Source organism: Equus przewalskii, chromosome 11 (assembly GCF_037783145.1).
Source record: "Equus przewalskii isolate Varuska chromosome 11, EquPr2, whole genome shotgun sequence".
NCBI classification, from domain to species: Eukaryota; Metazoa; Chordata; class Mammalia; order Perissodactyla; family Equidae; genus Equus; species Equus przewalskii.
Window position 1 is genome coordinate 21482487 of NC_091841.1, and position 144179 is coordinate 21626665.

The following is a 144179-nucleotide window of genomic DNA, read 5'->3' on the forward strand; positions in this document are numbered from 1 at the left end:
ATGAGTAGTTCCCCCTCACTGATGACACATACAGACACAGGTTGCAGGCACGAATTCCTGTTGTTAAGTTACCTGCTTCCAGTGCAGTTATCTGGGGAGACACAGTTAGTATACTGGCCTGCCTTTTCGATTTATATGGGGGAAAAATTACTCCTCATTATCACCACTGGATTATCACCACTGGATGCCAGTAGAGTCACCTGTGCAGAAGCTCTGAGAAGACCATTAATTCCAAAATCTTCCTCTGCAGCAAAGGGGAGAGAAAATACATTTACCACACAGTCTGACACTCTCTGTTTAGAGCACTCTACAGACTTTCCTTGAAGAAATGAAAGATTTTATGAGAATAATCAGGTGCAAAATCCTGAAGGTGGATTGAGATTAAAATTGATTTTAGTCATAGAGGATCAAATTGGGGGAGGAGAGGTGGAAGAAAATAGAGGATAAAACTAAAGTTCACTGAGTATCTTCTATGTGCCAGATGTAATGGTAAGTGCTTTACAAATGCAGTTTCAATAAATCTTCATATCTCAAAGTAGACATCAATCTTGTTTCACTAAGGCTAGAGGAGCATTGCTGCTTAACAGAAAAGATAGGGATGGCTGACTTGACAGTTAGGTTGAACCTGTAAGTATTGGCTTCAAGTGTTGCCTAAAGGGCTGGCTGCCTTCTCGGAGAAAGAAGTCAAAGCTGAAGAGAGGCCCCGGGGAAACTGTGGCTACTGGACAGTTTTTTGGATAATCACGATGGAAGTGGTGGTGTGGTGGTGAAGATATGGTAGCAGGGATGAGGAAAGAGAGCTAGAGTGAGAGGACAGTGGGTAGAATACACTGATTGTGGGGTCTGGGTCATATTCCTCCCCTGTGGAAGGATGTGGCACCATGTAAATGACAAACCCACTGGGATAATGTCCACTGGGAAGGTGGAGTTCTCAAAGGAAGAAATCTGTGTGTATGTGTGTGTGTCTCTTTCTCATGCATGTGTGCACACACACACGTTTATCGTCTACATTCTTTTAGGGAGCAGAGCGTATTCTTTATTCTGTGCTCAAGCAGCACCATAGTGCATGTGTAACAGCACGTTAGTGCCTTGTACAATCTTTCTCTAATTTTGTCATCACAATCCCAACAGATTGTGAATTCCTTGAGGCTAAGGAGTGTATCTATCTTTTTCACCTTTGTAACCCTGGCATCAAGCATAGTAATGGGTACCCAAAAAGTGTCAATAAATGTTGAATGCCCATAATTAGGCAAATAAATAAGAGGAATGGTGTGCATATGCGTGTGTGTGTGTGTGTGTGTTTGTGTATGTGTGTAGGGGGATGCAGAAGAAAAGGAGGAGACATAATGAGGAGAGAGTTTGAAGACAGAGCTAAAACCAAAGGAAGCACCATCTCACTCTCAGATTGGAAAACAGGACAGGGAAAACGTTGCAGCATCAGATCTGATACAGTGGGATGACCTTGATACAGTGGGTCACGTCGGGAAAACATGAAAAGATCTTTCAAAGGACTGGAGCTCATATAAAATTGAGGATCTCTTTCCCCACCTGTGTGTGTGTATGTGCACAGGTGTAGTTGTGTGTGTTGAGGCTTAACCTTTACACTTGAACAATTGTTCTTTCTTATTTTGAAATCAGAAAAAAAAATGAACTGGTTGTCTCTTAATAACAGTACGCACTCAATTAACTTTTGTTTGCTTCTTTGTTTTGTTTGCCTATTTGATGAGGGGAAGGGGAGTTCAAATTTAGGTTTATATCCATCTTTGTTGACTTATTTTGTGTTTACAAGGAAAAGTAGCAAAACGAGTTTTCAAAAAAAATATGTAATTGTGGTGTTGTGATTTATGATAAGAAATATATATTTGATCTTCCTCCCAGGTCCTGGCACAAAGCTCTCAAAATTCATGGAATTTCCTAAGTGAAAGAGTGGTAAAGATATCTTTTATTATGTTAATGAGGTGACTTTGGGAAGCTCCTAGGTAACCAAAAGATGGTGGCTGGTTGCCAGGGCAACCAACCTGGATTAGAGGGTTGGAACTTTCAGTTCTACCCCTGGACCTCCTGGGAGGGGAGAGGGGCTGGAAATTGAGTTCAATCACCAGTGGCCAATCATCACTATATAATGAAGCCTCTAGAAAAACCCAAAAGGACAGGACTGGGAGAGCTTCTGGATTGGTGAAAGTGTGTAGATTTGGGGAGAGTGATGTACCCAGAGAGAAGATGGAAGCTCCACCTCTTCCCCTTCTTTACCCTACACATCTCCTCCATCTAGCTGTTTCTGTTATATCCTTTTAGAATTAACAGGTAGTCTATTAAGTAAATGTTTTCCTGAGTTCTGTGAACTGCTCCAGCAAATTAATTGAATCTGAAGAGGGGGTCTTGGGAACCTCCCAGCTCCAGCCGGTTGGTCAGAAGCACTGGTAACAACCTGGGCTTGTGATTAGTGTCTGAAGTGTGTGTGGGGGGGCAGTCTATTGGAACTGAGGCCTTAACCTGTGAGATTTGACGCTATCTCCAGGTAGTGTCAGAATTGACTCAATTGCTTGGGGGCATTGGAAAAACACATGTCATAGTAATCAAATAAAGATTTTATTTCAAAGCCAATTACTTATGTAGTTCCTGAGACTTAATTGTAGCTGGCTGGTCTGCATGGACTAATGAATGAAATACATGTGATGAAACACCAGCGTCTACTGTAAAAGAGTTTGAACACCTCAATAAATCAGTTAACTCTCATTGGCAATTAAGGGGTACAAGAAAAAGGTGTCTCCTTTACTTAAATCACCATGATCCACTGAATCACGTTCTGCCTGGTTTTCTGGGAAAGGTCTGACTATTCGGCCAGTCTAGTCAGTGGTAATTTACAGTTCTGTACTTTGACTGAGGCCAATATCAGGCAAATGAAGAGACCCCCATTGAACACATATACTCAATGACAAGAAAACAAATATTGGTTGATTTTTTTTAATGTTCATTATATAAAAGCCTACGTTTCAGGGAACTCAAACTTTGCTTTCTTAAGTTGAGTCTCTTTGGGTGGTTTCCATATATCATCATAAAACCAAATTTCCGATGGATATTTTCCTTTTTTCCCTAAAAAGTCATTAATTCTTCATATCCAGAGTCAGAAGGTGCTCTTGGGGGCATGCTGGATTTATCCTTATAACTCTGAGGCAGGAAGAGCACACTCTAGAAGAAACAAAATATGTCAGTTCTTCAGACATCACTCAGGTTCAACCATATATATCTTGATGCCATTTCCACCAAACCTCATACTTGGAACTCTTAGCTATTCCAAGATGAGTATTATATGTCATTAAGTTCTTTAAATAATTACTATTTATTAGCCTTGTATTCAGTCTGCTAACTCTAATAAAATTTTGGATAAATCAAAACTTTTTAATTTTTGAAGACATGAGTCCATGATGCTGGTAAGGTGGTGTCTCATGGACTTTTAGTCAACATTTTTGAAAGTGTTTTTTAAGAGTAAAAAAAATTTAAGATCACAAGAAGGAAAAATCAGAGAATAGGATATTTATCGAATCCAATCACATTTGCGAATGCCCTTCACCAAGTCAAGACTGTAAGGAAACTAGTGGCTGTAGTAGACAGTGTTCCTGCCTAGAAGAGAGGCAAACCAAGTTCCACTGAGCTGAGCACAGGCAAACTCATAGCATAATTCTGGACAAGTCATTTAACTTCCTAGGTTTCTGCATTTACAAAAATGGGAAGATTGAACCAGTTGATTTCTCAGATTCAACTGTCTTCCCACTCAGTGAATCTTCAGCTGGTCAGCTACTCAATTGCCATCTGTTTTTCCTCATCCAACTGTCTTCCACCACCACCAAACCACCTCCTATGTATATCTCATGACACACATTTGACTGTCCCTTCTGCCACTCTTGATGACATGGCTCAACACAGACTAGAAATGGAGACACACCAGGTAAGACTCAGGAGCCCGTTCATACACTCACCCCAGGGAAGTCAGAGTGAGCCTGCTTCCACCAAACCACAGCAGCGAGCACAGCTAGGCAGAATTCTAGCACTGTACAAATCAGCATTATAGACATGGTTCCCTGAAATGTAGGAAATATGAGGTTGGTGGTGCTTGAGTCAACTGAAGCCTTCATGCCTTGTTGAGAGGTGATGGTAGAGATGAAGACTGTCTCAACCATCAGAGAATGAAGTAAGGACACCATGAGGAAGAGAACACTGCTCTTTCCAAGACTAGCAATTGGCTCAAATGAATTCCTTTTTCTCATTTATTTCCTTGAGAGGAAGAGGAGGGATGAGCAGTAACTAAATCACTAGCCCCCTTTATACACCGTGTTCTTACCTCTCTGAGGTATAGCTAAATCTGATCACGTTGTCCACTCAGTGAGGAAGCAGAGTGGTGTAATAATACCCAGAACTGAGAAGCAACAGCTCCCATTCTAGTTTCACCTTTATTGCTTAGTGCTGTGTGAACCTGAGCAGGTCTCTACTTCTCTAGCTTCTATGTCCTCATTTATCAAACATGCATAATGATAGTTCCTTCTCAGAGATTTGTGAGAATCAATGAGATTTTAACTGTGAAAGTTCGTTATAAAATTCAAAATGAACATCCAATTCTGTATATCCAAACTCCTTTGGATGGGCTTCTATTAGCCAAACTCCACAGTTTTCCTTCCTCCAATAACAATAGTCATTATCAGTTAACATTCTCCATCTTCCTATATTTCTAATTTAATAAATCAACCTCTGTAAGTTATAATGAAAACAACACAATGTTGCTTTCGTGCCTGATCTATACTGCGCATCACTTTGGTAACTGGAAGGAGAAACCCTGACCTTCAAATCTCATATTTCCTAGTCTCCATTTCTCAGTGCTGGGCCTGATGTCTGCTCAGACCAAATTAATTCCCCACTGCACATACATACATGTTTCCTTGTTGACATTTCCTGATCACTTGGGTCTTCCTGCCATCTGCATCTTTCTTAATTCACTACTCCATGTACCAAGATTGTCAGTTTGACAAACTCATATTTTATGCCTCTAATAATAGAATCAATTTGATTAGTAAGAAACTCTATCAATGAGTTTCAGTTTTTCATCATCAACCTTGCTTGACATTTACTCTTCCATTCCACCCAATTAGTAATTATGTAATCCCATAGCCTAACCCCTTTATCTCAGTCGTGTAGCCCCCTCTCCTTTACACAGCCTTGGCCTTCTCCCAGATGCTCAAGCCAGAAAGAATAAGAGAGGTTTTCAAGAGAAGGGAATATAAGTAGTCACAGCTTTCAGAAACCTTATAAGATTGGAATGTCCTGTATAAAAATACTTACAGCCAGAATAGTTTTGGCCTTGAGGCAGTCATTATTTTCATATAAGCTATGATAGTAAGAATAATCCCGTTCAGTTGGTATATGCTGTTTGTCCAAGACACACGTCCAAAAGGCAGGACCCAAAGAAGCCAGTATGACAGAAAGGAGGATGAAACCCACCAGAGCTGATAGAGAGCTCAGAATGTTTGCAGCTAGGCTGCTCTGAACCTGAAAAAGAAATGTTGCGTAATGATCACTCTTAATGAGCAACACATGTCTCAACCTCTTTGCCAGTGCATTGCAAAAATTTATTTTCCTATCTCTATCTCTTAGGAAGTCTAGGATTGATAGACCTAAACCCAGTGCCTACCAACATCTCTGAACTTAAAAGGTAAATCTTGGCTAAGTGAAAGAATAAGTGAAATGTTCCCCCCTATGCAGGACTTCAGTAGAGTAACAGAGAATATTGCTTTTCCTAAATTCTTTATCCTGGACTGACAGCAGGGGTCCATGAAGCTATGCCTGCAAAATCCCCAAGAGAGTGTGACCAAAGGCAGGTGTGGTTTCTCTCTCCCCAGACTCATTCAGAAACCCCTCGTGGAAGTATGGGCCACACAGAGAAGTCAGGCAAAGCAAGTCACACCTCCTTGCACACAACCTCTCTTATAATCACACACACCTAAAAATAAGTATGGAGACACAGTTCTCAGTCTCAGGAGGGCCCTAGAGTCTGGACAGATACATGGTTGGCCACATCCAGGGCCATCTAGGTATGGATGGCTGTAGGCAGAGTTCTAGACTCAGGCCCAAGGATGGTGTAACGTGTGAGCAGAAGTGTGAGGTAGAAGAACGAGTTTGGAGTGGATGTCAGGAGAAGTCACAGTGATAGTTTTGCCTCTGACTTTCCTAGCTTTCTTGAATATTCAGTTCCTCAGTTTCATTTCCCACTCTGGGTCTCATTTCTACATTTAAGAAGGGAGGGGAATAAATATACTGATCTCAGAAATGGCTTCCCTTCTACCCCAACTCACAGAGGGGGAATTGAGCCAGGACCATTCTGAAAGCTGTAGTTATAGATAGATGTGGTCCAGGACACACCCAATAGCCATAAATTGGAATATTAGTTAATCCCATCTAGTCCCCTCTTCTTTTAAGCACTCAGTAATTGTAGCTTTGGGGGCACAGTAGAGGATAGGTGGGGCATTTTTCTTCTTCAAACACCAGTTCTCCAAAATAATGACTAAAGCATGTTTCTGGGCCTTCTGATAGCCAGCAACATCCATGATGCCTGGAGTATATATTTCTTCAAATAATTTAGGTTTGTTCTGGGAGAGCCCTCTTCTTCAACCTCAAAAAGGGCTGGTATAATGTGTGACAACAGTAGAATTCAATACAAGATAGATGACTCTGGTGAGCCTGAGCTTGCCCTAAGATCTCATCTTGTATCCTTGTGCTTGCTGCCATATTCACTGTGATATCGTTCTTTTCTAGAGTAAGAGCCCTATATGCTTCCCCTAGAAACATTATTCTCATACTGTGCTATTCCATATGGTTTTCACTGGCCACACAGGCTACTTATATTTAAAATAAACTTAAATGAAAGTTAAAATTCAGTTCCTCAATTGCACTAGCCACCTTTCAAGTTATCAATAGCCACGTGGGACTATCATATTGGACAGGATGGCTATTGTATTTCCATCCTCACAGAAAGTTCTATTGGACAGCACTGGTCTAGTTGTTTTGAGTGTAAGGGAGGGTTCCAAATAATCACCTCTAATTGTAATGAAAGAAAGAGAGAGATTGTCATTGTTCAGAGCATTCTTCCTAACTTCTTGCTGCCTTTGAGAGAGATTTATAGCCAGAGCTTCCAAATTGAGTTTCTCTGCTACTATGTTAAATGGCATTCTCACACATGACACCCAACATCAAACTACTCCAGGGATATAAGATTGAGTGGAGACTTGGTGAACCTTTACAGATTAGAAAAGCTTCTCCCTATAATCCAGCTTTCCTCTCCCTGCCACTTCCAATTTGATTTTCCCTGGAAAGCGTTAAAGCAGGCAAAGACATTTTCTTAGCCAATACAATTGACTAATGACAACTTTCAAGATTCAAGAGTTCATACTCAAATCTAACAAAGCATTAGCTTTCAGATCAGATAGATAAAAGAAGGAGAGATAATTCCTCATACTAATGACATTTTGACTGGGTTTTCTCAAAGGTTTTGACAGACAGGTTTAAACAGTGACTCTATAACACATAAACCTCTTTATAACACTGTCAGCTTCTTCATCCTTGAAGACCTAAATTTAAAGGACAGTTACTACCAAAAGGGCATCACATGGAGGCAGAATTTTTCTAGACTGGATTCCTGAGCACTGGTCTAGGATATAATACAATACCCCAAATGTGGACTGTGATTTAAGGTACAGAGCTTGGAGAAACGTGAACTGGGCAGGAATATAGATGAACCCAACCCAACTCCTAACCCTGCCTAATATCTACTCTGAAACTTGGTTTCCGACTCTCCCAAGTGGAGAGATTGACCTTGAAGAGTTCTCCCCAAGTTTCACTTCCATCCATCAAGTTGTGGGTTATGGTTCTCATACTCACCAAAGGCTTAGTGGACTTTTTCTCTGTGATGATTGATAGAGATCCAGAGATGACAAACTGCTCAGAATAGAGAGAAAATGACCCGGTAATTTTCCATACACAGATATAGCTACAATGTTATTATCATAGTGTTTATGGAAAACTCCTATGGGAAAAGCCCTGAGACTCAATGACCAATGATGAAAGACCCAAGTAAATACTTAGATACAGCCTTTTGCCCATAGAGTATTCAGAAAAGCACAAGGAAAGGCAGATATGAGTAGGAATCTATCCCAATAATAAAAAAAAAAGGGCCTTGGAAACCAGGAAAGAAGTTTCTTTTCAAATGAGAGAAGAAAGTTTTGGAGTCAGATGTTATCTAGAAAAGAACACGAAAGCAATGGTATGGAAAAAGAGAAGAATAGGGGAAGCTGACAAATATGGGAGGACAGAGATGTACATTTTAAATTAGTGGCTCCAGTGACTAGGGTATAATGGTAATTGAGAAAAGAGAAAGTGTGAAGCTGGATGGCAGAAAACCTTTACGGCTACATCCAGAAAATCAAACATATGGTTTTCACTCTCTAGAGTATTCAAAAGCTAATAGATTTGGGGCAGCTAAGTAACAGAAAATCTTTTGACAATGGAAAAATGGCACGGAACAAAGAGAAGAGAAAATTTGTAGTTCCAGTGGTCCCAGCATTAAGGGGGACATTTAGGTCTTCCTAAACAAATCCTGGGTCTTCAAAATTGGACAAATGCTTCTCCAAATATGGACTCAGTGACTTAGTGCTTAGTGATTTGCTTCCAAAAGCAGAGTATGAAAAGAGGAGGGAGGAAAGTAACTTTACAGTGGAGAAGACTGGCAAAAACTGTCTCAGCCACATGATCAAGGTTAACTTCATCAGTGACAAATCATGTTGATAGTGCGTACCCTTGAAATGAATTGATGATAATGACACTTCACCTCTGTCGTCTTCCACCTAAAAATCCATCACCATAGTCTAAACATGAGAGAAACATCAGATGGACCAAAATTTAGGGATATTCTACAAAAATCATGTCAGTGCTACTCAAAACTATCAAAGTCATCAAGGACAAGGAAAGTCTGAGAAAGTCTAGAGGAACCTGTGGAGATATAATGACTAAATGCAGTATCTTTGACAGGATCATAGAACAGAATAAAGACCTTTGGGGAAAAGTTGTGAAATCCAAATAAAGTGTTGACTTTAGTTAATAAAAGAAGACAAAAGGACCAGTTAAAGAAAAAGGTGGACTTTGGGATGCATCAGATAGAGAAACAAGTGTAGAAAGGCAAATGATAGCTACTAAGTTGTGAGAAGCTGACAGAAAAACTGTGAAAGAAAAAGTTAATTGTGAGAAAGACTCATCCACTTTAATCTAGAAGAAATATGTTCTGTGAGAAAAGAACCACTGAGGTCCTCTTGATGCCACAGATTTGAAGCTATTTCAGAGGAATTTCCAGGCCATCACTAAAGCACAGACATTGGCTCAGTATGCCCTGGGTGCCCCTAAATGCAACAAAAAGCATTTTCAAAGTGTTTGGAGATGAAAATGCTCCTTCCTCCATGATTCCCACAGATACGTGTGGGTTTCTCTGTAAGTGCGCGATGTCTTTCATTGGTGCTCAGTTTACTGTATAGAAAGTTCCTGCCCAACTTTACTTTACTTCACGGATTTTTACCTAAACCTGGAGAGAAGCCACCTGCCTCATCATAGCTCAAGATGATGGAGTGAAAAGTAAGATGATCTCCAAAAGAAATGATTATTTTGAGTCAGCTATGAACTAGATTTAAAATCAGGTGACTTCTGCCCTCCCACCACACTCAATTCTTCCCTGGACTACACACAGAAGAGAAGAAGTTCTACCATTGACCCCTTGCTCCTGGCAGACAGAAACATAGCAAGGTGACGTGAAGAGCCTAAACTACTGGCTTCGTCCTCCCACTTCCATCCCATGTTGCCCTCCTAAGGATCTCTACTCACACACAAGGCTCCTATGAATGGGTAAGCAGCCTTCAACAGAATAGAAAACGCTTGGGTAAAATGCTGAGAGAAGGAAGCCGATGCCAAAATAATTCCCAAACTCAACACCATCATCCCACACAGGATCTGGATAGTCTGTTGGAAGAAGTGAGATGGAAGATTAAAATCAGCACTTGTAAAGATCTCTTCATTTCTTCCACGGTGCTCACCTTCTGCAGGATCCCAGCGAGGATAATGTCACTGTAAAAGTTCTGGAGTGAGAACTGTGAAAAGATATTTTGGAGTAGATGCCGTTGTGCCACAGAAAACTACTGCCTTGGACCATCTGGCAGGTACTCAGCGAGCCTTCAGGCGTTTCTGCCTCTCTGCCCTTGTCTGCTCACGACCCTTCTCTCAGCTCATAATGAGTGTTAGAATCTGTTTTCCCTGGCTCTCCAATTCCATTGCTACTAACTTTCCTTCTACCTCTTACAGGAACAGGGAACTTCTGAATGCCCTCACACTCTCTTGAGCACTGGCGAGGGAGGAAGCTCCTCCTTACATCCCCCAGACCCCACTGGACACAACAACATAGAGTCTTGTCCTCTTTAGTTTGCATTCCTATAGCTGAGGATTCTGAAGTTCTATATTATGAGGTAAAGTTTTCTTCCTTGACATCCACCTCAGACATTTATAGCTCTATAAATATTTACCAAGCAATTTTCTAAACCATAAGTCATATGAGCCTCACAGTAGCCACATGATTGTATATTTTAGGCAAGGCAATCAGTCCTACTAGATTCTGAAACCTGGTCAAATGGGTTGCCTCACCTCAGATCATACACCTGCAGAGACAAGTCTAGGAAGCAGAACTCTATATTTTCTTCCCAGTCCTAGATATACCCTTTCCTTCCCTCCTCCCTTCACTCTTAAAGAATTTCTTTAATAAATCATGCATGAAATGAGGGAAACAAACAAGAAGTAAATATCATTTCTGTTCTCAAAAGGGAAGGAGAAAAGAGGAGAAGGAAGTTCATTTTTTCCTGTAAGTTGTAGTGAGGGGAAAACTCCCTTCAAAAAATCAGTCAGATTATTAAGCATGCAATAGGTGAACACACAGAAAAAAATGTATATAAAATACATAATTATTTACCACCGTTTCTTTTATAAAATATATATAGATGGGCAGCTTTTTGTATGCCAATTACACCTCAATAAAGTGTTCTTTTGGGGCCGGCCCGGTAGCACAGCAAAGTTCTAACATTCCACTTCTGCGGCCCAGGGTTCGCTGGTTTGGTTCCAGGTGTGTGTGGACCTACTCACTGCTTGTCAAGCCATGCTGCGGCAGGCATCCCACATATAAATTAGAGGAAGTTAGCTCAGGGCCAATCTTCCTCAGCAAAAAGAGGAAGATTAGCAGCAGACGTTAGCTCAGGGCTACTCTTCCTGAAAAAAAAAAAAAAGAAAGTGCTTTTTAAAAAAATTTCTTTTTCTATGCAGTGGGCTGGCCCCATGGCTGAATGGTTGGGATTCTGTGGGCTCCACTTTGGCAGCCCGGATTGGTGGGTTCAGATCCCGAGTGTGGACCTGCTCCATTCATCAGCTATGCTGTGGAGGCATCCCACATACAAAGTGGAGGAAGACTGGCACAGATTTTAGCTCAGGGAAAATCTTTCTCACAAAAATAAAAAAAGAAAGAAAATGTAGAGAAATATTTTATTACTAAAATACAGAAGCAACAACAAAAATCCTCAATTTCTCATATTCAGAATAGGGGAAAAAACATTTTTAATACTATCTTATAGGGAAAAGTTCTGGGGAAGGTTCAGATGGCTCTCTAAGTGGCTTCCTTTGGTCTTCAGATCAACCTGGAGTCCCTCTGGCATAACTTAAGGGTCTTCACACTCACAAGGGATCTCTGTTCCCAAGATATACACAGTTTCTTCCCGTTCTCACTCCTCCGTCCCACTCCAACATGTTCTGAATTGGGCTTACCCCGAGAACTTTGACCTCTGCCTTTAGATGTTTCTTCAGGCTGTCCTGCCTCTTGTTGGTAAGTTTGGGATCCTCTGTTTGGAGGAAGCTGATGCCATTTGGTGTGAGAGCTATGAAGGTCTCATTGGTCTTGGGTTGTGACATCATGATGGTGCTGCCAAGGCTGGAAGAGAAAATAAACTCTGCACTTACAAAATACAGAGCACCAAGGTTTGACTCCTAAAACTGCAAGCCAGTACTTTCCCATTAGCCCAGACTTGACTTGTCCTTTAAGGAAGGAAACTGGTAGTATGGAGTTGTAAAAACCACAAAATCTTGGTTTCATGAATATTTTTCCATAATGTTTGGCACAGTCCATTGATTTTAGGTAATAAACACATCACAGAGAGGCAGCAACATGAATATTGAGAAGCCTTAATGTTCAGAGGCAAGTGGTCACACAAAAATTGCAATATATAGAAATTTCTCTTTCCCCTAATCCTACCTACATCAATTGAATTGCCATATATCTGATGAATTTCACCCTCAAACTCCCCTACCAGTCATGAGATGTAATAAGGGTTCTATTTGCCAACCTTTTCCTAGTTCAGTTCTGTACTGCTCAGACTCTCTAATTCTGCTCATTTTCTTTGGTCTAATAATAATAATATTTATTAGCATTAATCCTAGATATTTTTATCATATTTTACTAGACGTTATCCTGCAGTGTCTTCAATCCTTACAACAACCTGTGTGTGTGTTAGTTAGTTAGTTAATTAGCAAGACCACGTAATATCTAGGGAGACCCAGAATCAAAACATTTACTAGGAACAGAAGTAATACACATTTTGCATATATGCATGGCATAGAGTTAATGTTGAAGAAATATTTGCAGTTATAGTTATGACTCAGGGCTGTTCACACAACTGGGAAGTCGTACAGCCAGTGTTGGACCCTAGCTATCCCTGAAACTGGAGCCTTTGCACAATTCACTAGATCATGCTGCCTCTTCCTCCTTTCCACTTGGCAACAACAGACTGTGTCAGGGTTTACTCAGTGTGGAGAAGCAGCTGTATGCAGTGGTTTGAGAACAGAATTGGAGTCGTAAAACCTAGTTTCAAGGCCTGGATCTTCTACTTGTCAGCCTTAATGAGCAAGATCCAAGATCAGCTTGGATCTCTCTTCACTGCACCATTCTCAGCGTCTGGACTGCAGAGTTTGCCCATGGCCTGAGAACATCTGAAGAGGCAAGAGCTGCCCTCCCATTAATTACACGACCTCAGAGTAGGGCCTCACCAAGACCGTCAGAACACAGCAGAAATGCTTACAACCTGATACGCCTTCCCTTTGCCCATTCTATTTCCAAAATACTCCAGTGTCTCTTAACTTCTCTCAAGGAGCTTCAAATCAAATATCCCCTCTACAGGAATCACAGCAGGGGACTGGTGAGTGAGAAGTCTCCCAGCATTGCCTACCTGTGCCCAAGGATCAGCCCGTTGGTTCCAGCTAAGCTCTCCAAAGCTTCCAGCAAGTTTTAACTCTGGGTTCCTATACAGACCTTTCAGAATTTCTTACTTGTCTTTATCTTTTGAAAGTCACCAGTCCTTCCTTAGTCCAGTGTTTACAGCTACACAGGATGTGATACTTAGAGACTGTCGATTTGTGAAATGTACCCACACTTCCTTTTTTTCTAAACTCCTAGCATCTTCAGAAAAATCACAAGTAGAACCAGCTAATGATTGGGAAGATATGGGAGTCATGGAGCTCTATGTGTGAATTGCTACCTCAATACTTACTAGCTCCTTGTGTTAGACAGGGTGTTTTCTTCTCTCAACTTCAGGTTTCTGATCTGTTAAATAGGGGAATAACATCAACACTGGAGATTTGTTATGAAGATTAGAGAAAGTGTTTACAAAAGGCTTACTGCTTCCAAGGAACATTCAATAATATGTAACTAATAATAGTAATGTTGATTGTAATAGGAATATTGACAAATAATAATATTGAATAATATATAGCTAACCATAGTAAGAATGACTAATGCTTTTCAGGAGCATTCAATAGTATATAGCTGATGATAATAATAGAACACAGAAATATATTTGTTATTTATATATATATTTTCTTTTTTTCCAATTCTTTAGGCTCTGGGCAGGTCAAATATGGCCTTCCAGCACCCACTGCCCCCTAAAGAGTCACCTTCTTCTCTGGTCTCTCTCTTCCTCTAGCAATAGCTCACCGCCTTCCGGAAAAGTTGGGCACCTTCAGGGAAGTGGTGAAACTGGGTAGGGACATAGATGGGGAAGATTCAGCAGGACCTTGCTAAATTCAACAAACTCACCTTGGGACAGTGTTGTGAAACAGAGGTTCCTGTGCCCCTTCAAGCCCTTAGGTGGGTGTTCTTTCGAAGCTGATTTTGATGTATGGGGCAAGAGCACCAGAGTTAGAGCCAGTCACAGCGGCTGAACCACCCCACTCCACAAGCTCCTTCCTTTCCTCGGGGGATGCCAGAAGGAACCTAGGAACAGAGCCTGAACCATCACTGTCACCTCAGGAGGCCATGCTTCTGCACTTAACTCCATACATTAACTCATCTGGTAAAGAAAGGAGTTAAGAAACACCATGAAGGTTGGCTTAATTCTCAGGACCAGAATGACACAGATTACTAAATGCAATCCGCTTGTTTTAAACTTTAGAGATGAGTCTGAAGAGGAAACAAACTTACCCAGAAAGCTGTGGAAGAGCAACAGAAGAACCTCCACCCCCTCTCTCTTGGGTTCTGGCGCCCCCTCTCATCTCCCAAGTCACTTGCTGGCATTTTCCCATCATGCCTTGGCCCTGATCACCATCCCAGCACTCAGTGAAATAGTGAGGTACAGCTCTCCTCCTGGGCTTTGACAAAGAAGGAACCAGCCCTTTAAGGGACAACCACAACCACTTTCTATAACCAATTAAATCTATCAAACCAAGCCAAGATTCCCTATCCAGTCTATTTTTCTGTCTGTACTATAATAATTTTACATGATTTCAGAGAAGTTACAAGGATTGCATGAGATAACACATGTAAGGTACTTAGTACAGAACCCTACAGAGCCGTGACCCACTAGTGGTCTGTTTAATGTCTTTCCTTTACACTTTCCTCATCCAAACTCCCAATACCAATCTCTGCCTTACAAAGCTTCATCTCCCTCCTCCTTTCTTATTTTTATTTTCTTTTCTCGTGGGTTTCAGTAATGTCTGAACAAGAGACTCCTCTCTCTATGCTCTCAGCTTAGACCCTTCCTGCCTCGACCATTTCTTGCTCCCAGAGTCTGAATTCTGCTAACCCAGCTTGGAAGGAAAAGACAAACACAACAATGACACATGCTGATTAATAATTTAGGACAGGGCTTCTCAAAAGAAGCACTAATGACATTTTGGATTGGATAATCCTTTGTAGTAGGATGGCGGGGGGAGGGAAGGGGTGCTGTCCTGTGAACTGTAGGATGTTTAACAGGATCTCTGGCCTCCACTCACTAGATTCCAGTAACAAGCCCCAACCCAGATATGACAACCAGAAATGTCACCAGATATTGCCAAATGTCCCCTGATGGAAGAGGAACAAAATCTCCTCACCCTCAAAGTGAGAACCACTGATCTAGAAGCACAAGGGTTTTCTGTGACTTTTGTGTAAAGGCATGTGTGCAAGAAACAAGGCATTGTTTTTGTTTAACTCAAGTTAATTTCTTTACTCTTAATTGTGTTTAAAAACATATAAGATAAAATTCACCATCTTAACTGTTTTTAAGCCTACAGTTCAATAGTGTTAATTATATTCACATTGTTGTACAACAGAGCTCTAGAACTTTTTACTTTCTTCTAAAACTGAAGCTCTATACCCATCGAAGGGCAACTTCCTATTTTCTCCACCCTCAGCCCCTGGCAACTATCATTCTACTTTCTGTTTCTATGAATTTGACTACTTTAGAGACCTCGCATCAGTGGAATCACACAATATTTGTCTTTTTTTGACTGGCATATTGCACTTAGTGTAATGGCCTCAAGTTTCATCCATGTGGTAGTGTTTGACAGGATTTCCTTCTTTTTTAAGGCTGACTAATATTCCATTGTATGTCTTTTGTTTATCCATTCATCTGTCACTGGGCATTTGTGTTGCCTCCACCTCTTGGCTGTTGCAAATAATGCTACAATGATTGTGAGTATCTTTGAATCTTTTTGATATCAGGTAATTCATAGATCTCTTTTTCTTTAAGGTCAACTTCTAGAGATTTTCTTTTGGTTTGGATGGGCCATGTTTTCTTGTTTCTCTGTATATCTTGTGATCTTTTGTTGAGCTTTTGGCAATTGAAAAAAAAGCTACCTCCTCCTGTCTCTACAGACTAGCTTTGTAATGGGGAAGATCATCACCAATCGGCATGGCTAGAGATTCTGGAGACCTCTCAAACTTTTTCTGGGGATGCACCTTCTCTGAGCTTGTGCATGTAAGCCTCCCAGTTAAAGAGCTTTGCCTGTTTTTTCCTCTGGAGCCTATACTCTCTTTCTTCCTCTGGTGTGTGTCTGAAGTACTACAGTCTCTGTGGTGCTGTAACAGCCATGGTGTTTGCCTTTGTTCTCAGCGACTCCCAACCTCACATCCAAACTATGCTGATTCCCATCAACACTCCGAGTCAGGCGAGACAATAAACCAATCCTTCTGGCAGGCCCTTGAAAAACCTGAAAGTTGGACACATGGTCCACTCGTCTGTCCCTCCTGAGGAAGAAGCCTAGAGTTGGGAATTTTCTCTCGAATGCACCACCCTGTGCCAGGGTGGGAGTGTGGCTAGAGTGGGTAAAATGCGACATATTTTCCTATCCACTTTGATGCATCTCTTCTTGGTTTTGTGCTTGCTTGGGGTGCTGCATCCTCTTAACTGATTTCTGGAGGTCTCACAAAGGCAATTTGGTCCACACATTGTTGTTAATTTGGTGTCTCCATGGGTTCATGAGGCCCTGGGGCTTCCTAATCCGCCATATTGCTGATGTCACTGAAGTTAATATCTTACAAAATCTTATTTTGCTGAGAGATGAAAAGTCGTCCCTTATACCTGTGGCAGAGCCCCCAGGGCAGGTGTTTATATAGTGACAAAGAGTTGTGATTGGGTATCAGTTTTGGTGTTCATCTAACAATGCAGGTCCTCGTCCCAAGGATCTGTACCTGCCCAGTAAGAAGACCCAAACTCTTTGGACCCAAAAGAACTATCCGGGCCTGTGTTTCCTCAGCCAGGTCCCATTTCCTGAGTGCCCTCTGTATGTCATCTCTTATTACTTACCCTGCATCCCTCTTTCCTTCAGGACCAGAGGAATGTTTTTCAAGTCTCCAACGGCTTCTGTTATTCTCTTAATCATGGTTGCTCCTTCCATTTCAAGTCCCCGCTTGTACCCTATACACCAGGAACTCTTCTGTCTTGATATTTCTTTCTGAAGTACTTATCATAACGTTTTCAATAGTATCTTATTCTTTGGACTTATGGAAAGGAAAAGCTATAAACTAGTAAGAAGCATAACCTTTCCCTTCCCACATTTGTATATTCCTCTATTTACCCCCACCCATTTCTTCACCCCTAATTAATATGTTAACTTAAGGAAAAGACTAAGAAAGCCCTAAATGCTTGGAATGGAAAATAAAAAAATATGATTTTGCAAGAATGTTAGTCTCGTGCAAAGTCTGTGGATAAATGACTATTGGGCAACAGGAAGCCTGCAGTTGAAAATACCATCTAGCCATCTGCTCCAGCTTCAAGGGATCTGGAGAAGGAAGGACTGGAGTTCAGCATGACCTGTTTCATGACAGTAACTGAGACATCTCGTAAATAAATGAGAAGTCTCTTCTTATAATAGCCAACAAGAGGGAAATGTGACAGGAAACCAGGGGAACGCATTGCCCTTCAAACTGAGAACTGAGCACACTAAAGTGTGCAGGATCCTTGTGAGCTGAGAAATCAACTGCTGGAAATAGGCCTCTAGCTCTGTTCTCTGTGGACATTTGGATATTTCTGATATGATAAAACCTTGCTTGTTATATCTAAGTAATAGCCTCAGATCAATTGCTTTCTATTTGTGTCTCACATATATTACTTGGCGTTTTTGTTAAATTGTTTATATCTGAAAATGTCTTAAAATATCCCTGCTCAAATTATTAATTTGGGCCAATTGATAAAGAGAGAGCAGTTTTATGGTTTTGACAAGTTTTATGGCTCTGTGAATAAATCAATATCTGCATTTAGCATCCCAGCTACTTGGGGAAACATTGCCTTCCCTGGAATATATAAATAGGTCAAAGTGTGCTATGTCACACTAACACAAGATCTACAAGAGTTCTCATGAATAATAAACATTGGTGCATAATTAAGGTCCACTTATCGAAGAGATCTTGCTACAATTATGTCTTTCCAAGAAATGTGCAACATGTATAGCTTGATCTCAGTGTTTCTGAGGAACTGTATATTGGGTTATTATATGAATAAATTTTGGGATATAATAATAGTATTGAGGTTATATAGGAGAACGTTATTCTTAGCAGGTGTATCCTGAGTATTTAAAAACCAAGTATTACAATGTCAAGTAATTAACTTTCAAATGATTCAGCAACATAGGCATATACGTGTGAGTCTGTAAAATGGTTCTGCCCGTCAATCCCAACATGTGTGTTTTAGGGGAGCAGGGTTTCCACATCACCAAGCAATTCTCAGACACCAGCAGGCTGTCCTACAATTCAACTCAATTCTGACACTATCTACTCAGAGACAGCAGTGGATTCCACAGATTAAGGGCTCAGTTCCAAAAGACTGTCTCCCCCCACCCACTTCAGATGCCTGTCACAATTCCAGGTTGTTGCCCATGCTTCTGACCAAACAGCTATAGATTGGAGGTTCCAACAACCCCTTCCTTAGTTCAATTAATTTGATAGAGCAGCTCAGAACTCAGAGAAACAATTTATTACTAGCTTACCAGTTTATTATAAAATGATGTAACTCAGGAACAGGCAGATGGGAGAGATGCACAGGTCAAGGGGAAAGGGCTCAGAGACCCCATGTTCTCTGGGCACACCACTCTCCCTGAATCTCCATGCATTCACCAATCCGGAAGCTCTTGGAATCCTGTCCTTTTGGGTTTTATGGAGGCTTCATTAGGTAGATGTGATTGATTAAACCATTTGTTACTGGTGATCGGTTCAACCTCCAACCCTTCTCCCTTCCCTGGAGTTAAGGTTTGGGACTAAAAGTTGTGTAGGGGAGGAAGAAATATTCCTCTATCCTCTAGGTCTTCTTGCTGGTCTAAGAATTAAATTGACATGAGACAGAGTACGAGGAGAAAATCAAGCAAATTTAATATGGTGCCGGCACAGTGGCACAGAAGTTAAGTGCACACGTTCTGCTTCGGCAGCCCAGGGTTCGCCGGTTCGGATCCCAGGTGTGGACATGGCACTGCTTGGCATGCCATGCTGTGGTAGGTGTCCATGTTTAGAGTGGAGGAAGATGGGCATGGATGTTAGCTCAGGGCCAGTCTTCCTCAGTGAAAAGAGGAGGATTGGCAGCAGTTAGCGCAGGGCTAATCTTCCTCACAAAAACAAACAGCAACAACAAAGAACAAATTTAATACTACGTATACATGGGAGAAACCCAGGAAAACTGAGTAACTCACCAAAATGGCTGAAGCTATCACCTTAAATACTATCTTTAATTAAAGACAAAGGAGGATGGTAGGGGTAGTGGCTTGGGACTTCAAAGAGGAGAAAGGCAATTCACATGGAGATGGAAAAGTAAATGTTTGGTAAACAAATGTTGCTGGGCTGTCTATGGACAAGGGGACCTGAGAAAGAACTTTGATAAAATGAGCCTTGCTAGGTGCCTTCCTGTCTACCACACCCAGCATTATCTATGGTGACAGTTCCTTCCTGGGACAGGCCTTCTATCTTAAATTCTTTTAGGCAGTCAGGGAGAAGGTCAAAGTTTCTTTCTGAGTCTTTTGTTCTTGTAAATAATCAGACAAAAGAAGTACATCTTGGGGTGGCAAATCCTGATCCCCCACAGTTCCAACCCTCTAATCACATGGTTGTTTCCTCTGGTGACCAGCCCCAAACCTTAGGTGCTTTCCAAAAGTCACATCATTAGCGTAAACCCAGTTGTGGTGGGAAATGGGCTTATTCTGAATAACAAGGCACCCATTTCACCTTCATGGCTATGAAGCAATTTCAGGAACTGAGGACAAGAGACCAAATATTACAACAAAAGACGGTCCCATTGCTCTTATCACAAAAGAAATTCCAAAGGTTTTGGGAGCTGTGAGGCAAGATGTGAGCTTGGATGAAGACCAAATATATATGATAAATATATTTTGGTCATCTGAATGGCCAGATATGTACTTCTTATAAATCACAATATCACAGTGTATGTGTATGTGTATTCGGCAATATAAAATATTATCCATAGATAGGTAGATAATGCCCATCTAACAAACACCACCAGGGACAAATATATAGTCCAACAAAATATGTTTATTGATTTGTTGCTAAAAGTGACAGTGCACGCCAGAAGAACTGTGAGATGTCTAATCACACAAAAGGAGAGAGAGAATTAGTTTAGGATTTGGGGGAAGGGTGGTGTTTAGGTAAGCTTTAAATGTAGCTGTGTTTTCATTGGCTTAAAGCAAAGCAGAGCTGCGTACAAAGGGGTTACCACAAACTTGGGCTTATTTGTTTGTTTATTTTTTAGGAAGATTAGCCCTGAGCTAACATCTGCTGCTAATCCTCCTCTTTTTTCCGAGGAAGACTGGCCATGAGCTCACATCCGTGCCCATCTTCCTCCACTTTATATGCGGGACGCCTACCACAGCATGGCTTGCCAAGTGGTGCCATGTCTGCACCCGGGATCTGAACTTGTGAACCCTGGGCTGCCGAGGTAGAATGTGCGCACCTAACCGCTGAGCCACCGGGCCAGCCCCCCCAAACTTTGGCTCATTAAAAAAAGAAATTCAACCAAGTAAATTTGAAAATCTAATCAGCTTTGTTAGACAATTCGTGAATCAGCAGCATCCCATGTAGCAACTAGAAGGCCACGGGGAGAGGTTGTACAAAATGGACTGTTTTTATAGGAAGAAGGGTGGGGCAAGGAAGCTATAAGCAAAAGAAAAGAAAGGATTATTTTTAGGCCAGGACATCTTTCTTGGGGGGAAGGGACCGAAATGTAGATTGCCCCCCTTCCCCCGGGGGCTAGAGAGGGCCTACATGACATATTACCTCATTGATGCTGACCAGAAAATTCCAGACTGGTTGATTAAGATTTACATTTCTGGGAGAGGTTGAAACTTCAGTTAGGTTAGGTATTAAATCTAGGTTTGGTATTGTGGGCTGTAGCATGGCTGATGCCATTTTGGGCTTGTGATTTTTCTCTTTCACAGGGTAGAAGTGGATTCAGAGACCTGTTTGCTTGGAAACTACAAAGTTAAGAAAAAGCGTGTAATGTTGAATCCCCAAACCACTTATATGAAGCTCTGCATTGGTGATTGTTCTATTTTTTTTTTTCTTTTCTTTTAAACTAGGAATAAACACTTAAATGCAGGTGTAACTTTTTGTCCCTGCATAGACAGCCTGGAGAATGATTAACGCATAGACAAATTTATGTATATCTTATATATCAATAAATCTCTTCATGTGTAATGTATCTGCACAAGGATGTGGAGGGACCGGCCAGGTGCTGCAGCGATTAAGTGCACACATTCCGCTTCTGTGGCCCGGGGTTCACCGGTTCACATCCCGGGTGCGGACACGGCACTGCTTGGCAAGCCATGCTGTGGTAGGCGTCTCACATATAAAGTAGAGGAAGATGGGCATGGATGTTAGCTCGGGGCCAGTCTTCCTCAGTGAAAAGAGGAGGATTGGCAGCAGTTAGCTCAGGGCTAATCTTCCTCAAAAAAAAAAGGATGTGGAACGTCTCTTTTAAAATTAACTTTTTATTGTCTTAGCCCAGGTTCTCCGCAAAACAGAACCCAAGACAGGGATTTAGTACTCAAATTTTAGTTGCAAGAACATAAAATGTGCATAAATCATAAGTATACAGCTTAATGAGTGATGACAAAGTGAACACATCTGTGTTACTCCCTTCCAGATAAAAAATTAGAGGGGTCAGCCCAGTGGTGTAGTAGTTAAATTTGCGTGCTCCACTTTGGTGGGCTGGAGTTCGTGGGTTTAGACCCCAGGTGCAGACCTGGCGCCACTCATCAAGCCATGCTGTGGCAGCATCCCACACACAAAATAGAGGAAGATCGGCAACAGATGTTAGCTCAGGGACAATCTTCCTCACCAAAAAGAAATTAGAAAAGTGACAGAACTTGGAGGCACATAGCTCTTGTGTTCCCTTTATCACTGACTAATTGCCCTGAGCAACTCAAGGGAGGTTTGGGAAGTGTTTAACTGTTTCTCCAAATTGGTTTTTCTTTTTTTGTTGTGTTAAGAGATGCAATCACCAACCACCCTGAATCAGTCCAGACCACCTCAAGGCTGGCCAAAAAGTGCCCAAGAGCTGACCTTTGCTTCGTTTTAATGTTAAGATCTCTGCCCCAGGAGGACCTTGGGCCTTATTACCATAACACACGATGTGTGTGGAAGCATGTTTTCCAACTGAGCCTGCGCAAGCGAATGTCCACTGGTCCCTTTTGAATATTCATTCCCCATCCAAAATAAAAGGTCCCTGCTTTCCTGTGCTCTGGGTACGTCAGCATGGGAAATAATTCCCATGGGCTCTTTATTTGTGGCAAATAAACTTTGTATGACAACCACTTCTGGTGAAGCCTCTGATTTCAACTTACCAAGGAGCAGATCCACTTTGGTTCAGTAACACCTTCCAGACACTACACCCCCAAGGGTAACCACTTTATTGACTTCTAATACTAGTGGTTAGTTTTTCCTGGTTTGGTGTTTTACTCAACAAAATCATACAGCCTGTATTTTTTTTGAGTTAGACTTGTCTTCAGTCTTATTGTATTGTACTATTGGGTAACCTATAACCACAAAACTGAGGGGGTTCAATTAAATGTGTATTATCTGTCTCAAGTCTGTGGGTTTTAGTATGGTGAACGGAGGCTAATTATAAGGAAAAAATGAAATTTAAAGATTATGGCAGGTTTCTGTTGTCATTTTCAGCTGAGAATTCTGCATCGAATGTATTAAATTAACTGCTGAAGAGTAACTCTAGAATATGACTACAGTGTGAGCCCCATGAGGTCATAGACAGGTGGGGTAGTTCACTGCTAAGCACTTGGCATGTAGTAGATGGCCAATAAATATTTATTGAATAAAGATATTGTGCAGAATGAGTTAATGTACAGCTGTGCTGGAAAAGCTCTGTCTTTACTTCTGGTGATGGCTGAATATCTGGATTTTGACTCTTGGTTGAGATAAGAACATTGCCTCCCCCTCTTTCTCTTGCTGCCTCACATCCTTTGCCTTTAGATAAGAGCCTTATATAAGCATACTCTGTGGAGTCTGCTGAGCCCTTTCAAAGACCCAAATCGGTGAAAATAAGACTGATTTGGGCAATCCAATTAGAAATAGAGAAGATACAATATTTACAAACAGAGACTTTGAATCAATTTTCTTTGTGGAATAGATGTCTTTCAGATTGAAAAATCAAAAACATTTGAAATATGAAACCATTTACTAGATCAACTAAAGCAAATTTCTTATAAAACTTCTGATAATATTCAATTGAGTGATGAATACTTGGATTGTATACACATGATAAATTTATACACAAATTTATATCATCAAGAGCTCATTCATAGTTCCCATTTGGGGACCTTGGTGTGGACACAACTTCAGTGGCTTCAGAACTGGAGGAAAATGTGAAAATTTTCACTACTCTCCATTATATTTAATCAAATTTAGGGGAGAAGGAACACTAAGTAGAAAAAACAATTCAAGGAAAAAATAAATTTTGAAAGGTAATCAATATAGGTCAAGGCACTCTGTTGCTGGTAGCAGGAGAAAGGAACCACCTAGATGATTGCTGGGCTACAAGCCCAGTGAGGTGCCTGACCCCCCAGTCAGATTGTGACATTACTCCTTTTGATGGTCAGCCTCACTTGGCCAAGCTGAGGGAGTTCGTTCAAGAGGTAGGAGCAAGTTAAAGAGTGATTTTGGTGAAGCTGCATTTGGTATCTGAGAAAGATTAGAATAAACTGTCTTGACCTTTTCACCGGGGGCAAAAAAACCATACTTTGCTTAGACTGACAATAAAAACAGCCAGGGCATAACTGCAAGGGACTCTGAGAACTTATTCCTCTGCCTGAATGTATATACTTATTGGACATGAAAATTAAAAATGTCGAAGTGGCCGGCCCCGTGGCCGAATGGTTAAGTTCGCGCACTCTGCTTTGGAGGCCCAGGGTTTCGGCGGTTCGGATCCTGGGCAGGGACATGGCACTGCTCATCAGGCCATGCTGAGGCAGCATGCCACATACCACAAGTAGAAGGACCCACAACTAAAAAATACACAAGTATGTACCGGGGGGCTTTGGAGAGAAAAAGGAAAAATAAAATCTTTAAAAAAAAGTCTAATATCATCTACCTTACACAATTGATCAAAATTAGTTAAGTCCTGGGGATCACATGAGTAGAAGTAACCCCAACAAATCTCAGTCATTAAAAAATAAATTGCTGACCTTAAGAGGTTCAAAAAGGAAGGCAAATGCACGTCAGCTTTGTTGAAACCATATCTCAAGTTTAGAAGTTGGTTATTTCTTTTTCCCTATCCACTCAGCAATCAAAAGCAAGTGACTTTATATATCTTTTCTGCATTTATTGTACATTAAATTAAAACATCAAATCAAAGGACATATTTTAATTAATTCTAAAATTTAAATACTTGCCTTGAAATTTGCATAGCTTTTTCTCATTGTGTTATGAGTATTTGTGTTGTGTGAAAGCAAAAACCTCGGAGCATGGATTAAAACTGTCCAGATATTACTACACAAAGACATTGGAAAATATCAGAATTTAATTTAAATATAAAATAACAACTGAAATGTGCAAGTATCTTTTATGAATTGCTTCTTAAGGAACCTAAACAAAGCAGCTTTAAGAAAATCAGCATATGAAAATTATTACACTTGAACTGGATGGTTGAAGATTCTGAATTATCAAGTAAGTATTAATTTACTTATATTACATATTTTGACATTCTTAAATTAATTTTAAATATTAGAAAATGAAATAAAAATGCAAACGTCTATGTTTACACGCATTTTTTTAAAATGAAAGCTCAGTTGTTCCAATCCTAATGGAACCCACTCTGTATAATTAGAAAACTGGGAAAAATTTTTAACAGCTCTTTTCAGACATTGGACTGTAGTCAATGCTGGGCTTTCAACATTGAGAAAATGGGCACAAATATGAATATAAGAATTGCTCTGATTTTCTGCATGAAGGAACTTTCCAGACCACGATCAAGGAGATGGATTCTGGCTGATCTGACTGTATTGAGAAGATAGAAATCAGAGTTTCAGGGAGCTCAGGCAGCTAGTGGGTAGAGAACCACAAAGGAAATAGCCATACAGAGACAGAGATACTGAAATCTGTAAGAGAGTCCCCTTAAATTTGTTGTCAAATAGTGAGTTATACATTTACAGGCTGAAATTCCAAAATACCAATGAAAGAATAACCAGATAGTCAAGTAATTGGAAGCTAAATGATTACTAGAACTCACACAAAGCTGGGAGACAATCAGGTTCCAAACAGTTGGAATGCAGAGACTTCCGTGAATATCCTGGGTATAGATTAAAGACCTCCAGGAAAGTTATGCCATAATAACAAATCTACATGAGCCCAGAGTAATAACAACTCTAAACCCTCCCTATAAAGCCTTTAAAAAGTCTCAAAAGAATCATATTGGACTTCAAGTTTAACCGCCTGCCAGAAATAAAGTGCAATACTCTTTGAAAAAGGAAAATTTTAGCACTCAACCATGTGAAAATGATAATATCCAGCATCCTGTCAAAAATCATCATACATGCCAAGCAGCAGAAAAATTACAACTAGGAGAAAAATCAATCAGTAAAAACAGACCAATTTATTCCTGAGAAGTTTAAAAGGACGTGATGTGAAATACAGGCAGTCTTCTTTAAAAGTTAGAATCATAGCATCTTGCTCTAACAGCCTGGATGGTCACATAAACTTTTTACAACTAAAAATGCACTGTTCTTAAATTGCGTATATAGATGTGAACACAAAAAGTTTAATGTATGCAAAAATTTTCACCAAAGGAAGGCATTCTAGGCCATTTAAAATGAACCCAAAACAACAGCTCAGCAAATCTGAGTGTAGGGTGTTTCACAAAATCCAAGAGATAGAAAAGAATCAAGTGATGTAGAGTCACATAGAGCTTAGTAGGAGTTTTGGCTTTTATTCTGAATTAAAGAGGAAATTTTTGGAGGATTTTGCCCAGTTATTGCACTACTTAAATAGTTCTATTTTAATTTCTTCATATATTTAAAATTTCAGGGATTGACCCAACTCCAAGTGTTCGCCCAACTCCAGGTACACCTTGACTCAGAAACTCAACTGACGTTCTTGGAAATTGATGTTGTCCTCGGAACCTCTCAATTCTGCTCTCCTCTGTAAGCATTTGTCTCTGATAGGATTCATATAGTAGCATGAAGGCTGCTAATAGCAGCAGATTTACATTCTCGCAGCTCAGCATCCTCACAAGCCCAAGAGGAAAGAGAAAAGAGGCAGACTCTCTTTCCTGGTCAGTGAAGCAAAAATGCCAGGATGAGCTTTGATTGGAAATGTCGGTCATTCATACAGTTGTTCACAAGGCTAAGTGACACAAGAACCAGTCACTCTAGTTGAGTTGATGTAATTCTGCTATTGCCCAGATGTAGGAGAAGTTGGGGGTAAAGTCAGAATAAATTGGGAGAATAGGAATGGAGGTTTCTTAGAGGAAATTCAGGCTATGATTATCAGAAAAATTGGGAATAAATTATGTGTACCAAGAGCTGTAAAATATAAAGGAAGTACTGGAGGGAAAAATTGTAAGTGAAGACTGGAAAATGGGCAAAGGACCTGAATAGACATTTCTCCAAAGAAGACATAACAATGGCCAACAGGTGTGTGAAAAGTTGCTCAACATCACTAATCATCGGAGACATGCAAATAAACCACATCAACATATCACTTCATACCTGTTAGAATGGCTGTTATCCAAAGGATAAGAGACAACAAGTGTTGGCCAGGATATGAAGAAAGGAGAAGATTTGCACACTATTATTGGGAATGTAAATTGGTACAGCCATAATGGAAAAGAGTATGTAGGTTCCTCAAAAAATTAAAAATAGAACTACCATCTGATCCAGCAATCTGGGTATATATTCCAGGGAAATGAAATCACTATTTAGAAGAGATAGCTGCATTTCCATATTCATTGTATCATTTTTCACAATAGCCAAGATGTAGGAACAACCTAAGTGTCCATTGCTGGATAAATGGGTGAAGAAAATGTGACACATGTACACATAAATGCATAAATATTTTCAGCCTTAAAAAAGAAGGAAATCCTGCCATTCAGAACAACATGGTTGATACGAGAGGAAATTATGCTAGGTGAAATAAGCCAGACACAGAAAGACAAATACTGTATGATCTTACTAATGTGTGGAATCTAAAAAAGTAAAACTCACGCAAGCAGAGAGTAGAATGGTGGTTGCCAGGGGCTGAGGGGTGAGGGAAATGGGGAGATGTTGGTCAAAGGGTATGAAATTTCACTTGAGTAGGATAAATAAGTTCTTGAAATGTAATGTGCAGCATGGTGACTATAGTTAATAATACTATATTGTATACTTGAAATTTGCTGAAAGACTTTATCTTAAGTATTCTCACCAAAACAAATGAAAGCTAACTGTGTGAGGTAGGGGATATGCGGTGATCATTTCACAATGTATGCATACATCCAAACATCATTTTGTACACCATAAATACACACAACTTTTATTGGTGTATTATACTTCAATAAAGCTTGAAAAAATTGAAATTTTGAAAAAGAAGAAAATGTCTAGAAAAATGCAACGATTGTTTTTCCCCCTATCATAATGAAACTAACACTTCCTCAGCAACAACTTTCCTGGTTACATTTTCTAATGTCCCACACCCCCACCACTACCACAGGCCATTGTGTAGCCCAGTACCTTGCACATAGCTTCCATGTAGCTTCTAACAACAAATGAAAATGTTAATTGATTGTTTTTATGTTTGATTATGTCTTGTCCTATACGTTTAACCTACATAAAAGGAAGGATGTCATCTCTCTTGTTTATCACTATATTCTCATATCCTTAAAAAATACTTGCCCATCAATGGCACCTTATAAATATGTGTTGAATAAAATGATAATGAATTGGTATTACATATATACAAATACATATACATGTACATATATTCATGTATGTGTATAAATTAAACCTCTTAAGGTTCAGTATGTGCCAATCAGAGCAGTATTTGCTCTTCCTATATTGTATCAAGTAACCATCACAGGACTAGCAGTCTGGTGATATCACTATTTTACTGAAGAGAAATATGAAGTACAGAGAAATGTTATGCTATGACCATGGCCACACAGGTAGCAAGTGAAAGAAATGGAATTTTTGAGACAAAAACTCAGGGTTATCTGATTAAAAAGCCCACATTCTTCACCACCGTACTGTATTTCCTGATATCAAGACTTTGTCTCTTTCCACCATATCACATCTGAATAGGAAGCAGGAAATACATTAAGTTATTCTTTCTAATTTTATTTAATTTATTGTTGATCTGTAATAAATCAAAGTATTTAACAGACATTAACTAAGTCCCATGTGTTGCTCAATCACCTATATGGCACTGGATACAAATTTGATTAAGGTATAACGCTGCCCTGTAGGAGAGAGATTGAGAGAGAACGGGAAGAAGAGGAAGGTGAAGAGAGAGAGACAGAGAAAATATAAGTTGAATCTGACCATTATGTGATTTTGACTCTGTTGTATTTACATTCAAATAATGGTTTGTGCACATAAGAGGACCGACTGTGCTATTTGAAGGGAGAAGGAAAGCAGGAAAAAGAAAGAGAGGGAAAAGCCACACATCTCAACTTTCTAAAGGTAAAAACACTGCGTTCCCAAAGGCGGGAAAAGAAAGTCAAACAAGTGGGAGGAGTATTGGCCAGGGAAGCAGAAATATGTAGTCTGCATGGAGGCCTCACTTCAACAATAGTTTTTTGCCCTTCTTCTACCAAATCTTCTTTACCACCTTCATGTCCTTTTATAAAGTCCCAAAGACCGATGAAAAACTTTCGAGGGCTATTTACTCATAATATGCATGATGTATTTATTTACTTTTTGCTATTGTGGATAAAGAACCAGTGAAATGAGTTGTTGAGTACTTGGGGGAAAATGAGAACATAGTTATGAACTAAATATACATATATATTAAAATCAGTTTGAGTCTGGTACTTTTCCAAGTGGGGTTCTTGCACAACTGTCAAGAAAGTTTTCTGAAACCTTTTGCTGTTGATCTGCAGGTGGCCTTATATCTCTTGCAACTGGTACAGGAGTTGCTGTTTCTGCCATGTGAGGATTTGATGGCACCAGGAACACAACCTGTGAAATCAATCAGAATGCCATAGGTGAGTCAATCAAATAACCTCAGGGTTTCCCTTTCCTGTCCACACAATGTCACCATCATCAGAGTCTACCCTTTCTTCCCTGAATTCAGTCTCAACATCAGTTTGGTGGGGTTTCTCAGGCATTCTTTAGAGCAGACTAGATCTACGAAAAACACTCAGCCATAGCTCTTGGCATGAGATGCTGATAGCTGGGGCTGTGGTCCTGCAAGTGGATTGATCTTCCATGTGGATGATGGTGCCCAACAAGTTAGGTAAACCAGGGTGTCATGGAAAATATAGACTCTTGTGCCAAAACTGGTTGTTCATACTGATGGCAACAGCATACCCAAATCATTGATTTGCTGGCCATGACTAAAGCATTGCAAAAACCACAGTGATCCAACAAGGCAGAAATCATTAGGAAACTAAGGAAATGCTGGTCATTCTTCTAAAGATTCAATGTGAAATGGAGTGGATGTTGGAGGAGATCCAGGAAGAGATAAAGACTTAGGCATTATATGGCCCAAAGCCATTGCTTTTCTTGATTCACACTTCCCAGTTCTGTAACCAGTGGAATCAGGGAGAGAAAAACTCAGCTCTGTAACTAATCTAGGAGCAGAAGAGAACACAGGCCTGGATATTATGATATGAATATTACTAAGGAGTTTGCTCCCTGGTTCAAATGTTTCACTTAATGAAATTACAAAATCACTGGGAATTGCTGAGAAACTCTAGCTTTTAGGGTCTTATAACTCAAGAGTCCACTACTAGAGTTAACATGATTTAATCAATCTCTCTGCTATGGGCAAGGGCTGTGGGAGTGGGGATGTGGTGTAGCACGGGCCCCCCAAAAGAAAGTAAAGAGGCACCAAATGGGGGAGAACAGCACCAGAAAAGTAATCTTGTCAAACTATTCTTATTTTATGATTTGGTTTTGGCCTTTATTTGACTAGGCCTTTGCGTAATGAAACTAATGAGCATCTCCCAGGTTTTAATATCGATTTTCTCACCCTGGAACCCTCAGTTCTTGGAAGATATCCTGTTCTAGTCTTCCTAGTTCCTCTTGGTCTCTTGTCTCCTCCCACTACCCAGTCATCTCCAGGAGACATCCTTTCTGCTCAGCAGGCAGGAGGATCTGATGCAAGTCTCAGGGTGAGAGGATGGGCCGGTGTGCACACTCACAGACAAGTGTGAAAGCCTGACTTTCTTCAGCAGCCCAGGGAATCACGCAATAAAAGAATAATGGAGTAACATCTGGCACTCTCCAGGGACCTCTCCATAGTGAAGTATTCTTTGATCTGGACTAAGAAGGGAGGCCCTTTGAAGGATTCAGGATGAAGAAAAATAGCTTTTCTTTATCCATTGTGATAGGCAGAATTGTAAGATGATACCCAGTCACCTATGCCCATGTATGATTCCCTCCCCTGCAGTTTGGGTGGGACCTGTGTATATGATGGAATAGCAAAGTTGTGAATAGGTTACTAACCAGTTGACTTTGAGTTTATCCAAAAGGAAATTATTCTGGATGGACTTGATTTAATTATTCGAGCCCTTTAAAAGAGGCTTAAATCACCAAAGACTTTTGCTCTCCTGTGGACCTCAAAGGAGAATTAAGTTGTGATGAATTCCACAGCTGAGAGGAAATAAATTCTGCCATGTGAGCGTGGAAGGGGACCAGAGGCTTCAGTTGAGACCACAGCCCCAGCCAACTCCTCGATTAGAGCCTTTTAAATTCTGAGCAGAGAATGCAGATAAGCTGTGCCCAGACTCTTGACCATGGAAACTCAAAGGTAATAAACGTGGGTTGTTTTATGCCTTTAAGTTTGTGGAATTTATTACACAGCAATAGAAAACTAATGCAGATATCTTCAAGGTAAACCTGATACTCACCCGACCAGGATTACAACAGGTTACTTTACATCCAAAGGCAGAGAGGGACACAGCAATGCAGAACTCCAGCACACTTGAAACGAGCACCATAGCATCCATACCCTAAGAACAAATTCATAACAAAGGAACATGAGGAATAGAGTTGACAAGTTCAGAACACTGACCACTGATTACAACATCAAAAGAGAAGAAGCATGGGCGAGAGGTCAGGAAAACTGGCTCCTAAATTGCAGCCATACTCTTATCTAGTTCTTATCCTGTTGAATGTCAATTATCCTCTCACTTTTTCACTAATGAAATAATCATGTTCTCCCCCACCCTCTACTTTCTAGTGTTATCGCAGATACAGAATGTGAAAATGCTATAAAGGAGGGGGGAAGAGATCATCAAGATAATAATCAACTTTGTTCTTTGAAACACTAGGAAATCCACATAGTTGACACAACAATATGATCTCATAACTTAGTAATTGTGGGCAGAGTAATAATAGCAGGTAGAATAGTAACAGACCAAAGAGGTCAACACCCTAATCCCCAGAACCTATGAATGTGACAAGTTACGTGACAAAGGAGAATTAAGTTTGTCGGTAGAATTAAGATTAATAGCTGATCATGAGATGGAGGGGTTATCCTGGATTGTCCAGTGAGCCCTAAATGATTACAGAACCCTTATAAGTGGAAACAGGAGGCAGAGGAGTTGAAGTCCAAGAGAGATTTGAAGATGTTGTACTGCTTGCTTCGAAGATAGAGGATGGGACGACAGGCCCAGGAATGTAGGCAGCCTCCAGAAGCCAGAAAAAGCAAACAAACTGATTCTCTCTTACAGCGTCCCAAGAGGAATACAACCCTGACCACTCTTTATTTTAGCCCAGTGAGACTCACTCCAAACTTTCGACCTTCAGAACTATAAAATAATACATTTATGTTGTCTTAAGTCACTAAGTTTGTAGCAATTTGTTACAGCTACGATAAGAAACTAATGCAAGAATGACCATCAAGTTAGTTGGTCCTAATCCATCTCGCCAGGGAATTGGCTTAGGTCTAATGTTTATCCAAAACACATAGTCAGATTTGAGAGACATTGGGCAGTACTCTTATTCCACAAAGTAGAATTAGATGCTTGAATTGATGCCTAGGATTCTTTGGTCTAAATATGCTCTCTTTTTTCTCCATGGATAGGGATAGTAACTCTGCTGTGGAAGAACCAAAAATCAAGACCCCAGAACACAAGTGACACTGACTCAAGTGAACCTTGAGAATATTTGCATTCATTGTTTCTTTATCTATTTACACATCTCTTCAACATACTCAGTAGCCTCTACATTTTAGGACTTGTAGGTACAGATGATAGAGCAGCAAACAAAACAGACAATTTCCCTAACTTCAAGGATTTTATCATCTAGCAGGGCAGACCAGGAGTTAACAAACTTTCTGTCAGGGGGCAGCTAGCAAATACTTTAGATTTTGCAGGACATATGATTACAAACACTCAACTCTGCTGTTACAGTGCAAAAGCAGCCATGGACAAATTTGTAAACAAATGAGTGTGGCTGTGCTGCAATAAAACTTCATTTATGAAAACAAGTGTAAGGTTGGATTTCCAACAAAAAGAAGAAAAAATACGTATAATATACATAGTTTGAGCCATATGAAACCACTGTAATTCTAGATCAAGTAGACTTGATCATTGGCAATTTCACCTGCTCCTGCTAATGATTCCATGATGTGTACGCTCCACCTTTCCTAGAAAGAGCTCACCTCTTTCTAACCTCTTTTTATAATTGTATTCAAAAGTAGGCCCTTGGGCCTTTGTCAACCTCTAACTGCCCTCCAATATTTCTATCTTTTCCTCCCAGAAGGACTGGAGCTTCCTAAAGGTGGAGGCTGGTCTTCTTATTCCTCCCAGTGTGCCAACCCTGGGACTGGGCATAATGTGTGGGCTCATAGACCACTGGACTGACTGTGCAGATACCCAGGTAGGAATAGATCTGATGCTCCAGATTCCAGGAAACTCTTATGGATGCACTCTGCTATAGGGCAGGCAGAAAAAATGCAGACAGAATAGGAATTTACGGCGGTCTCTGGGAGAAGGTGATTGAGATGAAGGCAGGACTGGCTACAGCATTTACAGGGCCTCTTGTTAAAAAAGTGTTAAGAACTTCAAAGCAGGAAGAGCAGAGCAGCAAACCAAGTGTAGAGCTCTTCTACCTGCAAAGGTCCTGTACCAGGGAAGCCAGCCCTATAAGCTGGTCCATTGTAGATTATATGCCTATCATTGTGCCCTTAAAGTCTATGAACAGAGAGAACTTCTGACACTGGAAGTAAGATTCTTCTTCAGCATACCTAAACAAAAATTATTAAAGAATAGGAGGATGAGAGGCAGGAAGTTACAGCATCGAATCTTGCTTTTGCCAATTTCTAACTGCGTGAACTTGAAAAAAAGTTTTAAGTTCTACAAATAAACTCTTTTCTGATTTTGAGAGAGCGGTAAGAAATAAAATTGCTTACTGTAAGAACTGCTAGAAATCTCAAGGAGAGTAGATTATTATAGCAAAGACACTGAAGGGTTTGTTTTGGGGTGAATATATAGCACTCAAGACTCACCTAGGGCTAGCCAGGAATGAAGAAAAGGTAACGTGATTGACCTGCATAAGAAGTTAGGAAGAATGCAGAGTTTCCAAATTTAGATGAAGAAAGGAGACAATAAGAGAAAGAACTAAGCAGTACAGTGAAGGACTGGAAGCTCAAATGGAGGGGAGATAACAGAAAACTCAGTAGTATTGAGAATGGTTGATAGACATTTTTTTTCTTTCCCAAAGATTGCCACCTGAGCTAACAACCGTTGCCAGTCTTCCCTGGTTTTTTTTCCTGCTTTTTCTCTACAAATCCCCCCAATACATAGTTGTATATTTTAGTTGTGGGTCCTTCTATTTGTAGCACATGGGATGCCACCTCACTGTGGCCTGACAAGTGGTGCCATGTCCGAGACCAGGATCTGAACCAGCGAAACCCTGGGCCGCCGCAGTGGAGCACGCAAACTTTACCACTCGGCCATGGGGCTGGTCCCATGACTTTTTAATAATAAAGATTTCATTGCATTTTAGTCTGCTGTGGTGTGGGATCCTCCCCACGCTTATGCAAAACTTCTAAAAGTTTTTTTTTTATTAAAAGACTTTATTTATTTTTTGTGAATATTCTTTTTTCTGCGAAGATTTGCCTGAGCTAACATCCACCACCAATCCTCTTCTTTTTGCTGAGGAAGATTGGCCCTGAGCTAACGTCTGTGCTCATCTTCCTCTATTTTATATGTGGGACACCTGCCACAGCATGGCTTGATCAGTGGTGCATAGATCCACGCCTGGGATCTGAATCAGCAAACCCTGAGCCACAGAAGCAGAGTGAGAACTTAACCCCTACGCCACTGGACTGGCCCCTAGAAGTTTCACTACCTACAAAATCTTGTTTAAGTGGTAATTTGAAGAAAAATGAATTACAATAATGTCTTGATGAGGGCAACTGGTACAGAATACAGAGTAGAGATTGAGAATTTACCAGGAACTGGATTTTGAGGCAAAAAGTGCTTCATCTTGCAAGGACATCCAAAAATGGTGGGAGTGATAATGGGTTATTCACCACTTATAGGATAAAGTTCAAAAGAATTTTAATTTATAATTAGAGAACCTGGTAATTACATCAGGTTCTATCAGGAAGATTTGGGACATACAGAGAGTGACACTTGGGCTCGAGTTTTAGAATAGATAATAGGACATACTTAACAGTGTTTTGAAATTGAACAGGAAAAATTATGCAAATTGCTTAGCACACTAATTATTGCAGAGTGAGTTTTCTATAACTATGAGCTTTCTTCCCACTTTCCCTCATCACATTTAGAGAAGGAACAAAGAGAGAGATGAGACATGGGCCTGACTCCTAAATAAAAGATTGCCCTAATTCTCAATCACTTCTAACTTCCCAAAGTGATTCATCAACTAGGGAACACTGATGGTTACTTTTGCCAGAGCCCGGGATCCTGTGACTTACTTCCACCAAAGTATGCCACGAAAAGAGGAAGCACTAACCATTAAAACAGATTGGACTATGGAACCATTCGCCAACTTCCGATCATAGTAAAAGTAAGGGTAATGGAAATAAGAATTAATCATGCTCATGATAGTGATTAAGATCCCTGATGCAGCAAAGATAGAGCTGGTGATGTTCACTCCTAGGCTACCTTGGACCTAGAAAGGAAGGAAAATCAATTAAACCATCCAACATCATCCTCAGATATGTCTCTATCAATCACTTTACACCCACCACTTCTTGCCCAACCCAGGCCATCTTCTCTGTCTTGATTAGTACAATAATCTCCTAACTTGTCTCTTTCTTTACAGTATTTTCAGTTCTAATCTTCTGCCCAAACACAAATATGATCCTGTTATTCCCACACTTAAATCCTTCAGAAGTCTCCCGTGAGCACATGGGATCAACTCCAATCTCCTTAGCAGGGCTTTCAAAACCCTTTAAACTTTAGCTGGACAGTCCTGTCTGCATCCATCTCCTACCACGTACTGTTTCAGGTGCCTGACTTCTAATTATTTTCTAAATACTGCTTGCCTCTCACGCCTACATGCCTTTTGTGTATTCTCTCCCTTTGCTGTCTATTCATTTTCCTACATTGTTTTCTCTCAGTGAAGTTATGGAGGCTTTTTACAAGAAGCAAAATTCCTCAAGAAAGTATGAGAGGTTTAGCGTGCCTGTAACATGAGGTAGATTTTAACCGGTATGGTTATATCTGGAAGAGATACTAGAGAGAGATTGAGGTCAGATGTGGAAAAACCATAAGTGATCATCTCCATAGTTTTATATTTATTCTTTGAGCGAAGAAAACTTAAATACAGTCTTTAGCGAGGGAAAACGTTTATTGAGATCTGGGCTTTTGCCTTTTATTGACTTTGTGAGATGCATATTGGCATGAAAGCTTTGTTTTAAATCTGCTTCTTCATTTCTAACAGGCTTATTGTGAATTTCTTTCATTGCAAACTGAATCAAAATCCTTTGTGAGCAGAGTTGGAATACATATTTTCATCAATAAGTCAATAAACATGATGCCACACCAACAATTGGCGTCACTGTCATGGGGGCTGCATCTCAATTTAGAGGGTTTGTATGACCCATCCAATTGACTTTATTCTCAGAAATTCCCTATATTTTCATAAAGATTCTCTCAGCAAGTATCTTCCCAAACTGTTCATTCTCATGTCAGTAATTCTCCATATTCTTCATCTGCCCTTTTGTTCACGTAGGACGAGGCCTTTACTACGGCTCCTACACCTTTCTAGAAACTTGAAACATTGGAATCACTCTACTTTTTACAGTAATAGCTACAGCATTCATAGGTTATGTCCTACCTCGAGTCCAAATATGTTTCTGAGGAGCAACAGTCACCCCCAACCTTCCGTCAGCCATCCCTACATTGGCACCAACCTCGTCGAGTGAATCTGAGGTGGATTCTCCATAGACAAAGCCACCCTCACCCGATTCTTCGCCTTCATATCAGCACTTCACATCAGCAGCCAAATTTTACTGCAATTTTGAGAGACTGATCCAACTAGGTAAAACTTACAATCTCTCCTGATGTTTTAAAAACAAACAAAATTTGTTTTCTCTTCTGGCAGAATACATATGTGGTTAATCCTTCTTCTTTTCGAGCAAAAATGAGGAAGCATTACTCACCAGACCTCTTGTAGTTCTAGTTCCTGCTGCAGTTGACAAGGAGCCTGAAATAAGAAACTAATGAAAAGAAAAATACGGTAAAAAAAAAAAACTTTAAATAAATATTTGAAGTCGTAACTTACCTAAACTTATGCCAAAATGTGATAAATATGTTAAACAGACAAATTATATTGGAAGAAACACAAAAATTTGTAAATAACTGTTCCCCTTTCCCAGAAACAAGAGAGAAATTCCACTGGATGAATTCACAAGAGAGTTTATCAAGCCTTTCAGAAAATGCCCAAGTGTGATGGTATTTAAACTGAGGGTACTGAAATATAAAGAAAGCTTCTCGATTTCAGATATGAAGTAACCACAATATGGTGCCAAAATTTAATAAGATATTGCAAAAGAAAAAAACCTAATGATTATTTTCGTTTAAAAATGACTATTAAAAGTTGTAAATAAAATAGTAGCAAAGAAAAATTTTAAATTCTATATTAAATGATGATTAGAATATATTATTTCATTTGACTCCATCAATTGGGTATTATTTTCCATCTAGCTAAAATGACTGGAGTCAAGTTGATGGGACGCCCTGTCTTAAACTATTTAACTGTTTGAGTTTCTGGGTTTGCTTTCAATATTTTATTTCAGAAGTTTCAAAAATTCTATCTTAATACCAAAAATCACGGATCTAAGGAACCACTTTGATAAATTTCCTCAACAAATATCTAATTATGAAGACATAGAGATGATTAACATAAACTAAGTCTCCTAGGAAAAAAGTAGCAGGGAGTCTCATCTATCAAATTATATGAAATGAAACTTGAATATGTGGAGTATTTCTTCAAAAGTCTAAATTTTTTTAATATTGAAATATTCTAACTTATGAGATTAATGGATTTAAGGAGAAAACATTAATTGCTATTCATGTTTACAATATTGATAAGACACTTAATAGTATTCAAAATTATTATTGACTTAAACATTATTTATAAATATGAAGTATTGCATTTTCCATAACATGATAGAACATCTGTCTCAGTCTTAAAGTCGTTATTATGTTTAATGGGAAACACTGGGGCCATCTCATACAGCCAAATCAAGATGAAGATGGAGACTCTTATGTACTACTATTCTTAGTATATTAACCAAAATAATTATATGAGAAAAATATTTGAAGCAAATGGTTAACATTAGAGTAATTTAAATATGAATAATATTATACTGCAAACACCCAATATTATCAACTAAAAAGTACTATAAACTCCAAGAAAATTCAGTAAAGCACATGAGAACATCTTTATATACAGAAATTATATATACATATTATAAATATGTGTGTGTTTGTGTGTTTGATGATAGGATTTGGTAAAAGAACCTACATATTTACATAGCAAAAAATATATAAGATTTCTGAGAGAAACGAACTTTATGTAGAATGTGAAAGACATATAGAAATGAAACTTTAAAATGTTCCAAAAGTACACAAAAGAAAACTGGAACAAATAGACTAATGTGGGGATAATTTTAAAGCATTGTGATAAAGGAAATATAGCTCTACTGGAGACTAAAGGGCCAAATAGAAGAGAAATTTGTGGCTGGTTCTTGGTGTTGGTTCTTGTACTGTATAAGGGAGAAAAAGAAGGCACTTCACAGGTGGACATAAAGTTGGAAGAATAACTGAAAATAGAAAAAATGTTCCCACAATTAAGCAACGGCTCATCTAGTGGGACATCTACAAGAGTCTGAGTGATGCCTCAGTTGACAAACGCAGCTCGTGCAGCTCCTGGTAATCTACCGAACATGTGTAAAGGTATAAATTATGAAAACTGATTTCCAAAGTGGTGTTGAAAAGGAAATGAAAGGGGAAGCAGAAAACGAGAGTGGTTAGATGCGTGGAATACTGGAATCGGACTGGCCTGATTTGAACCCTGATTCCCAGACCATATAATTGTGTGAGTTACTTAATCTCTCTAAGTCCCAATTTCTTCATCCATAGAATGGGGACAATGACAAATCCTTTCTCAGAAGTTTGGGATGATTGCTTGAAATGGAATTGCACATGTAAAGCACTTAGCAGAGTGCCTAGACCATAGGAAGAGTTTAATAAAAGCTACTACTGACATCAGTGTGATCAGATACATGAAGCATTGCACAACTGCCCAGAAGGAGAACAGCCTTTTCTGTTTTTCGAAGCTTGCATTTTTCTCTATAAACTGATGAAGGGGCACAAAAAGTTAGCTCCTTATAGACTTTAAATGATCTCATCCTGAACTTTGTAGATAAATGGAAACTGCAACACTTGAATAGGTTCCGTAATTCTAACACAAACCCAGTTTCTGAATGTATTTTCCTCTTGTCGGTAAGTAAAATGTGACACTGGATACTCTATTTACACTCTCACATTGCAGAGAAACTCTTCCATTTTGTTCTGGGGGGAAATTTGTTAACTCAAATTTTAATTTAACTTAAATTATAACTATTGTTGTTATACTTATGAGACAAAATATATCTAATAGCAGTTGCATTTGCTAAGCTAACCATTTGCTACAATTTGATACTTGACTATAAATTGCCTGGATACCAGCCATGTCTCTTTTGGTGACTGCTAAAAAAATTCTCATTTTGTTGAGTCTCCCTTGAGTTTCAATAAACCCTTCCCAGCCATTGAGGCGACTCTTGATTAGTCCAAGGCAATATTGGCAAATTGATGATCTTTGCCCATAGTTGGCTTGGGGATATAAAACATTTATGCACTACATAACATTTATGAACAATGACGTGTGCCAACAAGTATGATATGTTGTGCCAGCAGTCCTCAACGAGGTTACCTCAATGGGGTAACTCTGGAATTAATCACCTGCTGGAAATGACTAACTACTGGGCTTCTTGTTGTGAAATAATCAATGCTTTCAATGTTTAATCCATTCTGGTTTGAATTTTTTGCTACATGGTGCTGTAATGCAGCCTAACTGATACACATTAAATATTTAACCTGCCTAGCTTTCTTTGAGTTTTATATTATTTTATATTATTATTCCCACTTTATATATGAGAAAATTGAATCAAAAAGAGGTTAGAGATTCTTCTCAAAGTTATAGAACTACAAGATAGGGTTGAGACATGACTCTAAAGCTCAGGAAATTAACAACCATGCTATGTTGTCTCCAACTAAACCAGAGGGTATTCTGCTTACCATCACCGACCCCCAAACTGTGTACCCCGAGTGCACTGATAAGGGGCATTCGTAAGGAGCTGACGCAAATTCCAACGTGACAGTAATCATTACTATTCCCAAGCTTAAGTTCATCAGGGCAATCAGGATCTGCACAACCTAGAAATGGTGAAGAAAGTAAAAACACATTACCTACCACAAAAATGGTGCCCAAGCCACCCCCTTTCCAACCACTAAGTTACCCTCATTCTCTATCTTTTGAAATAGTCAGATGGTCTTCTTGATATTCTTCTGTCACTTTTCTTTCACATAAAGAACTGTGGATATGTTAACTTACTAAAATGACCTCTTAGGACATTTAGCCCAATTGCCTCAGTAATTTCAGGATAAAAAAGATTGTATCAGGACATACCCAAAGGTGCTTTACTGATCCCTACCTGTGATGCTACTCCTACCACAACTGTTGCTCTCCTTCACACATGTTCAAATAGAAGTGACCCAGAAATTATGAAGCAAATATTCTAGCAAGGAGAAGAAATCTAAGGCAAGAAAGAATGTACAGCGGAAGACAAAGAGAAGAGCAATATGCCATTCTCCAGGGGTCTGGGGCCTGAGGACATGAGTGAGTACAGGGGTATAAAATAGAGAAGTTGGGGTACATTCCCCATGCCACTCGAAAGGATCCAAAGTGTCACCGTGACTTTGTCCCATTGGTTTAAAGCTTGGGCTAAAGATAAACCTCTATGTTCACTGTCCTCCCACCTGCACTAGCCTGTCTTTCTTTAAACCTTCCATTTCTTTTAGGCACATCCACCTGTGACTCCAGACATAGATGCACTGAGGGTGGAAGAAGGCTAAGAAAATTTTGCAGAGGAGATAGTAACAATATGGGGCTGTCAGCTATCAGGAAGGTCTTTGGATGGGACACCACCTGGTGTACATGTGTCCCTTTCTTTCTCTAATCTTCCACGCTGAAGTTAAATATAGTTATCAGGGATGACCCACAACCCGAGAGTAGATCTGAAGTCACTATGTTTTAAATACAACTTAATCAGAAGCATGATGTAATAGAATACTGTATCATTTCACAAGTGATAGGGCTTGAAGACAAAATACTGATGTTCTTAGGGCTGGCTGATGTATTATGACACTAGTGGGGCAAAGTATTTGGTGTTAGATCTGATCCATTGTGATTCTACAACACGATTTGTCTTCTCCCAGATCTGCAACTGACTTACCCCAAGAACTTTGGGTTCCCCCTTCAAGAACTTCTCTGGCATCCCTTTCCACAGATATGAGTTTAGAGAAACATGATGTCCCGGCTGGTACATGCCAGGGCCAGCCCCTGGTGTGGTCTGTTCCATTCCTTGTATGGTTGCCGTAGCTGCAGAAAAGGTGCTACAATGAGAAATGTAATACAGGATGAGGCTGTGGAAACGTTACAACAACCTCTGGTCTACATGCCCTTCATCTATTATAATGGCTATTAGTCATCTTCGCAAAATGTCATCATTTCACAGTCCAGCCAGGAAAGTAGGACAAGGAGAGAGAGAGAGAGAAAGAGAGATTGGGAAACGCCATGTGGCATCAAGATGCTAGAAAGTATTGAAGAGATAGAAATATGAATAGAATTGATGTGAGTATTCTGGGCTCTGCAAATTAGGGAAATGTCTTCCAGGTCATATATCAAGACTGCACTCAGACTTTATCTCTATCCCTATTACGGGATATTCCCTTGATTACAAACATTTCCTATTTGAAAGATAACTTCTAAAATAGTAATAAACTGCACAGAATCATCTACATTTCAATTTACTGTATTTTGTAGTCTTCCTTTTCTAATCAGAGTACTGTGACTCAGAGCACTCTTAGAACCAGACGTCTTCCTCATGCTCATCTTTACTAAATACCATTTGCGTAACCTTGTATTTTACCCTATAAACTCTGGACTTTGGGGATTTAATTTATGATCCTGAGTCATATCCCTGGCACCAGGAACTTAAATCTCTTTTCCCATTAAAATGCTTTGAATCTCAACTTTGCAATGCATAGCAAGGACATATAAAATTATCTTTCTGAATCTCAAAACACCAACGTGATACTCTTTATGCCACTTTGTCTCCTCAATACAGTAACCCCAATCAAGTTATGTGGAGATAAGTTGAAGTCACATGAACATTTTTATCTACTCATTTGATTCCATATTTAGATGTTGCATGGCTCATTTCTATAAATTTTGAAGGAAGTAAAACTTGTTAAGACTCTGCAAAGCCACAATCAATTCTGATACCATTTATGCTTCATTGGTGCTCTGTGAAAGTCTCAAGATTGGACGTGTGTGCCCTTTTATTGGTGGCACAAAGTAAAAGAATGTTCTAGTAGCACAAATTTTCTATGTACTGGAGAAGAATTCAGATTTCTCTGGAAAGAATTATTAACTTATGTTTATACTCAGATGGCCCTCAGAACTACATTATTAGTTATCTAGCAATAACACTGATGGAAATCAGCAAAAAAATGAGTGAACTTTAAAGACAGTGAAAAAAAGTCCTAATGAAAACAAAAGATTAATCATTTAAGACATTAATTTAATTTGGTTAAATATACATTCCAAGTTATGTAAAGCAGTAAAATGAAAAGTACAAAATAAGAAATCATTAAATAAAAAGTTAAATTAAAAAATTAAAAAAATAAGACAGAAAACTGTAATTAATAATTCATAAGCAATACATAATGTGAAACAGATTAAAATAGTTAAGATCAAGAAGTACATAAGAGGATGTAACCCAAAATTCAGCGTTTCTTCTATTCTAGAAAATTTCCTAAATCAATATAGAGAAAGAAATTTGGAACTCCATTTTGAAGCTGAGAAACAACTAAAATCCCCATAACTCAGATGAAAAGACTGTAAAAAGCAACCAAGATTGCATGAGGATGAAATTAGGGGAAATGTAGGGAGAGTGTCAAAGAATCAGGTCCCTACGGCCACAGATTTTGAGATTACACTTCTCAAAGATAAGAGGCTCACTGAACCTCTACATATGTTTTCTACAAACATATATTCTTGTTTATAATCCTGAGAATGAAGGCACCATTTGATAGCTGTAACTCTCTGCACAAGTATAGTTCTGAGAAGTAAAAGGCAGAAATAAAAGAGAAATCACATGAAAAAGCCCCTTTTGTAGAAAGCCATCTGTCTCTAAATAAGTCTTACATTGGAGTCCACAAAGAAGGGAGCATGCGTTCCTAGTGTAAGTCCCCAAGAAATCACACAGATTAGGATCATTGTAATATATCATCACGATCACAGATCATCAAATGCACAAAAACCAAGATACCATAAGATTTATCAATGAGAAACACCAAGTGCATCAGATATTAGCATAATCAAACACAGACTATGTAATAAATGTGGATAAAACATTCAAAAGAAAATGGAATCACAAAAGCTAAAATCTACAAAGTGCAAAAAAGTGATACGACAAATTTAAAATGTGAACAAAGATAATGTTGACATTTAAAATAAATTAGTCAATGTGTTAAATAGCAAGGAACAACTGAAAAGAGAATTAGTGAACTGGAAGGTAAAGCTGAAGAAATCAACCAGAAGCCATGTAGAGAGACAAGGAAATATTCATGATAGAATACAGGTTAAAAGATAAGAAGTGAAGAATGAAAAGCTCTAGAATATGTATAAGTAGAGAACTATAAAGAGAAAAAAAATGTAGGATAGGCCAAATTGGCAACATTTGGAATGATAACTGTATATTTTCTTTAACTGGTGCAATACTTAAACCCACAGACACAGGTCATATAACATACACCAAGCAGTATCTTTAACAGATCTATACTGGAACACAATATAAAGAATTTAAAGATAGCAAAGAACAAAGATGATCTTCAAAGTAGTAGAAAAGTGAGATCACACGCAAAGTAAGGGCAATTAGATTGATAACAATGCAAGCCAGAAAACCACAGAAAAATATGTTTGAAACAACTGTAGACCTAGAGTTCGTTATGCACCAAAGCTGTACTTTAAGAACAAGGGTAAGGGGCCCGTCCAGTGGGGCAGTTGTTAAGTTCAGACTTTCCGCTTCTTGGCAGCCCAGGGTTCCCTGGTTCGGATCCCAGGTGTGGACATGGCACAACTTGGCAAAAAGCCATGCTGTGGTAGGCGTCCCACGTATAAAGTCGAGGAAGAGGGGCACAGATGTTAGCTCAGGGCCAGTCTTCCTCAGTGAAAAGAGGAGGATTGGCAGTAGTTAGCTCAGGGATAATCTTCCTCAAAAAAAGAAAAAAAAGATCAAGGGTAAAATAAAGACATCTTCAGATAAGTAAACACCTGACAGAGTTTGCCAGCACATTTACTAAACAGAACTTCTACATGATGTGCTTCGAAAGTAAGGCATATGAAACCCAGAAGGATGTTCCTCGATATAAGAAGGAACGGTGAGCAAAGAAACTGGTGAACTTGCGTGTACACAAATTGTTTGTACAAAATAAGAACAACAATATCTAATGTATTAGGTTAAAAATGAAGACAAAACATAAAATACTAGATCTTCCTTTCCATTTGGATATCTTTTATTCCTGTTTCTTGCCTAATTGCTCTGGCCAAAGACTCCAGTACTATAATTTTTAAAGAAATCACCATACTGGTTTCCGCAGCGGTGGCACTATGTTACATTCCCACCAACACCACACAAGGCTCCAATTTCTCCACCTCCTTGCCAAACTTCGTAGTGTCTGTTTTTTTGAAAATAGACTTCTAAGTGGGTATGAAGTGGTATCTCATTGTGGTTTTGATTTTCAGTTTCCTAATGACTAGCGACGCTGAGCCTCTTTTCACCTGATTATTGCCGATTTGTATATCTTATCGGAGAAATGTCTATTCAAGTATTTTGCCCATTGTTGGAAGAAGTTTTTTGTTTCTTTGTTGTGGAGTTCTTTATATATTCCGGATATCAATCCCTTATCAGATAACTGATTTGCAAATATTTTCTCCATTCCATGGATTGCCTTTTCACTCTGTTGATAGTCTCCTTTTATGAACAAAAGTTTTTAATTTTGATAAAGTCCAACTTATCTATTTTTTGTTGTTGTTGCCCATGCTTTGCTTTTTGTGTCATATCCAAGAAATCATTGCCAAATTTAATGTCATGAAAATTTCAATCTATGTTTTTTTCTATGACTTTTATAATTTATCTCTTAAATTTGGGTCTTTGATGTATTTTGAACTAACTTTTGTACATATATGGTGTAAAGTAAGGGTCAACTTCAATTTTTTGTTCTTGATGTTGAGGCAGATTCGCCCTGAGCTAACATGTCTGCCAATCCTCCTCTATTTTGTATGTGGGTCACCAGGACAGCATGGCTGACAAGTGGTATAGGTCCATGTCCAGGATCCAAACACATGAAACTGGCCCACTGAATTGGAGCGTGCTGGACTTAAGTAGTACGCCACAGGGCCAGACCATCAACTTCATTCATTTGCATATGGATATCTAGTTTTCCCAACACTATTTTTTGAAAAGAGTGTCCTTTCCCCATTTAAAGGTCTTGGCACCCTTGTTAAATATCACTTGACCATATATGTGAGGATTTATATCTGGGCTATTTTATTCCATTGATCTATATGTCTATTTTTATACTAGTACCACACTGTTTTGATTACCATGGATTTGTAGTTAGTTTTTAAATCAAGAAGTGTGAGACCTCCAAAATTGTTCTTAGTTTTCAAAATTGTTTTGGCTATTCAGATTCCCTTGAGATTCCATATGAATTTTAGGATGGAATTTTCTATTTCTTTGAGAAAATGTGTCATTGGGATTTTGATAGGTACTGCATTGAATCTTTTCAATACTTCAATCTTAACAGTATTAAGTTTTCCAGGCCATGAACACGGGGTGTCTCTCCATTTATTTGTGTCATCTTCAATTTCTTTCAACAATGTTTTGTAGTCTTTGGTGTGAAGGTCTCCCCTCCATTAGTTAAGTTTATGCCTAAATATTTTTTTGATGCTATTGTAAATGGAATCATTTTCTTAATTTCCTTTTCAGATGGTTCCTTGTTATTGTATAGAAAAGCAACTAATTTTTGTGTGCTGATTCTGTATCCTGAAACTTGGTTGAATTCATTTCTTACTTCTACGACTGTTTTGTGTATGGAATCTTTAGAGTTTTCTACATATAAGAGCATGTCATGCCTTTTATTTCTTTTTGTTGTCTAATTGATCTGACCAGGATTTCTATTTTTATCTTGAATAAATTGGCAAAAGCAGGCGTCCTTGTCTTATTCCTGATCTTAGAGGAAAGCTTTCATTCTTTTACCATTGGGTATGATGTTGACTGTGTGTTTTTCATATATGGTCTCTACTATGTTGAGGTAGTGTCCTTCCACTGCTAGTTTTCTGGATGTTTTATTCATGAGAGGATGTTGAATTTTTCCAATGCTTTTTCTACATTAATTCAGATCATGTATTGTGTCATTCTGTTAATATGATATATTACATTGATCCATTTGCATATGTTGAACTATCCTTCCATTCTAGGTATAAGTCCCACTTGATCATAGAATGTAATCTTTTTAGTATGCTGTTGAATTTGATTTGCTAGTACTTTGTTGAGGATATTTGTATCAATAATCAAAAGGGATAGTGGTCTGTAGTTTTCTTTTCTTGTAATGTCTTTATTTGGCTTTGGTATTAGGGTAATGCCAGCCTCAGAGAATGACTTAGGAGTTGCTCCTTCCTCTTGAATTTTTTGTAAGAGTTTGATAAAGATTGATGTTAATTCTTCTTTAAATGTTTAGTAGATTTCACCAGTGAAGGTTTCTTGTCCTTGACTTTTCTCTTTTGGAGAAGTTTTTAACTATTCATTCAATCTCCTTACTAGCTATAGTGCTCTCCCCATTTTCTATTTCTTTATGATTCAGTCTAGGTAGGTTGTATGTTTCTAGAAGTTTGTCCATTTCATTTAGGTTAACCCATTTTCTTGAGTACAATTTTTCATGGTACTCTCTTATAATCATTTTATTATTTCTGTAAAATTGGTAAAAATGTCTTCTCTTTTATTTCTAATTTTTCTTATTCGAGTCTTCTATCTTTTTGTCTTAGTTAATCTAGCTAAATTTTTGTCAATTGTGTTGATCTTTTGAAGAACCGACTCTTGGTTTCATTGATTCTGTCTACTAGCTTTTGTTTTTTTTTTTTGAGCTGTTTCATGTTTTAACTTATCCAAGTCTCATTCCTCTCTGCCAACTCTGTGCTCTGTGTTATCCCTGAAAAGCAGAAGCCTTAGAACCAAGGCAGCTGTAAAAACCAGTAGCCTAACGGCCTATGAGAGAGTTAGAACAGGATTGGAAACCCCTAAAATGCCCCATCCCCAGAGAATTGCCACTATTTGATCTGTTTGACAACTCTCTGTAAAAGCTCCATTCATGCATCTTGGCTTTATTTGATCTTACTTAGGGTTCCTTCGGTGAGTGAAGCCCTCACCTCAAGGTGTTTGTCAAAAACAATCACCAGAAATTGTTTAATTCACAGTTTCCTGAGGCAGTGATAGGTCTTGGGGCAAAGAAAAAGCTGGATAAAAATTAAAAACTTAGGGGCTGGCCTGGTGGCACAACAGTTAAGTTGGCATGTTCCATTTTGGTGGCCTGGGGTTCACCGGTTTGGAGCCCGGGTGTGGACCTACACACCACTTGTCAAGTCATGTTATGGCATGCGTCCCACATATAAAGTAGAGGAAGATGGGTACGGATGTTAGCTCAGGGCCAGTCTTCCTCATCAAAAAGAGGAAGATTGGCAGAAGATATTAGCTCAGGGCTAATTCCCCCCCAAAACAATTAAAAACTTAAAATAATAAATAACAGGAATGAGATACGTGCAGGGAGCTTTGAAAAAATCATGATATATCCCTGGGAATCTAGAAAGCCATGTACATGTGAAGGGTTGTGTGCAAGGCCAGGAAAGACTTGAGAATTCTCTAATTCTTCAACTATGACTGATCTTTAAGTTCTGTGCAAATAAGAAGGAAAGGCAAAGACAGAGTTGTAAACTACTGGAGCATTGAAGTTGTCCCAATACATAAACACTCACAGCCTAACAGAAAAGAATGGGAAGCAAACTATTTTAAGGCTCCTAAGGATATCTGTTAAGTCATTACCTGACCGTTAAGCCAATCAAGCAGAAACTTCAATGTCAACAGATTGCAAAAAATACAGACTTCACAAGAGAGATCAAGGAGTCATTAAACAAACAAACAAAAAATAGCAACAGACAAGCAAAAAAAAAAAACAATAGCCACAACAAAAATGAATTCTTGGGATGGGATAGTCTTTAAAAGGATCAACAAAGTTGGAAAACCTGTAACTAGATTGAACAAGAAAAAGTATGAGAAGAAATTTCTAAAATCAGGAATGAAAAAGGGAGCATGATTACCATCCTAACGGAAATAAAAAAATATAAGGAAATATTAGGAACAATTGTATACCAATAAATTAGATAACTTTGATGAAATGGTCAAATTCCTATAGAGAGACTAACTAGCAAAACTGACTTATGATGAAATACAAAGGCTATGTAGGTCTATAACAGGAAATTACATTAGTAATTAAAAAATTCCTACAAAGAAAAGCCCAGGCTCATATGATTTCAATGGTGAATTCAGTTAAGCATTTTAAAAAGAATTAATAACCTTTCTTCAAAAGCTCTTTAAAAAATGAGAAAGACACAACCCAATTCATTGTAAAAGAATGTTAAAGAACAAAGTCAGACCATTCCTCACACAAAATAAAAAAATTAACTCTAAATGTATTAAAAACCTAAATATAAGAGCTAAAAATATAAAACTATTAGAAGAAAACATAAGAGTTAGTCTTTGTGAAGTTGGGTTAGACAATGGTTTCTTAGCTGTAAAAATAAAAGCTCAATCAACCAAAAAGAAAAAAAAAACGGATACATTAGACATCTTCAAAATTAGAAATTTTCCTACTTCCAAGGGCACCATGAAAGCAGTGCAAAAACAACTCACAGAATGAGAGAAGATATTTTCAAATCCTTTATCTGATGAAGGACTTGGATCCAGACTATATAAAGAATTCTTACAATTCAATGATAACAAAAGCAGAAAAAAAACCCATCTTAAAAATGGGCAAAGAATTTGAATAGGTATTTCTCCAAAGAAAATATGCAAATGGCTGACAAGCACAGGAAAAAAAATGCTCAACATCATTTGTCATTTAGGAAATGTAAATCAAGGGCCCAGCCCCCGTGGCCGAGTTGTTGAATTTCTGTGAGCTCTGCTTTGGCGGGGGTTCAGATCCTGGGTGCGGACCCACTCCATTCACCAGCCATGCTGTGGAAGTATCCCACATACAAAAAATAGAGGAAGATCGGCACAGATGTTAGCTCAGGGCAAATATTCCTTATCAAAAAAATGTAAATCAAAACCGCAGTAAGATAGCACTTCACACCTACTAGGATGGAAAAAATAGAGACACAGTAATAAGTGATATTGAGAATGTGGAGAAATTGGAGCCATCAAACATTGATGTTGAGATTGAAAATCGGTGCATCCACTTGGGAAAAGAGTTTGGAAGTAAGTACCTCAAAACCTTAAGAGCAGACTTAGCATATGACCCACAATTCCACTCCCAGGCATATACCAGAGAGAAACAAAAACGTATCAAGTCCACATAAAAACTTGTATATGCATTTTTTTAGTGGTGTTATCCAGGATGGCCAAAAGAAGGAAACACACCAAATGTCCATGAACTGATGAGTGGACAAATGTGCAAACAAAATAGTTCTCGCATTCACCAGACTAGTAGAGTGGATCTTCTTAAGTGAAGATGTTCTGGAATTATACCACCTAGATTTAAATTCCAGCTCTGTCACTCTTTAATCAAGTTGCTTAATCTTGTGTTTCTATAACTCTGTACTGTAAATAATAGTGCCTACCTCTTGTGGGAATTTAGTAATGAGATCATGCATTTAAACCAGTGCACGTCATGTAACGAATACTAAATACATGCTATTATTATTCCTGTTACTACTGTTATTTACCCATTTTTTGGCTATCCATATAAAACAAACTTCTTCTCACACTTCCTGCCATTCAAGGACATGCTAGAGAGGGATTTTGGTTCCTGACATCCTCCTGCTCCCACTTGCTCCTGTCATAGAGGATGTGGAGAGGCAGAGGAGAGGGGCTTATATGATTTGTTAGAGTATGTTATCCAGTGTGCCACGTGGTCAGTGGTTGAGGCTTCCTCTCTTTTGCAGTTTGTCTCAAAGATTGTTCAAAAAGGTCAGGATTGTCCTCTGTGTTCTGCTCTCATGGAATAAGCTACATACAAGACTACGTAGAGGCAGGCCATTAAACTCTCCTCTTTATCTTGCAGTCTGTCCCAATGATAACTGAGTTTGTGAGATGGGTTACATATTACATGTTATTGAGTGGGTATGTTCAGACTTTTCTGTATACATGAGCATCCCCTGAGCAGAACCCAAGATCTCAATTTAGAGCTAAGAGCATAAAATAGGTAGCTTTCTTCTTGGCCTTCAATCGAATCCACATCCTCTAATCCAGTTTTTCTTGGCAGATCTACCCCTCTGAACTTAATTTAAAGTCATTATAATAAAGCCCATAATTTGATCTTCATTTAACAACTTGTTCCAGAGGGGAATAGGGAGAATTTTAACTTTGAACCTTAGAAGACCTAAACAGAAGATATCCAGTCTTCCTCAACATTTTTCTTTCAAAAAATTAATGGTGCAATGAAAAGTATGTAGAGGAGATTATTTTGAAGTTCCTAACATCACACAGCAAAAGCTACAGGTAACAAGAACTATAAGAGGATTGTGGGATTCCAAGTGTTTTCCTTAATGGAAGATCCAACAATTCACGCAGGTTTTCATGTTAAACAACATGGTAGTTTTCCACTGATGCCTTCTTTTATCCACCCTCCATGTCCAAATGAGTCATGTTCTTCTCACCCTACACAACCTTTTCTCCCACATCCTCAGGCTTAGCTATCTTCCAATTTTCATGAGGAACGTTGTCAAAGCCACTTAATGTTCTCCTGTGTCCTCTTGTGACCCCATATGTCCAGTTCATTCTCTACTTTGTAGCCAGAATGATCATGTTAAAGTACAAAAACAATTTTGTCAGTCTCCTCCCTAAAATCCTTCCTTGGCATCCCAGTACCCTTACTCTAAAGCTTAAATGGGTAATGTTGTTGATAGGAGCAGCTCTGCTGCTTCAGCTCCTATCTATTATCCTAACCTTACCTTGAATCGCTCTCTTTTTATTTTTGGACTATATTTTGGACACAAATATATTGGACTTATTTTAATACTTCCAGAGAAACATTTTCATTCTTATAAGGGGGTATTTGCACACGTTGAACCAATTTCAAGAATGTTCCGCCCCTCCAACAGACACCCCACAACAACAATCCCCAAGGATTTGATCTCGTCACACACTGACAGTACTTTACAATCTCTGCCTTCTCTCAGGTACAGCTCCCCAGCTCCTCCATTCCCCAAACAGGGCTTACTCAACCTACTATGGCAACGAGGGGTTTAAGAAATCTTAGTCATTTCTTTCATACATTATAGAGACCAAAAGTGTTGTAAAGGTCAGTACCAATGATTCTTCTTCATCCAACTGAATGTGTACCTGAGCTTACCTCTCTGTAATGCAAAGGAACCTCTGCATTGATCTCTCAGACATACATTCAGACTCAGTATTTAGGAAACTTAGGTTCAGTCTTAGCAAACATTGTTTCTCCCTCTCTATATAATAAGACTGTGAGGATACCCAGAGCAGACATTACGTTAAAATAAGGCTTTCAAATGACTTTTGTGTTCTTTCCATAGTTCTGTGGCAACACAAGTCAGGTCTTGGTCACCCAGGCCCAGTGCTCTGTCTTTCCAAATACTCTGGCTATAAGTTCATATAACCACTCCTACCTTCATCCCATAGAAATCCATGTTTTAATTATCTAGGAAGGTGAATTCCTCAAGGGCAAAAATTTGTGGATATCCTCCAGGGCTCAAGTTTCCTGTATACATATAGCTAGGAAGCTAAAACAGCAGAGAATATTGGATAGAGATGAGAGACAATTCTTCCAGATTGGGGAAGATGCTGAATCCTGGTCTTGCCACATCACCTGTGACATATATTGGGCCAGTGACGACTACAGCGTCTTTTTTTTATTGTTGTCCCTGTTACAGATGTGGAGAAACTAGAAAACACCTCTCTTCTTCTACTGGCTCCAATCTCCTTATGGATCAGCAGCAACATCAATCTTTGGTTTCCTTATTTTTATGTCACCATCCCCCACATGGGTCACCATTGCCAAGGAGGGAGCATGAGGAGGACCTGCCTTTTCTTCCTTCTCAAATTTATGAAATAGAAGACAGGCCCAAAGGAAGACCTGAACTTGGATGGTTTGATGGAAGATGATGACGGTAATGTAGAAATTGTTACCTGAGCAGAGAAAAAGCCTGTACTAGTAATTGAGAAGTCTGGGTTCTACTCCTCGCTCTTTTACTAACTCGTGTGACTCTAGGCAAGTTACATCCTTTCTCCAGCTTTCATTTACTTCATCCAAGGAAAGAATGCATTGTGCACAACTGCCTTCAAGCCTTTCTGATCCCCAGAATGCTAAGAATCTACAAAACCTCTTTCATTAGAAAACTTCCTCATGAGCAGCCTCAGTTTATGGCTTGGGTGTCTCATGAATGGTGTCAAAGATAGTTGGAGAACTAAAGCAGGGCACCGTTTATCTCAGGGCCTGCATAAGACTGGGGAATCTACCTTTGCCTTACAACATCTCCACCAAATTCTGCAGGTGGCAGATCGTTTCTTAAATGTCAAATATAAAAAAAAAAGTCAAGAAAGAGAAGAAAGACCATGGAAGAAGGGACATCAAGAGTACATGAAATAATTAGTTAAAAGTGTAAAATGTTGATTTCAAGTTTCCTGAGAGCCTGGGGGTTTATAGAACAAAAGTAACTAAAACCAGTTCATCCAGCATCATCCATTAGGAGGCTGTCCTTATCCCCATCTTCTGCAGCAAATATCATTCCCCAAACCCCCAAAATGTACATTTAAAGTTGCACTCAACCCTCCCCAACTTGGAATACCACCTTGTACCATGGGAGGTAACCTTATCTTCTCTCATTCCTCTCCCAGGAGTCTTAGAACCAGTGGCTGAGGAAACCATCAGTCCCAAAGCCTAGGAATGCTTGTCCCTGGACCTACCTTTCTTCAATCCAGTAACATATGCGTGTGTCTTAAGAGTGCTGGAGACTCTGGTAACGTGTCTTCAGTTCAGATTACAATCACTCGCCCCAACTTCACATCTCAGTTTAGATCTGAATTCCTCTCCTAGCAATTTTTCTAAATCCCAAAGGCGGTGTAAAGTATTTCTGACAATCAGAGCTAGTTCCTTTTTTACATCGGAAGTGATAATTGAGCCTGTGTTCCTAATATGGGTGTGGAAGTCTATTGTGAAATTTGCTAAACAAGCAGTGACTGCCTCATAGAGTCTTTTACAGGAAAATAATAGTGGTTATTACCACTATTAGTGGTATATCCGTGTATATAGTGTTTATCAGTGGAGATCAGTGGTTGAGGATTTACTGTATGTCAGACTCTGCTCAAGGCCTTTATATCCATATACTAATTTAATGGCATTTGAAAATCATTTGGAAAGCCCCTTTTCACAATTTCACACATTTGCCCTGTCTCCTAGAGAACTGTGTGTTGCCATTCTAGACACAACTTAAAAGTATTGTTTATGTGAAATTCCACCATTAGAGATGAATGTCTATAAAATGTCGACAAATTGTTTGCATAGCAATAATTAATGTGGCACTTTCCTATATCAAAGAGGAAGTTGGTATCATAGAAAGAGCCTGCCCTTTGACAAAGACAAACTCAATACCAATCATTTATTGCATGACTTTGTTATTTCTCTAAACCTAAGATTCCCCATTTGTAATATAAAATCAATAGTTAGTTTACATGGAGGAGGAATGCAGAGTGGTGTTCAGTTCTCATTCATTCAACATTTTCTTAGAGAAAATTACTATGAGCCTAACAGTACATAATATGCTGCAGATAAAATGGTGGAAAATGATAGAGATCCTGACCTCAATGAGCTAATAGATTATGGGGCATCAGGACAAGTAAACATACCATCGAAATCCAGGATAATCAGTTCTCTGCAACTTAAAGAAGAGAATTCTAAGAGACCTCATAGGAGGATCATTTAATCCAATCTTGGTGAAGCAGAGGAGAATTCCTGGAGGAGGGGCCATCTAACCGGAGACTTGTTGAACGAGGAGAAGACAGACAAATGAAAGGAGAGCTGCGTCAAGGAGAGTAAGGGGTTGCCAGACAGAGTCAACAGAATGAAGAAAAGTCATCTCTGTTTATAGATATCACTTTAAAATTAAAGCACAATTCTTCCAGTCATAAAGGAACCAGACTTACTTTCGCACTCCTCTGTACAATTATAAAATCGGAAAATATTTTAAACAATGCTTGCGGACATTGGACAGTAGTCAACACAGGGCTTTCTACATTGAGAAAATGGAAACAAATGTGAATATAACAATTGCTCTGATTTTCTGCATGAAGGAACTTTCCAGACCATAGTCAAGGAGATGGATTCCAATGGATCTTTCAGTACTGAGAAGATAGAAATCAGAGGTTGAGGGAGCTGAGACAGCTAGAATTAGTGAGTAGAGAACCACAAAGGAAGTAACTATGCAGAGACAGAGTTCCTGAAACCTTCAAGAGAATCCTTTTAAATTTATTGTTAGTTAATACAAATCTACAGGCTGAAATTCCAAAAGTCCAATCAAAGAATAACCATATAGTTTGGTAGTTCTAAGCTGAATGATTACCAGAACTCATGCAGAGCTGGGAGACTTTCAAGTCCCAATCGGTTGGAATGCAGACTCTTCCATGAACACTCTGTGTGTTGGATAAAGGCCTCCAGGAAAGTTGGACTTGAAGTTTAACTTCCCGCCAGAAATAAAGTGCAATATTCTTTTTAAAAAGGCAATTTGAGTGCCTAATGACATAAAAATGACAACATCCAGCATCCATTCACTTTTATTCACAATTATTCACATTATTCACAATTATTATATATGCAAAGAAGCAGAAAAATGACAATAACCAGGAGAAAAATCAATTAGAAAAAACAGATGAAAAAATACCTAAGTTTAAAAGTACATGAGATGAAATGGAGGCAGTCTTCTTTTGTTTTTCTTGTTTATTTTTTTGAGGAAGATTAGCCCTGAGCTAACATCCACTGCCAATACTCCTCCTTTTTTTTTGCTGAGGAAGACTGGCCCTGGGCTAACATCCGCGCCCATCTTCCTCTACTTTGTATGTGGGATGCCTATCACAGCATGGGTTGGTAAGTGATGTGTAGGTCCACGCCCAGAACGGAACCTGTGAACCCCAGGTCACCAAAGTGGAACGTGCAAACTTAGCCGCTGCACCACAAGGCTGGCCCTAGGCAGTCTTCTTTGAAAGTCAGAATCATAACATCTTGCTCTTATAACCTGGGTGTTCATATAAACTTTTTACAGTTGAAAATGCACTAGTCTTAAATTGCTCATATAAATATGAACACAGAAAGGTTCATGTGTCCAAAACTTTTCACCAAAGGGAGGCATTCTCTGGCCATTTTAAATAAACCCAAAGCAACAGCTCAGGAAAAATGAAAGTAAGATATTTTACAAAATCCAAGAGATAGCAAAGAATCAAGTGATGTTGGGTCTTAAGGGCTTGGTATGAGCTCTGGCTTCTATTCTGAATTAGAGAGGAAGCCATTTGAGGATTTTGCCAATTATTACACTACCTGAATAGTTCTACTTTACTTTCTTTATATATTTAAATGTTCATGGATTGGCTCAATTCCAGAGATTGGCACAACTCCAGGTACATGCTCACTCAGAGCCTGGAAGGACATCGTTAGGGGGTGATCTTTCACTTGGAACCTCTCGGTGCTGCATTCCTCTGTAAGCATTTGTCTCTGACACGATTCACATAGTAGCATAATGGCTGCTGATAGCAGCAGGTTTACATTGTCACAGCTCAACATCCTCACAAGCCCAATAGGAAAGAGAAAAGAGTCAGGCAGTCTTTCCTGGTCAGTGAAGCAGAAATGCTGGGATTAGCTTTGGTTAGAAATGTCACTCATTCATACAATTGAACTTTCTTAGATCACAAGGCTAAGTGACACAAAAATCAGTCATTCTAGTTGGGTTGATGTAATTCTGCCATTGCCTAGATCTGGGAGAACTTGAGGGGAGATCAACATAAATTGGGAATAAGAGAATGGTGATTCCTTAGAGGAAATTCAGGCCATGATTATCAGAACAAATGGGAATAAATGCTTTGCACCAAAAGCTGTAAAATATAAATGATGTATTGAAAAAAAAAAAAAGTGGAAGAGGGGAAATGGGCAAAGGACCTGACTAGACATTTCTCCAAAGAAGATGAAAAATGCCCAAGAATGTATGAAAACGTGCTCAGCGTCACTAATCATCAGAGATATGCAAATCAAAACCACAATGAAATATCACCTCGTATCTATTAGAGTGGCTATTATCAAAAAGAAAAGAGATAACAAGTGTTGATGGGGATGTGAAGAAAAGGGAATATGTGTAGACTGTTGTTGGGAATGTAAGTTGGTACAGCCATTGCAGAAAAGAGTATGTAGGCTCCTCAGATGTTAAAAGTAGAACTACCGTATGATCCTGCAATCCCGCTTCTGGGAATATTCAAGGGAAATGAAATCACTATCTTCAAGAGATGTCTGCATTCCCAAGTTCATTGTAGTATTATTCACAATAGCCAAGATATGGAATCAACCTAAGTATCTGTCAACTGATGAGTGGACAAAGAAAATATTATACACATATAACTTCTATGTATATATGTACATACATGTATAGCCACATAAATATTTTCAGCCTTAAGAAAGAAGGAAATCTTGCCATTCACAACAACACGGTTGAAACTGCAGGGCAGTATGCTAAGTGAAATAAGCCAGACACAGAAAGAGAAACACTATGATGATTTTACTTAAATGTGGAATCTAAAAAAGTCATACTCATAAAAACAGAGAGTAGAATGGTGGTTGCCCGGGGGCTGGGGAGCAGTGAGGGAAATGGGGAGATGTCGGTCAAAGGGTATCACATTTCAATTGAGTAGGATGCATAAGTTCTAGAGATCTAAAGTACAGCATGGTGACTATAGTTAATAATACTGTATTTTATACTTGAAATTTGCTAAAAGAGTTTATCTTAAGTGTTCTCACCAAAACAGATAAAAGCTATCTATATGAGGTGATGGATATGTGGTAATCATTTCACAATGTATACATATATCAAAACATCACATTGTACACCTCAAATATATACAATTTTTATTGGTCTATTATACCTCAATAAAGCTGGAAAAAATTTTGAAACCAAAAAATGTCTGTAAAAAGGCAATGATCATTTTTCTCCTATCACAATGAAACTTATCGCCTCTTCAGAAAAAACTTTCCTGGCTACTGTTTCTATCGTGCCACACTCCCCCAGCACTACCACCAGCCATTCTCTAGACCATTAACTGTGTGTTGAGTAAAATTATAATGAATTGATATATATGTGTGTGTGTGTATATATACACACACACACATCCACACAAACAGCTGTACATGTACATATATTCACTTAAGTGAACATATTAAAACTCTTAAGGCTCAGTATCTGCCAACCAGAGTAGTGGTTGCCCTACCTGTATTGTTTCAAGTAACTATCATGGGTCTATGAGCCAAGTAATATTATCACTATTTTACTCAACAGAAATATGAACTACAGAGAAATTTTGTGGAATATCCATGGCCACACAGGTAGCAATGGAGAACAATGGAATTTTTGAGACGAAAACCCAGGGTTGCCTGATTAAAAAGCCCACATTCTTCACCACCATACTGTATTTCTTTATATCAAGACTTAGTTACTCTCCACTATATCTCATCTGAATGGGAAGTAGGTAGTACATGAACTCATTGTTTCTAATTTTATTTAATTTATTTTTGCTCTGTAATAAATCAAATGTATTTAATAAACATCCAGTAAATACCACGTGTTTCTCAATTCCATGTGTGGCACTGGGTACAAATTTGATTAGGATATAACCCTGCCCTGTAGGAAAGAGAATGAGAGAGACAGGGAAGGAGAGGAAGGAGAAGAGACAGAGAGAGAAAATATAAGTGGACTTTGATCCATTGTTTGATTATTACTCTATGTGTATTTACACTCAAATAATGGTTTGTGCACATGCAAAGACTGACTGTGCTATTCAAAGGTATTTCCTGTGGAAGAAGGAAAGCAGGAAAAGGAAAGAGAGGAAAAAAACATACATCTCAACTTTCTGAAGGTAAAAACAGCTTGCATTCCCAAAGGCAGGAAAGGAAAGTTAAACAAGTGGGAAGAGTATTAGCCAAAGAAGCAGAAATATGTAGTCTGCACGGAGGCCACACTTCAGCAATAGCTTTTTGCCCTTATTCTGCCAAATCTTATTTACTACATTCATGTCCTTTTATGCAGTCCTGAAGGTGGATGAAAAACTTTGAAACACTATTGACTCATTAAATGTGTGACATATTTGTTTAACTTCTGCTATTGTTGGTAAAGAGCCAACAAAATGCGTTGTTGAGCTCTTGGGGGAAAATAAGAAGATTGTTCTGAATTTTATATAGATCTGTATTAAAGTCAGAGTTGAATTCTGGTACTTTCCCAAGGGGGATTCTTGCATAACTATCAAGAAATGTTTTCCGGAAGATTTTTCTGTTGGTCAGCTGGTGGCATCAAATCTCCTGTAACTGGTGCAGGAGATGCTGTTTCTGCCATGTGAGGATTTGACGGCACCAGGAACACAACCTGTGAATCAATCAAAATGCGATAGGTGAGTCAAGCAAACAACCTTGGGGTTTCCCTTTCCTGTCCACACAATGTCATCGTTACCAGAGTCTACCATTTCTTCTTTGAATTCAGTCTCAACATCAGTTTGGTGGAGCTTCTCAAGAATTCTTTACAACAGACTGGATCTAGGAAAAACATTGAGTGATAACTCTTGGCATGAGATACTGATAGGTGTTGCTGTGGTCTTGAAAGTGTATCTGTGGTACATGTGGATGATGGTGCCCCATAATGTGGACAAACCAAGGTGTCATGGAAAATATAGAGCTCTTCTTCCAAAAAAGGCTGTTCATGCTGATAGCAAGAGAATACCCAAATCATTGATTTCCTGGACATGTCAAAAGCATTGCAAAACCCATACTGACCCTAAAAGGCAAGAATAATTAGGAATCTAAGGAAAATGGAGGCCCTTCTTCCACAAATTCAATGTGAAATGGAATGTGTGTAGGGGGAGATCCAGAAATAGACAAAGATTTAAGCATTATAAGCCCCCAAACCACTGCTTTACTTGATTCATACTTCCCAGCTCTGTAACCAGTGGAATTAGGGGGAGCAACATTTCTTGGCTCTGTAACTACTCTAGGAGCAGAAGTGAACACTGGCCTAGACATTACAATATGAACATTGCTAAGGACATTACCCCTTGTTCAAATGCTTCACTTAATGAAATTACAAAATCACTTGGCATTGCTGAGAAACTCTAGCTTCTAGGGTCTTATAATGCAAGAGTCCACTAACAAATCTAATGTGATTTAGTCAATGTCTCTTGTGTGGGGAATGCCTGTGGGGTGGGGGATGTGGTAGAGCATGGGAGCCCCAAAAGAAAGTAAAGAGGCACCAAATGGGGGAGAAGAGCACCAGAAAATAATCTCATCAAACTATTATTATTTGATGAATTGGTTTTGGCCGTTGTCTGACCAGGCCTTTGGGTAATGAAACTAATGAGCATCTCCTGGGTTTTGATATCCATTATCTCACCCTGGAACCCTCAAGAGTTGGAAGATATCTTTGTTTTATTCTTCCTAGGGCCTCTGGGTCTCTTGTCTCCTTCCATTTCCCAATCTTCTCCAGGTGACATCCTTTCTGCTCAGCAGCCAGGAGGGTCTGCTGCAGGTCTCAGGGTGAGAGAATGGGCAGGTGTGCACACACTCACAGAGAATTGCGAAACCCTGACTTTCTGCAGCAGGAGGCTGCAATAATAGGATAATGGAGCAGCATCTGGCACTGCCTGGGGACCTCTCCATTGTAAAATATTCTGATCCTAAGTAAGAAGGGAGGCCCTTCGAAGGAGTAAGGATGAAGAAAAATAGCTTTACTTTATCCATTGTGATAGGCAGAATTCTAAGATGGCACCCGGTCACCCATGCTCCTGCATGATTCCCTCTGCTAGAGTATGGGTGAGACCTCTGTATTTGATGGGATATCAATCCTGTGAGTAAGTTAGTAATCAGTTGACTGTGAGTTTACCAAAAAGGATACTATTCTGGATGCACATGATCTAATGATGGGAACATTTTAAAAAGCCTTAAAGCAACAGAGACTTTTGCTCTCCTGGAGGCCTCAATGTAGAAGTAATTTGTGATGAGTTCCACAGCTGAGAGGAAATAAATTCTGCCATTTGAGCATGGAAGGGGACCAGAGGCCTCAGCTGAGACTACAGCCTCAGCCCACTCCTCGATTACAGCCTTATAAATCCTGAGCAGAGAACCCAGCTAAGCCATGCCCAAACTGAGAGAAGCTGTAGAAACTGAGAGATAATAAATGTAGGTTGCTTTATAACTCTATGTTTGAGCAATTTATTACACAGTACTAGAAAATGAAGGCAGGTATCTTCAAGGCAAGACTGATACTCACCTTACCACGATTACAACAGATTATTTTGTACCCGATGATAGAGAGGGACACAGCAATGCAGAACTCCAGCACACTTAAAATGAGCACCATACCATCCATACCCTAAGAACAAATTCATAACAAAGGAACATGAGGAATAGAGATGATGAGTTCAAATCATTGACCACTGATTACAATACTAAAAGAGAAGAACCATTGGCCAGAGGTCAGAAAAACTGACTCCTAATTGCAGACATACACTTATTAGTTCTGAGCCTGCTGAATGTCATTTATCCTCTCACTTTTTCACCAATAAAATTATCATTTTTTCCCTGTCCTCTACTTTCAGTGCTATTGTAGATATAGAATATGAAATGCTATAAAAGGGGGGAAAGGATCATAAAGATAATTATCAACTTAGTTCTTTCAAAACTAGGAATTCCATATAGTTGACACAATAATATGATCTCATATCTTAGTAATTGTAGGTGGAGTGATAATTTTAGGCAGAATAACAATAAGCCAAAGAAGTCCACATCCTAGTCCCCAGAACCAGTGAATATTTCAAGTTACAGGGAAAAGGAGAATTAAGTTTGTAGATGGAACTAAGGTTAATAGCTGACCATGAGATGGAGGGGTTTTATGGATTACGCAGTGAGCACAAAATAACTACAGAACACTTATAAGTGGAAGCAGGAGCTGGAAACCTAAGGGAAGTAAATTATTTTAGCAAAGTCACTGAAGGGGTGATTTTGGAGTGAATATATGGCGCTCAAGATTCTCCTAGGATTTACTAGGAATTAAGAAAAGGTAATGCGATTGATCTGCTTAAGAAGTTAGGAAGAATGCTGAGTTCCAAATTTGGGTTTGGAAAGGAGACAATAAGAGAAAGAATTAAGCAGCACAGTGAAAGACTGGAAGCTCAAATGGAGAGGAGACAACAGAAAACTCAGTGGTGTTGAGAATGGCCAATAGACTTTTTAATAATAAAGATTTCATTGTATTTTAGTCTGCTATGGGTACAGCAATATCTCTTCCTCCACGCACTTACCCAAAACTTCAAGAAGTTTCACTACCTACAAAATCTTGTGTAAGTGCTAATTTGGAGAATAAAGCAACTAGGATGCTATCTAGATGAGGGCAAGGGGCACAGAAAAGTAGTAAAATTCAGAACAGAGATTGAGAATTTGCCAAGAGCTGGACATTGAAGCAGAAAGTGCTTAATCTTGCAAGAACATCCAGAGATGGGAGGTATACTGGGTTTTTCACCATTTGTAATATAACGTTCAAGGCAATTTCCTTTATTATTAGAGAACCAGGCAACTGTATCAGGCTCCATCAGGACTCCCTGGAAGATACAGAGACTGACATCTGGGCTCCATTTTTAGAGTGGATAACAGGACATACTTACCAGTGTTTTGAAATTAAACAGGAAGAATTGAGCAAAATGCTTAGCACACTAGTTGTTACAGAGTGGATGTTCTACTACTATGAGCTTTCTTCCCACTTTCCCTTATCACATTTAGAGAAGGAACAAAGAGAGAGATGAGACATGGGCCTGACTCCTACATAAAAGATTGCCCTATTTCTCAATCAATTCTAACTTCCCAAAGTGATTCATCAATTAGATGACACTGATTGTTACTTTTGCCAGAGCCCGGGCTCCTGTGACTTGCTTCCACCACAGTATCCCATGAAAAGAGGAAGCACTAACCAGTAAAGCAGATACAAGCATGGAACAATTCTCCGAGTTCTGATGATAGTTACACAAAGGGTAAGTAACTGAGAAAACGATTATGCTGCTCAAAGTGACTAAGATCCCTGATGCAGCAAAGATAGAGCTGGTAATGTTCAGCCCTAGGCTACCTTGGACCTAGAAAGGAAGGAAAATCAATTAATCCAACAACATTCTCTGATACGTCTCCATCAATAACTTTACATTCACAACTCTTTGTCCAACCATCTTCTCTGTCTTGATTATAGCAATAGTCTCCTAACTTGTCTCTTTTGTTATAGTAATTGCAACTCCAATCTCCTGCCAAACCACAAATATCGTACTATTATTCCTACATTACAGCCTTCAGACGACTCCCATGGGCGTGTGAGCTCAACTCCAATCTCCTTAGCAGGGCTTTCAATACCCTTTACCCTTTAGCTGGACAGTCCTGTCTGTGTCCATCTCCCATCACGTTCTGTTTCAGGTGACTGACTTCTTATTTTCTCACTGTTTCTTGCCTCTCATGACTACATGCCTTTTGCATATTATCTCCCTTTGTTCTCTCTATTCCTTTTCCTGTATTCTCTTCTCTCAGTGAAGTTATAGAGGCTTTTATAAGAACTAAAATTCCTCAAGAAAGTATGAGAGGCGTAGTGTGGCTGTAGCACGAGGTAGATTTTAATGGTTATGTTTCTATCTGGAGGAGATGCTAGAGAGACAGATTGAGGTCAGATTTGGAAAAGCAATATTGATCACCTCCATAATTTGATATTTATCCTTTGAGTGAAGATAACTAAAAAATGTTCTTTATCTAGGAAAATCATTTATTGAGATCTGGGCTTTTGCCTTTTATTGGCTTTGGGAAAGACATATTGGCATGAAAGCTTTGTTTTAAATTTGCTTCTCCTTATTTAACAGCTTTATTCTGAATTTATTTAATTGAAAACTGAATCAAAATCCTTTCTGTATATAATTGGAATACATATTTTCATCAATAAGTCAATAAATATGATGCTACATCAACACTTGGTGCTACTGTCATGGGAGGCTGGATCTCAAGCTGTAGGGTTTGTTTAACCGATCCTTTGGATGTATCTTCTCATGACTTCTCTGTATTTTCATAAAGATTCTCCCAGCAAGTACTTTCCCAAATGTTCATTCTCATGTCAATAATTCTCTTATCTGACAATTTTTTATTCCAATTTTTGAGAGACCAATCCCACCAGGTAAAACTTACAATTTCTTCTGATTTTTAAAAAGTAAAATTTGTTTTCTATTCTGGAAGAATACATACATGATTAATCTTTCTTCTTTTGGAGCAAAAACTAGGAAGCATTACTCACCAGACCTCTTGTAGTTCTGGTTCCTGCTGCAATTGACAAGGACCCTGATATAAGAAACTAATAACAAGAAGAAAAATACAGGTAAAAAACTTTAAACAAATATGTAAAGGGATCACTTGCTAAAACTTATCCTCAAAAGTCACAATTATGTTAAACAGAACAATTATATTAGAAGAAACACAAAAATTTGTAAATAACGGTAGCCTTTTCCCAGAAACAACAGAGAAATTTTACTAGATGGATTCACAGGAGAATTTATCAACCCTTTCAGAAAATGTCTAACAGTGATGGCATTTAAACTGTTTAAGGGGATTGAAACATACAGAAAGCTTCTCAATTCCTGATATGAAGTAATCCTAATATGAGGCCAAATTTAACAAGATTAATATCTTATTATTAATATATAATTAAAACCTAATGATTATTTTCTTTTAAAATGACTATTAAAAGTTGTAAATAAAATAGTAGCAAAGAAAAATTTTAAATTCTATATTAGATGATATTTCTAATATACTGATTCACTTGACTCCATCAATTGGGTAATTATTTTCCATTTAGCTCAGATGATTGGAGTGAAGTCGCTGGGACTCCCTGCCTTAAGCTGTTTAACTGTTTGAGTTTCTAGGTTTGCTTTCCCTATTTGATTTCAGAAGTTTCAAAAAATCTATCTTCATACCAAAAAAGACTGATCTAATGAAGTAGCTTGATAAATTTTTTCAACAAATTTATGAATACCAAGACAGATGATTAATGTAAACTAAGTCTCTTCTGAAAAAAAATAGCAGGTCGAATCACCCATCATGTAATATAACGTGAATCAACAACAAGTGGGTATTTCTCCAAATGTCTAGTTTTTTTAGTATTGAAATGCTTTTATAATTTATGAAATTAATGAATTTAAGGAGAAAACTCAGATGCTAATTGCTATTCATGTTTACAATGTGGATAAGACAGTTAATAGCATTTGATGTTCTTATTGACTTAAACATTATTTATAAAATATGAAGAGTTGCAATTTCTATAATATGATAGAACATCTGTCTCAATCTTAAGGTTGTTATGTTTAATGGGGAAACACTGGGGTCATCTCATAAAATCAAATCAAGATAAAGATGTAGACTCTTATGTAATACTATTCTTAGTATATTCACCAAAATGGTTATATGAGAAAAATATTTGAAGCAAATGGTTATAATTACTTCTTTCTACATATAAATATGTTATACTGCAAAAATCCAAGATTATCAACTAAAAACTGCTATACACTCTAAGAAAATTCACTAAGGCACAAGGGAACATCATTATATACAGAAATTATATATATATATGCTATAAACATGTGTTTGTGTGTTTGAATATAGGAATTAATAAGAGAAATTCATTTACCATAGCAAAAAATTTATAGTTTCTGAGACAAAACGCTTAACAAAGAATATGAAAGGTACGTATAAATAAAACTTTACAATATTCCAAAAGTACACAAAAGAAAACTTGAACAGATAGACTAATGTAAGGATAATTTTATGGGATTGTGATAAAGGACATTTATCTCTACTGGAGACTAGAGGGCCAAATAGAAGAGAAATGTGTGAGTGGTTCTTGGTGTTATTCTTGTACTGCATAAGGGAGAAAAGGAGGCACTTCAAAGGTGAAGTTTTGAGATAAGGTTGAAAGCATAACTGATGGTAGCAGGAAAAAATATTCCCCCAGTTAAGCAAAGGCTCATCTAGTGGGACGCCTACAAGAGTCTGAGCAATGTCTCAATTGACAAACACAGCTCCTGCAGTTCCTGGTAATCTACTGAACATGTGTAAAGGTGTAAATTATGAAAACTGGTTTCCAAAGTGGTCTTGAAAAGGAAACGGAAAGGGAAGCAGAAACCCCAAGTGGTTAGATGCATGAAATACTGGAATTACACTGACCCTATTTGAGCTCTAATTCCCCTACCAAATAAGTGTGTGATCTTGGGCGATTTACTTAATCTCTCTAAACCCTAATTTCTTCATCCATAAAATGAGGACAATGATAAATCCTTTCTCAGAAGTTTGGGATGATTGTTTGAAATGGAATTGCACATATAAAGCACTTAGCAGAGTGCCTAGAGCACAGTAAGAATTTAATAAAAGCTACTACTGACATGAATATGATCAGATATATAAAGCATTGCACAACTGCCCAGAAGGAGACTAGCATTTGCTGTTCTTCAAAGCTTGCAACAGGCATGGGGGCGCACAAAGCCAGCTCATTATAGACTTTAATCTCTAAACTGTCTCATTTTCAACTTTGTAGATAAAGGGAAACTTGGCAGACTTGAATAGATTCCCTGAGTCTAACACACATCCAGTTCATAGATGTATTTTCCTCTTGTCAGTAGATAAACCTTGATACTTTATGCTTCATTTACACTCTCAATTTGCAGAGAAACTCTCTTGCAATTTTTTCTGGGGGGAAATTTTAAACTTTCTTAAATTTTAATTTAATTTATAGTTATTAATATTGAAATTATGAGATAAAATGTATCTAATGGAATGGTATTTGCAAAGATTTGAGACTTGACTGTAAATTGCTTGCATACAAGCCATGTATCCTCTCCTCTCTTGCTGACAAAATTCTCATTTTTTTCAGACTCCATGAGCTTCAGTGAACGCTTGCCAACCATAGAGGTGAATCTTGAGTAGCCCAAGCTAATAATGGCAAATACATGACCTTTGCCCATAGCTGGCTTAGGAATATAAAGCATTTATGCATTATAGAACGTTTATGAACAAGAAGATGTGCCAATGAGTCTGATATGCTATGCCAGCAGTCCTCAATGAGGTAACTCCTGAAAAACCAACCCTATAAATGACTAACTACCAGGCTTCTTCTTGTGGAGTAATCAATGCTTTCAATTTTTTAACCATTCTGGTTTAGATTTTTTTGCTACATGGTGTTGTAATATACCCTGATACATTAATTATTTAGTCTGCCTAGCTTTCTTTGAGTTTTATGTTATTATTCACATTTATGAGAAAATTGAGTCAAAAGAGGTTGGAGATCTTTCTCAAAGTTATAGACCTACAAGAGAGGGTTAGGATATGATTCCAAAGCTCCAGGAGATTAACAACTATGTTATATTGTCTCCAACTATGTCAGACGGTATTCTGCTCACCATCACCGACCCCCAAATTGTGTACCCTGAGTACACTGTTAAAGGACGATCATAAATTCCATTAAATGACACCACAGCAGTAATCATTATTATTCCCAAGCTGAAGTTCACCAGGGCAATCAGAATCTGGACAACCTAGAAATGATGAAGAAAGTAAAAATTGATTACCTACCACAAAATTTGCTGCCAAGATACCCCCTTTCCAACCACTAAGTTACCCTTATTCTCTATCTTTTGAAATAGTCAGATGATCTTGATGATATTGTCCTGTCACTTTTCTTACATACAAAGTACTGTGTAAATATTAAGTTACTAAAATTATCTCTTGGTATATCTATCCCAATTGCCTCATTAATTTCAAGATAAAAAAGATGGTACCAGGACCTTCCCAGAGGTGCTTTATGATACCTACCTATTATGCTACTCCTACCACCACTGTTGATCTCCTTCGCACATGCTCAGACAGGAGTGATCCAGAAATTAGGAAGCAAATGTTCTAGCAAGAGAAGTAATCTAAGGAAGGAGAGTATGTACAGCAGAAGACAAAGAGAAGAGAAATATGCCATTTTCCTGGGGTCTGGGGCCTGGGGCCTGAGGACATGAGTGAGTACATGGTCCAAAATAGAGAAATTGGAGTACATTAACCCATGGAGTTCGAAAGGATCCACAGCATCATAATGACTTTGTACCATTGGCTTAAATCTTGGGCTAAAGATAATCCTCTATATTTACTGTCCTTCCACCTGCACTAAGCTGTCTTTCTTTACATCATCCATTTCTTTTAGACACATCCACCTGTGACTCCAGACAGAAATGCACAGAGCACAGAAGAAGGCTAAGAAAACTCCCCAGAGAGAGATAGTAAAAAATATGGGGCCATCAGCTATCAGGAAGTTCTGTAGATGGAACACGAGCTGCTGCACATATGTCCTTTTCTTTTGTTGCTCTTCCGTGGTGAAGTTAAATATAGTTGTCACGGATGACCCACAACCCTACAGTAGATCTGAAGTCACTATATTTTAAATACAACTAAATCAGATGCAGGAAGTAATAAAATATTGTATCATTTTTCAAGTGATAGGCTCTGCACACCAAATACTGATATTCCTAGGGCCTGCTGATGTATTATGAGGCTAGTGAGACAGAGTATTTGATGTTAGATCTGATCCCTGGTGATTCTACAACAGGATTGGTCTTCTCCCAGATCCGCTGCTGACTTACCCCGAGGACTTTGGGTTCCCCCTTCAAGAACTTCTCTGGCATCCCTAGCCATTGGTACTCGTTTTGAGAAGCATGAGGTCCTGGCTGGTAAAAACCAGCACCAGCCCCTGGTGTCGTCTGTTGCATTCCTTGCATGGTTGTCGTGGCAGCAGAAAAGATGCTATAGTAAGAAATGTAATTTAGGAAGAGGTCATGAAAATGATAGAACAACATCGGGTCTACATGCGCTTCCTCTATTACAACATCTATTAGGACATTTTTACATAATGTAATTATTCATAGACTAGCCAGGAAAGTAGAACAAGGAGAGAAGGCGAGAGACACAGAGAGAGAGAGGGAGGGAGAGAGACAGACAGAGAAAGAGAGAGAGAGAGAGACAGAGAGAGAGAGAGAAATACCCTGTGACATCAATATGTTAGAAAGTATGGAAGAGAGGGAAATGTGGATAGAATTGAGGCAAATATGCTGGGCCCCTCAAATTAGGGAAATGTCATCAAGTTCATATATCACATCTGCACTCTGATTTTATCTCTATCCCTATGTCTGCATATTCCCTTGATTACAATCATTTCCTCTTTGAGAGTCAAGTTTTTCAACAGTAATAACACATGGAATCACCTGCAGTCCAATTTCCTGCGTTTTGTAGTCTTCCTTTTCTAATCAGAGCAGAATGACATTCTCAGAGCTGGAAAATTTTCCCAGGTTCATCTTGACTAAATACAATTTATGTAATCTTGGCTTTTACCCCATAAATTTTGGACTTTGGAGGTGGAATTTATGATTCTGAAGTATATCCCTTGCACCAAGAATTTGTCTGTTGTCCCATTAAAATGTTTTAAATTAATGTTTAAATTGATAATTAATTAAAACTGACTTGCTAATGCACAGCAAGGACGTAAAATTATCTTTCTGAGACTCAAAGCACAAACACAATACTCTACTGCCACTTTCTCTCCTCAATATAGTAACCTCAATCAGGTTACGTGGAGATAGGTTTAAGTCACATGATTTTTTTTTTTTTTCATTGAGGAAGATTAGCCCTGAGCTAATTGCTGCCAATCCTCCTCTTTTTGCTGAGGAAGACTGGCCCTGAGCTAACATCCATGCCCCTCTTCCTCTCCTTTTTTACATGTGGGACGCCTACCACAGCATGGCTTTGCCAAGCGGTACCAAGTCCGCATCCAGGATCCGAACGGCCAACACCAGGCCACTGAAGCGGAATGTGTGAAATTAACTGCTGCACCACCGGGCAGCCCCCATGTGAATATTTTTATCTGCTCTTTTGAATCCATGTTCAGATGTTGCATGGCTCTCTTCCATAAATTTTGAGGGAAGTGAAACTTGGTAAGACTCTGCCAAAGCCAATCAATTCTGATACCATTTACGCTTCATTGGTATTGATAAATGTCTCAAGGTTGGAGATGTGTGTACTTTGATTAATTCAGATTTCTATGGAAAGGATTATTAACCTGTATTTATATTCAGTTTGCCAAAGGAACTACATTATTAGTTAACTAGCAATAAAACTGACGGAGATCCAAAAAAGAGTCTATTTTAAAGATAGATAGAAAAAAAAGTCCAAAATCAAAATACAAGATTAATCATTTAAAACATTATTTTAATTTTAGTTACATATGCATTCTAAGTTCTGAAAAGTACAAAAGAGCAAATCATAAAAGAATGAGTAAAATAAAAATTAAGAAAATGATAAGAAAAATATAATTAAAAATTCATAAGCAATACATAAGGTGAAGGAGACTAAAATAGTTGAGATCAAGAAGTAAACAAGAGAATGTAACCAAAAATTCAATATTTCTTTTTCTGTTCTAAAAAATTTCTAAAATCAACACAGAGAAAGAAATTTGGAAGTGCATTTTGAAACTAGGAAATAACTAAAATCCCCATAAGTTAGATGAAATGATTGTCGAAAACAACCAAGATTGTGTGAGGATGAATTTAGGGGAAAAGTAGAGACATCATCAGAAAAAACAGGACACTACTGCCGCAGATGTTCAGAATACACTTCTCAAAGATGAGAGACTCACTGAGGTATAAAACATATATTCTTGTTTATAATCCTGAGAATATATGCACCAGTTGATAGCAGTAGTTTCTCTGGGCAAGTATAGTTCTGGGAAGTAAAAGGCATGAATAAAAGAGAAATCACATCAAAAAGCCACTTTTGTAGATGGCCATCTGTCTCTGACTAAGTCTTAGGCTGGAGTCCACAAAGAAGGAAGAAAGCATTCTTGGCCTGAGTCTCCAAGAAATCCCACAGATTAGGATCACCTGAATATATCATCACAACCAAAGATCATAAGATGCACTAAAGCCAGTCTGTGAGATTTAACCAGGAGAAACAGCAAGTGTGTCAGATGTTAGCATAATCAAATACACAGTATGTAATAAATATGGACAAAGTATTTTAAAAAATGGAATCAAAAAAGCGAGAAAGCATGGATAAAGTGCAAAAACTGACATGACACATTTAAAACATGTCATGAAAAAAGATAACGTTGACATTAAAAAAAATTTTGACCAAAGTGTTAAACAGCAAGGAACAACTGAAAGGAGAATTAGTGAACTGGAAGGTAAATCTGAAGAAATCACCCAGAAGCCATATAGAGAGAAAAGGAAATGGTCATAAAAGAATACAGGTTAAAAGATTAGAAATAAAGAGTAAAAGTTCGAGAATATGTATAATTAGAGTACTAGAAAGAGAAAATATTAACCAGAGGATGGGCAAAATTGGCAACGTTTGGCATGGTAATATATCTGTACGTTTTCTTTAACTGATGAAATACTTAAACCCACAGACACAGGTCACATAACATACACCAAGGAGTACCTTTATCAGATCTATATTGAAACACATTGTAGTGAATTTACAAGATAGCAAAGAACAAAGATGATCTTCAAAGTCGTAGAAAAGAAAAGTCAGATCACACACAAAGGAACAGCAATTAGACTGACAACAATCCAGAAAACCACAGAAAAATATTTTTCAAACAACTATAGACTTAGAATTTGTTCTGCACCAAAACTGCGCTTTAAGATCAAGGGTACAATAAAGACATTTTCAGATAAGTAAACACCTGACAGAGTTTACCAGCACAGACATTTACTAAATAAAACTTCTAAATGATGTGCTTCGAAAGTAAGGCATATAAAACCCAGAGGGATGTTCCACCATACAAGAAGGAACGGTGAGCAAAGAAACTGGTAAACATGCATGTACACACATAGTTTGCAAAAATTAAGAACAATATCTAACTTGTTAGGTTAAACATAAGGACAAAATATAAAATACTGGACCCTCCAAAAGCAAAATTTGGGATTGGAATGTCAAGGGTTGGTCTTTTAATGTCCTTGTGCTCTTTGGGTGATGGGTGAAGGAAGTAACATTAGATTTCGAGTAAGAATGAAAAACATCGAGTTACCACTCAGCATACGGAGCGGGTTGTTTAATTTTTCAGTAAAGAGAGGAAAATGTTATGACAAAACAAGTGAATGATAATTAAAATAATAAATGCAATCCATCAACTAAAAAAGCAGAAAAGGAGATGAAATGAGCAGAAAAATAAGTGAGACAAGCAGTAAGCAAAAATATGGTAGAGAGCAAGGCACCTCCAGAATTGCCGAGCGAGGGCATCTGAGAATCCTCTCCTCTTTAAAAGCAATGAGAACACTGCAAAAATTATCAAAATCAACTTTTTCAGAACTCTGGACACTAACCAAGACCTTGCTTCAATCCTGGGAGCATTTATTCAAAGAAAATGGCCGAATCTCAGTAAAAATATTGAGCATGGTCATTTTGTTTGTAGTAAAATATTCATAGCCTAGAATTCACCATTTTAACCATTTTTAAGCCTGCAGTTTTGTACTGTGGTTTTAAGCACATTTACATTTTGGTGCAAAAATTAGCATCTCCATCTCCAAAACTTTTTCAACTTTCTCAGCTGAAACTGTAGTCGTTAAATACTAACTCCACGTGTCCACCTTCCCCCAGCCCTGCGGCCACCACCATTCTACTTTCCATTTCTATGAATTTAACTACTCCAGGAACCTCACGTAAGTGAAATCATAAAATATTTGTTCTTTTGTGACTGACATTTCCCTTAACAAAATGTCTTCAAAGTTCACCTATGTTGTAGACGCACATCAAAATTTCTTTTCTTTTTAAGGCTGAATAATAATCCATTGCAGGTATAAACCACATTTTGTTTATCCAATCATCAGCCAATGTACACTTAGGTTGCATCCACCTTTTGACTCTTGTGAATGATATTGCTGTGTAAATGGATATACAATTATCTGTTCAAGTCCCTGCTTTCACTGTTTTAGGGTGTATATCCAGAAGTGAAATTGTTGGATCATATTACCATAAGGTAATTGTAAGATTAATTTTCTTAGAAATCAACATACTGTTTTCCACAGTTGTGACACTATTTTACTCCCCACCAGCAATGCACAAGGGTTACAATTTCTCCACATCCTTGCCAAACTTGTTACATTCTGGGGTTTTTTTGTTGTTTTGGGGGCTTGTTCTGACAATAGCCTTCCTAATGGGTGTGAAGTTGTATCTTACTGTGGTTTTGAGTTGCAGTTTCCTAGTGACTAGTGATGTTGAACGTCTTTTCATATGATTCTTGGCCATTTGTATATCTTCTGTGGAGAAATGTCTATTCAAGTTTTCTTCAATTTTTAATCAGTTTTTTTTGTTTTGTTTTGTTTTTTTGTTGTTGAGTTCTTTATATGCTCTGGATATCAATTCCTTATCAGATATACCATTTGCAAATATTTTCTCCATTCCATTGGTTGCCTTTTCACCCTGTTGATATTCTCCTTTTATGAACAAAAGTTTTTAGTTTTCATGAAGTCCTATTTATCTGTTTTTTTGTTGTCATTGCTTCTACTTGTGGTGTCAAATCCAAAAAAATCATTGCCAAATTTAATGTCATCAAAATTTCAATCTATGTTTTTTTCTAAGAGTTTTATAATTTAGCTTTTAGAATTGGGTCTTTGATCTATTCTGAATTGATTTTTGTACTTATATGGTGTAAGGTAAGGGTCCAACGTCAGTTTTTTGCATACAGATATCCAGTTTTCCCAACACTATGTGTTGAAAAGACTGTCCTTTCCCTGTTTAAAGATCTTAGCACCCTGGTTGAATATCATTTGACCATATATGTGAGAGTTTATTTCTGTGCTATTTCATTCCATCATCTGCACATCTATTTTTATGCTAGTATTACAATTTTTTGATTACCATGGACTTGTGGTTAGTTTTTAAATCAGGAAGTGTGAGATCTCCAACTTTGTTTTTATTTCTCAAGATCGCTTTGCCTATTCAAACTCCCTTGAAATTCCATTTGAACTTTAGGATTGATTTTTCTATTCCTTGAAAAAACTATATCACTCAAATTTTGATAGATATTTTATTGAATCTATTCAATACTTGCATGTTAATAATATTAAGTCTTCCCGTCCCTGAACACAGGATGTCTTTCCATTTCTTTGTGTCATCTTCAATTGCTTTCAGGAATGTTTTGTAGTTGTCAGTGTGAAAGTCTCACCTCAATAGTTAAGTTTACGCCTAAACATTTTTTTTTTTTGCTGCCAGTATAAATGAAATTATTTTCTTAATTTCCTTTTCATTGTTCATTGTTAGTGTATAGAAAAGCAACTTATTTTTGTGTGTTGATTTCATATCCTACAACTTAACTGAATTTTCCTCCACCTACCGTCTTTTTGTGTATGGAATCTTTGGTGTTTACAAAATAGAAGTGCATGTCATCTGTGAACAGAGATAATTTTACTTCTTTCTTTCCAATTTGGAAGCCTTTTATTTCTTTTTGTTGCCTAACTGCTCTGACCAGGACTTCCATTTTTATGTTGACTAGAAGTAGCAAAGGCAGGCATCCTTGTCTTGCTCTTGAGCCTAGAGGAAAAGCTTTCATCCTTTCACTATTGGGTATGAGGTGGACTGTGGGTTTTTTCATAGATAGCCTTTATTATGTTGAGGGAGTTTCCTTCTATTGCTAGTGTTCTGAATGTTTTTATCATAAAAGAATGTTGAATTTTGTCCATTGCTTTTTCTACGTCACGCGAGATGATCACGTATTATTGTTTATGTCATTCTGTTAATGCAGTATATTATATTGATCCATTTTCAAATGTTGGACTGCACTTGCATTCTAGGTATAAGTCTGACTTGGTCATGAAATATAATCTTCTTAATGTGCTGTTGAATTTTGTTTGCTAGTACTTTGTTGAGGATATTTGTATCAATAATCAAAAGGGATAGTGGTCTGTAGTTTTCTTTTCCTGTAATGTCTTTATCTGGCTTTGGTATCAGGGTAATGCTGACATCATAGAATGACTTAGGAGGCGTTTGGTCCTCTTGAATTTTTTGTAAGAGTTTGATAAAGATTGATGTTAATTCGTCTTTAAATATCTAGTAGATTTCACCAATGAAGCTACCTCATCCTTGAGTTTTCATTTTTGGGAAGTTTTAAATTATTCATTCAATCTCTTTACTAGTTATAGGGCCCTCCCCATTTTCTATTTATTTTTGATTCAGTCTAGGCAGATTGTATGTTTCTAGAAATTTATCCATTTCATTTACATTATCTGATTTTTTGGAGTATAATTGCTCATGATACTCTTATAGTCACTTTATTTTTTCTGTAAAATTTGTAAGAATGTCCTCTCTTCTGTTTCTAATTTTAGTTATTTGGCTCTTCTATCTTTTTGTCTTAGTTAATCTAACTAAAGTTGTGTCAATATTGTTGATATTTTGAAGAAGCTACTCTTGGTTTCATTGATTTTCTCCACTGTTTTTTTCTTTTTTGAGCTTTGTCATCTTTTTACTTGTTCTAATCCCATTCCTCTCTCCCAACTCTGTGCTTTGTGGTATCTCTGAAAACCAGAAGCCTTAGAACCACGGAAGTTGTAAAAACCAGTAGCTTAACAGGCTATGGAGGGGTTAGAACAGGGTTGTAAATCCCAGAAAGCTCCATCACCAGAGTATTATGAGTATTTGATCTGTTTGGCAACTACCTAGAAGAGCCACACTCGTAGATATTGTCTTTATTTGATGTGACTAAGAGTTCATTCAGTGAAGGAAACCCTAACTCCAAGGTGTTTGTCAAAAACAATCATTAGAAACTGTTTAATTCACACCTTCCTGGGCAGTGATAGCTGTTCAGGCAAAGAAAAGCTGAATTAAAAAAAATTAAAAGAAAAAGACAAGAAGGAGGTACATGCAGGGAGCTTTGAAAAATTCCTAATGTATCCATGGAAATCTAGAAAGTCATGCACATGTGGAGGGTTGTGTCTATGCCCAAGAAAGAGCTGAGAAGTCCCTGATTCCTCAACTATAGCTGATCTTAAGAATCTATGCAAGTAAGAAGGAAAGGCTAAGACAGAGTTGTAAACTCTGAAGTTGCCTCAGTGCATACACACAAAAAGCCTAACAGAAAAGAAGAGGAGACTTACTATTTTAGGGCTCTTAAGGACAACTGTTAAATCATTAGTTGACCATTAAACTAATCAAGCAGAAAGTTCAATGTCCACAGATTACAAAAAATACAGACTTCACAGAACCAAGGAGTCACTAAACAAACAAACAAAAAATAGCAACAAAAAAACAAAAAAACAGACAACAGCCACAACACTAATGAATGCTTGGGATGGAGTAGTCTTTTAAAAGATCAACAGAATTGGAAATCCTTTAGCTGGGTTGAACAGGAAAAAGTGCAAGAAGAAATTACTAAAACCAGGAATGAAAAAGGGAACATGATTACCAACTTGACAGAAATTTTAAAAAATTAAAAGGGAATACTAGGAAAAACTGTATGCTATTAAATTAGATAACTTAGATGAAATAGTCAAATTCCTATAGAGGCACTAACTAGTGAAACTGAATCAAGAAGTAATACAAAAGCTACAAAGATCTATAACAAGAAATTAAATTAGTAATTTAAAAGATTCCCACAATGAAAAGCCCAAGCCCATATGGTTTCACTGGTGAAATCTATTAGGCATTTTTTAAAATATTAATAACTCCTTCAAAAACTCTTTGAAAAACGAGAAGAAGAAGGTCACTTCCCAACTGATTGTGAAAGAATGTAAAAGAACAAACTTAGACCCTTCTTCACACCAAACAAAAAAATTAACTCAAAATGGGTGAAAGATCGTAATATAAGAGCTAAAAATATGAAAGTATTAGAAGAAAACATAGGAGTTAGTTTTTGTGAACGTGGGTTAGGCAATGGTTTCTGAACTATAAAAATAAAAGCCTCAAGCAACTAAGAAAAAACAGATAAATCAGACTTCTTCAAAATTAGAAATTTTCCTACTTCAAAGGGTCCCATGAAGAAAGTGAAAAGAAAACTCACAGAATGGGAGAAGATATTTGCAAATCCTATATGTGATATAGGACTTGGATCCAGTATATACAAAGAACTCCTACAATTCAAATATGAAAGAGAAAAATAATCCAAGTTAAAAATGGACAAAGAATTTAAATAGACATTTCTCCAAAGAAAATAGACAAATGGCTGATAAGTGCATGAAGAAATGCTGAATATCATTTATCGTGAAAGAAATGTAAACCAAAATCACAAGGAGATACCACTTCACACCAACTCAGAAGGAAAAAATAAAGACAGTAACAGCTGTTGGTTAGAATGTGGAGAAATTGGAATCCTCAAACATTGGTGTTGAGATTGAAAATTGGAGCAGTCACTTTGGAAAACAGTTTGTTTTCCAAATGTAATAGGGAGACTTACCATATGACCCAACTATTCCACTTGCAGGTATATAACAAAGAGATACGAAAACATAAGTCCACCCAAAATTTGCATACACATTTTGTTAGCAGTGTTATCTCTAATAGCCAAAAGAGAGAAAACCTCCAAATGTTCTTCCATTCACCAGACTAGTATAGTGGATCTTATTAAGCAAAGAGGCTTTGGAATTACACTATCTTGGTTTGAATTCCAGTTCTGCCATTCTTTGCTCAAGTTACTTACTATTGTGTTTCTATAACTCTCTACTGTAAATAACAGTGCCTATCTCTTGTGGGAAGTTAATAACAAGATAATGCATTTAAATCACTGCATTTCACATGATGAATACTAAACACATATTAACTATTATTATTGTTGTTTCTACTCTTATTTATCCATTTTTGGATAATTTATGTTTAATGTATAAAACATAAACTTCCTCTAATACTTGCTGCCACTCAAGGACATGCTAGAGAGGAACTTTATTCCTGACATCCCCAGCTCCCACTTGCTCCTGTCACAGGGCTCCTGGAGAGGCAGAGGAGAGGGGCTTATATGATTAGTTAGAGCATGTTATTCATTGTGCCATTTGGTCATGGGTTGGGTCTTCCTCTCTTTTGCAGATTATTTCAGAGTGTTACAATTAGTTCCTAATACAGAATGGCAAAAGCTAAAGGTAACAAGAATCATGAGAGCGTTATGGGATTCCAAGAGTTTTCTTAATGGAAGGCCCGAAAATTAGACCAGGTTTCCATGTTAAGAAACTTGATAGGTCGTCTTTGGAAAGCCCAACAATTAGCTCAGGTTTCCATGTTAAAAAAACTTGGTAGGTCGTCATTGACACCTTCTCTTACCCACCCTCGATCTCCAAATCAATCATGTTCTTCCAACCCTACACAATTATTTCAAATCTGAGTTTTTCTCCTACATCCTCAGACCAAGATATCATCCAATTTTTATCAGGAATTTTCTCAAAGCCTCTTAATGTTCTCCTGTGTCCACTTGTGAGCATGTATGTCCAGCTCATTCTCCACTTTGTAGGCAGAATGATCGCGTTAAAGTGCAAAAAGAATTCTGTCACCCTCCTCTCTAAAATCCTCCCTTGGCACCCCGGGGCCCTCACTGTAAAGTTAAAATGGGTAATGTCGTTGAAGGAGCAGCTCTGCTCCCTCAGCCCACACCCGTTGTCCTAATCTTACCTTGAATCTCTCTCTTTTGATTTTTGAAGCCACAAATACACTTGACTTATTTTAATACTTCCAGAGCAGTAATTTCATTCCTATATGGCGGCATTTGCACATGTTGAACCCCTTGTCAAGAATGTTCTGCACCTCCCACAGACACCCTGCAACAACTACAACCCCTCCTCCCCCATAAACACACCAGCCCAGGATTTGATCTCCTCACACACTGACAGTGCTTCACAGTCTCTGCCTTCTCTCAGTACAACTCCCCACCTCCTCCATTCCCCACACATGGCTTACTCAATCTATGGTGGTAAGGAAGAGTTTAAGAAATCTTAGTTATTTCTCTCTTACAGCATAGAGACCAAAAGTGTTGTAAAGGTAAGTACCAATAATTCTTAATCCAGCTAAAAGTGTACCTGAGCTTACTTCTCTTTAATGCAAAGGAAACTCTGCATTGATCTCTCAGACACACCTACAGACTGAGGATTTAGGAAATGTAGGCTCAGTCTTATCAAACATCTCTGATGGTTTTCCCTCTATACTTAATAAGACTGTGAGCTTCCACAGAGCAGACACTGTATTAAAATAATGCTTTCAAATGATTCTTCTGTTCTCTCCATAGTTCAGTGGTAACACACGTCAGGTCTTGGCCACTCAGGTATGGTGCTCTGTCTTTCTAAAACCCCTCACTATAAGTTCATATAACAGCTCCTACCTTCATACCATAGAAATCCATGTGTTAAGGAAAAAAGTGTGTGTTTATTCTCCAGGGCTTAACTTTCCCATATTCAAATACCAAGGAATCCAAAAGAACAGAGAATATTGGATAGAGATGAGGGACATTTCTTCCAGTTTGGGGAGGACTTTGAATCTAGTCTTGTCCAGTCATCTGTGACATGCATTTGGCTATTGACAACTATAGTGTCTTTTTTGTAGTTGTTCCCATTACAGATGTAGAGAAGCTTAGAAACCTCCCCTCTCTTCTTCTACTGCCTTCAATCTCCTTGTGGATCAGCACCAACATCAATCTTTTGTTTCCTTATCTTTATGTCACCATTCCCCTCATGGGTCACAGTTGCCAAGGAGGGACCATGAGGAGGGTGGTCTAAAGGGGCCACATCTCCTTCCTAGTCAAACCTATAAGATAGAATAGACGCGCATAAGGAGGCCTGAACTTGGGTGGTTTGGTGGAGGATGATGATGGTAATGTAGAGATGGTTACCTGAGCAGGGAAAGACCTCAACTAGGATTCAACAAGTCTGGGTTCTACTCCCTGCTGTTTTACTGCCTAGTGTGACTTTGGATATGTTATTTGCCTTCTCTAGATTTTCTTTAACCCCATGCAAGGAAAGCATGCATTGGGAACAATTGCCTTCGTCCTTCTTTGTGGTCCCAAGAATACTAAGAAACTACAAAGTCTCTTTTATTCACCCACTTCCTCATGAGCATCTTGAGCTTATGCCTTGGGTGTCACATGAATGGTGTCAAAGACAGTTGTAGAACTAGGTCAGGTCACAGCCTATCTCAGGGCCTACGTAAGACTGGGGACCCCACATTTGCCCTACAAAATTTACACCAAATTCTGCATGTGGTAGATATTTTCTTAAATGTTAAATTAAAAATAGTAAGTCAGAGACAGAGAATAAAGACCTTGCAGGAAAGGGCATCAAGAGTACATGAAATAATAAGTGAAAAGTATAAAATATTGCTTTCAGTTTCCTGATATCCTGAGGATTTAGAGAACAAAAGTAACTAAAACAACCTTATCGAGCGTCAGCTGTTGGGAGCCTGTCCTTACCCCCATCCTCTGCAGCAAAGATTGTTCCTCCAAACACCAAACATATATCTAAAGGTGCACTCAACCCACCCCAACCTGGAATACCAGCTTGTGCCATGGGAGGTGACCTCATCCTCTCTCATTCCACTTCCTGGGATCTTAGAACAAGTGGATGTAGAAACCATAAGCCCTAAAGCCTAGGAAGGCATGTCCTTGGACCTACCTTTCTTCAAGCCAGCAACGTCTGCAGGTGTCTTATAAGTGCCAGAAATTCTGGGCAAGTGCCTTCAGTCTAGGTACAATAACTTGTCCCCACTCCACACCTGTGCATTCCTCTTCTGGCAATTTGTCTGAATGCCAAAGGTGGTGCTGAATATTTCTGAGTCGCACCACTAGTTCCTTTTTTACATCGGAAGTACTAACTGAGCCTGTGTCCCTAATATGGGTGTGGAAGTCTGTTGTGACATTTGCTAACAGTCAGTGACTGCCTCATACAGTCTTTTATAGGAAAATAATAGTGGCTATTACCACTGTTAGTGGTTTATTAGTGTATGTAGTGTATATCAGTGGAGATCAGTGGTTGAGGATTTACTGGATGTCAAACTCTCCTCAAAGATCTTTATACACACAAACTAATTTAATGGCATTTAAAAATCATTTGAAAAGCCACTTTTGACAATTTCACACATTCTCCTTGTCTCCCTGGAGAACTGTGTTGTTATATTATACATAACTTAAATGTATTGTTTATATGAAATTCCACCATTAGAGATGAATGTCTGTAAAATGTCAACAAGTTGCTTGCATAACAATAATTAATATGGTACTTTCCTAAATCAAAGAGGAAGCTGGTATCATAGAAAAAGCCTGGTCTTTGACTAAGACAAACCCAATACCAATCATTTATTACATGACTTTGTTGTCTCTCTAAACATAAGATTCCTCATTCATAATATAAAATCAATATTTACTTTATAGGGAGGAGGAAAGTAAAGTGGTGTTCAGTTCTCATTCATTCAACATTCTCTTAGAGAAAAATTCCCATTAGCCAAGCAGTATGCTATGTGCTGCAGATAAAATGATGAAAAATGATAGAGTTCCTGACCTCAATGAGCTTAAAGATCATGGGGCAGCCAGACAAGTAAACATACCATCGAAATCCAGGATAATCAGTTCTCTGCAAGTTAAAGAAGAGTGTTCTAACAGAGCTTATAGGGAACTCAATTCAACCTTGGTGATGCAGAAAAGACTTCCTGGAGAAGGGGACATCTAACTGGAAACTTGTTGAATGAGTAGGAGATAGATAAATGAAAGGAGAGTTAGACAAAAGAAAGTAAGGGGTTTCCAGACAGAGTCAATAGAATAAAGAAAAGCCATCTCTGTTTACAAGCATCCTTTTAAAATTAAAGCACAAATCTTCCAGTCATTATGGAACCAGACTTCCTCTTCCACTCAGCATAATTAGAAAACTGGGGAAAGATTTTAAACAACGCTTGAGGACATTGGACAGTGGTCAATGCAGGGTTTTACACATTGAGGAAATGGCAACAAATATACAAATAACAACTGTTCTGATTTTCTGCATGAAGGATCTTTCCAGACCATGGTCAAGGAGATGGATTCCTGTGGCTCTTCTTGTACTGAGGAGAAAGAAATCAGAGTTTGAAGGAGCTGAGGCAGCAAGAATTAGTGAGTAGAGAACCATAAAATAGGTAGCCATTGTAGAGACAGAGCTCCTGAAATCTGAAAGAGACTCCTTTTAAATTTATTGTCAAATAGTACACATTTACAGGCTGACATTCCAGAAGTCCTATCAAAGAATAACCAGGTTCATTTACCTGCCACACAGGAGGGCCAATAACTGGAACGCCTGGCTAGTGGCAAGGAAAGAGGTTGATTATCAAAAGGCAGCCAGACGAGGAGATGCAAGTTAAAACTCAGATGCTCCTCCTTGAAGGGGAAAAGGAAAAGGCTTTCATCTGGGGTTTGGGGCAGAGGAAGGGGACATGGGGCTTTGGGGCTGAAGTTCTAAGAATCCTCTGCACAGGCAGGACTGTCTTTCATATTCCTACATGGATCACATGTGCAAATTTGGGAGGGGGCGTTCTCTGTGTTGCATGCAGTGGATTTTTAGTCTGTGATGTCTAAAATTGACAACTGGTCATTTTAGCATCTCAATGCTCCTATGTGATGCTTAGTCAGGTGGGGCAGGGGCAGTCAGCAAGCTGCTCTCTTATCAGCGGTTCTCCAGCTCTTCTGCAAAGCAAGCCCCGAAACTTTGGTTAGGTTCTCCAGCTCTTCTGCAAAGCAAGCCCCGAAACTTGGGTTACTGTGTTTCCCACGTTAACCTTCTGGGTACAAGGCAGAGTTTCACCCTAATAAAGGGAAATTGTAACTCCTTCATCCTCACTTTCATTATGCCTTGACAATACATCTAAACTAGCCAAGGGTCATAACAAGTTTAACAAGTTTATAGCCTCCCTATAAAGGCTTTAAAAAGTCTCAAACTGGATTTAACTGCCTGCCAGAAACAAAGTGCAACACTCTTTGAAAAAAATTTGAGCAATCAACCACAAAAATAACAATATCCAGCATCCAATCAAAAATTATTATTCATGCCAAGAAGCAGAAAAATGACAATAACCAGGAGAAAAATCAATCAATTAAAACAGACCTCTAAGTTACTGAGAAGTTTAAAAGGACATGATGTGAAATGCAGGCAGTCTTCTTTAAAAGTTAGAATCATAACATCTTGCTCTAATAGCCTAGATGTTTGTAGGAACTTTTTATAGCTAAAAACTTACCAGTCTTAGGCTGCTTATATAAACTACAACTTTCTCAGAGAGAACTTTCCTGGTTACTCTTTCTAATGTCCCATACTCCCCCAGCACTACCACCAACCATTCTAGCTCATTACCGTACACATAACTTTCCATGTAGCTTCTAACAATATATGAAAATATTTTGACTGGTTACTTATATGTTCAATTATGTCCTGCCCTGTTGGTTTAACCTATATGAGAGGAAGGACGTCATCCCTCTTGCTCACCACTAGATTCTCATATGCTTAAAACAATACCTGCCCATCATAGGCATTTTATAAATACGTGTTGAAAAAAATGATAATGAATTGATATTATATGTATACAAATGAATACACATGTGCATATACTCAAGTATGTGTGTAAATTAAAACCCTTACAGTTCAGTATGTGCCAGCTGGAGTAGTTGATGCTCTACCTATATTGTATCAAGTATTTATCACGTGTCTATCAGCCTGGTGATATTATCACAAAATTAATGAAGAGAAACATGAAGTACAGAGAAATTTCGCAGCATGTCCATGGTCACACAGGTAACAATCGAGAGAAATGGAGTTATTGAGATGAAAACCCAGGGTTGCTGATTATAAAACCCACATTCTTCACTACTATACTATATTTCCTGATATCAACAGTCTCTTTCCGCCATATCATATCTGAATGGGAAGTAGGCAGTACCTGGACTTATTATTTCTAATTTTATTTAATTTATTTTTGCTCTATAATAAGTCAAATGTATTTAATGAACATTCAGTAAATACCATGTGTGTGCTCAATCATATATGGCACCGGATACAAATTTGATTAGGATGTAACCCTGCCCTGTAGGAAAGAGAAGGAGAGAGAAAGGCAAGAGAAGGAAGGTGAAAAGAAAGAGAGAGAAAATATAAGTTGAATTTGACCATGATGTGATTTTTACTCCACGTGTATTTATACTCAAATAATGGTTTGTGCACATACAAGTACTGACTGTGCCAGTCAAAGGTATTTTCTATGGGAGAAGCCTAGCAGGAAAAGGACACAGAGGGAAGAGCCATACATCTCAAATTTCTACCAGTAAAAACGCCTTGCATTCCCAAAGGCAGGAAACGAAAGTCAAACAAGTGGGAAGAGTATTGGCCAGGGAAGCAGAAATACATAGTCTGTATGGAGGCGTCACTTCAACAATATCTTTTTGCCTTTTTTTCCACCAAATCTTATTTACCACCTTCATGTCTTTTTACAAAATCCTGAAGATGGATGAAAAATTTCAAGGGCTATTGACTCATAAAACGCATGATATATTTATTTAACTTCTGCTATTGTGCATAAAGAATGATGAAATGTGTTGTGGAGTTCTTGGGGGAAAATGAGAATATAGTTCCGAATTTTATGTATATATATATATTAATATAAAGAGTTGGATTCTGGTGCTTTCGCAAGTGGTGTTCTTGCATAACTGTCAAGAAGAGTGCGTGTTGGAGGAGATCCAGGAAGAGATAGAGGCTTGGGCATTATATGGCCCAAAGCCACTGCTTTTCTTTTTCCTGTTGTTTTTTATTTTAGGAAGATTAGCCCTGAGCTTACATCTGCTGCCCATCCTCCTCTTTTTGCTGAGGAAGACTGGCCCTGAGCTAACATCTGTGCCATCTTCCCCTACTTTATAAGTGGGACGCCTACCACAGCATGGCATGCCAAGCAGTGCCATGCCCGCACCCCGGATCCGAACCCATGAACCGTGGGCTGCCAAAGCGGAATGTGTACGCTTAACCACTGTGCCACTGGGCCGGTCCCACCATTGCTTTTCTTGATTCACACTTCCTAATTCTATAAGCAGTGGAATTAGCAGGAGCAACATTTCCCAGCTATATAACTAATCCAGGAGCAGAAGGAGACACAGTGCTAGATATTATGATATGAACGTTACTAAGGAGTTTGCTCCCTGGTTCAAATGCTTCACTTAATGAAATTACAAAATCACTGGGAATTGCTGAGAAACTAGCTATTAGGGTCTCATAATTGAAGAGTCCACCAATAAAGTTAATGTGATTTAGTCAATCTCTTTTCTATGGGCAAGGGCTCTGGGGGTGGGGTATGTGGTGTAGCATGGGAGCCCCAAAAGAGAGTAAAGAGGCACCAAATGGGGGAGAAGAGCACCATAAAAATAATCTCATCAAACTATTATTGTTTTATGATTTGTTTTTGGCCTTTGTTTGACAATGTCTTTGGGTAATGAAACTAATGACCATTGCCCGGCCTGTACTACCCATTTTCTCACCCTGGAATGCTCAACTGTTGGAAAATATCCTTGTTCTATTCTTCCTAGTGCCTCTGGATCTCTTCTCTCCTCCCATTTTCCAAGCCTTTCCAGTTGCCGTTTTGTTCTGCTCAGCAGCCGGGAGTATCTGCTGCAGGTCTCAGGGTAAGAGAATGGGCAGGTATGCGCACACTGACAGAGAAGTGTGAAACCCTGCCTTTCTTCAACAGCCAGGGAAGGCTGGAATTATAGGATAATGCAGTAACATCAAGCACTCCTCGTGGACCTTTCCATTGCGAAGTGTTCTCTGATCTGGACTAGGAGAGAAGGCCCTCTGAGGGGTTAAAGATGATGAAAAATACTTTTCTTTATCCATTGTGATAGTCAGAATTCTAAGATGACACCAAGTCACACATGCCCAAGTGTGATTCCCTCTCCTGCAGTATGGGTGGGACCTGTGTTTATGATGGGATATCACGCTGTCAGTAGGCTGCTAATCAGTTGACTTTCAGTTTATCCAAAAGGAAATTATTCTGGATGGACTTAGTCCAATCATGTGAGCCATTTAAAGGTGGCTGAAATCACCAAAGACTTTTGCTCTCCCTTAGGCCTCAATGTAGAAACAAGTTTTCACGAGTTCCACAGCTGAGAGGAAATAAATTCGGCCATATGAGCATGGAAGAGGACCAGAGGCCTTAGCTGAGATCACAGCCTCAGCCAAGTCCTTAATTACAGCCTTATAAACCCTGAGCAGAGAACCCAGCTAAGCTGTGCCCAGACTCTTGACACATGGAAACTCAGAGATAATAAATGTGTGTCGTTTTATGTCTCTACGTTTGTGTAATCCATTGCACAGCAATAGAAAATGAATGCAGGTATCTTCAAGGGAAGCCTGATGCTCACCCTATCACGATTACAACAGGTTACATTACTTCCAAAGACAGTCATAGGAATGCAGAACTCCAGCACACTTAAAATGTGCATCATACCATCCATACCCTAAGAACAAATTCATAACAAGGGAACATGGAGAACAGAGATGAGAAACCCAAAAGAACGACCACTGATTACAATACCAAAAGACACGAACCATTGGTCAGAGGTCAGAAAAACTGGCTCCTAATTGCAGCCATACTCTTATCTAGTTCATAGCCTGTTGAATGTCACTTATCCTGTTATTTTCATCACTACTGAAATGAGCATTTTCCCCCACCCTCTACTTTCCAATGCTATTGTAGATACAGAATGTGAAATACTGTAAAATGGGGGAAGAGATTATCAAGATAATAATCAACTTAGTTCTTTCAGACACTACAGATTCCTTACAGTTGGCACAATAATATGACCTCATATCTTAGTAATTGAAGGCAGACTAATAATTGTAGGCAGGATAATAATAATTTTATGTTGTCTTAAGTTATTAAATTTGTAGTAATTTGTTACAGCAACAATAAGAAACAAATGAAACAATGAACACCAAGTTAGTTGGTCTTGAATCCCTCTTACAGAATTGACTTTAGGTCTAATCTTTAGCCAAAAATGGTCAGATTTTAGAAACTTTGGCAAGTACTCTTATTCCTAAAAACTTGAATTAGATGCCTGCATTGATTCCTGGGATTCTTTGGTCTAAATATTCTTCCTTTTTTCTCCACAGATAGGAATGGTGCTTCTTCTGTGGAAGAGCCAATAGATCAAGAGCCCAGGACATGAGTGACACTGACTCAAGTGAACCTTGAGAATATTTGCATTCATCGTTTCTTTATCTATTTACTCATGTCTTCAACATATTCAGCAGCCTATATGTTTCAGAAATTGTAGGTATAGATGACAGAGCAGCAAACAAAACAGTTAATTTCCCTAACCTCAGGGATTTTTCCATCTAGTGAGGTAGAACAGGAGTTAACAAACTTTCTATCAGGGGCCTGCTGGAATATACTTCAGGTGTGGCAGGACATTTGATCACTAACCATCAACTCTGCTGCAGCACAAAAGCAGCCATGGACAAAACGTAAACAAATGGATGTGGCTATGTTCCAATAAATCTTTATTTACAAAAAACAAGTGTCAGGCTCATTCCCAGGAATAAGTAGAAAAATACATGTAATATATATAATTTGAGCCATATGAAATCGCTGTATTTTTAGATCAAGTACAGTTGATCATTGGCAATTTCATCTGCTTCTCCTAATGATTCCATGCAGTGTGCACTCTACCTTTCTTACAAAGAACTCACCTTTTTCTAACCTCTTTTTAAAATTATAGTTAAAAGTAAGCCCTTGGTCCTTTGTCAATCTCTAACTGCTTTCCAATATTTCTACTTTTCTCCCAGGAGGACTGGAGCTTCCTAAAGGTAAAGACTGGTCTCCTTCTTATGTCTCCCACTATGCCCAACCCAGGACTGAGCATAAAGTATAGGCTCATAGACCTGTTTACTAACTGTGCAGGTATCCAGGTAGGAATAAATTGGATGCATCAGATCCCAAGAAGCCGTTATGGATGTGCTCTGCTATAAGGACAGGCAGAAAAAGTGTTTAGTAAGAACTGGTGACAGCCTCTGGGAGATGGTGATTGAGATGAAGGCAGGACTGGCTACATCACCTACAGGGCCTCTTGTTAAAACAGTATTAAGAATTTAAGGCAGCAACAGCAGAGCAGTAAACCAAAGACAGAAAACTTCTGTCTACAAAGCCCTGTGTGACCACACAAGTCCCATGCCCAGCAGCCAGCCCTATGAAGCTGTTACATCGTAGATTTTGTCCCTATCATTGTGCCCTTAAAGTCTATGAGTGGAGAGAATTTCCGACACTGAAAGTAAGATTCCTCTTCAGCATAAATACATGGCAAACATTAAATAATAGGTGGATTAGAAGCAGGAAGTTCCAGGATCTAATCTTGCTTTTGTCAATTTCTAACTGCGTGATCTTGGAAAAAGCTCTAAAGTTCTTGGAAGAAATTTTCTTTTTATCTTGAAGGGGTGGTAATAAACAAAATTTCTTACTGTAAGAACAGTTAGAAATCTCAAGGGGAGTAAATGATTTCAGCAAAAACACTGAAGGGGTTATTTTGGCGTGAATATATAGCACTTGAGACTCACCTAGGATTAGGTAGGAATGAAGACAAGTTAATGCAATTTACCTGCATGAGAAGTTAGAAAGAATGCTGAGTTTCCAAATTTGGGTTTGGAAAGGAGACAATGAGAGAAAGAACTGAGCAGCACAGTGAAAGGCTAGAAGCTCATATGGAGGGGAGGTAACAGAAAACTCCATGGTGTTGAGAATGACTAGTAGACTTTTTAGTAATAAAGATTCCATTGCATTTTAGTCTGCTACGGGTGCAGCAATAACTCTTCCTTCCCGCACTTATCCAAAACTTCTAGATGTTTCACCACCTACAAAATCTTGTGTAAGTGGTAATTTGGAGAATAAAGCAATTAAGCTAATATTTGGATGAGGACAAGTGCTAGAGAAAGATAGTGAAATATGAAACAGAGATTGAGAGTTTTCCAAGAGCTGGATGTTGAGGCCAAAAGTGCTTAATCTTGTAAGAACATCCAGAGGTGTTGGGAGGGATACTGGGTTATTCGCCATTTGTAGGCTAATGATCAAGAGAATTTTCCTTTATTATTAGAGAACCAGGCAACTGCTTCGGGCTCCAACAGAACGCCGTGGGACGTAGAGAGACTGACATCCAGCTCTAGTTTTAGAGTAGGTAACAGTACAAACTTACAGGTATTTTGAAATTAAACAGGAAAAATTATGCAAAATTCTTAGCACACTGACCATTACAGAGTCTGTGTCCCATAGCTACGAGGGCTTTCTTCCTACTTCTCCTCATCACATTTAGAGAAGGAACAAAGAGAAAGATGAGATGAGATGTGGTCCTGACTCCTAAATGAAAGATTGCCCTATGTCTCAATAACTTTTAACTTTCCAAAGTGATTCACCAATTAGGGAATACTGATTGCTATTTTTGCCAGAGCCCAGGCTCCTGTTACTTGCTTCCACCACAGTATCCCATGAAAAAAGGAAGCACTAACCATTAAAATATGTATGAGCTTGTAATAATTCTCCAACCCCTCTCTATAGTTCCAGTTATAGTAACTGTCTGAAAGAATAATCATGCTGATCATAGTGATTATGATCCCTGATGCAGCAAAGACAGAGCTGGTGATGTTCACTCCTAGGCTACCTTGGACCTAGAAAGGAAGGAAAAGCGATTAAACAATCCAACAACACCCCCAGATATGTCTCCATCAATCACTTTACACCCACCACTTCTTGTCCAACCCATTTCATCTTCTCTGTCTTGATTAGTGCAATAGTCTCCCAACTTGTCTCTTTCCTTATAGAAGCTTCAACTCTAATCTCCTGCCAAAACACAAATATGATCTAGTTATTCCCACGCTTAAATCCTTCAGATGACTCCCATGGGACAATGAGATTAATTCCAATCTCCTTAGCAAGGCTTTCAATATCCTTTACGCTTTAGTCGGATAGTTCTGTCTGTGTCCATCTCCTACTATGTTCTCTGTCAGGTGCCTAACTTCTCATTATTTTCTAAATGCCACTTGCCTCTCATGCCTTTATGCCTGTTGCGTATTGTCTCACTTTGCTGTGTATTCCTTTTCTTATATTCTCTTCTCTCAGTGAAGTTTTGAGGCTTTTTGCAAGAGCTAAAATTCCTGAAGAAAGTGTGAAAAGTTTAGAGTGGCTGTAGCACAAGGTAGATTTTAATGGTTATAACTGGAGGACATGCTAGGGAGATGGATTGAGGTCAGATTTGGAAAAGCCATAGTGACCATCTCTATAGTTTGATATTTATCCTTTGAGTGAAGAAAATACAAATATGGCTTTAGCTAGAAAAACTTTTATTGAGATCTGGGCTTTTGCCTTTTCTTGGCTTTGGGAAAGACATTTGGCATGAAAGCTGTGTTTTAAATTTGCTTCTTCTTTTTTAACAGCCTTATTATGAATTTCTTTCATTGAAAACTGAATCAAAATCCTTTCTGTGTACAATTGGAGTACATATTTTCATCAATAAGTCAATAAATATGACACCACACCAACACTTGTTGCCACAGTCATGGGGGCTGGATCTCAGGTTGTAGGGTTTGTATGACCGATACATTGGACGTACCTTCTCAGGACTTCTCTGTATTTTCATAAAGATTCTCCCAGGAAGTACCTTCCCAACGACTGTTCATCCTCATGTCAGTAATTCTATTGTCAGACAATTTTGTATTACAATTTTTGAAAGATCAGTTCAACTAGGTAAAACTTACCATCTCCCCTAACTTTTTAAGAATAGGAAAAATTTGTTTCCTATTCTGTCAGAACATATTCTTAGTTAATCTTTCTTTTGGAACCAAAAAAGAGGAAATATTAAGATAACCAGACCTCTTGTAGTTCTAGTTCCTGCTTCAACTGACAAGGAACCTGAAGTAAGAAACTAATAATAAAAAGAAAAATACAGATAAAAATCTTTAAACAAACATGTGAAGTCATGACTTACTAAAACTTGTCCCAAAATATGATAAGTATGTTAAACAGACCAACGGTATTAGAAGAAACACAGAAGTTTGTAAATAAATATACCCTTTTCTCAGAAACAAAAAAGAAATTCTACCAGATGAATTCACAGGAGAATTTATTGAGCCTCAGAGAGTGTCTAACTGTGATGGTATTTAAACTGTTTGAGGGGATTGAAACATAAAGACAGCTTCTCATTTCCTGATATGAAGTAACTCTAATATGGTATCAAAATTTACTAAGGTTTCACAAAAGAAAAAAACCTAAGGATTACTTTCATTTAAAATGACTATTAAAAGTTGTACATAAAATTGTAGCAAAGAAAATTTTAAAATTCTATATAGATGATGATTAGTTTGTACTACTTCATTTGATTCCATCTTTTGGGTAATTATTTTACATTTAGATCAAATGACTGGAGTGAAGTCAGTTGGACTCCCTGCCTTAAACTATTTAACGGTTTGAGTTTCTGAGTTTGCTTTCCGTATTTGATTTCAGAAGTTTCAAAACTTCTGTCTTAATACCCAAAAAGCCTGATCTAATGAACCACCTTGATAAATTTCCTCAACAAATTTCTAATCACCAAGACACAGAGATGATTAACATAAACTAAGTCTCCTCAGGAAAAAAAACAGCAGGGAGAATCGTCCATATTATATGAAATAAAACATGAACATGTGGATATTTCTTCAAATGTCTACATTTTTTAATATTGAAATATTCTTATAATTTATGAAATTAATGGATTCAGGGAGAAAACTCATATGCTAACTGCTATTCATGTTTACAATCTTGATAAGACATTTAATAGACTTCTACATTATTATTGACAAAAATTATCTATAAAATGTAAAGAGTTGCATGGTAAACATCAGTCACAGTCTAAAAGTCTTTATCATGTTTAATGGGGAAACACTAAGACTGCCTCATTAAAGTGAAAATCCAGATAAACATATAAGACTATTATGTGTTACTATTCCTAGTATGTTAACCAAAATGGTTATATAAGAAAAATACATGAAGAAAATGGTTGAAATTACTGTTATTTAAATATGAATATGTTATACTGCAAAAATCCAAGATTATCAACTATAAACTACTATACGCTCTAAGCAAATTCAGTAAGCCACATGGGAACAACATTATGTACAGAAATGATAGGTACATACAATAAATAGGTGTGTGTTTGTGTGCTTGAAGATAAGATTTAATAAGAGAATTTCATTTACCATAGCAAAAAATTTATAAAGTTCTGATAGAAAAACACTTAACAAGGAATGTGAAAGATATATAGAAATAAAACTTTACAGTGTTCCAAAAGTACACAAAAGAAAACTTGAATAAATAGACTAATGTGGGGATAATTTTATATAATTCCAATAAAGGACATTTAGCTCTGCTGGAGACTAAAGGGCCAAATAGTAGAGAGATTTGTGACTGGTTCTTGGTTTCGGTTCTTGTCTACATAAGGGAGAGAAGGAGGCACATCACAGATGAGGTTTCTGAAAGAAGGTTGAAAGAATACCTGAAGGTAGCAGGAAAAAGTGTCCCCCCAGTTAACAAAGGTTCCTCTAGTGAGATACCTACAAGAGTCTGAGCGATGCCTCAATTGACAAACACAGCTCGTGCAGTTCCTGGTAATCTACTGAACATGTGTAAAGGTATAAATTACAAAACCTGGTTTCCAATGTGGTCTTGAAAAAGAAATGAAAGGGGAAGCAGAAAACTAGAGTGGTCAGATGTATGAAATCCTGGAATTGGACTGGCCCTATTTGAGCCCTGATTGCCATACCATAAAATTGTGTGCTCTTGGGCAAGTTACTTAATCTAAGCTGCAATTTCTTCATCCTTAAAATGAGGGCAATGATAAATCCTTTCTCAGAAGTTTGGGATGATTGTTTGAAATGGAATTGCACGTACAAAGCACTTAGCAGAGTGCCTAGATCATAGTTAGAGTTTAATAAAAGCTACTACTGACATCAGTGTGATCAGATACATGAAGCATTGCACAACTGCCCGGAAAGAAAATAGCATTTGCTGTTGTTCAAAGCTTGCGTTTTTCCTACAAACAGGCAAGGAGGCACAAAAACTCAGCTCATTGTAGACTTTAAGCTCTGAACATCTCATTCTCAACTTTGTACACAAATGTAAACTCTGCAGAGATGAAGAGGTTCCCTGATTCTAATACACCCAGTTTATAATGTATTTTCCTCTTGCCAGTAGGTAAAACTTGCTGCTTTATTTTCTATTTACACTCAATTTACAGTGAAATTCTCTTGCATTTTGTCGTGGGGTGAAATTTTTACTCTTTCTTAAATTTTAATTCAATTTTAATAATAGTTATTGTAATTAAACTTATGAGAAAAAATGTATGCAATAGCAGTTGCATTTGCTAGGCTAACAGTTTGCTAAGATTTGATAGTTGACTATAAAATCCTGCATACCAGCCGTGTCTCCTCTTCTTCCTTGCTAACAAAATCCTCATGTTGTTCAGTCTCCCATGAGCTTCAGTGAACCCTTCCCAGCCACAGACATGAATCTTGAGTAGTTCAAGCCAATACTGGCAAATCCATGACCTTTGCCCATATTTGGCTTGGGAATATAAAACATGTATGCACTACATAACATTTATGAACAAGGAGATGTGCCAACAAGTCTGCTATGGTCTTCCAGTAGTCCTCATTGAGGTAATTTCTGAGTTAATGAACCTTGGAAATGTCTAGCTCTGGGCTTCTTGTTGTAAAATAATCCAATACTTTCAATGTTTAATCCAGTCTGGTTTGGAGTTGTTTCTACATGCTGCTGTAATATATCCTAACTGATACACATTAAATATTTAATCTTAGCTTTCTATGAGTTTTACATTGTCATTCCTACTTTAAATATGAGAAAATTAAATCAAAAACAGGTTAGAGAGGGGCTGGCCCAGTGGCACAGCAGTTAAGTTCGCACGATCTGCTTCAGTGGCCCGGGGTTTGCTGGTTCGGATCCCGGCTACAGACCTATGCACCGCTTGTCAAGCCATGCTGTGGCAGGTGTCCCACACATAAAGTAGAGGAAGATGGGCACAGATGTTAGCTCAGGGCCAGTCTTCCTCAGCATAAAAAGGAGGATTGGGGGCAGATGTTAGCTCAGGGCTAATCTTCCTGAAAAAAAACCCACCATAAAAACAGGTTAGAGATCTTTCTGAAAGTTATGGAACTACAAGACAGAGCTGGGATATGATTACAAAGCTCAGGATATTAACAACTATGTTATGTTGTCTCCAGCTGCATCAGATGGTATTCTTCTCACCATCACCGACCCTCAAACTGTCTACCCCGTGTACACTGATATGGGACAGTCATAATAACCTCCATGAAATGTCAGCGTGACGCTAATCACTATTATCCCCGAGGCCAAGTTCATCAGGCAATCAGGATCTGCACAACCTAGGAATGATGAAGGAAGTAAAAATGGACTACCTACCACAAAATGGCACCCAAGCCACCCCCTTTCCAACCACTAAGTTACCCTCCTTCTCTATCTTTTGAAATAGTCAGACGGTCTTCTTGATATTGTCCTGTCACTTTTCTTTCATATAAAGTACTGTGGATATATTAATTTACTAAAATTATCTCTTGGTCTATCCCAATTGCCTCATTGATTTCAACATAAAGAAGAGTGTACCAGGACCTACCCAGAGGTGCTTTATGATACCTACCTATGATGCTACTCTTACCACAACTGTTGCTCTTCTTCACACATGCTCAAATAGATGTGATCCAGAAATTAGGAAGCAAATATTCTAGTAAGGAGGAGTAATCTAAGGAAGGAGAGTATGTACAGGGGAAGACAAAGAGAAGAGCAATATGCCCTTTTCTTGGGGTCTGGGGCTTGAGTACATGAGTGAGTACAGGGGTGTAAAATAGAGAAGTTGGGGTACATTACCCCGTGGCACTCGAAAGGATCCAAAGTGTCATCATGACTTTGTCCCATTGGTTTAAAGCTTGGGCTAGAGATAAACCTCTGTATTCACTGTCCTCCCACCTGCACTCACCTATCTTTCTTTAAACCATCATTTCTTTTAGTCACATCCTCCTGAGACTCCAGACAGAAATGCACAGAAGATAGAAGAAGGCTAAGAAAATTACTGAGAGAGAGATAGTAGCAATATGGGGCCATCAGCTATTAGGAGGGTCTGCGGATGGGACACCAGCTGGGGCACATGTGTCCTTTTCTTTTGTTGCTTTCCATGCTAAGGTTAAATATATTTATCTTGGATGACCCACAACCTTAGAGTAGACCTGAATTCACTACGTTTTAAGTACAGCTTAATCAGAAGCATGATATAATAGAATATTGTGTCATTTTTGAAATGATAAGGCCTGAACACAAAATACTGATCTTCCTAGGTCTGGCTGATGTATTACGTGGTAGTGGGACAGCGGGTCTTAGATCTCATCCATGTGATTCTACAACATGATTGGTCTTCTCCAAGGTCCGTAGCTGACTTACCCCGAGGACTTTGGGTTTACCCTTCAAGAACTTCTCTGGCATCCCTTTCCACAGATATGTATTTAGAGAAGCATGATCTCCCGGCTGGTATACAACAGGGCCACCCGTTGTTGTGGTCTCTTCCTTTCCTTGCATGGTTGTCATTGCAGCAGAAAAGGTGCTACAATAAGAAATATAATTTAGGATGAGGTTCTGGAAATGATAGATCAACCTCTGGTCTACATGCCCTTCCTCTATTATAACAGCTATTAGGAAATCTTTGCAAAATGTCATCATTTCAAAATCCAGCCAGGAAAGTAGAACCAGGAGAGAGAGAGAGAGAAAGAGAGAAAGAGAAATGCCATGTGACATAAAGATGCTATAAAGTATTGGAAAGATAGAAATATGGATGGAATTGAGGGAAATATGCAGTGCCCCACCAATTAGGGAAATGTCCTCAAGTTCATAAGTCAAGTCTACACTCCAGATTTTATCTCTATCCCTATTATTGCATATTCCCTTGATTACAGTCATTTCTCCTTTGAAAGAAAACTTGTTCTTTTTAAGTCTTTTTCCATTTGGTATTTAACAGGGAAAGATTTGCTCTGAGTTAACATCTGTTGCCAACCTTCCTCTTTTCTTCCCCTCTCCACAAAGCCTCAGTATATAGTTGTACATCCTAGTTGTAAGTAGTTCTAGTTCTGCTATGTGAGCAGCTGCCACAGCATGGCAACTGACAGATGGGTGGTGTGGTTACCCAAATGGGAAGCAAACCCGGGCAGCTGAAGTGGTGAGAGCCAAATTTAACCACTAGACCATCAGGGCTGGCTCAAAAGATAACTTTTGTAATAGTAATAAATTTCACAGAATCATCTACATTCAAATTTCCAGCATTTTGCAGTCTACCTTTTCTAACCAGAGCACAGTGACATGCTCGGAGCTGGAAACCTTCTCCAGGTTCATCTTTACTAAATACAATTTGTGTAATCCTGGATTCTACCCTATAAACACTGGACTTTGGGATGGAATTTATGATTCTGAGTCATATCCTTAGCACCAAGAATTTAATCTCTTGTCCCATTAAAATGTTTTAAATCCTGACTTGCCAATGAATAGCAAGGACACATAAAATTATCTTTCTGAGACTGAAAGCACAAACATAATGCTCTTATGCCATTTTCTCTCCCCAATATAGTAACCCAATCAGGTTATGTGGGGATAGGTTTAAGTCACATGAACATTTCATCTACTCATTTGAATACAAATTAAGATGTCACGTGGCTCACATCTGAATAGAAAGAAAATTGCAGAAAGTATTTTTCAAATGCTATAGACCTAGAATTTGTTCTGCACCAAAACTGTACTTCAAGATCAAAGGTAAAGAGGCTGGCCCCATGGCCAAGTGGTTAAGTTTGTGCACTCTGCTTTAGTGTCCCAATGTTCACTGATTCATATCCTGGGCACAGACCTACATGCCACACATCAAGCCATGCTGTGGTAGCATCCCACATAGAAGAACTAGAATGACTTGAAACTAGGATATATAACTATGTGCTGAGGCTTTGGGGAGAAAAATAAAAGAGGAAGATTGGCAACAGATGGTAGCTCAAGGCTAATCTTAAAAAAAACAATCAAGGGTAAAATAAAGACATTTTAAGATAAGTAAACACGTGATAGAGTTTACTAGCACAAACATTTACTAAACAGAACTTCTAAACAATGTGCTTCAAAAGTAAGGCATGGGGCTGGCCTGTGGCCTAATGGTTAAGTTTGACATGCTCGGTTTGGTGGCCCAGATTCTGTTACTGGGTGTGGACGTACACCACTCATTGGTAGCCCTAAGGTGGTGGCAATCCACATACAAAATAGAGGAAGATTGGCACAGATGTTAGCTCAGGGTGAATCTTCCTCAGGAAGAAAATAATAATAATAAGGCATATAAAACCCAGAAGGAGGGCTGGCCAGGTGGTGCAGTGGCTAAGTTTGCACATCCCGCCACTTGGCGGCCCGGGGTTCACCAGTTCGGATCCTAGATGTGGACATGGCACCGCTTGGCAAAGCCATTCTGTGGTAGGTGTCCCACATATAAAGTAGAGGAAAATGGGCATGGATGTTAGCTCAGGGCCAGTCTTCCTCAGCAAAAAGAGGAGGATTGGCAGTAGTTAGCTCAGGGCTAATCTTCCTCCAAAAAAAAAAAAACACAAAACCCAGAAGGATGTTGCATGTTACAAGAAGGAATGGTGAGCCAAGCAACTGGTAAACATGCATGTGTACACAATTTGTACAAAATAAGAACAACAGTATCTAATTTATTAGGTTAAGCATGGGGACAAAATATAAAATACTAGATCCACAAAAAGCAAAATTTCACATTAGAATGATGAGAATTTGTCTTGTACTGTCCTTGTGCTCTTTGGGAGATGGGTGAAGAGAGTAACTTTAGATTTCAAGTAAGAATGAAGAAAATCAACAGTTATCAATAAAGATAAGAAGTGGGTTGTGTAATTTTTTAGTGGAGAGGAAAATATTATGAGAAAACAAATGACTGATAATTGAAAAAATAAATGTAGGGGCCAACCTGGCATAGTGGTTCAGATCCTGATCTGGGCCTACACGCAAGTCATCAAGCCATGCTGTGGTGGCACCCCAAAAGCAAAATGGAGGAAGATTGGCACAGATTATAGCTCAGGGCCAATCTTCCTCACAGAAAAATAAATAAGCTCTTTGAGAAAGGAGAAGAGGGAAGACACTTCCTAATTCATTGTAAAAAAATATAAAAGAACAAAGTTACACCCTTCCTCACACTAAAAAAAAACCCCCAAAACTCAAAATGGGTCAAAGCCCTAAATACAAGCACTAAAAATAAAAACTATTAGAAGAAAAGATAGGAGTTAGTCTTTGTGAACTTGAGTTAAGCAATGGTTCCTTAGCTATAAAAACAAAAGCTCAAGTAACTAAAAAGAAAGATAAATTAAATTTCTTCAAATTTAGAAAATTTTCTACTGCAAAGGTCACCATGAAGAAAGTGGAAAGAAAACTTACCAAATGGGAGAAGATATTTGTACATCTTATATCTGATAAGGGACTTGTATCCAAAATACATAAAGAACCCTTAAAATTCAATTATAAAATAAAAACCAAACTTAAAAACGGCCAAAGAATTTGAATAGGTATTTCTCAAAGGAAAATATGCAAATGACTGATAAGCATGAAAAATGTCAACATCATTTGTCATTAAAGAAATATAAATCAAAACCACAATGAGATAGCACTTCACACCTACTAGGTTGGAAAAAATAAAAACAGACCATAACAAGTGGTGGTGAGAATGTGGGGAAATTGGAACCATCAAACATTGATGTTGAGGTTGAAAATTGGAGCAGCTACTTTGGAAAATGGTTCGGGAGTACCTCAAAATGTAAACGGGAGACTTACCACATGACCCAACCATTCCACTCCCAGGTATATACCCCAGAAACAAAAATGTATGTCCATGCAAAAACTTGTATACACATTTTATTAGCAGTATTATCCTGAATGGCCAAAAGATGGAAACACACCAAATGTCCATGAACTGATGAGTTGAGAAATGTGCAAACAAAATAGTTCTTCCACTCACCAGACTAGTAGAGTGGATCTTCTTAGGCAAAGAGGCTCTAGAATTATACCACCTAGATTTAAATTCCAGCTCTGCCACTCTTTACTCAAGTTGCTTAATCTTGTGTTTTTATAAGTCTATACTATACTAATAGTGCCTACCTACTGTGGGGATTTAATGATGAGATGGTGCATTTAAACCAGTGCATGAATACTAAATACATAGTAACTAGTACTAGGAACCCCTGCATTGATCTCTCAGACATGCCTTCAGACTGAGGATTCAGGAAATTTAGGTTCAGTCTTATCAAACATCACTTATGGTTCTCCCTCCGTGTTTCATAAGGCTGTGAGTTCCCCCAGAGCAGACAAAATATTAAAATAATGCTTTCAAATGACTCTTATGTTCTTTCCATTGTTCTGTGGTAATACATGTCATGTCTTGGTCTCTCAGACCTGGTGCTCTGTTTTTCTAAAAATCCTGGCTATAAGTTCATATAACTGCTCCTACCTGCATATCATAGAAATCCATGTGTTAATTACCTCCAGAATGTAAATTCCCGAAGGACGAAAATTTGTGTTTATCCTCCAGGGCTTCAGTTTTCTATATTCATATTTCAAGGAGACCAAAACAACAGAGAATATTGGATAGAGATGAGGGACATTTCTTCCAGATTGTGGAAGACGCTGAATCCTAGTCTTGTCACATCATCTGTCACATACATTGGGACTGACAACTACAGTGTCTTTTTTTTATTGTTGTTCCTGTTACAGATGTGGAGAAATCTATAAAACTCCCTTCTGCTTCTACTGGCTCCAATTTCCTTGTGGATCAGCACCAACGTTAATCTTTTGTTTCATTATTTTTATGTCACCATCCCCCTCATGGGTCACAATTGCCAGGAATACCAAGGATGGTCTGACGGGGCTGCATCTCCTTCCTTGTCAAACTTATGAAATACAATAGAGGCCCCAAATGAGGCCTGAACTTGGATGGTTTAAAGAAGGATGGTGATTTCAACGTAGAGAATGGTGACTTGGGCAGGGAAAGGGCTGGTAATAGGAATCAAGAAGTCTGGGTTCTATTCCTAGCTCTTTTAGCAACTAGTATGACTCTGGATAAGTTATTTCCTTTTTCTGGGTTTCATTTACTTCATCCAAGTAAAGAATGCATTGGGCAAAATTGCCTTCAAGCTTCTTGCTGATCCCAAGAATGCTAGAAATCTACAAAGTCTCTTTCATTAGCAAACTTCCTATGAGCAGCCTCACTTTATGCCTTGAGTTCTCATGAATGATGCCAAAGATAATTGGGGAACCAGGTCAGGCCCCAGACTATCCCAGGGCCTGCATAAGACTGGGGACCGCATCTTTGCCCTACAACATCTCCAACAATTTCTGCATGTGGCGGATATTTTTCTTAAATGTTGAATATAAAACTAACATGTCAGAGACAGAGAATAAGACCATGGAAGAAGGAGAATGAAGACTATATGAAGTAATTAGTCAAAAGTGTAAAATATTGCTCTCGGTTTTCTCATAGCCTGGGGGGTTAGAGAACAAAAGTAACTAAAACAAGCTAATCCAGCATCATCTGTCAGGTGCCTGTCCTTATCTCCATCTTCTGCAGCAAAGATTGGCTCCTTGAACCTCCCAAACATACATTTAAAGTTGCACTCGACCCACCCCAACCTGGAATATCACCTTGTACCATGGGAGGTGACCTCCTCTTCTCTCCCTCTCCCAGTGATCTTAGAACCAATGGATGAGGAAACCATCAACCTAAAAACCTTTAAGCCGGCAACACGTGCGTGTGTCTTATGAGTGCCAGAGACTCTGGGCAAGTGCCTTCAGTCCAGATACAACCACTTGCCCCTGCTCCATGCCTCACTCAGTTTTAATCTGCCTTCCTCCTCTCCTGGCACTTTTCTAAACCCCAAAGGCAGTGCTAAATATGTCTCACATGCACAGTTACTTCCTTTTTCATGTTGGAAGTGCTGCCTGAGTCTGTGTTCCTAATATGTGTGCAGATGTCTACTGTAAAATATACTGAACAAGTAGTGACTGCCTAATAGAGTCTTTTACAGGAAAATAATGGTGGTTACTACCACTATTAATGGTATGTCGGGTACATAGTGAATATCAGTGGAAATCAGTGGTTGAGGATTTCCTCTATTTCGGACTCTGCTCAAAGATCTTTATATGCACAAACTAATGTAATGGCATTTAAAATCGTTTGAGAAGCTTTTCACAATTTCAAAAGTTCCCCTTGTCTCCCTAGAGAACTGAGTCTTGCCATGCTATACACAACTTTCATGTATTGTTTATATGAAACCCCACAATTAGAGATGAATGTCTGTAAAATGTCAAAAGGTTGATTGGATACCAGTGATTAATTTGGCACTTTCCATATAAATGAGGAAGCTAGTGTTACAGAAAGAGTCTGCACTTTGACTAAGACAAGCCCAATGTTTATTAAAACCATTTTAATTAATACCCATTTATTGCATGACTTTATTATTTCTCTGAACCTAAGATTCTCCACTTGTAATATAAAAGCAATATTTACTTTATATGGAGGAGGAAAGCAAAGCTGTGTTCAGTTCTTTTTCATTTAACATTCTATTAGAAAAAAATTGCTATGAGCCAAGCAGTGTGCTATGTGCTGCAGACAAAATGGGGAAAAATGATAGAGATCCTGCCCTCAATGAGCTTATAGATTATGGAGCATACAGAGCATTGTAATTCAGGATAATCAGTTCTCTGCAAGGTAAAGAAGAGTATTCTAAGAGAGATTATAGGAGGATCAATTAATCCTACAGTGGTGATGCAGAGGAAACTTCCTGCAGAAGGGGACATTTAGCTGGAGACTTGTGGAACAAGGAGGAGACAGACAAATGAAATGAGAGTTAGACAAAGGAGAGTAAGGGATTTCCAAATCGAGTCAACAGAATGAGGAAAAGCCATCCTTGTTTATAAGCATCCTTTTAAAATTAAAGCACAATTCTCCCAGTCATACTGGAACCAGGTTTACTTTCCCATTCTGCACAATTATAAAAGTGGAGAAAAATTTAAATAGTACTTGCAGACATTGGACAGTAGTCAATGCAGGGCTTTCCACATTGAGAAAATGGAAACAAATGTGAATATAACAGTTGCTTTGATTTTCTGCTTGAAGGAACTTGCTAGATCATGGTCAAGAAGATGGACTTCAGCAGATATTATTGCACTGAGAAGATAGAAATCAGAGGTTGAAGGAGCTGAGGCAGCTAGAATTAGTGAGTAGAGAAGCATAAAGTAGGTAGTTATGGGGAGACAAAGTTCCTGAAATCCGGAAGAGAGTCCTTTTAAATTTATCATCAAATAGTATACATTTACAGGCTGAAATTCCAAAAGTCCAACCATAGAATACCCAAGTAGTTAGATAGGTCCAAGCTGAATGATTATTAGAACTCACACAGAGGTGGGAAACATTCAAGTTCCAAGCAGCTGGAACGCAGAGTCTTCCATGAACACTCGGGGTGTTGGATAAAGACTTCCAGGAAAGTTATTGTTACTGAACACAAGCACAGGTTTGTTTGCCTGCCACAGAGGAAGACCAATAACTGGAAGGCCAGGCTTGTGACAAGGAAAAAGATTTATTATTGAAAGGTAGCCAGTCAAGGAGACGGGAATTAAAACTCAGATCCACCTCCATGAAGGGAAAAAGGTAAATGTTTTCAGCTGGGGTTTTAGGCCGAAAGGAAACCATTGGAAGATTTTGCCCAGTTATTGCCCTACTTGAATAGTTGTATTTTAATTTCTTTATATGTTTAGAACTTCAGGGATTGGCCCAACCCTAGATGTTGATCCATCTCCAGGTATACCTTGACTTAGAGACACAACTGACATTGTTAGGAACTGACCTCTTACTAGATACCTCTCAGTTCTGCTCTCATCAGTAAGCATTTGTCTCTGATAGGTTTGATCCCTGCCCTAATACCAGTTCCCATACATTGAACCCAGCATATAGGGGGTTAAAACCAAAAGCACCCATTGCTTTTCCCTGCTTCTTTAGTTACAACCATATGTAAATATCTGTTTCTTTAACCTTTGACTCCCTGATCTTTACTACCAAGAAGTTACAAGTTATTAAAACCAGGTGGCCTCACGCTGGGCTCACACTAAAGTTTTGGCTAATCACAGCTCCTTGAAGTTTATGACAGGGAAACTCATGTCCAGAGAATATCAAGGAATTGAAGCTTCCCAGAGCCCAACTCCTTGGCTCCCTGGCATGGAATGCACCATCCAGCATTGAGGCAGAAAACCAAGGAAGCCGTCTATGGATTCCCTTATCTCCTCCTCCTCTCTGCAAGCAGCCTCGCAAGACAAAACACAGGCTGCTTGGAAACTGCTGACCAGCAAGGCCACTTGCTCCCCCTCCCTTAGCTAAAACCCCAAGTAAAAACCCTTGCTTGTAGCTTTTTGAAGAGTTTGGTATTGTCGCGTTAGATACCCATTCCCCTTTTTCAGTGCTGTGTAATAAAAAATTCCTACTTTCTTCCACTACACCTGGTACCAGAGACTGGCTTGCTGTGATGGGTGACTAAACTCACTTCAGGTTCGATATCAGGTTCAAAGAGTATCATGAAGGCTGCTAATATCACCAGATTTACATTGTCACAGTTCAACATCCTCACAAGCCCAAAAGGAAAGAGAAAATAAGTAGACTCTCTTTCCTCTCTTTCCTGCTGAGAATAGCTTTCATTGGAAATGTCAGTCATTGGTACAACTGGTTTTTCTTAGTTCACAAGGCTAAGTGGTACAAGAACTAGTTACTGTAATTGGGTTGAAGTAATTCTGCCATTGCTCCAATCAAGGAGAATTAAGGGGTAGAGTCAGCATAATTTGGGAGTATGGGAATGGTGATTTCTTAGAGGAAATTCAAGCCACGACTGCTGGAACAAATGGGAATAAATTTTGTGTACCAAAACCTGCAAAATATAAATGAAGTATTTGAGGAAAAAAGTACTAAGCGAGGAAGGGAAAATGGGCAAAGGACCTGATAGACATTTCTCCAAAGAAGACATAAAAGTGGTGAACAGATATATGAAAAGTTGCTCAACATCACTAATCATCAGAGACATGCAAATCAAAACCATGACATATCATCTCATACCTGTTAGAGTGGCTATTATCAAAAAGACAAGAGATAATAAGTATTGACAAGAATGTGGTGAAAAGAGAACATTTATAAACTGTTATTTGGAATATAAATTGGTACAGCCATAATGGAAAAGAGTATGTGGGTTCCTCAAAAAATTAAAAAGAGAACTGCCATATGATCCAGCAATCCCACTTCTGGGTATATATTCAAGGGGAATGAAATTACTAACTAAAAGAAATATCTGTATTTCCATTTCATTGTGTCAGTATTCACAATAGCCAATATATAGAAACAACCTAAGTGTCCATTGATGGATAAATGGATGAAGAAAATGTGATATATACACACAGAAATATTTTGAGCCTTAAAAAAGAAGGAAATCCTACCATTCACAACTACATGGTTGAAACTGGGGAACATTATGCTAAGTCAAATAAGCCAGACACTGAAAGACAAATACTGCAATATCTTACTAACGTGTGGCATCTAAATAAGTCAAACTCATAAAACAGAGAGTACAATGGTGGTTGCCAGGGGCTGGGATGTTAGGGAAATGGGGAGATGTTGGTCAGAGTGTACGAAGTTTCAACAAATAGGGATCAATAAGTTCTGGAGATTTAATGTACATCACGGTTACTACAGTTAATAATATTGTATTGTATACTTTGCTAAAAGAGTTTAAGTCTTCTCACTAAAAAAAATAAAAGATAACTATGTGAGGTAATGGATATGTGGTAAACATTTCACAATGTATACCTACATGCAAACATCAGGTTGTACATCTTAAATATGTACAATTTTTATTGTTCTATTATACCTCAATAAAGCTGGAAAAATTGACTTTTTAAGAAAGGATAAAATGTCTATAAAAGTGCAATGATTGTTTTTCTCCTATTATAATGAAACTATCACTTCCTCAGAAAGAACTTTCCTGGGTATTGTTTCTAATGTCCCACACTCCCCCACCACTACCAACAGCCATTCTCTAGCCCTTTAAATTGCATATAGCTTCCATGTGGCCTCTAAGAATATATGAAAAGGTTGACTGATTGTTAATATGTTCAATTACGTCCTTCTCTATGAGTTCAACCTACACGAGAGGAAGGACATCGTCTCTCTTGTTCACCACTATATTCTCATATCCCTAAACCAATACCTGTCCATCATGGGCATTTTATAGATATGTATTGAATAAAATGATAATGAATTAGTATTATACATATACAAATGAATACACATGTGCATATATTCATGTACGTGTCTTAAGGCTCAGTATGTGCCAGTTGGAGTAGTGGTTGCTCTACCTGTGTTGTATCAAGTAATTATCATGGGTCTACCAGCCACATGATATTATCACTATTTTACTGTACAGAAATATGAAGTACAGAGAAATTTTGTGGCATGTCTATGGTTACACAGATAACAATTGAGAGAAATGGAAATTTTGAGATGAAAACCCAGGGTTTCCTGATTTAAAAACCTACATTCTTCTCTAGTATACTCTACTTCCTGATATCAATACTTAGTCTCTTTCCAGCATGTCACCTCTCAATGAGAAGTAGGCAGTACATGAAATTATTGTTTCTAATTTTATTTAATTTATTTTTTCTCTCTAATAAATCAAATGTATTGAATGGACATTCAGTAAATACCATATATTGCACAATCACATAAATGGCCATGGATACAAATTAGATTAAGATATAACCCTGCCCTGTAGGAGAGAGGATGAGAGACCAAGGAAGAAAGGGAAGGTCGAGAGAGAGAGAGAAAATATAAGCTGAATCTGATCCATGATATGATTTTTGCTTTATGTGTATTTACACTCAAATAATGGTTTGTGCACATACGAGTATTGACTGGGCTATTCAAAGGTATTTTCTATGGGAGAAGGAAAGCAGGAAAAGGAAAGAGAGGGAAAAGCCATACATCTCAACTTTCTGAAGGTAAAAATACCTTGCATTCCCAAAGGCAGGAAAGAAAGTCAAACAAGTGGGAGGAGTATTGGCCAAGGAAGCAAAAACATGCAGTCTGCCATGGAGGCCCCATTTCAATAATAACTTTTTGCCCTTGTTCTGCCAAATCTTATTTACTACCTTCATGTCATTTTATAAAAGCCGTGGAGGTTGATGAAAAACTTTCAAGAGCTATTAACTCATTGAAGTCATGATGCATTTATTTAACTTCTGCTATTATTGATAAAGAGCCAGCAAAATGGATTGTTAACTTCTTAGGGGAAAATGAGAACATAGCTCTGAATTTATATATATATATATATATATATATATATATATATATATATATATATATATGTATATGTATATATAAAAATTACAATCAGAGTTGGATTCTGGTTCTTTCCCAAGTGGGGTTCTTGCATAATTGTCAAGATAGATTTGCTGGAACATTTTCCTGCTGATACATTGGTGGCATCAAATCTCCTATAACTGGTACAGGAGATACTGTTTCTGCCATATGAGGATTTGATGGCACCGGGAACACAACCTGTGAAAGCAATCAGAATGCCATACGTGAGTGAAGCAAATAACCTAAGGGTTTCCCTTTCTTGCCCACACAATGTCATCATTATCAGAGTCTACCATTTCTTCTCTGAATGCAGTCTCAACATCAGTTTGGTGGGGTTTCTCAGGCATTCTTTAGATCAGGCCATATCTAGAATATACACTCAGTGATAGCTCTTAGTATGAGATACTGATAGCTGTTGCTGTGGTGTTGCAGGGATGGATCTCACATGTGGATGGTGGTGCCCAACCAGTTGGGTAAACCGAGGTATCGTGGAAAATATAGACCTCTTCTATGAAACTTTGTTGTGCATGCTGATGGCAACAGCCTACTGAAATCATTGATTTGCTGGACCTGAATAAACCATTGCAAAAACTACACTGACCCAAAATAGCAAGAATTGTTAGGAAACTAAGGAAAATGCCTGTGCTTCTTCTAGAAACTCAATGTGAAATGGAGTGTGTGTGTGTGTGTGTGTGTGTGAGTGAGGAAGATCTATCCAGGAAGAGATAGAGACTTAAACATTATGCCCCAAGGCTGTTTCTTTTCTTGATTCACACTTCCCAACACTGTAGACAGTAGAATTAGGGGAGCACATATCTTAGCTCTGTAACTACTCTAGGAGCAGAAGGGAACACTGGCCTTGATATTCTGATAGGAACGTTACCAATGAGTTTGTTCCCTTGTTCAGATGCTTCACTTAATGAAAAAAATACTCCACTTAATAAAATTACAAAATCACTGGGAAATGCTGAGAAACTCTAGCTTCTAGGGTCTTATAATGCAAGAGACCACTAATAAAGTTAATGTAATTTAGTCAATTTCTCTTCTGTGCTCAAGGGTGGAGGGGGGTGGGGGATGTGGTGCAGCATGGGAGCACCCAAAGAAAGTAAAGAGGCACAAAATGGAGGAGAAAGGCACCAGAAAAATAATGTTATGAGACTATTATTGTCTTATTACTGGGTTTTGGCATTTGTCTGACCTGGGCCTTTGGGTAAAGAAACTAATGAGGATCTGTTGGGCTTTTAATATTCATTTCTCACCCTGGAACGCTCAATTTTTGGAAGATATCCTTATTTTATTCTTCCTAAAGCCTCTTGGACTCTTGTGTCCTCCCATTTCCCAATCCTCTCCAGGTGTCATCCTTTCTGCTCAGCAGTCAAGAAGATCTGCTGCAGGTCTCAGGGTGAGAGAATCGGCTTGTGTGCATACACTGACAGAGAAGTGTGAAACCCTGACTTCTTCATCAGCCCAGGGAAGGCTGTAATTGGGGCAATGGATTAGAATCTGGCACTGTCTACAGACCTCTTCATTGTTAAGTATCTTGATGTGGAGTAAGAGTTGAGGCCCTTTGAGGGATAAAGACGAAGAAAAATAGCTTTTCTTTCTCCATTGTAGTAGGCAGAATTCTAAAATGACACCTGGTCACCCATGCCCCTGTATGATTCTCTTCCTTAGAGTATTTGTGGGACCTGTGTATATGATGGGATATCAATCCTGTGAGTTAGGTTACTAATCAGTTGACCTTGGGCTCATCCAAAAGGACATTATTCTGGAGAGACTTGATCTAATCATGTGAACTCTTTAAAAGAGGCTTCAAGTGCCAAAGACTTTTGCTCTCCTTTAGGCCTCAACGTAGACGTTGTCGTGAGTTCCACAGACGAGAGGAAATAAATTCTGCCATGTGAGCATGGAAGAGGACCAGAGGCCTCAGCTGAGATCACAGCCCCAGCCAACTTCTTGATTACAGCCTTAGAAACCCTGAGCAGAGAACCCAGCTAAGCTGTGCCTAGACTCTTACCCGTGGAAATTGAGAGAGAATAAATGTGTATTGTTTCTTGCCTCTACCTTTGCGTAATCTATTACATAGAATAGAAAGTGAATGCAGGTATCTTCAAGGGAAACCCACTACTCACCCGACCAGGATTACAACAGGTTATTTTGCATCCAAACACAGAGAGGAACATCGCAATGCAGAACTCCAGCACACTTAAAATGAGCACCACCCCATCCATACCCTAAGAAAAATATTCATAACAAGAAAACGTGAGGAATAAAGATGACAAGTCCAAATCATTGACCACAGATTACAATACCAAAAGAGATGCAGCATGAGGCAGAGGTCAGAAAAACTGGCTCCTAATTGCAGCCATACACTTATGTAATTCTTAGCCTTCTGAATGTCACTTCTCCTCCTAATTTTTTCACTAATAAAATAATCATTTTTCCCCATCCTCTGCTTTCCAGTGTTACTATAGATACAGAATGTGAAAATGCTATTAAGCGGGGGAGAGATCGTCAAGATAATAATCAACTTAGTTCTTTCAAACACTAGGAATTCCATACAGCTGACACAATAATGTGACCTCATATCTTAGTAAATGAGGCAGAGTAATAAGTTTAGGCAGGAAGATAATAGAGCAATGAGATCCACATCCTGCTCCCTAGAATCTGTGAATATGTCAAGTTACATGGCAAAGGAGAATTAAGTTTGCAGATGGAATCAAGGTTAATAGATGACCACGAGATGAAGGGGTTATCTTGGATTGTTTGTTAAGCCCAAAATAATTATGGAAGTCTTATAAGTGGAAGCAGGAGGTAAAAGAGTCAAAGTCCATGAGAGACTTGAAGATGTTGCACTGCTTGCTTTGAAGATGGAGGATGGCACAACAGGGGCAGGAATGTAGGCAGCCTCGAGAAACCACAAAAGTCAGAGAAACTGATTTTCCCTTACGGCCTCTAGAGAGGAAGACAGCCCTAACAACTCTTTGTTTTAGCCCAGTGAGACTCTTTCAAACTTTTGACCTTCAGAACTGTCAAACAATAAATTTATGTTGTCTTAAATCACTAGGTTTGCAGTAACTTGTTAAAGCAACAACAAGAAACTAATACAACAAGGAATACCAAGTTAGTTGGTCTTTAATCCATTTCCACAGAGAATAGACTTTAGGTCTAATTTTTAGCCAAAACACATGGTCAGATTTGAGAAATACTGGGCAGTACTCTTATTGCTAAATATCTGAATTGGATGCCTGAATTGATGCTTAGGATTCTTTGGTCTAAATATTCTCTTTTTCTCTCTGTGGATAGGGATAGTACCTCTGCTGTGGAAGAGCCAGTAGATCAAGAGCCCAGGACATGAGTGACACTGATTCAAGTGAACCTTGAGAATACTTGCATTCATTGTTTCTTAATCTATTTACTCACCTCTTCAAGCTATTCGGTAGCCTTTATGTTTCAGGAATTGTAGCCACTAATGATAGGGCATCAAACAAAACAGAGAGTTTCCCTAACCGCAAGTATTTTTCCATCTAGTAGGGTAGACCAGGAGTTAACACAATTTCCATCAGGGTCCAGCTAGCATATATTTTTGGTTTTGCAGGCCATATGGTCGCAAATACTCAACTCTGCTGTTACAGTACAAAAGCAGCCATGGACAATATGTAAACAGATGAGTGTGGCTTTGTTCAATTAAACTTTATTTACAAAAACAGGTGTCAGGCTAGATTTCCAACAAAAAATAGAAAAAATACATATAATATATATGCTTTGAGCTAGATGAAACTACTATATTTCTAGATCAAGTAGACTTGATCATTGGCAACTTCATTTGGTTCTGCCTAATGATTCCAAGTAGTGTGCACTGTCTATATTTCCTACAAAGAGCTCACCTCTTTCTAACTCTTTTTATATTTAAGTAAGTACAAAAGTAAGCCCTTGGGCCTTGTCAACTTCTAACTGCTTTCCTATATTTCTATCTTTTCTTCTCAGAAACACTGGAGCTTCCTGAAGGTGGGGGCCTGGTCTCCTTCTTACGTCTTCCAGAGTGTCAACTCTGGGGCTGGGCATAAAGTGTGGGCACATAGACCTCTGGACTGACTGTGCAAGTGCCCAGGTAGAAATAGACCTGATGCTCCAGATCCGAGGAAGCCCTTATGGATGCACTCTGCTATAAGGGCAGGCGGAAAAAATGCTCACAGAATAGGAATTTGTGATGGTCTTTGGGAGAAGGTGATTGAGATGAAGGCAGGACTGGCTACAGCATTTACAGGCCCTCTCGTGAAAAGGTATTAAGAACTTCAAGACAGCAACAGCACAGCAGTAAACCAAGTGTAGACCTCTTCTATCTACAAAGCCCTGAGTGACCTTACAGGTCCCGTGCCCACAATACCAGCCCTATGAGGATGGTCAATTGTAGATTGTGTCCCTGTCATTGTGCCCTTAAAGTCTATGAGTGGAGAGAACTTCCAAAAGTGGATGTCAGATTCTTCTTAAGCATAACTACATGAAAAATATTAAATAATAGGAGTATTAGAGGCAGGAAGTTACAGAATCTGATCTTACTTTTGCCAATATCTAACTGAGAGAACTTGAAAAAAGTTTTACATTCTCTGAAGAAACTCTCTTCTGATTTTGAGTGAGTGGTAATAAATAAAATTTTTGCTGTAAAAAGTGATAGAAATCTCAAGGGGAGTAGATTATTTTAGCAAAGACACTGAAGGGGTTATTTTTGGGTGAATATATAACAATCAAGACTCACCTAGGATTAGCCAGGAATGAAGAAAAGTTCGTGCAACTGATCTGCATAAGAAATTAGGGAGAATGCTGTTTCTAAATTTAGGTGAGGAAAGAAGACAATGAGAGCAAGAACTAAGCAGCACAGTGAAAGGGTGGAAGTTCAAATGGAGGGGAGATAACGGAAAACTTAGTGATGTTGAGAATGGCTAATAGACTTTTTAATATTAAAGATTTCATTGCATTTTAGTCTGCTATGGGTGCAGCAATAACTCTTCTTTCCTGCACTTACCCAAAACTTCTAGATGTTTTACCACCTACAAAATCTTGTGTAAGTGGTAAATTGGAAAATAAAGCGATTAGGATAATACCAGGATGAGTGGAAGTGGTACAGAAAAGTAGTAAAACACAGATTAAAGATTTAGAATTTTCTAAGAGCTGGAAGTTGAGGCCAAAGTGCTTAATGTTTCAAGCACATCCAGAGATGTTGGGAGGGGTACTGGGTTAATCGCCACTTGTCAGATAATGTTCAAGACAATTTTCCTTTATTATTAGAGACATATATGCATGATTAGAGACATGATGCAGGCAACGGTATCAGGCTCCATCAGGGCTCCCTGGGACATATAGAGGTTGACATCTGGGCTCCAGTTTTAGAATGGATAACAGGACATACTTACCAGTGTTTTGAAATTAAATGGGAAAACATGCAAAATGCTTAGCACGTTAGTTATTACAGAGTGAGTGTTCTTCAACTATAAGCTTTCTTCCTATTTTTCCTTATTACATTTACAGAAGGAACACAGAGAGAGATGAGATGTGGGCCTGATTCCTAAATAAAAGATCGCCCTATGTCTCAATCACTTCTAACTTTTCAAAGTGATTCATCAATTAGGGAATACTGATGGTTACTTTTGCCAGACCCAGGGCTCCTGTGCCTTGCTTCCACCACAGTATCCCACAAAAAGAGGAAGCACTAACCATTAAAACATTTACAAGCATGGAACAATTCATTGGCTTCTGATTGTTGTGACAGTAATAGTAACGAGATGAAAAAACACTCATGCTGATCACAGTGATTATGATCCCTGATGCAGCTAACACAGAGCTGGTGATGTTTAGTCCTAGGCTACCTTGGACCTAGAAAGGAAGGAAAATCAATTAATCCAGGAACATCTTCCATTATATCTTCATCAATCACTTTACACCCATCACTTCGTGTCCAGCCATCTTTTCCATCTTGATTATTGCAATCATCTCCTAACTTTGTCTCTGTCTTTATGGTAGTTTCAACTCTAATCTCCTGCCAAAACACAAATATCATCCTGTTATTCCCACACTTAAATCCTTCAGATGACTCCCATGGGCACATGAAATCAGCTCCAATCTCCTTAGCTGGGTTTTCAATATCCTTTACACTTTAGCTGGACAGTCCTGTCTGTGTGCATCTCCTACCATGTACTGTTTCAGGTGCCTGACTTATTTTCTAAATTCCACTTGCCTCTCATGCCTCCATGCCTTTTGCGTAGTATCTCCCTTTGCTGTGTATTCCTTTTCCTACGTTCTCTTTCTCAGACAAGTTTTGGTGGCTTTTAATAAGAACTAAAATTCCTCAGGAAAGTATGAGAGGCGTCGTATGGCTGTCACATGAGGTAGATTTTAATGGTTATACCTAGAGGAGATGCTAGGGAGGCAAATAGAGGTCAGATTTGGAAAAGCCATATTGATCATCTCCGTACTTTGATATTCATTATCCTTTGAGTGGAGAAAGCTCCAATGTGGTTTTACCTAGCAGAAACATTTGTTGAGATCTAGGCTTTTGCCTTTTATTGTTTTAAATTTCCTGCTTCTTATTTAACAGCCTTATTGTGAATTTCTTTGGTGGCAAACTGAATCAAAATCCTCTCTGCCTACAGTTGGAATACAAACTTTCATCCAAGACAATAAATATGATGCCACACCAACACTTGGTGCCACTGTCATGAGGGGCTGGATCTCAAGTTGTAGGTTTGTATGACCCATCCATTTGACGGTTCTTTCAGGAATTCTCTGTATTTCCATAAAGATTCTCTCAGCAACTGCCTTCCCAAACTATACCTTCTCATGTCAGTAATTCTATTATCAGCCAATTTTTTATTCCAATTTTTGAAAGACCAATCCAACTAGGTAAAACTTAGAATCTCTTCTGATTTTTAAAAACACACAAAATTTGTTTTCTCTTCTGGCAGAATACCTAGGAGGTTAATCTTTCTTCCTTTGGAACAGAAACCAAGAAATGCTACTCACCACATCTCTTGTAGTTCTAGTTCCTGCTACAATTGACAAGGACCCTGAAATAATAAACTAATAACAAGGAGAAAAATACAGGTAAAAAATGTTATACAAATATTTGAAGGCATAACATACCAAAACTTGTCCCAAAATGTGATAAATATGCTAAACAGACTAATTACATTGGAAGAGACACAAAAGTTTGTAAATAATGGTACCCTTTTCCCCAAAACAACAGAGAAATTGTACCAAATGGAGTCACAGGAGAATTTGTCAAGCCTTTCAGAAAGTGTCTAACTGTGATGGTATTTAATCTGAGGGGATTGAAATATAAAGGAAGATCCTCAGTTCCTAATATGAAGTACCTCTAATATGGTGCCAAAATTTAATAAAGTATTACAAAAGAAAAAACCCTAATGATTGTTTTCATTTTAAACTGACTATTCAAAGTTGTAAAGAAAATTGCAGCAAAGAAAAATTTTAAATTCTATATTAGACGATGATAAGAATATACAATTTCATTTGACACCATCAATTGGGTAATTATTTTCACTTAGGTAAAATGACTGGAGTCAACTCAATTGGTCTCGCTGCCTTAGACTTTCTTAACGGTTTCAGTTTCTGGGTTTGCTTTCCAAATTTAATTTCAGATGTTTCAAAAATTCTATCTTAATACAAAAGATGATTGATCTAATGAAACAGCTTGATAAATTTCTTCAACTGATTTCAAAATACCAAGACATAGAGATGATTAATGTAAACTAAATCTCCTCTGGAAAAAAAGAACAGGGAGAATAATCCGTCGTATTATATGAACTGAATCATAAACATATGGAGTATTTCTTAAAATGTCAAGTTATTTTAATATTGAAATATTATTATAATTTATGAAATTACTATTTAAGGAGAAAACTCACATGCTAATTGCCATTTATGTTTATAGTCTTGATAAGACATTTCATAGCATTCAACATTATTATTGACTTAAACATTATTTATAAAATATGAAGTGTTGCATTTTCCATAACATGATAGAACATCTATCTCAGTCTAAAGTCGTTACCATGTTTAATGGGAAACACTAGGGCCATCTCATAAAGTCAAATCAAGATAAAGATGGAGACTATTATGTATCACTATTCTTAGTATATTAACCAAAATGATTATATAAAAAAATTGAAGCAAATGGTTAAAATTACTGTTAAATATGAATATCTTATACTGAAAACATCCAAGGTTATCAACTAAAAACTACCATAAATAGGAAAATACAGTGAGGCACATGGGAACATAATTATATACAGAAATTATGTATACACATTATAAATATATGTGTGTTTGAATATAGAATTTCATAAGATAATTTCATTTACCATAGCAAAAAATATATAAGGCTTCTGCGAGAAAAAACTTAACAAGGAATGTGAAAGATATATAGAAAGAAAAGATTATGATGTTCTAAAAGTACACAAAATAAAACTTGAACAAATAGACTAATAAGGGGATAATTTTATATAATACTGATACAGGAGATTTAGATCTACTGGAGGGTAAAGAGCCAGATAGAAGAGAAATTTGTGACTCTTTCTTGGTGTTTGTTCTTGTCCACATAAGGGAGAAAAAAAAGACACATCACAGGTGAGATTTCTCAAAGAAGGTTGAAAGAACACCTGAAGGTAGCAGAAAAATAATGTTTCCCCAGTTAACAAAGGCTCCTCTAGTGGGATACCTACAAGAGTCTGAGTGATGCCTCAATTGACAAACACAGCTCGTGCAGTTCCTGGTAATCTACTGATCATGTGTAAAGGTGTAAATTATGAAAACTGGTTTCCAATGTGGTCTTGAAAAAGAAATGAAAGGGGAAGCAGAAAACTAGAGTGGTCAGATGAATGAAATACTGGAAATAGACTGGCTCTATTTGAGCCCTGATTGCCATACCATAAAATTGTGCGATCTTGGGCAAGTTACTTAATCTCTCTAAGTTGCAATTTTTTTTAACCTTAAAATGAGGACAATGATAAATCCTTTCTCAGAAGTTTGGGATGATTTTTTTTGAGATGGAATTGCAAATATAAAGCACTTAGCAGAGTGCCTAGATCATAGTATGAGTTTAATAAAAGCTATTATTGACATCAGTATGATGAGATAAACAAAGCATTGCACAACTGCCCAGAAGGAGAACAGTATTTACTGTTCTTCAGAGCTTGAATTTTTTCTATAAACAGGTGAGGAGGCACATAAAACCAGCTCATTATAGGCTTTAGACTCTAAACGATCTCATTCTCAACTTTGTAGATAAATAGAAATTCTGCAGACTTGAATAGGTTCCCTGATTCTAACACAAACCCAGTTTATACATGCATTTTCCTCTTGTCAGTAGGTAAAACTTGATACTTTATATTCTATTTACACTCTCAATTTGCAGAGAAACTCTGCATTTTGTTCAGGGGGAAATTTTTAATATTTCTTAAATTTTAGTTCAGTTTTAATTATAGTTATTGATATTAAAGTTATGAGAAAAAATTTAGCTAACAGCACTTGCATTTGCTAAGCTAACCTCTTGCTAAGGTCTGATAGTTGACTACAAATGTCCTGCATACCAGCCATGCCCCCTTTTCTTCCTTGCTAACAAAATCCTCATTTTGTTCAGTCTCCCAAGAGCTTCAATGAACCCTTCCCAGCCATAGAGGTGAATCTCGATTAGTCCAAGCAAATAGTGGGAAATTCGTGACCTTTGCCCATAGTTGGCTTGGGAATAGAAAACATTTATGCATTATAAAACATTTATGAACAATGACATGTGCCAACATATCTGATATGATATGCCAGCAGTCCTCAATGAGGTTACCTCAATGAGGTAACTCCTGAATTAACCAACCCTGACTAGCCACCAGGCTTCTTGTTGTGAAATAATCAACGTTTTCAATGTTTAATCCATTACAGATTACAGTTTGGACTTTTTGGTACATGTTGCTGTAATATATCCTACCTGATATACATTAAATATTTAGTCTGCTTAGCTTTCTATGAGTTTTATATTATTATTACCACTTTAAACATGAGAAAATTGAGTCAAAAGAGGTTAGAGATCTTTCTCAAAGTTAAAGAACTACAAGATAGGGTTAGGATATGATTCCAAAACACAGGATATTAACAACTATGTTATACTGTCTCCAACTATATCCAGCGGTATTCTGCTCACCATCACCGATCCCCAAATTGTGTACCCTGAGTACACTGATATGGGACGGTCATAATAAAATTCAGTAAATGAGAGCCAAACACTAATCATTATTATTCCCAAGCCGAGGTTCACCAGGGCAATCACGATCTGCACAACCTAGAAACAAAGAAGAAAGTAAAACCTGATTATCTACCACAAAAACAGAGCCCAAGCCATCCCCTTTCCACCACTAAGTTATCCTTATTCTCTAACATTTGAAATAGTCAGATGGTCTTCTTGATATTTTCTTGTCATTTTTTTCATATAAAGAATTGTGGATATATTAATTTACTAAAACTATGTCTTGGTATATCTATCCCAATTGCCTCAGGAATTTCAAAGTAAAAAAAGGAGCGTACCAGGACCTACCCAGAGGTGTTTTGTGATACCTAGATATAATGCTACTCCTACCAAAACTGTTACTCTCCTTTGCACATGCTCAGAAAGAAGTGATCCAGAAATTAAGAAGCAAATATTCCAGCAAGGAGAAGTAATCTAAGGAAGGAGAGTATGTATAAGGGAAGACAAAGAGAATAGCAATATGCCATTTTCTTGGGGTCTGGGGCCTGAGGATTCAGGGGTCTTGATTCAGGGTCTAAAATAGAGAAGTTGTAACATAGTACCCCTTGGCACTCAAAACGATCCAAGGTGTCTTAATGACTTAGCCTCATTGATTTAAAGCTTGGACTAGAGACAAACCTCTGTATTCACTGTCCTCCCACATTCACTAACCTGTGTTTCTTTAAATGGTCTATTTCCTCTAGGCACATCCACCTGAGACTCCAGACAGCAATGCACAGAGGATAGAAGAAGGCTAAGAAAATTCCCCAAAGAGAAAGTAACAATATGGGTCCATCAACCATCAGGAAGGTCTGTGGCTGGGACACCAGCTAGTGTACATGTGTCCTTTTCTTTTTCCACTCTTCCATGCTGAAGTTAAGTATAGTTATCATGGATGACCCACAACCTCACAGTACATATGAAGTCACTCTATTTTAACTCAACTAAATCAGAAGCAAGATGCAATAAAATGTTGAATCATTTTTCAAATGAAAGGGCCTGAACACCAAATGCTGATGTTCTTAGGGCTGCCTGATGTATTATGAGGCTATTGGGACAGAGTATTTGTTTTATGTTTGATCTATTGTGTTTCTAAAACATGATGTGTCTTCTCTCAGATCCTCAACTGACTTACCCCAAGGACTTTGGGTTCCCCCTTCAAGAACTTCTCTGACATCCCTTTCCACAGATATGGGTTCTGATCAGCAACCTGTCCCAGCTGGTACACATTAGGACCAGCCCCTGGCATGGTCTGTTCCATCCTTTGCATGGTTGTCATGGCAGCAGAAAAGGTGCTACAATAAGAAATGTAATTTAAGATGAGGTCATGGAAATGATAGAACAGCCTCTGGTCTACATGCCCTTCCTCTATTATAACAGCTATTAGAACATCTTCGCAAATGTCATTATTTTGTAGTCTAGCTGAGAAAGTAGAACAAGGAGAGAAAGAGAGAAAGAGAGAGTGATAAATGCCTTGTGACATCAAGATGCTAGAAAGTATTGGAGAGATAGAAATATGGATAAAATTGAGATGAATAGGCTGGGCCCCGCAAATTCGGGAAATGTCTTCCAGTTCATGCATCAAGTCTGCACTCAGATTTTATCTCTATCCATATTAATACATATTCCCTTGAGTATAGCCATTTCCCCTTTGAAAGAAAATTTATAGTAGCAACAAAGTGTACAGAATCACCTGCATTCCAATTTAATGTATTTTGTAGTCTTCCTTTTCTTATCAGAACACTGTGACTCAGAGGGCTCTCAGAGCTGGAAACTTTCTCCATCTTCATCTTTACTAAATACAATTTGTGTAATCTTGGATTATACTCTATAAACTCTGGACTTTGGGGATGGAAATTATGATTCTGAATCAATTCCCTGGCACCAGGAATTTAAATCTCTTGTCCCATTAAAATGCTTTAAATCCTGACTTGTCAATGCAAGGACATAAAAAATTATCTTTCTGAGACTCAAAGCACAACCATGATACTCTTATGCCACTTTTTCTCCCAATACAGTAACCCCAATCAGGTTATGTGGAGATAGGTTAAAGTCACATGAACATTTTTATCTACTCATCTGAGTCCATATTCAGATCTTGCGTGGCTCACTTCCATGAATTTTGTGGGAAGTCAAACTGGTTATGACTCTGCAAAGCCACAATCAATTCTGATACCATTTATGCTTTCATTGGTGCTTGGTAAATTCTCAAGATTAGAGATGTGTGCAATGTTGGTAGCACAAAGTAAAAGAATGTTCTAGCAGCACAAATTTTCTGTGTATTGGAAAAGAATTCAGAATTTCTGGAAAGGATTATTAACCTATGTTTATATTCAGATGGCCAAGGGCACTACATTATTAGTTATCTAGCAATAAAACTGATGAAAATCAGTAAAAAGTGAGTCAGTTTCAAAGATAGATAGAGAAAATGTTCAAATTAAAATAAAATATCAATCATTTAAAATATTAATTTAATTTTGGTTAAATATACATTCTGAGTTCTGGAAAGCAGTAGAATGTAAAGTACTAAATAGTAAATCAGTAAAACTTAAAAAAATAAGAATATAGAAAAGTATAATGAATAATTCATAAGCAATGCAAACGTGAAAGAGACGAAATAGTTAAGATCAAGAAGTAAAGAAGAGGATGTAACCAAAAAAGTCAATGTTTCTTCTACTGTTCTAGAAAATTTCCAATATCAATATGGAGAAAGAAATTTGGAACTCCACTTTGAAACTAGGAAACAACTAAAATCTCCATAACACAGGTGAAATCACTGTGGAAACCACCAAGATTCACAAGGATGAATTCTGGGGAAATGTGGAGAGTGTCAAAGAAACAGGACCCTATGGCCACAGATTTTCAGCGTACACTTCTCAAATACAAGAGGCTCATTGAGGTAGGAAACATATATTATTGTTTATAATCCTGAGAGTGAACGCGCCAGTTGATAGCTGTAACTCTCTGCACAAGTATAGTTCTGAGAAGTAAAGGGCAGGAAGAAAAGAGAAATCACACCAAAAAGCCCATATTGTACAAAGCCATCTGTCTCTGAATAAGTCTTACACTGGAGTTCACAATGAAGGAAGCAGGTATTCTTGGCATAAATCTCCAAGATTCCACAGATTAAGATCATCTGAATATATCATCACAGTCACAGATCACCAAATGCACAAAAACAAAGATACCATGAGATGTATTGAGGAGAAACACCAAATGCATCAGATATTAGCATAATCAAATACAGAATATGTAGTAAATATGGATAAAATATTCAAGTATAAATGGAATCACAAAAGCGAGAAAGCATAGATAAACTGCAAAAAACGACATGACTAATTTCAGGTGTGAATAAAGATGATGTTGATATTTAAACAAAGCTGGTCAAGTGTGAAATAGCAAAGAACAACTGAAAAGAGAATTAGTGAACTGGAAGGTAAATCTGAAGAAATCACCCAGAAGCCATATAGAGAGACAAGGAAATGGTCATAATAGAATACAGGTTAAAAAATTAGAAGTGAAGAATTAAAATTTCTAGAATACGTATAATTAGAGGACTAGAAAGAGAGAAAATAATAAATGGAGGATATGTAAAATTGGCAACATATGGAATGACAACAAACTATATATTTTCTTTAACTGATGAAATACTTAAACCCACAGGTACAGGTCATATAACATACACCAAACTGTATCTTGAACGGATCTATATTGAAACGCAGTATAGTGAATCGAAAGATAGCAAAGAACAAAGATGATCTTCAAAGTAGCAGAAAAGAAAACTCAGGTCACACACAAAGTAATGGCAATTAGAGTGGTAATAATGCAAGCCAGAAAACCACAGAAAACTATGTTTGAAACAACTATAAACCTAGAGTTTGTTCTGCACCCAAACCGTACTTCAAGATCAAAGGTAAAATGAAGACATTTTCAGTTAATAAACACCTGACAGAGTTTACCAGCACAGACATTTGCTGAACAGAACTTCTAAATGATGTGCTTCTAAAGTAAGGCATATGAAACCCAGAAGGATGTTCCACGATAGAAGAAGGAATGATAAGCAAAGAAACTGGTGAACTTGCATGTACACACATTGTTTGTGCAAAATGAGAACAACAATATCTAATGTATTAGGTTAAACAAGAGGACAAAACAAAATACCAGATCCCCAAAAAGCAAAATTTGGGATTGGAATGATGAAAGTTGGCTTCTAAATTCCTTGTGTTCTTTGGGAGATGGGTGAAGGGAGTGACTTCAGATTTCGAGTAAGAATGAAAACAATCAAGAGCTACCAATAAAGAAAGGAAGCAAGTTGTGCAATTTTTCAATAAAGAAAGGAAAATGTTACGAGAAAACAAATGAATGATGATTAAAATAATAAATGTAATCCATAATGCAAAAATGCCAGAAAGGAGACCAAATGAGCAGAAAATAGGTTAGACAAAGAGAAAGCAAAAATAAGGGTAAAGCACCTCCAGAATTGCTGAGCGAGGGCACCTGAAAATCTACTCCTCTGTAAAAGCAATGAGAACACTGGAAAAATTGTCTGCATCAACTTTTCCAGAACTGTGGGCACTAACCAATACCTTGCAACAATCCCAGGAGCTTTTATTTAAAGAAAAGGCTGAGTCCCACTAAATATATTGAGGTTGGTCACTTTTTTTGTGGTATAATATTCACAGTCTACAATTTACCTTTTTTAATTTACATTTTTTAAAAATTTTTATTGAGAGTATGATAGTCTACAACTTTGTGAAATTTCAGTTGTACATTATTATTTCTCAGTTACTTCACCCTTTGTGCCCACCCCCCACCTCCCCTTTTCCCTGGTAGCCACTAATCTGTTCTCTTTGTCTGCATGTTTAACTTCCACATATGAGTGGAGTCATACAGAGATTGTCTTTCTCTATCTGGTTTATTTCACTTCACATAATACCCTCAAGGTCCATCCATGTTGCTGTGAATGGGACGATTTTATTCTTTTTTATGGCTGAGTAGCATTCCATTTTATATATAGACCTTATCTTCTTTATCCAATTATCAGTTGATGGGCACTTAGGTTGTGTGTCAGTGTATAGCCTTAAGCACATTTACATTGTTGCAAAAACACTAGCACTTCCATCTCCAAAAGTTTTTCAACTTCCTCGGCTGAAACCGTATTGATTAAATACTAACTCCATATTTCCACCTCCCCCTAGCCCTGTGGCCACCACCATTCTACTTTCTGTCTCTCTGAATTTAACTATTCTATGAATCTCGTATAAGTGGAATCAGACAATATTTGTTGTTTTGTGACTAGATATTTCACTTTACAAAATGTCTTCAAACTTCACCCCATGTTATAGTCATGTGTCAAAATTTCTTTTCTTTTTAAGGCTGAATATTATTCCATTGTATATCTAAACCACATTTTATTTATCTAGGCATCAGCCAATGGGCACTTGGGTTGCATCCAACTTTGGACTCTTGTGAATGATATTGCTGTGTACACGGGTATACAATTTTCTGTTCAAGTCCCTGCTTTCACTATTTTAGGGTATATATCCAGAAGTAGAATAGCTTGATCAGATTACTGTATGGTAATTCTGAGACTAATTTCTTTTTCAATTATTTTATTTAAATCATAAACGTTGATAACATTGTATAATTTCACCTTGTACGTTATTATTTATCTATTTCAGTATAGACTGCATTGTGCTCACCACCTGTTGCCTAATTTTTATCCATCACCATACGTATGGGCCACCTTACCCCTTTTGCCCACTCCCAGTCCCCTCCCTTCTGGTAACCACTAATCTGTTCTCTTTCTCCATGTGTTTGTTTATCTTCCATATATGAGTGAAATCGTGCAGTATTTTTCTTTCTGGCTTATTTCACTTAACATCATACCCTCAAGATCCATCCACGTTGTTGCAAATGGGATGATTTTGCCTTTTTTATGGCTAAGTAGTATTCCACTGAGTGTATATGTGTATATATATATATGGTATATATATATATATATATATATGTATGTATATGTATATGTATACATATGTATGTATATATGGTATATATATATATATATATATATATACCATGTTAGTTTGCCATTTTAGAGTTGATGGGCATTTGGGTTGCTTCCACATCTTGGCTATTGTGAATAATGCTGCAATGAACATAAGGGTGCATAAATCTCTTTGGATTGTTGACTTCAAGTTCTTTGGATAAATTCCTAGTAGTAGTGGGATAGCTGGATTATATGATTTTAATTTTTTGAGAAATCTCCATACTATTTTCCATAGTGGCTAGATAAGTTTGCATTCCCACCAGCAGTGTATGAGCGTTCCCTTTTGTCCACATCCTCTCCAACATCTGCTATTTCTTGTCTTCATGATAATAGCCATTCTGACAGGTGTAAGGTAATATTTCATTGTAGTTTTGATTTGCATTTTCCTAGTAATTAGTGATGTTGAACATCATTTCATGTGTCTGTTGGCCATCTGTATATCTTCTTTAGAGAAAAGTCTGTTCATATCTTGTGCTCACTGTTTTATTGGATTGCTTTTTTTGTTGTTGAGTTTCATGAGTTCTTTATATACTTTGGAAATTAACCCCTTGTCAGATACATGATTTTCAAATATTTTGTCCCAGTTGGTGGGTTGTCTTTTCATTTTCTCTACGGTTTCCTTTGCCTTGCAGAAGATTTTTAGTCTGATGAAGTCCCATTTGCTAATTTTTTGCTTTGTTTCCCTTGCCTGAGTAGACATGGCATTCGAAAAGACACTGCTAAGGCTGATATCAAAAAGTATACAGCTTATATTTTCTTTCAGGGGTTCTATGGCTTCAGGTCTTAGATTGCAGTCTTTAATCCATTTTGAGTTAATTTTTGTGTATGGTGCAAGATAATGGCCTATTTTCATTCTTCTGCATGTGGCTGTCTAGTGTTCCCAAGACCATTTACTGAAGAGACTTTCCTTTCTCCACAGTATGTTGTTGGCTCCTTTGTCGATGATTAGCTGATCATAGATGTGTCGCTTTATTTCTGGGCTTTCAATTCTGTTCCATTGATCTATGTGTCTGTTTTTCTGCCAGTACCATGCTGTGTTGATTACTATAGGTTTGTAGTATATTTTGAAGTGAGGGATTGTGATGACTCCACCTTTGTTTTTTTTCCTCAGGATTGCTTTGGCTATTTGAAGTCTTTTTTTGCTCCATGTAAATTTTAGGATTCCTTGTTCTATTTCCGTGAACAACGTCATTGGGATTCTGATTGGGATTGCATTGAATCTGTAGCCTGCTTTAGGTAATACGGACATTTTAAGTATGTTTATTCTTCCAATCCATGAGCATGGAATATCTTCCCATTTCTTTACATGTTCTTTGATTTCTTTCAGTAATGTCTTATATTGCCGGGGTCCAGCCTTGGCAAAGTCCAGGTTCCCACGGGAGAGACGGCGTCGGCGAAAGTGTAAGTGCTAGACGTGAGACTCGATGCAGTTGCAAGCAAGTCCAATTTATTTCGGGGACAGGGTACACTTATATAGGAAAAAATCACACGAGGTGGTCTAACTATTGTCGTCATGGGAACAATAGATGAGGGGCAGTGCGTGACTAAAGGTGATAATCAAAGGTGGTTATCTGCATACCAGATGTGCAGCATACATATCGATTTTTTAGGAAGAGGTTACGTAGTTTCAGAGTCTTCAAAGAAGTTAGGACAGCGAGTATATAATTAATGGAATATAGACCGCCTCATCCTTGGGGGCTGTTGTTTGTTCTTTGAGATATGTTTATTGCTAGTTCTGCCTGTTTTAACAAGGCTTCCAGGACAGAGGGAAGACGTTAATCAGTAATAGGATTTAGAAAGGAGGACAAAGGATTCTGCTTAAAGAATTATGTTCCCTGGAGAAGTGCCTTAAACGATTCTCCTTCCATTGCCAGACCTTGTCACAATACAATGGCAGCTAGATTGGGGGAATGCTTCCCACATTATATAGTTAGGGTCTTTCCCCTCTTTGGTTAAATTTATTCCTAGATAACTTATTCTTCTTGTTGCAATTGCAAATGGGCTGGTGTTCTTGACTTCTCTTTCTGCTAGTTTGTTATTAGAGTAGAGAAGCACAACTGATTTTTGTAAGTTGATTCTGTACCCTGCAACTTTGCTATAGTTGTTGATTATTTCTAATAGCTTTCTGATGGATTCTTTAGAGTTTTCTATATATAGAATCATGTCATCTGCAGAGAGTGAGAGTTTCGCTTTTCCGTTCTAATTTCTATATCTTTTATTTCTGTTTCTTGCCTAATTGTTCTGGTCAAAATCTCCCATGCAATAACTTTTAAAAAAATTACCATACTGGTTTTAACAGTGGCGGCACTATTTTACATTCCCAGTAGCAAATCACAAATGTTCCAATTTCTCCACATTCTTGCCAAATAAGTGTTAATTTTTGTTTGTTTCTTTATTTGTTTTTGACAATAGCCTTCTGAGTAGGTGTGAGGTGGTATCACATTGTGGTTTTGATTTGCAGTTTCCTAATGGCTAGTGACGATGAGCATCCTTTCACGTGCTTATTGTCCGTTTGTATATCTTATCGGAGAAATGTTTAATCAAGTATTTTGCCCATTTTTGAATCAGATTTATTGGTTTCTTTGTTGTTGAGTTCTTCATATATTCTGGAGATTAACCTCATATCAGATATGTGTTTTGCAAATATTTTCTCCATTCCATGTGCTCCATTCCATTCCTTTTCACTCTGTTGATAGTCTACTTTTATGAACAGAAGTTTTTAATTTTGATGAAGTCCAATGTACCTATTTTTTATCATTGTTTCCCACTCTTTTGGTGTCATATCCAAGAAATCATTGCCAAATTTAATGTCATGAAAATTTCAATCTATACTTTTTTTTCTAAGAGTTTTATAATTTAGCTCTTATAATTGGGTCTTTAATCTATTTTGAATTAATTTTTGTATATATGTGGAATAAGTTAAGGGTCAACTTGAGGTTTTTTTCTTTTAGTTGTTGTTGAGGAAGATTCGCCCTGAGCTAACGCCTGTTGCCAATCTTCTTCTTTTTGCTTGAGGCATTTTTCCCTAAGCTAACATCTGTCCCAATCTTCCTCTATTTGGTATATGAGTCACTGCTAAAGCATGGCTGACGAGTGGTGTAGGTCTGCACCCAGGATCTGAACCCGCGGACCTGGGCTGCTGAAGCAGAGTGTGCTGAACTTAATCAGTACACCATGGGGCAGGCCCATCACCTTCATTTATTTGCCTAATTAGTCCAACACTATTTGTTGAAAAGACTGTACTTTCCTCATTTAAGGATCTTGGCAGCCTTGTTGAATATCATTTGACCATATATGTGAGGATTTATTTCTGGGCTTTTATTCTATTGATCTCTGTGTCTATTTTTAAACTAGTGCCACATTGTTTTGATTATCATGGATTTGTATATTTTTTGAATCAGGAATTATGAAACTTCCAAATTTGTTCTTATTTTTCAAGATTGTTTTGGCTATTGAGATTCCCTAAGACTCTATATGGATTTTAGGATGGATTTTTTCTATTTCTTCAAAAGAATATATCATTGGAATTTTGATAAGTATTGCATTGAATCTATTCAGTACCTATATGGTAACAATATTAAATCTTCCAATCCATGGACATGGGGTATAATTCCATTTATTTGTGTCATCTTCAATTTCTTTCAGCAGTGTTTTGTAGTCTTCAGTGTGCAAGTCTCACCTCTATACTTAAGTTTATGCATAAATATTTTTTGACCCTATTATAAATGAAACTATTTTCTCAATTTCCCTTGCAGATTGTTTATTGTCAGTGTATAGAAAAGCAAGTAATTTTTGTGTGCTGATTTTGTTTCCTGCAAGTTTGCTGAATTCATACCTTAGTTCTAACGATTTTTTTGTTTGTGTATGGGCTCTTTGGCATTTTCTACATATAAGAGCAAGTCATCTGTGAAAATAGATAATTTTACTCCCTTCTTTCCAATTTGGATGACTTTTATTTCTTTTTGTTGCCTAAATAATCCGACCAGGACTTCCATTTCTATGTTCATTAGAAGTGGCAAAAGCAGGCATCCTTGTCTTGCTCCTGATCTTAGAGGAAAAGCATTCATTCTTTTACTGTTGGGTATGATCTTGATGGTGCATTTTTCGTAGATGGCCTTTATTATTTTGAGGTAGTTTCCTTCTATTGCTAGTTTTTTCTATGTTTTCATCATGAAAGGATGTTGACTTTTGTGAAATGCTTTTTCTGTATTAATTCAGATGATCATGTGTTATTGATTTTGTCATTATGTTAATATGGTATATTATATTGACCCGTTTTCATATGTTTATCAATCCTTGCATTCTAAGTATAAGTCCCACTTGGTCATGTTATATAACCACTTTGATATGCTGTTGAATTTGGTTTGCTAGTACTTTCTTGAAGATATTTGCATCAATAATCATAAGAAATAGTGGTCTGTAGTTTTATAGTAATGACTTTATCTGGCTTTAGAAGGAGAGTAGTGGTGACCTCATAGAATGACTTAGGAGGTGTTCCCTCTTCTTGAATTGTTGGGAGAGTTTGATAAAGGTTGGTGCTAGGAGATCTTATCAATATGGTACCATAGGCAGATTCTGAACTCACCTCCTCCCACAAACTCAACCAGTTTACAACTATTCTTGGAGAAAGCACCCTGGAGGGAAAACTGAGAACTGGATAAAAAGAACCTCCTCAACAAGGGACAGTCATGACTGAGGAGGGAGAGGCAGAAATTCCCTCTAGAGTGAAAAAAGCCACCTTCCGATGTGGTAGAGCTTCAAAGCTGGCAGGGAGGAAGTCACCCTAAGGTATGCAACCATCCCTGGAGTAGTGGGGACCTGAGAGGGGGCACATTACAGCTGTAAGCATCCTTCAGACAGCACCAGTGAGGGTCCTACTATCTGCCTTTGCTGGCTATTAACCACAAGGGGGGAATACCCCCAGAGAAGCTATTGGACAAAAGCCAAGGAAACCTGATTCTTAATGGGCCCATGCACAAATTCACCCATCTCAGAGAGCAACCAAAAACCACCAAAAAGACAGCCGCACAGTACTTTGGTGAAAAGCGACTCACCTGGTAGGCCCTGGGTACATCTTGGTGAAAAGTGAGACCTCTCCAGAGATTGAGACATTGGTGGCAGCCATTGTTATGACCTAGTACAGGCATACTGACTCAGAAGTTGGCAGATGCCATTGGAGTTCTTCCCCTGGCATGTAAACCCAGGGGTCTGCCACACCCACTAGGGAACAGATTTAATCTAGTTCTGCCAGAGAAGGCAACCTGCCCTAGGGACTGGCCCCACCCAACAGCAAGCCCTCAGGCTACTTGTTGGCCTGCATAGATTGGGTGCCTCAATCCTCTATGAGCAGATAAGTGTGTCCACTTCTGTGGGGCAGGGCCTGTGTGAGGACCAGATGAACTGTGGGGGGAGTTGGTGGAGAGGTGGGGCCTCTGCAGTTGGGCAAATGTGTATGCTCCAGGGGGTCAAGAAGTATGCACGGACCAGGGCTGTGTTGACAGTGTGTGTGGACCTGTGGGAGCTGGGGCTTATCAGTGGCAGAAGACCTGTGCTTCACAATCAGTGACATAGAGGATTGGCTCCACCTTCCAAAGTTTGAAACAATTGGGTGCTCCCATACCTAGGGTCAGCCACACTAAGCTGCAATCCTAAGAGAGCTGACAACAACCTTGCACATCTGAGGCATACAGCAACTGTAAGCCCCTGAGCCTAGCAACTAGCTAAACTGGGTACATACTCAACTAACTGGAAAAGTGCAACAGGAGTGTACTATTAAACCTTGTAGCCAATGGTGCTGGAGCACACCAAACCTAATTTACAAATAACCGACCAGGGAGGGAAAGACTAGACTCCCTGGGTACTTGTAGTAAGAGCAACCCAGCCACAGCAGAAGGATGCAAGCAGCCCAAATAGGGGTCACTCTTCATCATTTGGACTGGTGATGAGACAGAAGCACATTGCTGGGCCTCCAAAGTCATCTCTAACATAAGGCCACTTCCCCAAGACCAGGAGACATAACTGACTCACTTAATACATAGATATAAGCACAGAGAAAGGGGCATAATGAGGAGGCAAAGGAATACATTCCAAGCAAGGGAATAGGACAAACCCCCAGAAAAAGAACTAAATGGAGCAGAAATAAGCAATTTACCTCAGAAAGAGCTCAAACAAAAACTCATAATGATGCTCACAGATATTGGGAGAATACTGGATGAACACAGTGAGAACATCAACAAAGAATTAGAAAATATAAAAAACAACCAATCAGACATGAAGAATACAATAATGGAAATGAAACATTCAGTAGAGGGACTCAAGAGCAGAGTAAATGATATGGAAGAATGTATCAGGGAGATGGAAGAAAGACTACAGGAGATCACCCAAGCTGAACAGATAAAACAAAAAAAGAACTGAAAAGAATGAGAGCAATCTAAGGGAAGTCTGCGACAATATCAAGCTCACTAACATTCATATTAAGGTGTCCCAGAAGGAGAAGAGAAAGACAAAGAGGCAGAGAATCTATTTGAAGAAATAATAGGTGAAAACTTTCCTAACCTAGGGAGGAAACAGACATCCAAGTACAGGAAGCACAGAGAACACCAAACAAGATGAACACCCAGAGGCCCACACCAAGACACATTATAATTAGAATGCCCAAAATTAAAGATCAAGAGAGAATGCTAAAAGCAGCAAGGGAAAGGCAATAAGTGACATACAAAGGAAAGCCCATAAGGCTATTGGTGGACTTCTCAGTCAAAACCATGCAGCTTAGAAGAGAATGGCTTGATATACTTAAAGTGCTGAAAGAAAAAAACTACATCCAAGAATACTCTACCCAGCAAAGTTATCATTCAGAATGGAAGGAGAGACAAAGAGCTTCCCAGACAAGCAAAAATTAAAGTATTTTGTCACCAAGAAACCAATTCTACAAGAAATGCTGAACAGACTTATTTAAGTGTGAAAGAGAATAACACAAATAGGGGTGAAAAAATTATACAAAAAAACCCCTAGGCAATAAAATCACTGGTAAAGGCTAAAATACAGTAAAGACAGCAGATCAACCTCCTATGAAGATAATATTTAGGTTAAAAGACAAAAGTACTAAAATTACCTATTTCAATGATAAGAGAGTAATCGATAAAGACACACAAAACAAGAGATGAGATATCAATCCAAAAACATAAAATATGCAGATGGGGAGTAAGATAGTAGAGCTTTTAGAAAGAGGTCAAGATAAAGAGACTATCAACTCAATATAGATTGCAATATATGTAGAATATTCTATACACACCACATGGTAATCACAAACCAGAAACCTATAATAAGTAAACAAATAAGTAAGAGAAAAGAAATCAAGTATATTACTAAAGAAAGCCATCAAACTACAAAGGAAGAGAACAAGGGAAGAAGAAAGGAACAGAGAAGCACTACTAAAACACCCAGAAAAAAAGTAACAGAGTGGCAATAGATACATTTTTATCAATAGCTACTTTAAATGTCAATGTACTAAATGCTCCAATGAAATGACATAGGGTGGCTGATTGGATAAAAAACATGACTCCTATGTATGCTGTATACAAGAGACACACTTCAGAACTAAAGACACTCACAAACTGAAAGTGAAATGATGGAAAAAGATACTCCATGCAAATGGCAAAGAAAAGAAAGCATGGGTAGCAATACTTATATCAGACAAAACAGACTTTGAAACAAAAAGTGTAACAAGAGACAAAGGAGGGTAGTACATAATGATAAAGAGAACAATCCAACAAGAGGCAAAACCCTTGTAAATATCTATGCACCCAACATAGGAGCGCCTAAATATATAAAGCAACTATTAACAGGTATAAAAGGACAAATAGACAGTAACACAATAATACTGGGGAACTTTAATACCCCACTTAAACCAACGGACAGATCATCCAAACAGAAGATCAATAAGGAAAGACTGGCCTTAGATGACGCATTAGATCAGAAGGACTTAGTAGATATATATAGAACATTCCATTCAAAAACCACAGAAGACACATTCTTTTCAAATGCACATGGAACATTCTCCAGGATTGATCACATATTAGGCCATAAAACAAGTCTCAATAAATTTAAAAAAATCGAAATACTACCAAGCATCTTTTCTGACCACAAAAGTATGAAACTAGAAATCAACTACAGGAAGAAAAGCACAAAAGCCACAAAAATGTGGAGATTAAACAAAATGTTACTGAACTATGATTGGGTCAATGGAGAAGTCAAAGAAGAAATGAAAAAAATACCTGGATAAAAATGAAAATGAAAATATGACATGCCAAAATCTATGGGATACAGCAAAAGCGGTTCTAAGAGGAATGTTTATGGCAATTCAGGCCTACCTCAACAAACAAGAAAAATCCAAAAAAAAATCTAACAGTGCACCTAAAGGAAGTGGAAAAAGAAGAACAAACAAGCCCAACATCAGCAGAAGGAAGGAAATAAGAGAAATCAGAGCAGAAATAAATGAAATAGAGACCTAAAATACAACAGAAAAAAATAATGAAACCAAGAGTTGGTTCCTTGAAAAGATATAGAACATCGACAAACTTCTAGCTAGACTCAACAAGAAAAAAGAGAGAAAGTTCAGATAAATAAAATCGGAAATGAAAGAGGAGAAATTAGAACAGACACCTCAGAAATACAAAAGATTACAAGAGAATACTATGAAAAGCTATATGCCAAAAAATTGGGTATTCTAGAAGAAATGGATAAATTCTTAGAATCGTACAACCTTTCAAAACTAGATTGAGAAGAAGTAGAGAATTTGAACAGACCAATTACCAGTAAGGAGATCAAAACAGTAATCAAAAACCTCCCAAAAAATAAAAGTCCGGGACCAGATGGCTTCCCTGGTGAATTCTACCAAGCATTCAAAGAAGACTTAATACGTATCTTTCTCACACTCTTTCAAAAAATGGAAGGGGGGGGGCTTCCTAACTCACTCTATAGAGCCAACATTATCCTGATACCAAAACGAGACAAGGACATAACAAAAAAAGAATCTTACAGGCCAATGTCACTAATGAACATCGATGCAAAAATCCTCAACAAAATACTAGCACATCAAATACAACAATACATTAAAAAGTTCACACATCATGACCAAGTGGGTTCTATTCCAGGGATGCAGAGATGGTTCAACATCCACAAATCAATCAATGTGATACACCACATTAACAAAATGAAGAGTAAAACTCACATGATCTTCTCAATAGATAGAAATCATTTGACAAGATACAGCATCTATTTATGATAAAAACTCTAAATAAAATGGGTAAGAAAGGAAAACACCTCAACGTAATAAAGGCCATATATGACAAACCCATAGCTCATATCATTTTCAATGGAGAAAAACTGAAAGCTATCCCTCTAAGAACAGGAACCAGACAGGGATGCCCACTTTCACCACTCTTTTTTAACATAGTATTGGAAGTCCTAGCCAGAGAAATCAGGCAAGAAAAAGAAATAAAAGGGATCCAAATTGGAAAAAAGAAGTGAAAGTGTCACTATTTTCAGAGGACATGATTTTATATACAGAAAACCCTAAAGAATCCACTATAAAACTTTTAAAAATAATAAATGAATACAGTCAAGTCACAGGATACAAAATCAACATAAAAATATCAGTTGCATTTCTATAGACTAGCAATGAAGTAGCATAAAGAGAAATTAAGAATACAATTCCATTTATAATTGCAGCAAAAAGAATAAAATACCTAGGAATAAATTTAACCAAAGGCTCGAAAGATCTGTACATGGGAAACTATAACACATTGTTGAAGGAAATTGAAGAAGACACAAAGAAATGGGCATATTTTCCATGCTCTCTGCTTGGAAGAATTAACATAGTTAAAATAGCCATACTTCCTAAAGCAATCTATAGATTCAATGCAATCTCGATCAAAGTTCCAACAACATTTTTCACAGAAGTAGAAAAAGAATCCTAAAATTTATATGGAACAACGAAAGACCCTGAATAGTCAAAAGAATCCTGAGGAAAAAGAACAAAGCCAGAGGTATCACACTCTCTGATTTCAAAATATCTACAAACCTATAGCAACCAAAACAGCATTGTATTGGCACAGAAATAGACACACACGACAATGGAACTGAATCAAGAGCCTAGAAATAAACCCACCCCTATATGGACAGATAATTTTCAACAAGGGAGCCAAGAGCATACAATGGAGAAAGGAGAATCTCTTCAATAAATGGTGTTGAGAAAACTGGACAGCCACATGCAAAAGAATGAATGTAGACCATTAGCTTACACCATGCACAAAAATCAACTCAAGATGGATTAAAGACTAGAAAGTAAGACCCAAAACATGAAACTTCTAGACGAAAACATAGGCAGTATGCTCTTTGACATTGGTCTTAGCAGCATTTTTTCAAGTACCGTGTCTGAACGGGCAAGGGAAACAAAAGAAAAAATAAACAAATGGGGCAACATCAAACTAAAAAGCTGCTTCACAGCAAAGGAAACCATCAACAAAACGAAAAGACAACCTAACAATTGGGAGAAGATATTTGCAAACCATATATCAATTAAGAGGTTAACATCCAAAATATACAAAGCACTCATACGTCTCGACAACAAAAATCCCAACAACTCGATAAAAAGTGGGCAAAAGATCTGAATAGAGATTTCTCCAAAGAAGATATACGGATAGCCAACAGGTACATGAAAACATGTTCAACATCATTAACTGTCAGGGAATTGCAAATCAAAACTACAATGAGATATCACCTCACTCTGATCGGAATGGCTATAATTAACAAGACAGGAAACGTCAAGTGTTGGAGAGGATGTGGGGAGAAGGGAACACTTGTACACTCCTTGTGAAGAGTGTAAACTGGTGCAGCCACTATGGAAAGCAGTATGGAATTTCCTCAGAAAATTAAGAATAGATCTACCATATGACCCAGCTATCCCACTGCTGGGTATTTAGCAAAAGAACTTGAAAACACAAATGCATAAAAAACGCATGCCTGTATTCATCACAGCATTATTCAAAATACTGAAGACTTGGACGTGACCTAGGTGACCATCAAGGGACGAATGGGTAAAGAAGATGTGGTATTTATACACAGTGGAATACTACTCAGCCGTAAGAAATGATGAAATCCAACCATTTGTGACAACATGGATGGACCTTGAGGGTGTTATGCTGAGTGAAATAAGTCAGAGGGAGAAAGTCAAATACCATATAATCTCACTCACAAGTAGAAGATTATCAACGACAAACAAACACATAGAAACAGAGATTGGATTGGTGGTTGCTAGAGGGGAGAGCAAAAGGGGTGATTAGGCATACGTGTGGTGATAGATTATAATTAGTCTTTGGGTGGTGAACGTGATGTAATCTACACAGAATTTGAAATATATTATCATGTACATCTGAAAGTTATACAATGTTATAATCCAATGTTACTGCAAGAAAAATTTAAAAAACACAAAAAAAGATTGATGTTAATTCTTGTTTAAATGTTGGTAGATTTCACCAGTAAAACCATCTTGTCCTTGGCTTTTCTTTTTTGGAAGGTTTTTAATTATGCATTCAATTTCCTTACTATCTGTAGGACTCTTCCTATTCTCTATTTATTTATGATCCAGTGTAGGTAGGTTGTGTGTTTCTAGAAGTGTGTCCATTTCATTTAGGTTACCTGATTTTTTGGGGGTAAAATTTTTCATATTACTCTCTTATAATCCTTGTATTATTTCTGTAAAATTGGTAATAAAGTCTTCTCTTTTATTTCTAATTTTATTTTTTTTGAGTCTTCTTTTTGTCTTAGCTAATCTAGCTAAATTTTTGTCAGTTGTGTAGATCTTTTGAAGAACAAACTCTTGATTTCATTGATTCTCTCTAGTGTTTTTTTTTTTTTTGATATTTGCCTTGTTTTGACTTTTCTGATTCCCATTCCTCTCTCCAAACTCTCTTCTCCATGGTATCCCTCAAAAGCACAGGCCTTAGAACCATCGCAGCTGTAAAAACCAGTAGCATAACAGGCTATGGAGTGGTTAGAAGAGGATTGGAAATCAAAAGCCTCATCCCCAGAAAATTGCCACTATTGGGTTTGCTTGACAACTATCTGGAAAAGCCCCACTCATAGATCTTCTCCTTATTCGATCCGACATAAGTTTCGTTCAGTGAAGGAAACCCTAATCCCAAGGTGTTTGTCAAAAGCAATCATCAGAATTGTTTAATTCACAGCTGTCAGAGGCAGTGGTAGCAATTGGGGCAATGAAAAAGCTAAATACAAAGAACTAAAAGAAAAAAAGCAGGAAGGCGGTACATAAAGGGAGCTTTAAAAAGTTCCTGATAGATCCCTGAAAATCTAGAAAGCCATGCATGTGTTCAGGGTTGTGTATATGTATAAGACCTAAGAAGTCCCTGGCTCCTCACTTTAAGGCTCTGTGCAAATAAGAAGGAAAGGTTAAGACACAGTTTTAAAATACTGAAGTTGCCCCAATGCATACACACACACACACACACACACACACACAGCCTAACATAAAGGAATAAGAGACTTACATTTTAAGACTCTTAAGGATATCTGTTAAATCATTAGCTGGTCATTAAGTCAATCAAGCTGAAAGTCCAATGTCCACAGATTACAAAAAACACAGACTTCACAGAAGAGATCAAGGAGTCACTAAACAGATAAACAGAAAATAGCAAACAGGCAAACAAAAACCAGACAGCAGTCACAAGAATAATGAATCAGTGGATTGCGGTATTCTTTGAAAAGATCCACAAAATTGGAAAACCTTTAGCTAGACTGAACAAGAAAAATTCTGAGAAGAAATTACTAAAATCAGAAATGAAAAAGGGAACATGATTACCAACTGGGAAGAAATAAAAGAACTGTAAGGGAATTCTGGGAACAACTGTATGCCAATAAATTAGATAACTTAGATGAAATAGTCATATTCCTATAGAGACACTAACTAGTGAAACTCAATCAAGAAGAAATACAAAAGCTATATAGATCTATAACAAGAAATTAAATTAGGAATTTTAAAAATTTCCACAAAGAAAGCCCATGGCCATATGATTTCAATGGTGATTCTTTTAAGCATTTTAAAAAGAAATAACAACTTTTCTTCAAAGACTTTGAAAGATGAGAAGAAGGACACATGCCAATTCATTGTAAAAGAATGTAAAAGAACAAAGTTAGAGACTGCTTCACGCCAAACAAAATATTAACTCAAAATAGATCAAAGACCTAAATATAAGAGCTAAAAATAGAAAACTATTAGAAGAAAACAAAGGAGTTAGTCTTTGTGAACCTGGTTTAGCCAATGATTTCTTAACTATAAAAATAAAAGCTCAAGCAACCAAGAAAAACCCAACCAGATAAATCAGACTTCTTCAGAATTAGAAATTTTCCTACTCCAAAGGACACCACGAAGAAAGTGAGAAGACAACTCACAGAATGGGAGAAGATATTTGCAAATCTTATAGCTGATAAGGCACTAGTATCCAGAATATATAAAGAATTCATATAATTCAATTATAAAAAGGAAAAATAACCCAACTTAAAACGGGCAAAAAATTTGAATAGGTATGCCTTCAAAGAAAATAGTGTGCTAAACACATGAAAAAACTCTCAACATCATTTGTCATTAAAGAAATGTAAATGAAAACCACAGAAAGATATCACTTCACACCTACTAGAATGGAAAAAATAAAGACAGACATAAGAAGTGGTGGTCAGAATGTGGAGAAATTGAAACCATCAAATATTGATGCTGAGATAGAAAATTGCTGCAGCCACATTGGAAAACAGTTTGGCAGTAGCTCAAAACATTAAGGGCAGACTTAACATATGACCCAACAATTCCATTCCCAGGTAGATACCAAACAGAAATGAAAACATGTGTCCACATGAAAAGTTGATGCATTATGTTAGCAGTATTATCCAGAATGGCCAAAGGATGGAAACACACCAAATGTCCATCAGTTGATGAGTGAACAAATGTGCAAACCAAATAGTTCTTCCATTCACCAGACTAGTAGAGTGGATCTTCTTAAGCAAAGAGGCTCTGGAATTATACCACCTGGATTTAAATTCCAGCTTTGCCTCTCTTTATTCAAGCTACTTAATCTTGTGTTTCTAGAAGTCTATGCTGTAAATAATACTGCCTACTCCTTGTGGGAATTTAATAATGAGATTATGCATTTAAACCAGTGCATGTCACAAACCAAATACTAAATGCATATTAACTATTATTAGTGTTGTTACTACTGTTATTTAACCATTTCTTGGCTTTATAAATAAAACATAAACTTCTAATACTTCGCCATTCCAGGACATGCTAGAGAAGGATTTTATTCCTTACATCCTCTTGATCCACTTGGTTCCTGTCATAGGGGAGGTGGAGAGGCAGAGGAGAAGGACTTACATCATTTGTCAGAGCATGGTATTCATTGTGTCATATGATCAGTGGTTGAGGCTTCCTCTCTTTTGCAGTTTGTCTCAAAGATTGTTCAGAAAGGTCAGGGGTGTCCCCTGTTTTCTGCTCTCATGGAACAAGCTGCATACAAGACTACATAGAGGCAGGCCAGGTGACTCTCCTCTTTATCTATCAATCTGACCCAATGATAACTGGGTTTGTGAGATGGGTTACATATTACGTGTCATTGAGTAGGTGAGTTCAGACTTTTCTGTATACTTGAGCATCCCCAGAATGGAACCCAAGATCTCAGTTTAGAAAAAAGAGCATAAAATAGGTAGCTTTCTTTTTGACCTTCAATCTAATCCACATCCTCGAATCCAGTTTTTCCTGGCAGATCTGCCCCTCTGAACCTAATTTAAAGTCATTACAACAAATCACATAATTTGATCTTCATTTAGCGACTTGTTGCAGGGGGGTGTAGGGAAAATTTTCACTTCAAACATTAGAAGACATAAACAGAAGATATCTAGCCTTCTTTAACATTTTTGTTTCAAAAATTAGTAGTTCAATGAAAAGTATGTAGAGGAGATTATTTCAGAGTGCTACAATTAGTTCCTAATACAGAATGGCAAAAGCTAAAGGTCACAAGAACCATAAGAGGATTATGGGATTCCAAGTGTTTTTCTTAATGGAAGGCCCAACAACTTGCTCAGGTTTCCCTGATAAGAAACTTGGAAGTTTGTCATTGATGCCTTCTCTTACCCACACTCGATGTCCAAATTAATCATGTTCTTCAGGCCCTACACAATCATTTCAAATCTGGGCACTTCCGCCACAACCTCAGACTTAGCTATCATCCAATTTTTATCAAGAATATTGTCAAAACCTCTTAATGTTCTCCTGTGTCCACTTGTGAGCATGTATGTCCAGTTCATTCTCCACTTTGTAGGCAGAGTAATCATATTAAAGTGTAAAAATAATTCTCTCACCCTCCTCTCTAAAATCCTCCCTTGGCACGCCAGGGCCCTCACTGTAAAGTTAAAATGGGTAATGTCGTTGAAGGAGCAGCTCTGCTCCTTCAGCCCACATCCATTATCCTAATCTTACCTTGAATCTCTCTCTTTTGATTTTTGAAGCCACAAATACACTTGACTTATTTTAATACTTCCAGAGCAGTAATTTCATTCCTGTATGGCGGCTTTTGCACATGTTGAACCCCTTGCCAAGAATGTTCTGCCCCTGCCACAGATACCCTGAAACAACTAAAGCACCTCCCTTCCCCAGATTTGATCTCCTCACACACAGATAGTGCTTTACAGTTTCTGCCTTCTCTCAGGTACAACTCCCCACATCCTCCATTCCCCACACAGGGCTTACTCAACCTATGATGGTAAGGAGGAGTTTAAGAAATCTTAGGTATTTCTCTCTTACAGCATAGAGGCCAAAAGTGTTGTAAAGGTAAGTACTAATAATTCTTCTTAATCCAGCTGAAGGTTCTCTTTAGTTTACTTCTCTTTAAAGCAGAGGAACCTCTGCATTGACCTCTCAGACATCCCTTCAGACTGAGTGTTTATGAAATATAGGTCCAGTCATATCAAACATCTCTGATAGTTCTCCCTCTCTATACTTAATAAGATTGAGCTTCCCCAGAGCAGACACTATATTAAAATAATGCTTCCAAATGACTCTTCTGTTCTCTCCATAGTTCTGTGGTAACACATGTCAGGTCTTGGTCACTCAGACCTGGTGCTCTCTCTTTCTAAAAACCCTGACTAGAAGTTCATATAACTACTCCTACCTTCATACCATAGAAATCCATGTGTTAATTACCTCCAGAATGTAAATTCCCCAAGAAAAATAATTTGTTTTTATACTCTAGGGCTTAACTTTCCCGTATTCAAATATCAAGGAAACCAAAAGAACAGAGAATATTAGATAAAGATGAGGCACATTTCTCCCAGATTGGAGAAGACTTTGAATCTACTCTTATCCCATCATCTGTGAATTACATTGGGACATTGACGAGTACAGTGTCTTTTTGTTGTAGTTGTTGCTATTACAGATGTGGAGAAAGCTAGAAACCTCCCCTGTCTTCTTTGACTGCCTCCAATCTCCTTGTGGATCAGCACCAACAGCAATCTTTGGTTTTCTTATCTTTATGTCACCATTCCCCTCATGGGTCACAATTGCCAAGGAGGGACCATGAGGAGGGTGGTCTAAAGGGGCCACATCTCCTTCCTTGTCAAACCTATAAGATAGAATAGACGCGCATAAGGAGGCCTGAACTTGGGTGGTTTGGTGGAGGGTGATGATGGTAATGCAGAGACGGTTATCTGAGCAGAGAAAAGGTCTCTACTAGGAATCAAGAACCCTGGTTTCTACTCCTGGCTCTTTTACTACTTGTGTGACTGTTGGTTTGTTATTTGCCCTCTCTGGGTTTCCTTTACCTCTTGCTAGGAAAGAATGCATTGGGAACAATTGCCTTCAAGCTTCTTTGTGATCCCAAGAGTGCTAAGAATCTACAGTCTCTTTCATTAGCAAATTTCCTCATGAATATCTTCAGTTTTTACCTTTGGTGTCACATGAATTGTGCCAAAGATAGCTGGAGAAGTGACTCACGTCACAATCTATCTCAGGGCCTCCATAGGACTAGGGACCACACATTTACCCTACAAAATTTACACCAAATTCTGCATGTGGTAGATATTTTTGTAGATGTTAAATTAAAAATAATAATTCAGAAACAGAGAACAAAGACCATAGAGGACAGGATATTAAGAGTACATGAAATAATTAGTTGATAGTCAGAAATATCGATTTCAGTTTCCTGATAGCCTGGGGATTTAGAGAACAAAAGGAACTAAAACAACCTAATCCAGCATCAGGTGTTGGGAGCCTGTCCTTACCCCCGTCCTCTGCAGCAAACATTGTTCCCCCAAAGCCCAAACGTACATTTAAAGGTGCACTCAATCCACCCCAACCTAGAATACCAGCTTGTGCCATGGGAGGTCACCTCATCTTCTCTCATTCCACTCCCTGGGATCTTAGAACAAGTGGAGGTAGAAACCATCAGCCCAAAAGCCTAGGAAGGCATGTCCTTGGACCTACCTTTCTTCAAGCCAGCAACGTCTGCGGGTGTCTTATAAGTGCCAGAAACTCTAGGCAAGTACCTTCAGTCCAGGTACAATAACTTGTCCCCACTCCACACCTCTGCATTCCTCTTCTGGCAATTTGTCTGGTTGCCAAAGGTGGTGCTGAATATTTCTGAGTTGCACAATTAGTTCCTTTTTTAAATCGGATGTGCTAACTGAGCCTGTGTCCCTAGTATGGGTGTGGAAGTCTGTTGTGAAATTTGCTGAATGAGCAGTTACTCCCTCACAAAGTCTTTTATAGGAAAATAATAGGGGTTATTACCACTATTACTGGTATATCAGTGTATATGGTACATATCAGTGGAGATCAGTGGTTGAGGATTTATTGTATGTCAGACTCTGCTCAAAGGACTTTGTATACACGAACTAATTTAACGACATTTAAAAATCATTTGAAAAGCCACTTTTCACAATTTCACACATTCTCCTTGTCTCCCTGGAGACCTGTGTGTTGTTACTATATACATAACTTAAATGTATTGTTTGCATGAATTTCCACCAGTAGAGATGAATATCTGTAGAATGTCAACAAGTCTCTTGCATGGCAATAATTAATGTGGCACTTTTCTAAATCAAAGAGGAAGCTGGTATCATAGAAAGAGGCTTGCCTTTGCCTAAGACAAACCCAATACCAGTCACTTAGTGCGTGACTTTGTTATTTCTCTAAAGCTAAGATTCCTCATTTGCAACATAAAATCAATATTTACTTTATAGGGAGGAGGAAAGCAAAGTGGTGTTCAGTTCTCATTCATTCAACATTCTCTTAGAGAAAAATTGCCATCACCCAAGCAGTGTGCTATGTGCTGCAAATAAAATGGTGAAAAAGGATAGAGTGCCTGCCCTCGAGATTATGGGACATACACACAAGTAAACATACCATCATAATCCAGGAAAGCAGTTCTCTGTAAGGTAAACAAGAGTATTCTAAGAGAGCATATAGGGAGCTCAGTTAATCCACCCCTGGTGATGCAGAAAAGACTTCCTGGAGGAAGGGACATCTAACTAGAGACTTGCTGAATGAGTAAGAGGCAGACAAATTAAAGGACTGTTAGACAAAGGAGAGTAAGAGGTTTCCAGACAGAGTCAACAGAATGATGAAAAGCCATCTCTGTTTACTGGCATATTTTTAAAATTAAAGCACGATTCTTCCAATCATTATGGAACCAGACTTCCTCTCCCACTCTGCACAATTAGAAAATTGGAAAACATTTTAAACACTTGTGGGCATTGGACAGGAGTCAATGTAGGGCTTTCCACATTGAGAAAATGGAAACAAATGTAAATATAACAATTGTTCTGATTTTCTGCATGAAGGATCTTTCCAGACCATGGTCAAGGAGATGGATTCAAGGAGATGGATTCTGGATCTTATTGCACTGAGAAGATAGAGATCAGAGTTTTAAGGAGCTGAGGCAGCTGGAATTAGTGTGCAGAGAACCATAAAATAAGTAGCTATAGCAGAGACAGAGTTTCTGAAATCTGCAAGAAAGTCTTTTTAAATTTATTGTCAAATAATACACATTTACAGGCTGAAATTCCAAAAGTCCTATCAAAGAATAACCAGGTTCATTTACCTGCCACACAGGAAGGCCAATAACTGGAACGCCTGGCTAGCGGCAAGGAAAGATGTTTATTATAGAAAGGCAGCCAGACAAGGAGATGCGAGTTCATACTCAGATCCACCTCCTTGAAGGGAAAAAGGGAAAGATTTTTATCCGGGGTTTTAGGCAGAGAAACGGGACATGTAGCTTTGGGGCTGGAGTTCTAAGAATCCTCTGCACAGGAAGGACTGCTTTTCATATTTCTACATGGATCACATATGCAAATTTGGGGGGGGTGTTCTCTGTGTTGCATGCAGTGGATTTCTAGTCTGTGCTGTCTAAAATTGACAACTGGTCATTTTAGCATCTCAATGCTCCTAGGTGATGCTTAGTCAGGTGGGGCTGGGGCTGTCTGCAACTGCTCTCTTATCAGTGGTCCTCCAGCTGTTCTGCAAAGCAAGCTCAGAAACTTTGGTTACTTTGTTTCCCACGTTAACCTTGTGGTTACAAGGCAGGATTTCACCCTAAACCAGGGAAATTGTAACTCCTTCATGCTCAGTTTTGTTATGCGTTAGTAATAAATCTAAACTAGCCAAAAGTCATAACAAGTCTAAACTCTCCCTATAAAAGCCTTAAAAAGTCTCAAAAGAATCAAACTGAACTTAACCGCCTGCCCAAAACAGGGCAATACTCTTTGATAAAAAGAAAATTTGAGCAGTCAACCACAAAATGTGACAATTTCCAGCATCCATTCAAAAATTATTATTCATGCCAAGAAGCCACCATATCACATCTGAATGGGAAGGAGGCAGTACCTGGACTTACTGTTTCCAATTTCATTTAATTGATTTTTGCTCTGTAATAAATCAAATGTACTTAATGAACATTCAGTAAATACCATGTGTTGCTCAATCACATATATGGCACTGGATGCAAATTTGATTAGGGTATAACCCTGCCCTGTAGGAAAGAGAATGACAGAGAAAGGGAAGAAAAGGAAGGTGAAGAGAGAGAGAGAAAATACAAGTTGTATCTGACCAGGATGTGATTCTTACTCTATGTGTATTTATACTCAAATAATAGTTTGTGCACATGTGAGTACTGACTGTGCTAGTCAAAGGTATTTTCTATGGGAGAAGCCTAGCAGGAAAAAGAAACAGAGGGAAGAGCCATACATCTCAATTTTCTGCAGGAAAAATCACCTTGCATTCCTAAAGGCAGGACAAGAAAGTCAAACAAGTGGGAAGAGCATTGGCCAGGGAAGCAGAAATATGTAGTCTGCATGGAGGCCTCACTTCAGCAATATCTTTTTTGCCCTTCTTCTACCAAATCTTCTTTACCACCTTCATGTCCTTTTATAAAAGTCCTGAAGATGGAGGAAAAATTTTCAAGGGCTCTTGATTCATAAAATGAATGTTATATTTATTTAACTTCTGCTATTGTGAATAAAGAACCAGTGAAATGAGTTGTTGAGTTCTTGGGGAAAAATGAGAACATCGCTCTGAATTTTATAGGTGTAAATATATTAATGTAAGAGTTGGATTCTGGCACTTTCCCAAGTGGAGTTCTTGCATAACTGTCAAGAAAGGTTTTCTGGAACATTTTGCTGTTAATCTGTTGGTGGTATCAAATGTGCTCTCACTGGTGCAGGAGATGCTGTTTCTGCCATGTGAGGATTTGTCATAGGAATGAACACAACCTGTGGAATCAATCAGAATGCCATAGGTGAGTCAAGCAAAAAACCTCAGACTTTTCCTTTCCTATCCACACAATGTCATCATTATCAGAGTCTACTGTTTCTTCTCTGAATTCAGTCTCAACATCAACTTGGTGGGGTCTCTCAGGCATTCTTTGGATGAGGCTATATCTAGGAAAACCATTCAGCGAAGGCTTTTGGCATGACATGCTGACAGCTGTTGCTGTGGTCTTGCAAGTGGATGGATCTACTATGTGGATGAGGGTGCCCAACAAGCTGGGTAAACCTAAGTGTCATGGAAAATATATCGAGTTCTTCTACCAAACCTGGTTGTTCATGCTGATGACAACAGCATACCCAAATCATTGATTTGCTGGCCATGACAAAAACATTGCAAAAACCACACTGATCAACATGGCAGGAATCATTAGGAAACGAAGGGAAATGCTGGTCCTTCTTCCACAAATTCAACGTGAAATGGAGTGCATGTTGGAGGAGATCTAGGAAGAGATAGAGACTTAGGAATTTATGTCCCAAAGCCATTGCTTTTCTTGATTCACACTTGCC

The 144179-nt window shown here is 38.1% G+C and overlaps 5 protein-coding genes across 10 annotated transcripts in view; all 5 read right to left on the reverse strand.

Moving 5' to 3' along the window:
• Positions 1-2948: 2948 nt before the first annotated feature.
• On the reverse strand, positions 2949-14725 carry LOC103553481 (membrane-spanning 4-domains subfamily A member 6A). 3 transcript variants are annotated; one of them, XM_070564021.1, is made up of 8 exons: positions 14588-14725; positions 13659-13711; positions 11884-12046; positions 9910-10044; positions 7924-7980; positions 5332-5538; positions 3978-4079; positions 2949-3189 (listed from the first exon to the last, which is right to left on the reverse strand). In XM_070564021.1, the coding sequence occupies exons 1-8, from the start codon at positions 14678-14680 to the stop codon at positions 3094-3096; spliced, it is 906 nt and encodes a 301-aa protein (XP_070420122.1). In that variant the 5' UTR covers positions 14681-14725; the 3' UTR covers positions 2949-3093. The 3 variants fall into 3 exon arrangements, with proteins under 3 accessions (XP_070420122.1, XP_070420123.1, XP_008522299.1); XM_070564022.1 differs by lacking the exon at positions 14588-14725 and adding an exon at positions 14204-14456; XM_008524077.2 differs by lacking the exons at positions 13659-13711; positions 14588-14725 and adding an exon at positions 13338-13538.
• Positions 14726-29226: 14501 nt separating this feature from the next.
• Positions 29227-53789, reverse strand: LOC103553479 (membrane-spanning 4-domains subfamily A member 4A-like). Of its 3 annotated transcripts, none has more exons than XM_008524074.2 (7): positions 53585-53789; positions 41549-41708; positions 40332-40469; positions 37151-37207; positions 35497-35655; positions 31419-31520; positions 29227-29523 (listed from the first exon to the last, which is right to left on the reverse strand). In XM_008524074.2, exons 2-7 carry the CDS (start codon positions 41672-41674, stop codon positions 29359-29361), a joined length of 747 nt encoding a protein of 248 aa, XP_008522296.1. In that variant the 5' UTR covers positions 41675-41708; positions 53585-53789; the 3' UTR covers positions 29227-29358. The 3 variants fall into 3 exon arrangements, with proteins under 3 accessions (XP_008522296.1, XP_008522298.1, XP_070420124.1); XM_008524076.2 differs by having other exon boundaries at positions 41549-41694; positions 53585-53783; XM_070564023.1 differs by lacking the exon at positions 35497-35655 and having other exon boundaries at positions 53585-53760.
• A 4617-nt stretch (positions 53790-58406) lies between these two features.
• Positions 58407-80763, reverse strand: LOC103553478 (membrane-spanning 4-domains subfamily A member 4A-like). The gene is made up of 7 exons (XM_008524073.2): positions 80570-80763; positions 68588-68747; positions 67367-67501; positions 64216-64272; positions 62870-63028; positions 61177-61278; positions 58407-59283 (listed from the first exon to the last, which is right to left on the reverse strand). The coding sequence occupies exons 2-7, from the start codon at positions 68720-68722 to the stop codon at positions 59164-59166; spliced, it is 708 nt and encodes a 235-aa protein (XP_008522295.1). The 5' UTR covers positions 68723-68747; positions 80570-80763; the 3' UTR covers positions 58407-59163.
• A 25622-nt stretch (positions 80764-106385) lies between these two features.
• LOC103553477 (membrane-spanning 4-domains subfamily A member 4A-like) lies at positions 106386-140465 on the reverse strand. The gene is made up of 7 exons (XM_070564024.1): positions 140332-140465; positions 117876-118035; positions 116660-116797; positions 113473-113529; positions 112168-112326; positions 108588-108689; positions 106386-106653 (listed from the first exon to the last, which is right to left on the reverse strand). Exons 2-7 carry the CDS (start codon positions 118017-118019, stop codon positions 106534-106536), a joined length of 720 nt encoding a protein of 239 aa, XP_070420125.1. The 5' UTR covers positions 118020-118035; positions 140332-140465; the 3' UTR covers positions 106386-106533.
• A 2848-nt stretch (positions 140466-143313) lies between these two features.
• LOC103553476 (membrane-spanning 4-domains subfamily A member 4A-like) overlaps positions 143314-144179 on the reverse strand; it is an 18790-nt gene continuing 17924 nt past the window's right edge. For both annotated transcript variants that reach the window (XM_008524068.2, XM_008524071.2), the window contains one exon: positions 143314-143615. In XM_008524068.2, the coding sequence (XP_008522290.1) occupies positions 143526-143615 (90 nt within the window). In that variant the 3' untranslated portion in view covers positions 143314-143525. The remainder of the gene's footprint in view (positions 143616-144179) is intronic.

Excerpts from the sequence above, each read along its gene's own strand:
- LOC103553481 (XM_070564021.1), bottom strand. The coding sequence starts at position 14,680 with ATGCCAGCAAGTGACTTGGGAGATGAGAGGGGGCGCCAGAACCCAAGA. Across the intron at positions 13,712-14,587 it reads GCTCTTCCACAGCTTTCTGG|ATCAGAAACCTGAAGTTGAG; the intron begins GTAAGTTTGTTT and ends CCTATTTAACAG. Across the intron at positions 10,045-11,883 it reads CAGAGGTCAAAGTTCTCGGG|ACTATCCAGATCCTGTGTGG; the intron begins GTAAGCCCAATT and ends TTCTTCCAACAG.
- LOC103553479 (XM_008524074.2), bottom strand. The coding sequence starts at position 41,674 with ATGGAACAGACCACACCAGGGGCTGGCCCTGGCATGTACCAGCCGGGA. Across the intron at positions 40,470-41,548 it reads GGGAACCCAAAGTTCTTGGG|GTTGTGCAGATCCTGATTGC; the intron begins GTAAGTCAGTTG and ends CACCATTTCTAG. Across the intron at positions 29,524-31,418 it reads CCTGTTGTAATCCTGGTCGG|GTTGTGTTCCTGGTGCCATC; the intron begins GTGAGTATCAGG and ends TTGATTTCACAG.
- LOC103553478 (XM_008524073.2), bottom strand. The coding sequence starts at position 68,722 with ATGCAAGGAATGCAACAGACGACACCAGGGGCTGGTGCTGGTTTTTAC. Across the intron at positions 67,502-68,587 it reads GGGAACCCAAAGTCCTCGGG|GTTGTCCAGATTCTGATTGC; the intron begins GTAAGTCAGCAG and ends CATCATTTCTAG. Across the intron at positions 61,279-62,869 it reads TGCTTGTATCTGCTTTACTG|GGTATGGATGGTATGGTGCT; the intron begins GTTAGTGCTTCC and ends ATTTGTTCTTAG.
- LOC103553477 (XM_070564024.1), bottom strand. The coding sequence starts at position 118,019 with ATGACAACCATGCAAAGGATGGAACAGACCATGCCAGGGGCTGGTCCT. Across the intron at positions 112,327-113,472 it reads CTAGAACTACAAGAGATGTG|GTCCAAGGTAGCCTAGGACT; the intron begins GTGAGTAGCATT and ends CTTCCTTTCTAG. Across the intron at positions 106,654-108,587 it reads CCTGTTGTAATCCTGGTCGG|GTTGTGTTCCCGGTGCCATC; the intron begins GTGAGTAGTGGG and ends TTGCTTTCACAG.